This window comes from Musa acuminata, chromosome BXJ3-2 (assembly GCF_036884655.1).
Source record: "Musa acuminata AAA Group cultivar baxijiao chromosome BXJ3-2, Cavendish_Baxijiao_AAA, whole genome shotgun sequence".
Lineage (NCBI taxonomy): Eukaryota > Viridiplantae > Streptophyta > Magnoliopsida > Zingiberales > Musaceae > Musa > Musa acuminata.
In genome coordinates this window covers 19,937,393-20,057,500 of record NC_088350.1, presented here as the reverse complement: position 1 = coordinate 20,057,500, position 120,108 = coordinate 19,937,393, and the positions used below count along the sequence as shown (strand labels likewise).

Genomic DNA, 120,108 nt, shown 5'->3' with positions numbered 1-120,108 from the left:
TGGAGCCAATAAAGGTCTCATCCTAAGTTTTTTGAGTCTTGGTGGTACCATTGCCTATGTTGAGCGGTACTACTGCTTGCAACACTAACATTAGGTGGTACCATCGCCTAGTCTGGTGGTACCACTATCACTCTCTAACATTAGGCAGTACCACTGCTTGACATATTGACAATATGAGGTACCATTACCCAGTCTGGTGGTACCACCGCCTAGTCTGGACGGTACCACCACCAGACCTTACTATAGGACACTGAATGGGCCAAACAATAGGCCTAATTCTGATTTAAGCTCAATTGGCCCCTAATTGAGTTAGTATTGTTTTACCCCTACCAACTCAATTAGACCTAAAATAACTCGATATGGACAAATTATCACAAAGCATGAATCATATGTTGTCCGACATGTCATTAGTTCTTCCAGTGCTTCGTTCGATCATTCAGCGCGTTGTCCTCTTCAACGTATTGCCCAATCGGCATGTTGACTCCCGCAACTTCCGATCTCCTTGGCGCAATGTTCGATCCTTTGGTCCAATGCCCGAACTCATGGCAAAAAGTCCTTTTACCGACACGTCGATCAATCCTCTAGCCTAATGTCCAATTTTATAACATGTTCAACTCTGACCCAACGTCCGATTCATCCTGCTACAATCAATTTGCCTCTCCTTGATCGAGCTAGTCTTGCATCACTCAAAATGTAGATTAAATCATAAACTCATCAATTGATTTCATCATCAAAATTTGAGATTCAATAATCTCCCCATTTTTTATGATGACAACCAATTGATGATAGAGTTTAACTAAACTCCCACTATCAATATGCTATATTAATAGAACATCAACATGTCATATCAAAATAATCATGTGCAACAAGTCATTACATTCATCATTGCATACATCATTCGAAATGATGAGTATTGCATGCATAATACCAATTTATCATGTATATTTTTAAAATCATCATTACATGATTCCAAATCATCATATATAATTTTAAATCATCATTTTTAGGCATAATATGCATGATTAACATCATACCTTCTCCCCTTTTATCATCAAAAAAAATGAGAAGTGCAACTAGTAAGATTTTAGATATGCAAGCTAGTAAAATAGTAAGTTTTGAAAATGAAAGCTAGCAAGTTTTTTACATATGAAAGTTAGCAAAATTTTATATATTTTAAAATATGCAAGATAGCCTATTTTTACATCTTTTTAAAATATGCAAGCTAGCAAACTTTGCTTCTCTTTTGAGAAGAGCAAGCTAACAATTTTAGCAAGTTTTACATTATGTAAGCTAGCAAATTTTATATCATTTTATAACATGCAAGCTAATAAATTTTACATCATTTTAGAATATGCAAACTAGCAAGTTTTCTTCTCTTTGAAATATGCAAGCTAACAATACTTTCTCTCCCTTTGTTATTGTCAAAAAAAAGTAGAAGAATATAAAGGAATTATACATAATGAAACTCAAGTCATAAAGTTTAAAAACTCAAGTGACATATCATGGTTAATTTGGATAAATATTCTCTTTAGTAAATAACAAAAGAATTGTAGGAGAACAAATAATAAATGATCTCGATTCATGCATAAGAATTCTCAAGTCATCAAGGTCATGTTTCATAAAATAAATTCTCAAGTTAAGATTCCGAGAAATCAAGAAAAATCATGATTCATATAGATAATTCTCCTCTTTAATAAATGGCAAAAAAATATGGGAGAATAGAATGGTAGAACATCTTGATTCACATAAGAAATCTCGTGATTCATATAGATAAAAATATAAGAATCATATGATAATAAAGAGTAAGAGATCTTGATTTATAAAAAAATCTCAAGTATCAAATATCTTGATTTATAAAACTAATTCAAATTTAAATCATCAAAATCACTTTCAAGATATTCAAAATAACATAAATAGATTTATCAATTTCTTATTGAAAAATCGATAAGATAAAGATAGAGAAATTTTTAAAATGTATTCCTTTTTTAGTTGTTTCAATTTATGTGATTTATTTCATACAAGCATGCCTTTATTTTTTATGCCAAATCAAAACATACATCATTATTTAAAACCGAAAGAGCAAAATTTATTACAAAAATCATCAAGATCAAAAGTGTAACATATATTTTCAAAACATAAGATTTCAAATCATCATTACTTCAAATCCTCATGCAAAATATAAAATTATCAAGCATGATATCAAAACTTTTGACATTTTTATTATATCATTACATCATTAAATCATCAAGCATGATTTCATTAAATATAAAGCATCTTCAATTAAAATTATTTTGTTACTAATAGTTCTAATTCTAATGATCTTTCCTTTGTTGTTTTGGCTAGTGAGCTTTACGAAGTATTTTGGATCTCGGGTCATAAGCTTTGAGCATCTACTATCAAAATATCATTTTTGCTCCTAGCTTTTGATTTTAGAGAAGTTTATAAGAAGGGTGGGTTTGTTGTAGGTACCCATTTAGCTTTGAGTCCCTCATAGTTTGATATATCATTCTTAGCTTGATATTAAGTCATTCATGGTTCCTTTAGGAACCAAACTAACTTATATGAGCTATATTTTTTTAATGGACATTTATATGCAAAATGATCACATCTACCATAAAAATTACACTTAATCTTAGGGGTAAATGCAATATGGGTCCTTTAATAAAAGTAGTTGGCTTTTGTTGAGTGTAATTACTTACAAAGCTGATTCCTTCTTTTGTATGAACATATCTCTTATTGGTAAGAATCATATTTAAAGATTTGCTATAAATTTTAAATTTATCTAACGTTTGTTGTAAAAATAAAATTTTCTTTCTAAGTGAGTCTCACTCTTTATGCTTAATACAATGAGTTAAAATGTAATTGTCATGCTTATTTTTAATTTTTTAAATTCACTAGCAAGAGAAGCATGATCCTTTTTTAACAACTTATATTTTTTACTAACTAGCTTACATTTATCAAATAAATCACGGAAAGCATTTAGTAATTCATCGTAAGGTAAAGACATTTCAGTTGAGTTATTTACCTTATTGTCGAGAGCCATCAAAGCGAAGTTCGCCACTTCGTCTTCATCGGTTTGCTTCTCATATTCGGATGCACTCGTTTCGTCCTAAGTCACATTGAGTGTTTTCTTATTCTTTGACAACTTCTTCTTTTTAAGTTTATTTTTATTTTTTGATTCTTATTTTAAGAACTTTTTAAGCTTTATTGTTAAGAGTTCAAAATCATCATCACTTGAGCTTTCGCTCGAATGGTCTTCATTTGTTCTAAGTGTCAAATCCTTCCTGTTCTTTGGAAGGTTATTCTCAAGTTTGTCTTGTGTAATACATGTCATTTTATAGGTCATCAAAGACCCGATAATTTCTTCAAGTAGAAAGTTATTTAGGTCCTTTGCTTTTTGTATTGCCATAACTTTAGGATCCCAACTTTTTGGAAGGTATATTAATATCTTGTTAACAAGTTCAAAATTAGAAAAACATTTTCTAAGTGCTTTTAGACCATTGACGACATCTGTAAAACATGTGTACATGTCTCCAATGATCTCACTTGGTTTCATACGAAATAATTTAAAATCATACATCAAAAGATTAACTTTAGAATTTTTAACCCTACTTATACCTTCATGTGTGACTTCAAAAGTGTGTCAAATGTCATGTGCAGTTTTACAAGTCGAAATACGATTAAACCCGTTTTTATCCAATGTGTAAAATAAAGCATTCAAAGCTTTCGCATTTAAAGAAAATAAATTTTTCTCAAAGTTATTCCATTTATTCATAGGTTGAGAGGGGGTTTGAAAACTAAGTTCAATGATATTCCATAAATCAAAGTTCAAAGAAAGTAAGAAAACTCTCATCCGAGTTTTCCAATAAGTGTAGTCCGTCCCAATGAACATAGGAGGACGAGTGATAGAAAGACCCTCTTGAAAACTGAAAAAAGCTATCTCTCTTGAGTGTTAATCTAAATAGAGAGAAACGTGGCTCTGATAACAAATGTTAGGACCAATTTGGCACTGGTGGGGTGAATTAGTTAAAAACATTGATTTGAAAACTTTTGTTCGATAAAGCCTGTATCAGAAAGATACTTGACTTGAAAGCATGTTCGTAAGTATAGTGAAAGTAATAAGCAAGTAAATTAGTTTACAATATAAATGAAAAGCATGAAAGAAATACAAATTGAGTTTTACAATGGTTCGATTATCGTGATTTACATCCACTCCCAATTCCTCTTCACTCGAGACCATCGACTTCCACTACTAATCTTCTTTCAATGGGCGAATATCAACTATCATTTTATACTCTTTCTCCTTTTCACAAGCTCAGGAGAGAACCTTTACACCTCTCTTTTAGACCTCACTCCTTCCTTAGAAAACTTCTAACTCCAAGAGGAAGAGATTCTAAATCCTAAGAGATTTTTCAATTTTTCTCCAATATTCTTTCCTCCCTTTCTACTCAATTTCATGCTTTGCTAAGCAAAAATATCTAGGGTATTTATAGACCTCAAATGACTTCAAAAATAGAACTAAAAAAGGTCTTATCCTGGGTTTCCTGGGTCCTATCGGTACCACCACTTGTGTTGGGTGGTACTACCGCCTGCAACACTAACACTAGGCGATACCACCACCAATACCCTCTGACACTAGGAGGTACTACCACTTGACACAGTTTGGGAGATTGTGTCTGGCGGTACCACTGCCCAGTCTAGCGGTACCATCACTTGACACAGTCTTGAAGATTGTGTTTGGGCGGTACCACCGCCAAACCCTACTATAGGACACTAAATAAGCTAAACAAAAGGCCCAATTCAGCCATGATTCAAGCCCAATTGGCTCCTAATTGAGTTGGTATTGTTTCACCCTAATACCGACTCAATTAGACCTAAACTAACTCGATCTAGATAAATTATTATAAAGCACAAATCATATGTTGTCTAACATGTCATTGGTTCTTCAGGCATTTCGTTCGATCCTTCAGTGCATCGTCCTCTTTGGCGTATTTCCCAATTGGCATGTTGACTCCCATAACTTCTGATCTCCTTAGTGTAATGTCCGATCCTTCAGCCCGATGCCTGAACTCATAGTACAAAGTCCTTCTGCCAGTATGTCGACCGATCCTTTGGCCCGACATCCAATCTCTTGACATGTTCAACTCCAACCCAACGTCTGATTCATCATGCTTCAATGAATTTGCCTCTCCTTAATTGAAGGTAATCATGTGTTACTAAAAATGCAGATTAGATCACAAACTCATTAAATCAAAATATGAGATTCAACATGCTCTCTCAAAAAAAAGTCCATTATCAATGTTGGTCAACTAGTTCGATTAAACCAAATCCAAAACTAACTTGACTATTGTAGGGATATTTGTTGAGAATGCCCCAACTTAGTTTTGTAGCTTTAATGAACTATAAATAGTGACTTGAATTGAGGCTATAGATCTCGGTTGGATCCAAATCACTATCTCGACTTGGATAACCAAAATCTGCACTACCAAATTGGTGCTAGAAGGAGGGTCAGAAAATTCAAAGATCGTCTAAGCTAAACCTTGAGGAGTCCAATGGGATGGGGGAGGGGGGGGGGGGGGGGGGGGGGGTCTGAGCCTGATTGTGTTGAATACCTCATTGCCCAACCCATCAATCTCAATTCCCCTAAGGTTGGTTTAGCCCAGACCTTCTGTTGTACTTGCTCCCCCACCTTTTAATTATTTGATCTTTTACGCTTCCACTGATTGTTCAAAGACTTGATGGCCAATCTACCACTTACTCAACTTATAGCTCCACCAACTCAAATTGTAACCATAGCTACTGAAACCTTCCACAACCTACCTCAACCGGCCCATCTCCTAATAGGAGTGTTCTAGTCTGTAGCTGCTTACCTTTCACAATTAGTCTGATTAGAACAATAAGGGGCACACTCGACTCCACAGACTCCTTGTTTCCCAACTTCAATTCTACCACCATCTCCGGCCCTTTGCCTAATGGCAAAGTCATATCCCCTTGTGGCCTATCTATCTCAAGAAAATAATTCTCTAATTCACCTCCCTCACGGTTTGCTCAACAATCCTTCTCAATAAGTAGAGGGACTAAAGTAGTCAATCTCTCAATCAATCGAGTTCCTCCTAATGTATAAGTCTAGCTCTAACTTTTCGAGATTGACTAATGGATAGATGATATAAAAAAATGAGATAAGACAAGGAAAGTAGTCTGAAATTGATTCCTACCTAAGGTCTCCCCTCGTTTAAGAGCATTATAGAGGGACAAATCCGAGAGGGATTTAGAATGCCAACCCTAGAGCTTTATGAAGGGAGCTCTAACCCCACTAAGCATATAGTCACTATTACCTTCCAGATGACATTATTCCAGATAATAGATTCCCTCATGTGTCATACATTCTTGACAATTCTTAAAGGGGCAATAAAGGAATGATTCTCTAAACTACCTCTAGAATTAGTTCCTCCTTCAAACAACTTTCCAAGGAGTTTAAGTTCAATTTTATCAGCTATAGTTGCCAAAGAAACCTACAACCTCTCTTTCGACCATAAGACAAATAGAGAATGAGTTCACTGATTGATCTACTTACGGAATGCTGAATGGTTAATGATATCTTATTGTCATACAACGATTCCGTAGTCCTAGTGGTGTATCTGGTCCTTGGACTTGAGACACCAAGGATGTCTTATATGAGTACTCCATTTTTTGATACCAGACTTATAGGTTTGGAGGTTCCAATTTAGTACAACCGGTTATCGGGAGTGGTAGCCAACCTTATAAGGACTATTGAGTGTCGATAGAGCATCATCCAGTCTTAGTGTCATGAGAGGAATATCCCATGTGCTCTTGCTCAGATAAATCCTTGGTCAGGGTCATTCGGATTGAGAGAGAAAGAGTTTCTTGGAGAATCCGATTAGAGCGAGACAGGGTCATTCGGATTGAGAGAGAAAGAGTTCTATTGGAGAATCCGATTAGAGCAAGGCTCGAGTAGAAACCATATGGGTCTGACAACACCATGCCCAATATATGGTCTTTGGAATATTAGATGGATGAGGGACTATAGTTACATGGTAACTGAGGACAGATAAGTCCAATGGATTGGATTCCTCTATATCGTCTGGGGACTACGGCGTAGTGGCCTAATACGTCCGCAGTCGATAAGTCGAGTGAATTATTATAGAGATAATAAATCACTGAGTCGGATAGAGTTCTGACAGGTATGACTCATGGCCAGCTCGATATTGGGCCTAGAGGGTCACACACATATGGTAGATATTGCGATGAGTAGAGGTTCGGATATGAGATATCCGTCGAATCCCCTATCTTATTGGATATCTAATAAACATTTGAATTATTAAATCCTATGGATAAGATCCAATAAAAGCCCATGAGAGATTATTGGATAGAGATCCACTAATCTAAGAGGCTTGGGTAGTTAGATGGAGATCCAATTCCTAATATGGCAGGATCCATTAGGGTTAAGTTGATAGGGGACCTCTATAAATAAGAGAGAATCAGTGGTTCATAGGCTAAAACCTTTTTGATTTGTCTCTCATATTCTCCTCCCATTCTTCTCCTTAGAGCAGGCCTGGAGTTTTGAGGAGCATCGTCGCAGCCCTACTATGTGAATCACCGTTAGAGACGAGGACACTTGACCTCTTTCACCCTCTCTAAGAGATCTGTAGGGATTCAAGGATATACAATCTCCCTACGTAACACAATCTATCTTATACGCAATTTTAAGTTTTACGGATTTTTGTGCACCAATCTTCGCACGACGACAAACACATATTTGAGAATTTAGGGATTTTATTTTTTTTATTCTTCCACTGCGTATGTGATGCTGCCCCGAAGATTTTCCTACAATAGTACCAAAGCTAATTTGTTCTTGCGAAAGATTGGTTTTGAACTGCATGTATTGTGTTTTGGAAAATCTTTTGACATCAAAATCATTGACGCAAAAGGCAAGAGAGGGCAGCAACTATTGTCGCCCTCACAGGTTCTCTTGCAGCCTTTTGCCACCTACATGTAGGTCTCGGCCTCCTACATGCAAGGGCCGTAGGCGGCCGACGGCAGTGGTCGTCTGCCCGTAGGCACGCTATCTGCGGGCGCTGGGCCCATGGGCAAGCCACCCGTAGAGGCGTCGCAGGACAACAGCGCTTACGGCTGTTACGCCTGCGTGCAGCGGCGCTTGCAACCGCTGCTCCCATGGGCAGAGGCACCTGCGGCCGCTACGCCCATGGGCTAAGGCACTGCAGAGCAGCGGCACCTGCGTGTGCTGCGCCTGCGGGGGTGCCCACCTGCAAGGGCGGCGCCCCCACCCCCCGCCATAGAGGGCCACCGCCGGTAGGGTGGCAATGACCACAGCAAGCAAGGGGAGAAAGAGGGGGGTTTTTTGGGGCAAAAGATTGTTTTGCCGCTCAAAATTTTAAAAATTCCAAATTCTATCCTTTGTCCAAATTATAAAAATATCCCTCATAATTCAAAAAATTCTTTACATGTCCATAATTTCAGAAAATATTAATTAATTAAAATATTTAATTGATTATTATTTCTATTATTATCTAGTAGTCTTACATGATGATGATTTATACATGTGATATATGATGTATGGATGGATGATCATGGACTATGTGGATGGATGATTATGGACTGTGTGATGTGTGTACTTGTGATTATTATTATTGGGACCTGCGAGCCTCTATTTTATTTCTCGTTTATTGGCGAGCCTATGTGTCTATGATTAAATTGTAATCACATAAGGAGGCGTAGCCGGAGCGTGGATGCGATAGCGGGACCTACGAGATGGATGATCGCGATGCATGGAGATACGTCGAGATGTCGACAAAACCGACGAGGACGAGATAAACGATCACAGGGCATGGAAATACACCGCTACACACATAAATCTTATTGTGAGTGATTAGGCCCATTAACTCGGGCCTGATCACATTAGACTATAGTCCATGATCATTTGATATAATTGCATATGTGATGTGTGATTGCTTATACACCTACTAGATATGTATATATTTACATATGATGTAGATATATATTAAATATGTATATGTGTGACACGTTACATTAGGAGACCAAATCAAAATCTCCTCTCTCGATAATATTAAGTCGGTAAATGTGAGATAATTAGATTAACCTACGTGGCCTTCCATCGTTATAGGTAGGGACCGATTCTCAGTGTAGGTTGATTTGGTCGAGTCCCTCGAGGCTCACCTATATCACGATTTGCTATCTTGCCTATGACATAGAGATGTCACTAGTGATATGAGGACCTGGTATGCTTATTCGAGTCCCTCGAGGGTATATCATCGAATCAGACTCATCTTGTAACAATGGTGTTGAATTAATCGAATATCATAGTTGGTCGAGTCTCTCGAGACCATGGTGGTTCGGAGGCCAAACAAGATGAAAATCACAAGGAGTTATGATCGGCAAGAGTTGCCTACTTTTTGGGCTTAGTGTGATTGGTTCAGTCCCTCGAGGTTATACTAAGATGCTGATTGGATCTCGATCCCCACTAGAAGTCTGTTGAAGACTTCCGTTTCACGTGCTGAGGGTATCACGTGACTCACCAGTAAAATAGTAGGAGCATATTAAGATAGAAGTACATATCTTGATTATTTATTTTTATAAAATCTGCATGTTATTTATTTCTGCTATATCTTTATTTTTAGAAAATATCATTATCAAATCCCTTATGTGGCATACTTGATGTCAACTGCCTCATTGGTCCGAATTATACGGATTGACTCTACAACTTGAGAATTATTCTCACGACGGTGAAGATCATATACGTCCTTGATATAATAATGCATATGCCCGAGGAAAGGGCAAGCGAGAATGAGATTGCTCACTACATGAAGTACATAGATAACTCCACTCTTGCTCAATGTTACATGTTGGGCTCCATGACTCCGGAGTTACAGAGATAACATGAAATGATGGATGCCAGATCCATTCTTCTACATGTCCATAAACTATTTGAGAAATAGGGAAAGACTCAACGATATGAGATATCCAAGAGCATTTTCCATACTAGGATGACTGAGGGGACACCGGTTTAGAACCATGTCCTAAAGATGATTGAGTGGATAGAGAAATTCATAGGTCTAGGAATGGTCCTAGAGGATAACCTATGTATGGATTTTATGCTTCAGTCCCTACTAGATTCATTTTCATAGTTCATAATGAATTTTAATATGAACAAGCTTGAGGTGACTCTCGCAGAGCTCCTCAATATGTTGAGGGAGGCAAAGAACACTATCAAGAAAGAGAAGCCATTTCTCTACACTGGAGAGACTAGAAAGAAAAGGAAAGCAAAAAAAGTCCCTTAAGAAGGGCAAGGGCAAGGGCAGACTAAGTAAAGCAAAGGTTGCTAAGAAAGATCCGACAAAGGACAAAGTCCAATGCTTCCACTACGGCAAAGATGGACATTGGAAGAGGAACTATAAAGAATACCTTATAGAGAGGGCAAAACAGAAGGTTGGAGAAGCTTCAGGTACATTCATTATCAGTCTCCATTTGTTAAACTCCTATGATAACACATGGGTATTAGATACCGATAGTGCTTATCATATTTTCAATTCATTACAGATTCTGACAAGACGGATGAGATTGGCGAGAGGCAAGATGGATCTCAAGATGAGCAATGGAGTAAAAGTTGTTGTAGTAGTTGTTGGCGAGGTCGCCCTACATTTACATGGTAGAGCTATTATTACATTGGATGCATGCTATTTTGTTCCTTCGATTATCAAAAATATTATTTTCATTTTATGTTTGATAGTTAATGGATATAAATTAGATGATGAAAGATCATCACGAGAGAAACATTGCATAATGTTTTGTTTATGCTAGACACTACTCCACATATCATGAATATAAGTATGTCTAAGAGGAGACGAGATGAGGTAAATAGTGAATACCTGTGGCATTATAGGCTAAGTCATTGTTAGAACCCTTGCAGATTCTAAACTTGGGGTTGATCTCTTTATGGGATCGGCCTCCTTGGAACTCTATAGAGGTTCCTCCCTCCAAGTTGCTGCTCAAAGGCTACAGAAAAGATTCATCTATTACTTAAGAAAAGAGAATGAATACATGGCTATTTATAGGGCTTCTAAACCCTAACTCCTAATAGGACTCCTACTTAAGACTCTTACTTCTAACCAACTCCTAATAGGACTCCTACTCAAGACTCCTATTCCCTTACAGCTCCTAATTCTTCTCTAAGAAAAAAACCTCCTACATGAATGTCCCTCTCAATTAGGACTCTCCTAGCTAGAGTCCTAACAGATCCGCCCTCTTCAAATCAGCCTTGTCCTCAAGGCTGAGATTCCATGAACTCAGGGAACCGGGTCTTCAGCTCCTCATATGGTTCCCATGTGGCATCTTCAAGTGGTAAATTATTCCAATGCACTAGTACTTCAGTAGAGGGACGTCGACGATGCATCACGATCCTGCAATCAAGGATAGCTTGTGGTTGAGCTTGAATAACTCCATCCTCAGTGGTGTTGGGCAGTTTGATCTGGGGTGACTCATGTTCTCCCAACTTTGGCTCTAGGTATGACACGTAGAAGACAGGGTGAATTTTGGCATCCTCAGGTAATTTAAGTCTATACACCACTGCTCCAAGACGCTATGTGATCTGATAGGGCCCAAAAAATCGTGGAGATAGCTTCATGGAGGCTCGAGTGTTGATGGAGAGTTGCTTGTATGGTTGTAGGCGAAAATAAACCCAATCTCCTACTGAAAATTCTCTTTCGCTTCGTCGTGTGTCGGCTTGCTGCTTCATTCTGGCTTGAGCTATAGAGAGATTATCTTTTAATAGTTGTAGGAGTTTGTCCCTATCAATCAATTCTTGTTCAACCTGATCTACCTTAGCCGAGCCAATTACATACTTTGGAATCACAGGGGCCGGTCGACCATACAATGCTTCATAAGGGGCACATTTTGTAGATGAATGATATGTAGTATTATACCACCATTCAGCCCAGGGAAGCCATTTTGCCCACTCTTTTGGTCGGTCGTTAGCGAAACACCGAAGGTATGTCTCTAAACACCTGTTTACCACCTCTGTTTGGCCGTCAGTTTGTGGATGATACGCTGTGCTCATCTTGAGTTTGGTGCCTTGTAACTGGAATAACTCGGTCCAAAATTTACTAGTGAAGATCCTATCATGATCACTTACAATGGACCTTGGCATCCCATACAGTTTAACAATATTTTCTATGAAAACTTGGGCAATACTAGCAATAGTGTAGGGACTTCTCACAGCACAAAAATGAGCATATTTCGTAAGTCGATCAACCACCACGAGAATTGTGCTTTTACCTTTGGCAGGTGGCAGCCCTTCAATGAAGTCCATGGTGATGTAAGTCTACACCGAGTTCGGTATAGGTAGTGGTTGTAGTTTCCCTGGATTTGCCACAGTTTCACCCTTGTGCTGTTGACATACATCATATTGTGCCACATATTCAGCAATAATTTTTTTCATCCTTCTCCAATAAAAATTTTGCTTCAGTCTTTTGTATGTTCTTAGGAATCTAGAGTGCCCTGCTAAAGGTATGGAGTGCATTTCATGCAGGATGATTGTGATACAAGGGGAGTCAGGTATAAGCACAATACGACCTTTGTAGCGTAGATCCCTCGAATCCCAAGTGTAGTGGGCTATTGCACTTGGATCCTCCTCCAATTTTTTTATAATGTTGCTGATCTCTAGATCCTTCTTCCATTCTTCCCTAATGTCCACGAGGAGACTAGTGGTAGGAAGGGAGATGGCTGAAACCTTAGCTTGCGCAGGTAGCCGTGAGAGTGCATCTGCAACAACGTTTTCTTTCCCCTTTTTGTAAATAATTTCATAATCAAATCCAAGAAGTTTGGTTACCCATTTTTGTTGCTCAGGGGATGATATCTTTTGCTCTAAAAAATACTTGAGGCTTCTATGGTCGGTTTTAATTTGAAATCGCTGGTCGATCAGGTAGGGTCTCCACCTCATTACTGCGTGTACAATGACGAGCATCTCCTTATCATATACTGACATGTTTTGATGGGAGGGAGATAATGTCTTGCTAGTGTATATGAGTGGTCAACCATCTTGCATGAGAATGGCTCCAATTCCGACTCCAGATGCGTCGGTCTCAATGATGAAGGGTCGGTTGAAATCTGGTAGCGCTAGCATCGGCGTCATTGTCATGGCTACCTTAAGTTTGTCAAAGGCAGTAGAGGCTTTGTCCGACCATTGGAAAGCATCTTTTTTCAGTAGAGAAGTGAGTGGTGCACTGATTTTCCCATAGTCCTTAACAAATTTTCGGTAGTAGCCTGTTAGTCCAAGGAACCCGCGTAGTAATTTCACGTTTGTAGGTTTCGGCCAGCCTTGCATTGTCTCAATTTTTGTTGGGTCTACCGCCACTCCTTCTTCTGATATTATGTGCCCAAGGTACTCTACTTTTTGCTGGAGAAAGCTACACTTTGGTTGCTTAACAAAAAGAGTATTCTCCCGAAGGACCGTCAGAACAATCCGTAAATATTGAAAGTGAGTCTCAAGAGAAGGGCTATAAATGAGAATATCATCGAAAAATACCAGCACAAATTTACGAAGAAAGCTTTGAAAAATATCGTTCATGAGACTTTGAAAGGTTGAAGGAGCATTAGTGAGTCCAAAAGGCATTACCAAGAATTTATAATGACCATCATGTGTGCGGAATGCAGTTTTTGGAATGTCATCTTCACATACCCGAATTTGGTGGTAACCGGATCGGAGGTCCAACTTCGTGAAGACTCGAGCTCCTTTTAATTCATCAAGAAGTTCATCCACCACTGGTATTGGGTACTTGTCCTTGACGGTGATGCCATTTAAAGCTCGATAGTCGATGCACATCCGTCAAGTTCCGTCCTTCTTGCGTACAAGTAGCACTGATGAGGAATAGGGGCTGCAACTTGCCGAATCACTCCTGTTTCAAGCATCTCCTTTACGATATTTTCAATTTCATCTTTTTGGAGGTGAGGATATTGGTACGGTTGAGTGTTCGCTGGTGGCTTGCCCGGAAGGATTGGAATTCGATGGTCATGTTGTCGAGAATGAGGAAGATCGCATGGTTCAACAAAAATGTCGGCAAATTCAATAAGCAATTGGGCAAGATTTTGATCTTCAATTTCTATTTTCTTCCCCTCTGGTTACTGCTGGAGGTGCATCAAAAAGCCACCATTTATCTTATGTAAAACTTTCTCCATTTGTTGGGTCGAAACAGTGGTAATGTTGCTTTCGCGCTTCCCGCGTAGGATGATATGTTTGCCCTTACAGTAGAATTTCATAATTAATTTAGAAAAGTTCCAAGAGACATCACCTAGTGTAGTCAGCCATTCTATACCAAGCACTGCCTCATAGTCATCAAGTGGTAGGAGGAAGAAATCAGTGATAATTTCTTGGTCTTGTAGTAATAGTTTCACCTGCGAGCATCTTTGGTCGCACTTTAGGATTCTATCGTCGGCCACCTTTACATCGAACTTGTTACAACCTTCAATATGCAGTGCCATCCGAGCAGCAATCTTACTATTCAGGAAGTTATTAGTGCTTCCTGATATGGGAAATAATGGCGACGTGACGTGTCACGGCAAAAGCCCCACGTGGGCGCCACTCTGCCCGATGAGGAGAGCCATAACGCTGATTCAACTCGCGTTAGCAACCCCCACTATCAGGCAATGGCTTCCAACCCCGCACGATTGACCATGGCAGGGCAGGATGACTACCGACCCTCGCCCATACCCTGCAACGCTCCCGTTCTCCACGCAACGTCAGTAACGGTGTCAGACGCCATCAGAGGTGCGACCCTGCCTCACACAGGCAGGTACACCAGGAAACGGTAAGCTTCCCTACAAATACCCTCTCTTTCATGAGGAAAAGGGGAGGAGGCGGGACACACCCCAAAAGACTACTTCTCTCGAAACCCCCTCTACATCTTTCGCTAACTTGATCGTCAGAGGGGTCGGGTCGAGCCTCCGACCCGACCAGTGTGCAGGTGCGAGACGAGGTTGCCTCTTCCCAGACGATGCGGCAGAAGCTCACCCCCCGACGGGACATCCAGATCACCGCGGTCGGCCACCCGAAGGACCCGAGGCACGCCACGCAAGATCCCCGCCATTCGGACCCCTGGACCAGCCGCGTCGACCCCGAGGTCACGGCTAAAAAATTTATTTACCATAATAGATTGGCGCTAGAAGGAGGGCCTCCGAATGTCGATCGATCAGCAAACCCACTTGGGCGAACCCGCAGCTACGGGGTCGCACCCGGTCAGAACCCCGGAAGATCATCCCTCCCGGGAGGGGCTCCGAGACGAACGCCCCGCCACGACTTCGGAGCGATACTGGCGGCTGTTCAACGACCCGGGCTTGTCGCCACCCGATGCCCCCGTCGGCCCACCACCCGTTTCGCCCGAAGCCTTCCACGATCTCGCCCACCAAGTGCGGACACTGGCGGGCCTGGTACAAACTATCATCCCGCTCGTCTCCCAGCCAATGCCCCCACATGCAACCCGACCTTTACAACAGCGGGAGTCCGCCCCCCGGATGCACGCGCCGCTCCCCGAGCCCCTTCTGTCGCCTCAAAACCTAACGGCCCCGCTCGGGGACCGGGAGGCGGAAGGCACGTTGAGCTGCCCGGAGCCCGAACGACCGTCCATAGACCCGACGAACACCCTGCGGGCCCAGGTGCATCTCTTCAATCAACGCCTCAACGAAGTGCAACAAGAGATTCGTAGGACAAATGGGGAGCCCGGGGCGGACGGATACCAAGGGTCCCCATTCGCACCCGAAATACAAGATCAGGCCATCCCATCACACTTTCGGCTCCCATCCCTGGACGCTTATGACGGCGCCACTGACCCCGCGGATCACGTAGCCACGTTCCGCGCCCAAATGGCGCTATACAGGACTTTCGACGCCTTAATGTGCAGGGCGTTCCCGACAACTTTGAGGGGATCGGCCCGCGCATGGTACGGCGGTCTCAAGTCCGGGTCCATCACTTCCTTCGACCAACTCGCCCGGGACTTCGAGCTCAACTTCCTCGCCAATACCCGCCCGAAGCCGTCCGTGGCGCTGCTCCTCAGGCTCAACCAAAGGGAGGATGAGTCCCTCTCTCACTTCTTGAACCGCTTTACGACACAAATCCGAGGACTCTCGGATGCTCACCCCTCTCTACTGATGCAGGCGTTCATGATTGGCTTGCGGCCCTCAAGGTTCTTCTGGTCCCTAGTAGAACGACCTCCTACGATTGTGCCCGAGATGCTCCAGCGTGCGAGTCAGTTCGTCGCCGCGGAAGCATGGATGGCCGGGAGGCCCGGGGGACACAAGGGGACCAAGCCAGAGCCGCCTCGGCAGTAGCAACCTGCGGCGTCTCGGCGTAGGTTGGACCGATCCGACCCACCTACTCCGAGGCCCCCTCTCCCAGCCTTGAACTCATCCCAAACGGAAATATTCCTTCACATAAGGGAAAAGGGGCTGCTCAAAGAGCCATACCCGATGAGGAGTCCGCGGGCTCTGGCAGACCAGTCGAAGTAATGCCGCTTCCATCGGCAACGTGGGCATGACACTGAACAGTGTCGGGAGCTAAAGAGACAGATCGAGGAGCTCATTCGCAGGGGATACCTCGGCCAGTACCTCCGCCCAGATAAGGAACCTTCGCCACACCCAGAGGGCCCCGTCGAGCGACACATCGACGTAATAACAGGAGGCCCCGCGTCTGGTGGGGATTCCATGACCGGAAGGAAGGCGTACGCTAGAGCCGCCTCGGTCGAAGCCCTTGGACACGCGCCCGGGCCTAACGTCACCTTCCCGGCCAGAACGCCCGAACAAGCCGAGCACGACGATGCGCTTGTGGTATCAGCCAGGATCGCCAACGCTCATGTGAGGAGAATCATGGTCGATACCGGGAGCTCGGCCGACATACTCTACTACGACGCCTTTCAGAAGCTCGGTCTATCCAGAGACAACATGAAGCCGATATCCTCGGCGCTCACCGGATTCACCGGTGATTCAATCTCACCCCTAGGGGTGGTCACTTTGCCCTTAACCGTGGGAAACCTGCCAAGGTCGAAGACAATAATGACCTCCTTCTTGGTAATCGACCTCCCCGCCGCGTACAATGCCATTCTCGGTTGGCCGACCCTCAACAAGATCAGAGCCATCATCTCGACCTACTACCAAACTGTGAAGTTCCCAACCGACGCCGGGACCGGAGAGATCTCAGGAAGTCCTCGGGAATCCCGGCGCTGCTACTTGACCGCCGTCTCGTTACACAAGAAGGCCAGGACTGAGTCGCCGTTGGCAGACCCCCGAGAAGCGCAGAAGACGTCCCCCCACCTTCAATCGAGCGGGTCCACCATCGCTGTGCCGCTGCTAAAGGATCGGCCGGTGCAAACGGTTAGGATCGGGTCGGAGCTACCCGAGCAAGAACGAGGATAGCTCGTCGGCCTTCTACAGAAGAACGCATATGTCTTCGCCTGGTCACCCTCTGACATGACAGGCGTCGACCCAGAAGTTGCCCTACATCACCTCAGTATCTCACCTGAAGCCCGCCCAGTAAAACAAAAGCTGAGACGGCAGGCCCCAGAGCGGCAGATTGCCGTAGGAGAAGAAGTGGCTCGACTCCTGGAGGCAGGCTTCATAAAAGAAGCCAGTTACCCCCAATGGCTTTCGAATGTAGTCCTCGTCAAAAAAGCTAATGGAAGCTAGAGGATGTGCGTTGATTACACCAGTCTCAACAATGCATGCCCGAAGGACTGCTATCCCCTTCCAAAGGTCAACCAGTTGGTCGATGCCACGGCAGGTCACGCCCACCTCTCATTTATGGACGCCTTCTCGGGATATAACCAGATCAGGATGGCACCCGAAGATCAAGAACATACGACCTTTCTCACTGACCAAGGCGTTTACTTTTACAAAGTTATGCCTTTCGGATTAAAGAACGTCGGGGCTACATACCAGAGGACGGTGAACAAAATGTTTGCACACCAGATCGGACGGAACATAGAAGTGTACGTCGACGACATGATCGTAAAGAGCCAAGAGGCCGGAGCCCACCTAGCCGACCTGTCCGAGGCGTTCGCCACGTTGCGCAAGTACGGCATGCGGCTCAACCCCACTAAGTGCGCCTTCGGCGTCACGTCAGGGAAGTTCCTCGGGTTCATTATACACGAAAGAGGGATCGACGCCAACCCAGAAAAGGTCCAGGTGATCATCAACATGCAACCACCTCACACGATCAAAGATCTACAGCGCCTTAACGGGAAGCTCGTCGCCATGTCACGCTTCCTCGCCCGATCGGGTGATCGCTGCCTTCCTTTCTTCAGGGCACTTAAGAACCCAAAGGGTTTTCAGTGGACGGCGGAATGCGAAGAAGCCCTCAAGCAAGTGAAACAACACCTGGCCAACCTTCCTCGGCTCGCCTCAGTCTCCCCTAGTGAGAAGCTGAGCATCTACCTGGCTGCCTCCCCGCACACGGTAAGTTCCATCCTGGTTAAAGAAAACTCCGGCGACCAGCTCCTGATTTACTATGTCAGCCACGTTCTCAATTGTCCGGAGGAACGATACCCGCCGATCGAGAAGCTAGCGCTCGCGCTCATATTATCCGCCCGGAAGCTACGCCCTTATTTCCAGGCCCACCCGGTGGAGGTAATTACGGACCAGCCACTTCGTCAGGTCTTGTCCAAGTTTGACGTCGCAGGACGGCTCCTCAAATGGGCGGTGGAGCTCGGCGAACATGACATTCAATACGTGCCCAGGACAGCTATTAAAGCCCAGTCCGTGGCTGACTTCATCGCAGAGTTGACCCAGATCGGGGACGAGAACCTCAGGCAGCCTCCCGAGGCCTGGGTCCTGCACGTCGACGGTTCGGCCAACTCAAAAGGCGCTGGCGCGGGGCTGGTGCTGCAGGCTCCCGACGGGCGGTCGTTCGAACGATCCCTCCGCTTTGGGTTCTGGGCCACTAGCAACGAGGCGGAATACGAGGCGCTCATAGCAAGACTCAGATTGGCCCTCGAGATGCAGGTGGTTGCCGTCCACGTCCTCACTGACTCCCAGCTGGTGGCCGAACAGCTCAACGGAGGATACGAGGCCCGCGACCCGACCATGGCAAGATACCTGGCACAGGTAAAGAACCTGACCGCCAAGTTCCTTCACTTTACATTATCTAACGTCCCGAGAGGGGAGAACGGGCGCGCTGACGCGCTAGCTAGGCTGGCATCGAAACCTGTCCCCGAAGTCGGGCTCGAGGTTGAGGAGCCACCCGCCCGCGCCATCGAAGTCACGGCCGCAGCTACTGGTGGCGCGCCCATCACCTGGGTACAAGAAATGCTCCACTTCAAACAGGACGGGACTCTCCCGCCCGATAAAGCCACGGCTCGGCGCCTACGTCGCTCACACGCATGGTACACCAAGGTGGCTGGACGCCTCTACAAGCAGTCCTTCTCGTACCCCCTCCTGCGGTGCTTAGAGCCCGACGAAGCCCGGACCGTCCTGGCTGAGGTCCATGAAGGGGTCTGCGGGGAACACATCGGCGGGCGAACCCTGGCGCACAAGATACTCCGCCAAGGCTACTACTGGACAACCATGTGTCAGGACGCGAAGGCCCACGTACAACGATGTAGCTCATGCCAAGAACACGCCCGCACACCCCGGCTGCCCGCAGTCCCGTTAACCCCTATCGACTACGCTTGGCCATTCGCGCAATGGGGTTTGGACCTCCTCGGTCCCTTCCCCCCAGCATCGGGACAGCAGAGATACATCGTCATAGGCGTAGATTATTTCACAAAATGGGTAGAGGCCGAGCCGTTGGCGACTATCACGGAACAACAGATAGAAAAGTTTGTGTGGAAGAACTTGGTGACCCAATTCGGCCTACCGAACACCATCATCACAGACAATGGGCCATAGTTCGCCGGTCGGAAGTTTCGGGAGTTCTGCGCGTACCACGGAATCCAGCTAAGGTTCAGCTCGGTGGCCCATCCCCAGACAAACGGCCTAGCAGAGGTAACCAACCGGTCCATCCTGGACGGGCTCAAAAGAAGAGTGTCCGCAGCTCAATCAACTTGGACGGACAAGCTCCCTAGCGTACTATGGGCGCTATGCACCACTCCCAAAACCGCAACTGGAGAATCCCCTTACAGCCTCGCGTTCGGAACTGAAGCGGTCCTCCCCCCCGAGGTAGCCATCGCCACCCTTCGAACACAAAGCTATGACGAGGAAGCCTCAGAAGAAGGACTTCGAGCCGCCCTCGATCTGCTGGAGGAGCGGTGTGCCGACGCACACGTAAGAGCCCTTTCTTACAAAAAGGCGGTCGCAAGGGTTTACAACCGAAAGGTACGACCCCGACCCGTCAAATTAGGCGACCTGGTCCTGCGAAGGACCGAGGTCAGCGATCCAACCCGGGCACAAGGCAAGTTGGCTCCCAGCTGGGAAGGACCTTACCGGGTGACCGAAGTTATCGGAACCGGGACATTCTGACTCGCCACGATGACGGGTCAATCGCTGCTAAGAACTTGGAACACCCATAACCTCAAAAGGTTCTTTCCATAAGCAAGAGACTTGGCCAAAGAAAGAGCCGTAGAAAGAGCCGTACCAAAATACAGACATACGATTGAGAAGAAGAGCGGGACCATGTTTTATTTAAAAAGGCACGTTACAAGACGAAGCAAAAGGAATAGAGATCTTCATTCCTCGGGAGCATCTGGGCTATCGTCAAAGGGAACCTCGGCGGGCATGTCGACGCCCAGATCCTCTGGGAACGAACCGAAGGGATCCTCTACGACCTCCGAGTCAGGATGGCGCGCCTTGAAACGAGCAAGGGCAACCCGATGCCCGTACTCGTACGAAACTCGCCCGATCCGAACGAGGCCGAGCTAGAAGCCCGAGGAACCCTTGTAGTCCTCGATCATCTTCTTCTCCTTCACCGGCCATTGGCGGATCTCGGCATCCAGGGCCTCGGAGGCCCTTTGCGCCTTGGCCCGCAACTCTTCAAGGCGCCGGATCAGCTCAACAGAGTCCTTCCTCGCCGAGCGAGCCTCAGCCACCGACGCCCTCAACTGAGTCTGGAGCTCCATATTACGCTCCTCGGACGTTCCCAGACGCGCTTGGAACACCGCAAGCCACTCCACGAACGAATGAAGCTCGGATCGAAGACGCGTCACCTCTGCCTCCAAATCCGAGGCGCGCTGCTCGGCCGCCGCAACCGCCTCGGGACCCGCTCCAGCCCGAGCCTCGTCCGCCTGCCTCCAGAGCTCAGCATTACGGCTACTCAGAGCAGAGATGACTCGTCCTACGTCGCGAATGCGGTCCATCAGAGCGGTAGCGTAGTGGTTGCCCTAGTGAAAGGGTAAAGTCAGAATAAAGCCTGTCCAAAAGTACGCAAACGGGAGGGCGGAACAAAACTTACCCACAACAGTGACTTAGCCGATTTGCTAAGCAAGACCTCAGAGGATAGGGTATACAGATCCCGAGCTATGTCGGGGTGAAGTCCTCCTCACACAAACCTCGCCGCACAATCCCCGTCGGCCCACACCCGGCTGCCCCGGGTAAGACCGTCCCACCGGCCCGTTAGCAGATCAGTGGCCGCGCCGTGCGGGAGAGCGCCCACCTCCCGCGCCAAGTAGGGCTCGTCCTCCCTCCCGAGCGGAAGGCGAAGGAGCTCGCGAATCGAAGGTTGATGAGGCGCCTCCACCACCACGTTCCCGCTCGTACCGACCTCGCCCTCCCCGGGGCTCCCCGCGACGCTAGCCGCCGGAGCTACGACGGCTTCCACTGCCAATGCAATGGCGCCTTCCGCCGTCGGAGTTACGACCGCCTTAGAACCGTCGCCGGGAGGCACCCGCGCCCTCTTCCGAGGCCGGCCGGCCTCGACATCCACGGGGGCCTCCCTCGTACCTGCCCTGGCGACGGAAGGCGAACGGCCCGACGTGGCCGAAGAAGTTCTTCCTCCACGCAAGGCTTCAAGAAGCACCATCTCTGCGAAGAAAACGACGGTCAGCTAAGTGGATAGTCCACGAAGGAAAAGAGAAAAAAGAAAAACCCCTAAAGAAACCGCCCCTTGGAGCGTACCTAGAGGCACCGGGCTAAGGCCCGCCTCCACCAACCATCGTTCGGACATATTCCGGATGGCGCTAGAGGCCGGAAGGATATCTCTAAGCCTCCGGAGCTCTCGACGCCCCTCCTCATCCAAAACCGGGGCGGAGTTGTCTATCGTACGCGCCCCCCAGCGGACCCCAAATCCCCAATCCCCCAAGCGGCAGACAAAAAAGAAGCGCTCCTTCCACCCCTTATTACTGGAAGGGGCCCCACCCACTCGAAAGCCCGCTCGGGCGGACAGATGGTAACCCCCTGACCCCTTACAAAGACGGAAGCAGGAGAGGAAGAGGGCATGGGTCGGGGTTATATTGGCGTAATGACACTCCCCCAGAAACGCCACCAGATATCGCCATGAGTTCGGCGCCATCTGGGACGGGGAGATGCGCCACCAAGAAAGACAGGAGACTATGATGGCGTGCAAGGGGAGGCGCAGCCCAGCCTCAAAAGCGTCAAGGGTGAGGGTGAAACCCCTAGGAATCGGGTCATACGCCCGTTGACCAGGCTCCGGAGCAAGAAGGACAAACTCCTCCGGGATGCCATAGCAACCCCGGAGGAGGCTCAGCAACGACTCGCCCACGGTGGAGTCATGGTCGTGCGGCCACATCAGGGCCTCCAGGGCCCGGGAAGCCTCCCCGTCGGATGACGAGGGGGGATTCGACGAAGTCGCCGTCTCCCCAACTTTCGACAAAGAAGAGGACGAATGGGAAGGGGAAGATACCATTCTTACCGACCTTTAGCAAGAAAAGAAGGAACAATGGGTACAAGCAAAATGACGGGGTACAAAGCAGCACGACGAAGACAGATGGAGAGACCCCCCGATGGCTAGCTTCACGCTACTTATAAGCAGGCCGCATCCCGCCAAAACGGCAACCCTTCCCCTCCCAAGGTGCGCTGCAAAGACCGAGAGCGTCACCTTGCCATAAATGCAGCCTGACGTGGCAGCCGTTTGCAGCGCGATGCAAGATACAGAGGCGCTAATCATATCAGCCTCGGAAGCATTAATAAAACCTTAAAAGCGCCAACCATGTCCACCTTAAAAATGCTAATCACACCGACCTCGAAACACGGCAGCCCCCGGAGAGGGCGGCCCCTCGATCCTCCCCTAGGGAAAAGCGAGCCCGGCCACCCGCACGCGCATGAGCAATCAATCGCTGGCCGGAATCAAGTACCTCCTCGACCACTTGTCGCTTGAGACCATCCCTCGGCTACATATCGCCCAAGGTCCCTCGGCCGCGTAATGCCCGAGGCACACCAGTGCGGTCAGCCCGCCTGCGTCATGCTCCTCGGCAGCGTAATGCCCGAGGCACACCGGCACAGTCAGCCCGACGGCGTCATGCTCCTCGGCCGCGTAATGCCCGAGGCACATTGGCGCGGTCAGCCCACCGTCATCATGCTCCTCGGCCGTGTAACGCCCGAGGCACACCGGCGCGGTCAGCCCGCCGGCGTCATGCTCCTCGGCCGCGTAATTCCCGAGGCACACCAGCGCGGTCAGCCCGCCTGCGTCATGCTCCTCGACCGCGAAACGCCCGAGGCACACCAACGCGGTCAACTCGCCTGCATCATGCTCCTCGGTCGCGTAATGCCCGAGGGACACCAGCTCGGTCAGCCCGCCTGCGTCATGCACCTCAGCCGCGTAATGCCCGAGGCACACCGGCGCGGTCAGCCCGCCAGCGTCATGCTCCTCGGCCGCGTAATGCTCGAGGCACACCAGCGCAGTCAGCCCGCCTGCGTCATGCTCCTCGGCCGCATAACGCCCGAGGCACACCAGCGCGGTCAGCCCACCCGCGTCTAGCTCCTCGCCGGCAGAACGCCCGAAGATCCCACCTATGTAAAACAAATTCTACCGCATGTCATCTGAGCTAAAGCCATGCCTCGTGCTCCCTCACCCGACTACCGTCCCCAATGCATAGCTTCTTCCGGGGAGGGGAATATGATATGGGAAATAATGGCGACGTGACGTGTCATGGCAAAAGCCCCATGTGGGCGCCACTCTGCCCGATGAGGAGAGCCATAACGCTGATTCGACTCGTGTTAGCAACCCCCGCTATCAGGCAACGGCTTCCAACCCCGCACGATTGACCATGGCAGGGCAGGACGACTACCGACCCTCGCCCATACCCTACAACGCTCCCGTTCTCCACGCAACGTCAGTAACAATGTCAGAAGCCATCAGAGGTGCGACCCTACCTCACACAGGCGAGTACACCAGGAAACAGTAAGCTTCCCTACAAATACCCTCTCTTTCATGAGGAAAAGGGGAGGAGGCGAGACACACCCCAAAAGACTACTTCTCTCGAAACCCCCTCTACATCTTTCGCTAACTTGATCGTCAGAGGGGTCGGGTCGAGCCTCCGACCCGACTAGTGTGCAGGTGCGAGACGAGGTTGCCTCTTCCCAGACGCTGCGGCAGAAGCTCACCCCCTGACGGGACATCCAGATCACCGCGGTCGGCCACCCGAAGGACTTGAGGCAGGCCACACAAGATCCCCGCCATTCGGACCCCTGGACCAACCGCGTCGACCCCGAGGTCACGGCTAAAAAAGTTATTTACCATAACACTACCTGTGTCGATGAGAATAGTAATCGGCTATTGTTTGAGAAGGCCTCCAACTTTCATCGTTTGCGGGTTTGAGTAGCCGGCTAGTGCGTGTACTATAATATCGGTCGGTTGTGGCTCTTCTTCCATATCTTCTATTTCATATTCAAGGCTCTCTTCTGGATATTCAATGACCTCTTCTTCTACTAGTTCAATCATAAGAAGTCTCCCTTTTCTACAGCAATGCTCATGGCTCCACGGCTCGTCGCAATGCCAACATAACCCCTTCACAGATCGCTCCCGAAGTTCTTCTCTTGTAAACTTTTTCGGTGCAGGGACTCGATTGATAGTAGGGGGGCTGAGGGCTTTAATATTGTAGGTCAAGGAGTGATCCTAGTCCTCCGAGCTTCATGGTTCAATCGCTCCTCTTGAAGTCGTGCGAAAGAGATGGCTGCCATAAGCGTGTATGGTTGTCGCGCCTTAACTTCTCCCCGGATCTCCGGCTTTAAGCCCTCAATAAAGGTCCCCAATAGCTGTTTTTTAGACCAATCACGAGTTTGATTAGATAACCTTTTAAACCTAGTTTGGTACTCCTGAATGGTGGAGGTTTGTCAGATCTTTGCTAGTTGTCCGTCAATGTTCTCGTAATAAGTTGGTCCGAAGCGGTTCAGTAGTCCTTCTTTGAATTGTCACCATAAAAGGACTCCATAAGTGTGTTCAAACCAGTCAAACCACTATATGGCATCCCCTTCAAGATGTATAGCTGCAATTTCCACCATAGATGCATCCGCAGTTTTATGGTACCGAAAATATCGCTCCACGCGCGAGATCCAACCAATTGGGTCTCCTTCTTCCCATCTAGGGAAGTCCACTCTCATGCGCGAATAGTTGGGGTCGGTCATAGAGCCTCCCCTCTCTTGGAAGTCATCTCTTTGGGTATGATGTGATTGGTTAGAGCTCTCTCCTTGATGTGATTTCTTCGGGCTTGGTGGTCGGCCCAAACTGAATTCGGTAAGGAGAGTCCGAATCTTATCCTCCATTCGTGCCTCGAAGGCTTCAAATTTAGCATTGATTGCCTCCTCAGATGCCATAGTATATGACTCCAAATCTGTGATGTTAAGATCTCTCTTTTGTTGATGGGTTAAAGGCATGTATAGGTTGAGAGAAGTGATGGTTGAAAGGGTTGGTGGATTGGTAGATGTAGGCTGCGGTTTAGGTTTGTTTTGTGACTTTTTTGGGTGTAGTTTGAGGGTGTGGTTTGGTGGAGTTTTAGAGCTATGGATGAAAGTTTTCGATCTGTGATGGATGACAACAAAGGTTTGATAGAAATCAGTGAAAGTTTACTGCAGAATTGTGTTGTCTTGTAAGAGCAGAATTGTCGTCGAAGAAACAGCGGTTTCTCGACGAAATCTCCACCAAAAATTTGAGAGATTTGAGGAGGGAATTGACAGTAATATCTTAGTTTATATGACAGCAAGGATGTCCAATTTAATCAAGAAAATTTTATAGAGGTTTGGATAGAGAAAATATAGTATCAAGATCAAACAAACAGTGCTATGCGGCTGAAATTCTGCAATGTATCTTTCGTTATAGAGATGAAAACTTTGTGATGAAAAGTTTATGCAGTAATATAGGAACAATTTTTTTTTTTTTTGGATTTTCGGATAGGGATAACTAAATTGCAGCAGTAGTAAGGTAGGAAACCAGAACCTGTTGCAATTCACAGAGAGATTAAAGGATGATCCGCGGTGGTGGAGATGATGGTAGAATTTGACGACGATCTTTTAAGCAATTGTGGGAATTGCTTTGGGCGGCTGTGGAGGGCTGATGGATGGCTATGGAAGGGCAACAAGATGCCAAGAATGCTGCTCTGATACCAGGTGTTAGAACCCTTGCAGATTCTAAACTTGGGGTTGATCTCTTTAGGGGATCGGCCTTCTTGGAACTCTATAGGGGTTCCTCCCTCCAAGTTGCTGCTCAAAGGCTACAGAAAAGATTCATCTATTGCTTAAGAAAAGAGAAGGAATACATGGCTATTTATAGGGCTTCTAAACCCTAACTCCTAATAGGACTCCTACTTAAGACTCTTACTTCTAACCAACTCCTAATAGGACTCCTACTCAAGACTCTTATTCTCTTACAACTCCTAATTCTTCTCTAAGAAAAAAACCTCCTACATGAATGTCCCTCTCAATTAGGACTCTCCTAGCTAGAGTCCTAACAATCACATCTCATGAACTTGTTTCCTTGGGGTATCCCACGAACTTGCACCACTCCATTCTCGATTCTAACTTATTAGGGTTGTGTCTTTTAGCGAGGGCAGGGCGACCTCAAATCTTAACAATCTTAAAATCGAGCTTCTTCCCTTTCCATATCTCATATGGTGTAAACACTATTGACTTAGATAGAACTCTATTCAGAAGTAAGCTATGGTCTTTAGGGCTTATCCCAAAATGAGATTGGTAGGTCAGCGAAACTCATCATGGATCGCACCATGCCTAACAGTATACGATTCTTCCTTTCATATATACCATTAAGTTGAGGTATATAAGGAGGTATCCATTGGGATAGAATCTCATGGTCCTTGAGGAACTGGTTAAACTCTGTACTTAAGTACTCACCTCCTCGATCTGATCGAAGAGCCTTGATACTCTTTCCAGTTTGGTTCTCTACTTGATTCTTATACTCTCTAAATTTCTCAAAGGCATTGGACTTTTACTTCATTAAGTACACAAGTCCATACCTTGAGAAATCATCAGCAAAGATAATGAAGTAGGAGTAACCACCAATGACATGAGTTGACATGGGTCTATATACGTCACTATGAATGAGTTTCAGTAGCTCAGTGGCTCTCTATACAATTCCATTAAATGGAGAGTTGGTTAGTTTTCCACGAAGGTATGACTCACAAGTTGCATATGACTCATAGTTATGGGATACCCCAAGTTTCATTAAATTTTTTTTGATGAAACTAAAGGAAAATCTGCTGTTAGGAAGTATCAAAGCTATTGTAAAAGTTTTGTAGAGATTTGGATAGAAAAAACACAATAGCAAGATGAAATAAATTGTGCTATGCGGTTGGAATTCTACAGTGCATCTAGCAGTTTGGACGTAAAAGATCAGCGATTTATATTGGGGAATTTTTTTACGAAACCAAAGGGAAATCCATTGTTAGGAAATGTCAAAGCTATCATAAAAAATTCGTAGAGATTTGAATAGAAAAAATGCAGTAGCAAGATCAAATAAACTGTGGTTCTACTGAAATTCTGTAGTGCATCTTTCATCGTAGAGATAAAAACTTTGCGACGAAAAGTTTATGCAGCAATATAGGAACGATTTTTTTTAGATTTTTGAATAAGGATAACTAAATTGCAGTAGTAGTAAGGTAGGAAACCGGAACCTATTGCAATTCACGGGGAGATCAAAGGATGATCCGCGATAGTGGAGAATATGGTGGAATTCAACGATGATCTTTTAAGCAATTATGTGAATTGCTTTAGACGGCTATGGAGGGTTGATGGATGGCTGGACTTTTAAATAAGGATAACTAAATTATAGCAGTAATAAGGTAGGAAACCAGAACCTATTGTAATTCATGGGGAGATCAAAGTATGATCCGCGGTGGTGGAGATGATAATGGAATTTGACGACGACCTTTTAAGCAACTATGGGAATTGCTTTAGGCTGTTGTGGAGGGCTGATAGATGGTTATGGAAGGGTAGCAAGATGCTAAGAATGCTGCTCTGATATTAAGTGTTGGGAAATCTTGGGGGCAACATCACATGCGCAGTGAAAGAACAAGAAAACAAAATCCCCGATTCCCAAAGAGATGTTCGTCGTCGTGCGAAGATTGGTGCGCAAAATCCACGAAACATAAAACTGCATATAGAGTAGATTGTGTTACCTAGGGAGATCGTATATCCCTATTTCCTTGCAGATCTTTAGGAGATGGTGAAGGAGGTCAAGCGTCCTCCTCTCTAATGGTGATCCACACAGTAGGGCTGCGACGACGCTCCTCAAAACTACAGGCCTGCTCTGAGGTGGAGAGGGGGAGGAGAATAAGAGAGGCAAGCAAAGGCTCTAGCGTATGAGGCTCTGAATCCCTCCTATTTATAGAGGTCCTCTGTCAAACCCTAATGGGTCCTCCCATAGTGGGTATTGGATCTGCATCCAATAAGACAAGGGCTCCGTTGGATATCTCATATCAGAACCTCTACTCATTGTAATACCTACCATATGTGTGTGACCCTCTAGGCCCAATATCGAGCTGGCCGTGAGTCATACCTGTCAGAATTCCTTCTAACTCAGTGAATTATTATCTCTGTAATAATTCACTCGACTCATCGACTATGGACATACTAGGCTACTACGCCATAGTCCCCAAACGATACAGGGGAATCCAATCCATTGGACCTGTCTATCCTCAGTTACCATGTACCTATAGTCCCTCATCCATCTAATATCCCAGAGACTATATATCGAGCATGGTGCTGTCAGACCCATACGGTTTCTACTCGAGTCTTGCTCTAATCGGATTCTCCTGGAGAACTCTTTTTCTCTCAACCCAAATGACCCTGGCTAGGGATTTGTCTGAGCAAGAACACATGGGATATTCCTCCCATGATGCCGAGAGTGGATGATCCTCTATCGACACTCAATAGCCCTCGTAAGGTCGACTACCACTCCCAATGACCAACTATACTAGATCTGGGATAGCTAAACCTATAAGTCTGGTATCAAAGAGTGGAGCACTCATACAGGACATCCTTGGTGTCTCAAGTCTAAGGACCAGATACACCACTAGGACTACGGAATCGCTGTTTGACAATAAGGCATCATCAACCATCCAGCATTCCGTAAGCGGATCAATCAGTGAACTCATTCTCCAATGAGCACCTGTATTGTATCCCTAGTGTCCCTACATGAGCAGTTATGAGACCAGCTGCATCCATCATATGGATGGGTATACAGCACACCAGTTTGTTTGGTTATCACGATGTCCCTCTCGAGTAACCTATGACCGGGATTATTTAGGATATGTGTTTAAAGGTGAATCGATCTCATTATCGTGATTTCATCACAATCCGATTCCCATTGCACAAATACATACATATATATATATATATATATATATATATATATATATATATATATATATATATATATATGTATTTATGCAATAGTTATAAAGTGATATATGTCAAAATATAATAAGCAAAAAGATTCTGTATCAAGTCACACGTCCCATCATTCACGTGATTGGCTTGTTGGGCACCTATGACTAGCACTAAGTGTTAGAACCCGAGCGGATTCTAACCTTGAGGTTGATCTCTTTAAGGGATCGGCCTCCTTGGAACTCTATAGGGGTTCCATCCTCCAAGTTATTGCTCAAAGGCTGCTAAGAAGATTCATCTATTGCTTATTAAAAGAGGATAAATACATGACTATTTATAGGGCTTCTAAATCTTAACTTCTAATATGACTCCTACTCAAGACTCATACTTCTAACCAACTCCTAATAAAACTCGTACTCTAAGAAGCAACCTCCCAACTAACCCTAACCCTAGCCGGTCTATTCACCTCTTTAATAGGGGTTGGCTAAGTAAGTTTTACATGAATGCCCCTTTCAATAAAATTCAATTAAGACTCTCCTAGCTAGAGTCCTAACAACTTATTGGATATCCAATAAGATAGGGACTACAGCGGATATCTCATATCTGAACCTTTACTCGTCGCAATACCTATAATATGTGTATGACCCTCTATGCCTAATATCGAGCTGGGCGTGAGTCATGCCTATTAGAACTCTTTCTGGCTAAGTGAATTATTATCTACATAATAATTCACTCGATTCATCGACTACAAACGTACTAGGCCACTATGCCGTAGCCCTAAAATGATAAAGGGAAATCCAATCTATTGGACCTGTTTGTCCTCAGTTATCGTATATCTATAGTTCCTCATCCATCTACTACCCCAAAGACCGTATACCGGGCATAGTGCTATCAAACTCATATGGTTTCTATTCGAGTGTCGCTCTAATCGGATTCTCACGAAGAACTCTTTCTCTCTCAATCTGAATGATCCTAGCTAGGGATTTGTTTGAGCAAGAATATATAAGATATTCCTTTTATGATACTAAGAGTGGATGATCCTCTATCGACACTCTATAGCCCTCGTAAGATTGGCTACCACTCCCGATGACCGGTTGTGTTAGATCTAAAACTTGTAGACATATAATCATGGTATCAAAGAGTGGAGTACTCATATAAGATATCCTTGGTGTCTCAAGTCTAAAGACTAAACACACTACTAGGATGACAGAATCGCTATCTAACAATAAGGTATCATAAATCATCTAGTATTCCATGAGCAGATCAATCAGTGAACTCATTCTCTAATGAGCACCTGCACTGTATCTCTAGTGTCCCCATATGAGCAACTATGAGATTAGCTGCCTCTATCATATGGAGGGATATATAGTATACTATACTGTCTGGTTATCTCGATATCCCTCTCGAATAATCTATGATCGGGATTATTTAGGACTTGTGTTTAAAGGTGAATCAATCTCATTATCATGATCTCATAATGATTCGATTCTCATTGCATAGATCCACGGACATCACAATATATCTATACAACAAGCAATATAAAGTAAAAAATTACTATAATAATAATAAGCAAAAAAACTATGTGTTATGTGTTAGGATCAAGAGCACTAAGAGGGGGGGGGGGGGGGGTGAATTAGTGTAGCGGAAATTTTTCACTATTAAAATCGAAAACTGCGTTTGTTTGATAAAAACAATTTCGATGTAAAAGCTGATTCAAAGATTACTTTAACTTAAGATTAAGCGAGATGACATTAAAGTAAATCTACAAAGGCAGTTTGCAGTTTATGATAAAAATCAGAATGCAAGTGCAAAATGAAATGCGACGTTCGTACGATAAAACCGGTTTACGTCTAAATGCCAATTTTGAAGATACTGAACTTTGAGATACGTTTTATAAATGCACAGAAGGCAGTTTGCAGTTATGATTGAAATCAAAACGTAAACGTAAACTGAAGTGTAATGATCGTACGTAAAAGCCGATTTACGTCTAAACGCAGATTCGAAAAGTTCTGAACTTAGAAACTCGTTCGTAAAAGCGCAGAAGGCAGTAGCTATTTAGGAGGTTTACAGTAAAGATAAAATGCTCAAAGTAAATGCAAACCGAGATTTAGAGTGGTTCGGTCAATCTTGACCTACTCCACTTTTGGCTTCCTCCTCCGACGAGGTCACCGACGTCAACTAGAGGCCTTCCTTCAATAGGCGAAGGCCAACCACCCTTTTACAGTTTCACTCCTTTTGACGGGCTTAGGAGACAACCCTTACAGAAATTTTCTCTCCTCTCTTTACAACTCAAAACTTTGAAGAACAGAGGGAGGAGAACTTGTGGCCTTTACAACAATTTTGAGCTCTAAGAATCACAGAAAAAGATCAAGATTTCGAGTGTTAGTTGTTCTCTTTCAGTTCTGAATGGGTGGGGTATTTATAGGCCCCAACCCAGTTCAAATTTGGAGCTCAAAACTGTCAATTCCCGGAATTCCGGGATCAGGCGGCTGCACCTCCTGACTGGGGCGGTTGCACCGCCTGGCAGAGCTCGAAGACTAAGCCTCTGGGCGGTGCCACCTCTGTCAGGGGCGGTTGCACCTCTCTGCCAGAGCTCGAAGACCGGGCTCAGGCGATTGCACCTCCTGACTGGGGCGGTTGCACCGCTTGCTAGAGCTCGAAGACTGAGCTCAGGCGATGCTACCTCCTAGCTGGGGCGGTTGCACCGCCCAATCTCCCTGGGAGACTTAGCCCAGGTGGTGCTACCTCCTGGCTTGGGCGGTTGCACCTCCCACAGCAATCAGGGTCCGAATGGGTATATCCATTTGGCCCAATTTGGGTTTTTTAGGGTCCAAATTGCCCCAAGATTAAGTTAATGGGATCACCTCCCATTTCCAACTTAATCATTGTGCTAACTACGATATTTTCTAAGACGTTTACTACAACTTGCTCCGGTGCGTCAATCGCTTCTTCCGGTGAGCTTCCGACGAACTTCCGTCGATCATCCGATGAACCCTCGGTGATGCTCCTGCGGACTTCCGGCAAACTCCTGGACTTACGACGATCCACTTGGCGAGTTCCGACGAGCTTCTTTGGCAAGCTTATGGCCTTCTCGGATTTGTTCCCGCAGAACCTCCGACGACTGTCCGAACTTCCGTCGAACTCTCGAACTCCCAACGTGATCATTGTCTTGACTCCAGCGCAACTCCTACTGCATGTCTTACTTTCATCGTAGTTAATCCTGCATATGTAAACAAAACTTCGATCGAGACAATTAATCCTAAGCAATTAACCAAGTTGTCCGGCATGTCATTGGTCCCTCGACGCTTCGTCCGATTCTTCGGCGCATCGTCCTCTCCTACTGCCTATTGCCCAATCGGCCAGTTGACTCCGCAACTCCGATATCCTTGGCACAATACCTGCTCTTCTTGGCTCGATGCCCGAGTCCACGGCCCGAAGCCTTCTGTCGATACGTCGACCGATCCACCGGCCCGACGTCCAATCTTCTGACATGTTCCTCCAGCACAATATGATTTTCCTGTTTTAATTGTCTCATCCTGATCGAGGCATCCTACGTCACTCAAAACGCAGATTAAATCATAAATATATATCAAGTAGTTTCATCATTAAAATACGAAATTCAATATTATGTTACACGTGTCATCACTCACGTGATTGTCTTGTAGAATACATATGACTAGCTGGCTATGTAAACCATATGCAACATATGATGATTAGATTAGGCAACACGTAACCACCACAAGTGATACATGACTAAATGACCAACCATCCAACCCCTTAATTGGCGTTAGCTAACGTGGGTGTTGGGTTCAGTAGACGTCATACCATGCCTCCACCAGAAACACCTCATGTTCCCTTCCTGCCATCGGTTATTTTGAGCATAACCATCTTAAAAATTACCTATAAAGAGGACCCTCAAGTATGCTCTCTCATAGAAAACTCCATTTTTAGTGTTGATCGACTAGTTCGATCGGACCTAATCCAAAATTAACTTGATTGTCAGAAGGATATTTATTGAAAATGCCCCTAACTAAGTTTTGTAGGTTTGATATTTTGTGAATAGTTGCTTGGACTAACTTAGAACAACGAACTTAGAACGAACTTAGAACGAACTTCGATTGGATCCAAATCATTATCTCATGTTAGATAATTAGAATATACACTAATATATTTAAATTTAAAAGAATAAATATAAAACCATATATATATATATATATATATATATATATATATATAATGTTAACGATAAAAAAGAACTGGACCAAATCAATTCACTTGTCTATACACGTAGCCTTTAGTAAACGCATAAGAAATTGTATGCAATGTCCGCCAGTTGGCGGACATGGACACATATAAATACGTGTGTACGTTGGTTTAGTATCCCTGGAGAAGGCGATATATATTGCCACAGGGTCTCGATTCGTTTTCGAGGAGAGTGGAGAGGAGAAGGGAGGGGAAAGCGGAAGGGTGGAAGAAGGGAGAGAACGAGGAAATTGTGTCGGCCATGACAATTCCAAGATCTTCTCCTTCTCTTCCTCTCCTCCATTTTGCCCTCGTTTTCCTATTCGCCTCCTCTCATCTCAAGGGTTTCGCCGCCGGTGATGCGTCGCAGGGCGGGGAATCCGCCTCCACGTCACCTGGCTGCAATGTCACCTCCCAAGATGTAAATATTCGTCCCCCCCCATTAGCTTTTTGATGTCTCGTTTCTATGTCTCTGACAATCTGGTGTGAGGATTTGGCAAAACGATGAATTGGTGCCATGTCCAGATCGACGCTTGATGAGTTATTCTAGAATGTGCATTCGTCTTGCTCTTCTCACAACAATCTCGTTGGGAAGTGATGGATATTGGTTAATTTGTTGATGTTGCCGGGATGCTCTAGCTTAAGCATCATTCAGTCTTTTGATTATGAGGAAAAACACATCATTTTTCTGCATTTGGAATCATAGTGCTTTGTGTCTTGTATTATAAAGCCCTACAAAATTGCAGCTGACAAGAACAAATATGAAATGCATAGAATATGGTTTAGGGTTTGAAATGCTGCTTAAGGTAAGTCACAGGATGTCCTTGCTAATCCATGAATAACTCATTGGCAACTTAGGTACCAAGAATGAGCAATTTCCTTCTTGAAAACTGTCCTTAGTTGTTCATGGCATGTACAGGAATTTTAACTGAATTCCTGTACACAGTTGGAGGATGATGATGAGGAAAACAGTTAGAAGAGAAGTGGAACAAAGAAAGAAAATAAGTTTTATTTAAATAGTTTAATTTTTTATTATTTATTTTGCATTGCCAACCCTCCAATTTCAATATCTTGATTCATCTGATCTAGTCCAATTTCAGTGCCTATCAGTGTGGTCAATCTTGACCCCATCATATTATCTTAAAGTTCCTATTATCCTCTTATGTATGCATCCTCATAAATAAGTAACTAGAAATAGTAAAAAAAAGAAAACTAAAAAAAATATGTTTCCTAAAAAATATTTGGCTGGTAAAAAGAAAGAGTTTAAGGAGAATTCAATTAGATGTGAGAATACAAACGCGATGTTTGTGGCTTCAATTGGGCCCAATTGCAACCTGTGAAAGAGTTATTGTAAGCTGAAATGTTTTAGATGATATGTCAGAGTGGTTTGCTTTTAGTTTTACCTAGACTTTATTATACTGATTGACAAGTGTCACAAACCAATATCCATATTTGATTGATCATATCCAGTTGGATTCTTCTGGTAATGAGTTCAACTAATATGTGTTTTAAAGTGGAACTTTCTTGCTCTCAAGCCTTTTATGAGTTTTTTTAATATCCTATATTCTTATAAGATAGAATATCATGTGACGTGTTCTGACATGACTCATTACTTTTAGTATCCTTCTAACTTTCCTGTATTTTCTATTGTCGAAATACATCTGAATTTGACTCTTATAGCCATATTCGCATCTGGGGTTAAGGTATCAGTGCATATAATATGTCATGTGCTTGCTGCGCTAGTGTTTTCTGAGTGAAACAATGACAATTGCATAGAGTCAGACATTTGTATGCGGTTTTCTTGCATGTCACCATAAAGAATGGGAGAAAAGCAAAGTTGAAGAAAGAAGGTGAACAGAAAGAGAGGAAAGGGCACACAAGAAAGTGAAATTGACAGGGGAAGCTTGTTGTAAGCAACTGTAACATATGTCTTGTGTGCAGCTCTCTTGGTTAACATAATTGGGAGCTTTAAAATGATGAGTACAATTCCTGATTTTATGAGAAGGGGATAATAGCACATATTTTCATCTATTTATATCACCCTCCTAAACTCAAAAATGCATCTATTTTGATTTATTAGTGTTGAAAGATTCTACTCTTTACTGCATCTCATGCATGCTAAATATTTTCACTAGAATAAATAATGGCTTCTCTTTGAATCTGAAGAAGCTCTATTAAGTTTTAGAAGCTGAATGTTATTGTAACAAGTTTACAACTAGATGGAATTATACGTATGTATATTTGCATATTCTCTCTAAGCATTTTCAAGCATGTTGTTTAATGGTTATCTGCTACAAGATACAAACTCTTATGTGTAGCAGACCTATATTTTTGTGTTTGCAGGTTAAAATAAAGAATTGGGTGAATGGTGATGAAAGTGCAAGCTTAGATGGACTTAGTGCCAGATTTGGTGCCTCGTTGCCGACCAGTGTTTCTAAAGCATTAAGACTCCCTGCTATTCTTGCAAATCCATTTAACTCCTGCAACAAATTATCTTCCAAGGTCAACATCCTAATTTTATATGCTGATCTTATAATATGTGCTCTAGACGTTTGTTGGATCTTTTTTTCTATTTGAAGCTGCTATGCAAAAAGCAATTGGCATGTTATTTGCAGTAGCATATAGGTTTCTTGTCTGTTGATCTCATTCTGAAATGGCCTCTCCATTTCTTTGAGTTGGTGCTTAATAGGATAAAGATGTAGAGTTTTTGAAGTCAATATCTTGTACAAAATTCCTTTGCTTCATTTTGATGTCAAGCATGATGATTATTATCACAATTCTTGAAAAATTGCTAGTCAGATCTTGCAGTGAGTAATTAAGTTCTTCATTCTTGTTTATTTCATAATTCTTCATTGCATTTCCAGTTCATTTGCTAAGTCGGTTAATTGAATGCTTCACTATACTATTATTATTTACCATAAGATGCACTGGACTACACACCTTAGACTCTTAGAGTAATAGTCAGATCAAGTAAGAATGATTTTTTGTGGAGGGATTGCTGGCCTCCTGCATTTTGCAATGCTTTTTGCCCTGTTCACAGTGTTTTTTGCTCTGATGAATAGTGCAGTGGCTGTATCAGACTTCTTGATTGATAGATAGTCTGTTCTGTTTGGAAAAAAAAAAGATGCACTCGACTATTAGAAGAATAACCAACCATCACCTTGCATCTATTGAACATGATATTTAAGATAGAAGGGAGGCTGCCAATAGGAGAAGCTACTATCTTTCTCAGTATCATATAGGCTATGTCTCATATCCTCTTATGAATCAATAATTACGGCTTTTTCCTTTCCTTTCTTGCCATAAACAAGCTATGTAGATCATCATGCACTGTGTTCTGTACCTTGGGTGGCATGACTAAAATATTGTTCTTCGATCCACGCACCATCCATCTATGTCTGAGTAGCAGGAACATAAGATTGGCCGCTCTGACCACCATCATCAGTTGAACCACAATATATTTGTGGACCTTAAGATCAAGCAATCATGAAGCCAAGCCTTTCCCTTGTTGTGATTACCAGATGCATGCTCTTGCTGTCTACTATCATAACTCCTAGATGATCGACTACCAGAAGTCTGGCCATGTGTTTCCACCAGGCATTATGCTTCCTCTCCTTTATCCTTTGACCTATGTCATCCCTTTTCCTTTTGCACGACCTCAATATCAAATTGAGAATGATGTGGGGGTCTTCTACTTCATCCAGTCTTTATCATCCTGATAGAGCTATCAGTCTTGGGTTCCTCTATTTCCTTATCAATGTCAACACAGTGAAGCAGACTCAGTGTATGCTTTGATGGATGTAGACTGGCTTCCCCAAGCGTCTATATGCGAGCTGGTTGAGAAGCCTCTAAATTAAGTCTTTAAACAAAGATTAAGCTTCAGATTTACCTAATTGAACTTCTTCAGGAATTGAACTTCTTCGACGAATTGAATAGATTTAATAGGAGGAAGGATGTTTGGGAAAAGAGCTGGTGGAGGAAGGGTAGAGAAAGAGAAGAGGTTTATGAATGTATTATGCTTGGAGCCTGAAAGCTCAAGAAGCTCAACTGAGCTTCTTATAGAGATCAGCTAACGATCTTTTGAGCTATTTACATAGCATCGGTTGCCTTTATTGCTTTGTTGCTGAAGTTGGTATAGCCAGTTGTATAAAGCGAGCAACAACTTTGATTCAGTGGTCATTATATATTGACACACAATATATTATCAATGCACTATAACATGGTAAAAGGCTGGTTCTGGTCCTTTGGATTGCCACATTTAGTATGTACTAGCATACTGACATTGGTGATATACTTTCTTCGTTCAATCAAAACATAGAAATAAAATTGAATTAGTTTCAGTCTAGAAGACACCAAATATTACACTGAAACATATACGGAATAAGGTTCTTGTCTTGACATTTGGACACTTCTCATATTGATCCACATCCTTTGACCCTTATAATTCCTCTTCTTTGACTTCTTCTGAAATGAAACGAGATGGACACGGAGGATTTCTTGCCTTATCTAGTAGTGGATCCCCTAAGCTCTTTGCTGTTCGAACCCATCAAACATCAGATTCGAGTCATCATTATAGAAGTGTGGTGTAATCAATCAAGCATCACATGGTGTCATCTATCAAGCTGCAGATGCAATGTTACCAATGCCTTTTATCATCAAGTTGAAACAGCAGGTCATACACGGTGTCCAAACTTAAAGCTTCCTATAATCCATCAATTGCTCACATATATGACATTATTAATCATATCTTAAAGACATAAGATGATAAGAAGAACTTCTAAACATGTACAATTAGATATATACAACATCAACTTATTAGAATACAAACAAGTTCAATCATATAGATGAAATAAGATTATAAGCTTTGATAATCACAAGCTAACCACATACAAAATACATGCCTTGCTAAGAACCTATGAAACATTATATGTGTTCAAAGCTTAGGAATGATATTTCTCGTAGGTTCCCTTGTCATATGTTGTTGGTAGCAGAGAAGTCATTGATGGTGGGCTGGTGGGTGATTTCAACTGGATGTGGCCCAAGTGTGCCCAAGACCTTTCTCCGTGCTGTCACGAACAAACTTCTAAACAGGATGTTTGATGTAATGCTTATGTATGTCCGTGTCTTTTGGTATGTTCATGCTTTGTACAGCATGTAGAGGGACGACCGAAGGCTTAATAGTCCCATTTTAGTTAGGTTGGTGGCCGCTTTAGATTTGTAAATAAAGGTTGTGTCATGTGGACACGTGTGAGAGATTTTCGGTCTGTAGTGGATCATTTTACCCTTTGTTGTGCAACTATTCAGAGCTTGTAAAGTCTGTTTGTAATTTGCATTGTCTATGAAGTGTTTTCGGAAATGTTTGCTTGTGGATCCCGAATGAGGCATTTTCTCTAACCCGTTCTCTCTTTTGTGGGTCCTAAGGGACATGAGAGGCTTCGGGGAAGCTGACCTTTGCGGACGGACACGCAAGGGTGCCGCACAACTTAGGCAAAACCAGTTAAGTCCGTGACAGTGCGGCTCAGGAGCATGCCTCAATTGATCCTAGTTTGATCATACTATATGAGCATGATATTGGTCAGATCGAACCAGATGACACACATCACTCAACCTTCCCCCTCCCTTACACGCGAGACCGACCCTGATATAAACCTAGGGTGGAGAGCTTCCTTCTTCCACTATGGCAAAGGCAACACTCACGTGGTGGCCCTCCTGTCACGGACAAATTTCTAAACAAGATGTTTGATGTAATGCTTATGTATGTCCGTGTCTTTTGGCATGTTCATGCCTTGTAGAGGGGCGGCCGAAGGCTTAATAGTCCTATTTTAGTTGGGTTGGTGGCCTCTTTAGGCTTGTAAATAAAGGTTGTGTCATGTGGACACGTGCGAGAGATTTTCGGTTTGTAATGGACCATTTTACCCTTTGTTGTGCAACTGTTCAGAGCTTGTAAAGTTTGTTTGTAATTTGCATTGTCTATTAAGTGTTTTTCGGAGATGTTTGCTTGTGGATCCCGATTGAGGCGTTCTCTCTAACCCGTTCTCTCTTTTGTTGGTCCTAAGGGACAATGGGAGGCTTCGGGGAGGCTGACCTTTGCGGACGGACACGCAAGGGTGCCGCACGACTTAGGCAAAACCAGCTAAGTCCGTGACAGATGGTATCAGAGCGGGACAAGCACTCATAGAAACACTTAGCATGCAAACGTGGGGGACCTAGCGGAGCTGTGTTGAGGGCAGTCAGCATACGCGCGACCGTTTGGGAGAAAACAGGCATGGAGATGTAGGAAAAAGGAGTCGCTCGGAGGAGCGGACATATGAGATTGGCATTCAAAGGAATGGGCAACCCTTCGCGCAAGAGACACCATGAGAACAGATAAGCTTGGAAGAATGCGGAGCGCACAAAGGTTGGGATGGTTGAGTTTGAGCTACGGCTCAACGTTGACAACTAGACTTGATGGTGCTCAAGGCAAGCAAGGCGCTTGGTAAAGGATGAGACCATGCAAGGTGGAATGAGTTGCTCAATGACCAAAAGAGTTATACAAAGCTCACAGAGGTGAGGGGAATTGCTAACTCGAAGAATTTGGTACTCATGCATGGGCTTGTATGCGGACGATGGAATGTTCGTGGCCATCCCAAGGCGACCGAAACTCGGCGCCATGGTGTCACGGACAAACTTCTAAACAAGATGTTTGATGTAATGCTCATGTATGTTCGTGTCTTTTGGCATGTTCATGCCTTGTACAGCACGTAGAGGGGCGGCTGAAGGCTTAATAGTCCCATTTTAGTTGGGTTGGTGGCCTCTTTAGGCTTGTAAATAAAGGTTGTGTCATGTGGACACGTGTGAGAGATTCTCGGTCTGTAATAGACCATTTTACCCTTTGTTGTGCCACTGTTTAGAGCTTGTAAAGTCTGTTTGTAATTTGCATTGTCTATGAAGTGTTTTTCGGAGATGTTTGCTTGTGGATCCCGATTGAGGCGTTCTCTCTAACCCGTTCTCTCTTTTGTTGGTCCTAAGGGACAATGAGAGGCTAACCTTTGCGGATGGACATGCAAGGGTGCCGCACGACTTAGGCAAAACCAGCTAAGTCCGTGACAGATGGTATCAGAGTGGGACAAGCACTCATAGAAACACTTAGCATGCAAACGTGGGGGACCTAGCGGAGCTGTGTTGAGGGTAGTCAGCACACGCGCGACCGTTTGGGGGAAAACGGGCATGGAGATGTAGGAAAAAGGAGTCGCTCGGAGGAGCGGGTATCTGAGATTGGCATTCAGAGGAATGGGCAACCCTTCGCACAAGAGGCACCATGAGAACAGATAAGCTTGGAAGAATGCGGAGCGCACAAAGGTTGGGATGGTTGAGTTTGAGCTACGGCTCAACGTTGACAACTAGACTTGATGATGCTCAAGGCAAGCGAGGCGCTTGGTAAAGGATGAGACCATCCAAGGTGGAATGAGTTGCTCAACGACCAAAAAGAGTTATGCAAAGCTCACAGAGGTGAGGGGAATTGCTAACTCGAAGAATTTGGTACTCATGCAGGGGCTTGTATGCGGACGATGGAATGCTCGTGGCCATCCCAAGGCGACCGAAACTCGGTGCCATGGAGCATTGAAACTTTCTCTTCGGCATGTGAAGGATACGTCCGTAGGAGGCTGAAGTGTGCAACGAGTTCAGCATGTTGCTAGGCCTTGAGGGGTGCAGTGGGGACTGTATTGACGGGGAGTCGCAATCTAGCAAGTGCGTTTGCAGGAGGCAGAACAATGCACAGTTTGTTCAGCAGATCGGAGTAGTCCAAGGGGATGGTGGTCTCCGAAACGAAGAGAGATGTTGCTCCAATGGGACAGTTATCCAGGAGGGATAAGTCCCGGCTCTCCAAAGAGAGAATCATGTGAGATGGACCTCACATGTTGAGGAGGAGTACCTCAACAAACAACAACTCCACGAAGCTCGATGGACTGAGCAAGCAGCGAGGAGTCGTTGCATGATCTCGCTTGAGAGAATGCATTAGTGGATGCATTGCGAGATCAAGTGGGGGAGCGACCCAAAGCAACTTAAATGAAAGCACACTTGGAGTCGATGTGGAGATCGGACTCAAAAGAGGGCTGACCCGTGGAATGGTAGGCGCGAGGGCCACCATCGACTCAATGCAAAAACGAGGAGCAGAGCAACTTGGGTGTAACTTGACGAAGTACTCAAGCCACATGAAGGGAGCCAGCATAGAAGTTGGAACGTGGAGTAGAGGCACAGTGCTTTCCTTAGACAGAGGTCAAGGACATGAACTCTTGCAGAGGCAAGAGTAGGATCATGTTGTTCCATGGGTCCTTCATTCTGATGGAGCGGACTCATCTTGCATGGTGCCAAAGATGAAGGGAGCTTCTGGGCACATGCACCTTATCTCGGAGAAGCATTTGATGAAGGAACTAAGGCGACTCAATTTGCGGGGGCGAAGTTGGGTACAGAAGGCCTTAGCACGGGGCAAGAGGACGCAGAGGCGGGTACTCTTGAAGAATATGCCACAGTGTTACCATTCGAGTTGCTATGAAGGAAGCGGTGCGCAGCGGAGATTGTGCTGGTAGGGGCAGAGGCCCAGGATCCAGACAATGGTGCACAAATTACAGTGAAGTCGATGGACTTCGGGAGCTACTAGGCGACGGACTGTCCTAGAGCGGTGCTTCATCTAGGTGTGACCCAAGAGTGGGTGGATGAAGGTCGATTGCCAAAGGAGCGAACAAAATCGAAGGTGGAGGAGACCCTGCGATGTAATGGCAGAGGCCACACATGGAGGGTTCACAATTCGAGTTTATTCCACAAGGATCAGAATGCAATGGAGATGTCACCAGGAGGCGACATGGTGCAGCGGATCGTGGTGGAATAGTTCGTGGCAATGCGATACACACGACCTAAGCCCGTGAGGGATTAGATCATATGGAGGTATGATCGGGAGCTACTGGGAGCTCCACTTCGGTGAACAACACGATGGCAAGAAGGGCTATGGATTCAAGGAGTGAAGGCCATGGTACCGCAGAGGCGGGTCTTCCGGGCGTGCATCGAATTTTGCATCGGATGAAAACCTTGGTCATCAGCATATGGGGGTTGGGTTCCACCAAGGGAAAAGTTCGAATGCAAGTACCAGTGAGTTCCATGGGAGGGACTTGATCATGCAGAGGTATGATCGAAGCAACTGGAGAGTTGGACTACTTCAGAGCTCATATTCGCTTAAGGGAGCCCGGCAAGTCAGAGGACAAGGCCGAGTAAGCGAACGTTGCTACCAAGGAAGCTAAGGAGAACAGAATCGGTGCAAACCCTACAACGTGATGGCAGAGGCCATGCATGGGAGTTGCAGTCTGTCTTTCCATCGACCAAACGGACTGCTTGGAGAACACAGAGGTGTTGAAGCAGGGGGTCGAAAGGGGCGATGAAGCGACGACGAGTCCAGAGGGACTTAGCTACCCAAAACCAAGCATCAGTTAGAATGGAGGTGGACTTGGAGGAGTGCCAAAGAGGCATATCTACTGATTGTGAAGAAAAGGGATGCAGATGCGAGGCGACGGATAGTAGGGCCATGGGCATGGCAGCGCCATGGTACCGCAGAGGCGGGACTTCCGTGAAAGTCATTGATCCCTTGCTCTCATGGAGGGAGAGCGTTTGGTAGTGAAAGGGGCCGAGGAGGTGGAGCATGCAGAGGCAATCTCCAAGTACCGAGACAAGGCTGAAGGGCAGAGGCCGAAGAACTTCGTAAGACCGGTGTCAATGTGCTTCTCATCAAGATAGCCGAAAGTGAAGGACTTCGGGTCATGCAAGAGTGCATAACCAAGGAATGAAGCAGGCAGTACGCGGTGCTGTACCTTTGCTACTCAGTGGAGTAGGCGCCAGGGTTGATGGAGAAGACGGTACAATCTCAGAGGCGACCAAACCTATTAGAGAATTACTCCAAGTTGGGGTGAAATCTTCCTGCATTCCAGAAGTTCGATGGCATTGAAAAGGTGAATCACAGTAGCTAACTCAACGCAAGGAGTGCAAACACTTCAAGTGCTTCAGAAGTGTGAGCAAAGAGCAGGCGAAGGCCAGTAACCAGCTCGATGTATGAAGTACAACCTTGAGGAGGCGGGCGAAGTCAAGTAACCTTTGCCTTCTCAACTGTTAAGAGAATGGGCGAAACCGAGTATCCCAATTCTCTTATCTATCCAGCAGAGGAGCTCTGCACAAGTTCAAAGGCCTTTCGAAGATAATGGAAGACAATAGTTGTCAAATCCTCACCAACGGTGATCAGTGCTACTAAGAGTAGATTGTCCGCTTCATTTCCCAACGAAATGCCAATCGAAAGCGGAAGTGATGCGAACCTACTTGGATGTGACAACTAAGTGAAAGAAGAGTCAATGAGCAAATTTTGTGGAGGAAGGACCCAAAAACTTCAAAAGTTTGCGAGATGATGCTCGTTAAAGCTCCAACAAGCATCCACCCAGTTCAAGCAGCATGAGGCATTTGAGAGACTGGCACAGTAAGGATGGTCTTTTCCTTCATCTAGGGGATCCGCAGGAATCAACAAGGATCAACACAACTCAGCCAACCCCACACCAGAGTCAGAGTTATTGGTGAGTTGAAGCAGCATGGCGGATCAAAGGTTCGACTACTCAAAAACAACAGTGGAGAGCAGCTAGGAGCCAAGAGGCGCATTGTAGCTGGAGCAGAAGATTGAAGACTCAGCAAAGGCGAGGAGTTGCAGTGTCGACAAAGGCTTCAACGAGGACGTCGAAGGAATAAGTGGGGGAGAATGTCACGGACAAACTTCTAAACAAGATGTTTGATGTAATGCTCATGTATGTCCGTGTCTTTTGGCATGTTCATGCCTTGTATAGCACGTAGAGGGGCGGCCGAAGGCTTAATAGTCCTATTTTAGTTGAGTTGGTGGCCGCTTTAGGCTTGTAAATAAAGGTTGTGTAATGTGGACACGTGTGAGAGATTCTCGGTCTGTAATGGACCATTTTACCCTTTGTTGTGCCACTGTTTAGAGCTTGTAAAGTCTGTTTGTAATTTGTATTGTCTATGAAGTGTTTTTCGGAGATGTTTGCTTGTGGATCCCGATTGAGGCGTTCTCTCTAACCCGTTCTCTCTTTTGGTGGTCCTAAGGGACAATGGGAGGCTTCGGGGAGGTTGACCTTTGCGGACAGACACGCAAGGGTGCCGCACGACTTAGGCAAAACCAGCTAAGTCCGTGACAATGGAGCATTGGAACTTTCTCTTCGGCATGCGAAGGATACGTCCGTAGGAGGCTGAAGTGTGCAATGAGTTCAGCATGTTGCTAGGCCTTGAGTGGTGCAGCGGGGGCTGTATTGACATGGAGTCGCAATCTAGCAAGTGCGTTTGCAGGAGGCAGATTAATGCACAGTTTGTTCAGCAGATCGGAGTAGTCCAAGGGGATGGTGGTCTCCGAAACGAAGAGAGATGTTGCTCCAATGAGACAGTTATCCAGGAGGGATAAGTCCCGGCTCTCCAGAGAGAGAATCATGTGGGACGGACCTCACATGTTGAGGAGGAGTACCTCAACAAACAACAACTCCACGAAGCTCGATGGACTGAGCAAGCGGCGAGGAGTCGTCTCATGATCTCGCTTGAGAGAATGCATTGGTGGATGCATTGCGAGATCAAGTGGGGGAGCGACCCAAAGCAACTTAAATGAAGGCACACTTGGAGTCGATACGGAGATCGGACTCAAGGGAGGGCTGACCCGTGGAATGGTGGGCACGAGGGCCACCATCAACTCAATGCAAAAACGAGGAGCGGAGCAACTTGGGTGTAACTTGGTGAAGTACTCAAGCCGCATGAAGGGAGCCAGCATAGAAGTTGGAACATGGAGCAGAGGCACAGTGCTTTCCTTAGACAGAGGTCAAGGATATGAACTCTTGGAGAGGCAAGAGTAGGATCATGTTGTTCCATGGGTCCTTCATTCTGACGGAGCGGACTCATCTTGCATGGTGCCGAAGACGAAGGGAGCTTCTAGGCACATGCACCTTATCTCGGAGAAGCATTTGATGGAGGAACTAAGGCGACTCAATTTGCGGAGGCGAAATTGGGTTCAGAAGGCCTTAGCACGGGGCAAGAGGACTCAGAGGTGGTTACTCTTGAAGAATATGCCACAGTGTTGCCATTCAAGTTGCTATGAAGGAAGCGATGCGCAGCGGAGATTGTGCTGGTAGGGGCAGAGGCCCAGGATCCAGACAATGGTGCACAAACTACAGTGAAGTCGGTGGACTTCAGGAGCTACTAGGCGACGGACTGTCCTAGAGCGGTGCTTCATCTAGGTGTGACCCAAGAGTGGGTGGATGAAGGTCGATTGCCAAAGGAGCGAACAAAATCGAAGGTGGAAGAGACCCAGCGATGTATTGGCAGAGGCCACACATGGAGGGTTCACAATTCGAGTTTATTCCACAAGGATCAGAATGCAATAGAGATGTCACCAGGAGGCGACATGGTCAGCGGATCGTGGTGGAACAGTTCGTGGCAATGCGATACACACGACCTAGTCCCGGGAGGGACTAGATCATATGGAGGTATGATCGGGAGCTATTGGAAGCTCCACTTTGGTGAACAACACGACGACAAGAAGGGCTATGGATTCAAGGAGTGAAGGCCATGGTACCGCAAAGGCGGGTCTTCCATGCGCGCATCGAATTTTGCATCGGATGAAAGCCTTGGTCATCAGCATATGGGGGCTGGGTTCCACCAAGGGAAAAGTTCGAATGCAAGTACCAGTGAGTTCCATGGGAGAGACTTGATCATGCAGAGGTATGATCGAAGCAGCTAGAGAGTTGGACTGCTCCAGAGCTCATATTCGCTTAAGGGAGCCCGGCAAGTCAGAGGACAAGGCCGAGTAAGCGAACGTTGCTACCAAGGAAGCTAAGGAGAACAGAATCGGTGCAAACCCTACAACGTGATGGCAGAGGCCATGCATGGGAGTTGCAGTCTGTCTTTCCATCGACTAAACAGACTGCTTGGAGAACACAGAGGTGTTGAAGCAGGGGGTCGAAAGGGGCAAGGAAGCGACGATGAGTCCAGAGGGACTTAGCTACCCAAAATCAAGCATCAGTTAGAATGGAGGTGGACTCAGAGGAGTGCCACGGAGACATATCTACTGATCGTGAAGAAAAGGGATGCAGATGCGAGGCGACGGATAATAGGGCCATGGGCATGGCAGTGCCATGGTACCGCAGAGGCGGGACTTCCGTGAAAGTCATTGATCCCTTGCTCTCATGGAGGGAGAGCGTTTGGTCGTGAAAGGGGCCGAGGAGGTGGAGCGTGCAGAGGCAATCTCCAAGTACCGAGACAAGGCTGAAGGGCAGAGGCCGAGGAACTTCGTAAGACCGGTGTCAATGAGCTTCTCATCAAGATAGCCGAAAGTGAAGGACTTCGGGTCATGCAAGAGTGCATAACCAAGGAACGAAGCAGGCAGTACGCGGTGCTGTACCTTTGCTACTCAGTAGAGTAGGCGGCAGGATTGATGGAGAAGACGGTACAATCCCAGAGGCGACCAAACCTATAAGAGAATTACTCCAAATTGGGGTGAAAACTTCCTACATTCCAGAAGTTCGATGACATTGAGAAGGTGAATCACAGTAACTAACTCAACGCAAGGAGTGCAAACACTTCAAGTGCTTCAGAAGTGTGAGCAAAGAGCAGGCGAAGGCTAGTAACCAGCTCGATGCATGGAGTACAACCTCGAGGAGGCGGGCGAAGTCAAGTAACCTTTGCCTTCTCAACCCTTAAGAGAATGGGCGAAACCGAGTACCCCAATTCTCTTATCTATCCAGTAGAGGAGCTCTGCACAAGTTCAAAGACCCTTAGAAGATAATGAAAGACAATAGTTGTCAAATCCTCACCAACGGTGATCAGTGCTACTGAGAGTAGATTGTCCGCTTTATTTCCCAACGAAATGCCAATCGAAAGAGGAAGTGATGCGAACCTACTTGGATGTGACAACTAAGTGAAAGAAGAGTCAATGAACAAATGTTGTGGAGGAAGGACCCAAAACTTCAGAAGTTTGCGAGACGATGCTCATTAAGGCTCCAACAAGCATCCACCCAGTTCAAGCAACATGAGGCATTTGAGAGACTGACGCAGTAAGGATGGTCTTTTCCTTCATTTGGGGGATCCGCAGGAATCAATAATGATCAACACAATTCAGCCAACCCCACACCAGAGTCAGAGTCATTGGTGAGTTGAAGCAGAATGGCGGATCAAAGGTTCGACTACTCAAAAACAGCAGCGGAGAGCAGCTAGGAGCTAAGAGGCGCATTGTAGCTGGAGCAGAAGATTGAAGACTCAACAAAGGCGAGGAGTTGCAGTGTCGATAAAGGCTTCAACGAGGACGTCGAAGGAATAAGTGGGGGAGAATGTCACGGACAAACTTCTAAACAAGATGTTTGATGTAATGCTTATGTATGTCCGTGTCTTTTGGCATGTTCATGCTTTGTAGAGGGGCGGCCGAAGGCTTAATAGTCCCATTTTAGTTGGGTTGGTGGCCTCTTTAGGCTTGTAAATAAAGGTTGTGTCATGTGGACACGTGCGAGAGATTTTCGATCTGTAATGGACCATTTTACCCTTTGTTGTGCAACTGTTCAGAACTTGTAAAGTCTGTTTGTAATTTGCATTGTCTATGAAGTGTTTTTCGGAGATGTTTGCTTGTGGATCCCGATTGAGGCGTTCTCTCTAACCCGTTCTCTCTTTTGTTGGTCCTAAGGGACAATGAGAGGTTTCGGGGAGGCTGACCTTTGCGGACGGACACGCAAGGGTGCCGCACGACTTAGGCAAAACCAGCTAAGTCTGTGACACTCCGGTAGTGTGTTTTTCTTCTGCTGTTGTCGCCTACTGCTGGGCCTCCTTGATAGCCCCTGCCGAGCCTCCCTAGATCTCCTCCTACCTTATTCCATCTCCCTCTTCTTCTCTCTCTCCTTCCCCCTCGCTATCCCTCCCTCTTTTTCCTCCTTTATTATCGCCCCTTGATAGTTCCCTTCCAACCAACAACCCCCTCTCCCTCCTCATCCTCTTTCTCCTCTTGCCTGATTCCTTTTCCTTCCTCTTTCTCTTCCTACCTAATTCCTTTTCCTCTAACTGTCCCCTCTCTCTTTTTCCTTCTCCATCATTGCCCTCATTTCCCCCTCACCCTCCCACCATCACCACCTCCTCTTGGGTATCTCCCCTCACAACTGACAGTTGCCAAGCCTCCTCGGACCTTGACAGCCCCCCTCTCTTTCCTTCTCCTCCTCCCTCTTCTCTTTAATTATATATTTTTTAAAATTTTAATATTTGCGATCGTTTAGTTTCTTGCCTAGGCGAATGCCTAGCACCTTGTGCATTTTGGTACCTTGAGGCGTTCTAGTGCCTAGTGCCTTTGACTACACTGGTTGGTAGACATGGTTTGGTCCTGATATTGTGCTCCACCAAATGTGAGATGAAGGTTTAATGGTGCTACAAAACCGGTACTATTACTATGCTGTTCTGGTGGACAGTAAGATCCATCTGATTTTACATGTTGAGATCAATTGTCAAAATTTTACCTTGACCCATGAAATTGATGCCGCAACAGTCGCAAACATCTGAAGCCTAGTTTTTTCATAGATCTAGGTTAGATATGCATATATCCAGCCTCAGTTAACTTTAATCATGAGTTGCTCATTAAAAGTTTGATGTGTAAATGACAACAATTGAAATGAAGCAAGAGAAGTAATACATACAAATGAAGATTAATGAAAAAATTAAGATGTCTATCATCTTGGAGAGTTCTTCCCTTGCTTGAGATCCGAAGCTTGATTGGGGAGAAGAGTAAAAGATGGCAGACAACAGCTTGAATGGTTTTGTTTCTGAAATTTCAGCCCCAGATCTGCTTTGAGTGTTGGGAAGAGAAATGATTTGCATTAGACTTACCACGTTGTACAAATTTATATGGTTCAAACTTCATATACTTGAGTGGTAAGTGCAGTAGTTGCTATGTACCAGACTGTGATCTTGGGTCAAAACAGTGCTGTCCAGTACCTCAGTTTGCGCACAGATAAATAGTTGAACCTGTAAATTCTGGGCAGCTTGTATTGGTTTGACAGGCATTAAATCCTTGATTAGCACAAAATAGATGTTCTTATAAGTTAATCAATTGACGACTCCCTGTCAATCAAGAACATCCCAAATTAAGGGGATTTGTTCAGAAAATTTCTAATGATGAAACTCCATTGTGGGACATGATAATCAAATTTAGTTTATTTCACTATTGCTCCTTTCATCTCTTACTGTCTCCACATAGATATTAAGATACTAAGTATGTCCTTGTTTTATAGATATATTTGTTCCTTTCCCTTTTTTATTTTGGTCTTCCTAAGGTGCTCCTTCTGTTGCAGTTATCAAACTCTTTTGTTGTTGCCGAGCGTGGGAATTGCACTTATGCAACCAAGGCAGAAATTGCAGAGTCCAGTGGTGCAGCAGGTTTGATGGTGATAAATGATGATGAAGGTAATATTTCTCCTCTTTTACCTTCAAAGTATGTTTCTCAAGTTACAAATTCTTATAGAAACAATCCGTTTCTTGTCATCTAACAATTTATCTGCTACATCTCAGATCTTACTGAAATGGTGTGCACTAAAAATGAAACTCATCTGAATATTACAATTCCTGTTGTTATGATACCAAAGTCAGCAGGGGACTATCTAAGAAGATCTATGTCTAGTGGTGGCAAGGGTGAGTTTTAAATGTACAAGTGAACTTTCACTTTATATTATGTGTGAGGATTTAGTTGTATGGTTCTGATTTTGATATTTCTTCTTCAAAGGCAGATTAACATCTGCACTAAGTCTAATGGTGTCTGGATATGGATATGGATATGAATTTGGATCGAAAAAAAATGAATACTGATGCAGATGTAAAAACAAGTACATGTCTGCATTCTTTTTCAAGCCATAATTTATCCTAAATGTCTGAGATGGATTAAAGTATTTATTTCTACAAAAACATGCCAACCAATTTAAGGAATTATCAAAATCAATCTACAGTAACAACAACAAACCTTTATAAGGCCAATTATTCAAGGAATATATATATATATTTATCTCCATAAAACAATTATGTACCTTTTGCAATATTTGGTTAAGTCAGATTTCTATCAAGTATCAAAACCAGTTTTAGCAATATTTGGTTTTGTTTTCGTATTTCTCGAAATCTAACATGTATCCATGTCCATGACTCCATAATGTACCCAACACGTTCATATTCATTTTGAACGAAAAACACTTAAAATTTAGCACCTTTTAGGCTTTTACTATCCTGATCCTCCATCCTCCGCCCTTGCTGGTTATCATGTAAGAAACCTACAGAATTGATCCAAACAGCTGATCTTATTTGCATTTTGCAGTATCTTCAAAGTTATGTTTACTTGTTTAGCACAGTTACATGCCCCAGATATCAGGCAGTCACAAACAGCAAAATAACAAATAAAGCAAATATGAATTATATAACCCACTAAATTCAGTTCTCAACCAATACATATTTGAGGAAATTATGTAGCTGGCTCCTTTTTATGCAAAAAGAGCTTGAATAATAATAGTGCCTTATATATGTATATATATAGATCGGAGTCACCAGACAATATTTATTTGTCTTGAATTTCTGTAGGTTGGTTACCATTTGTTTCTTGTTGACCATCAAACAGATAAGGTTGTCTTATCACTTATGATATGTGATTATGTGCAATGTTTTATTATATATTATTTTAAAATGCTTGTAAACGTGGGAATTAAATCCTTATATACATACTGCTTTCCATAATAATTTAGCGATTAGTTGAAACAACTCAAACAAGTGTATGCCTGTAGATGTTCTCTGGATCCTCTTAAAGGATCATCTTTTCTTTTGATGAAGGTTATGAATAATTGATATTTTAGGTGGTTGGTCTGGTAATTATTATGATGCTGATACTGACCATAAGTTGAATTATAATCTAAAAGTTTTATTGATAGTTCCTTTTATTTTTTTAATTTTCTTTTCTTTGTGTAGTTTTACAGCATTATTTTATTTGATGATTAAATTCTTTATTTGATTTGGCTGCTTGTTTTTGCCATAATAATTTTTTTAAAATTTAAACTAAGTACATAAAGATAAAAGTTTATGTCATCTGTAGTATTATAATGTGCATCTTAATTTCTTAAGGAATAATTATTGCTATACCTAGGTGAAAATGTCCTTCTACAAGAATCCACTATGGATGTGTACTTTATGTATCTATCTAGTATGTTTTGTTGAGTAATTCAACTTTTGCTTTGGCAATATTCTTCCATAATGAGATGGCTTCTCTTCCTTGCAAATCTTCTACAATCATCATATCTGGTAATCATATAGTTATATACAAAGACTTGTTTTCTCAAAGTAATTCAGCAGCAAATTTTCTCCATGTTATTAAAAAAATTCCACCTGCTATTATCAATCTGAGGTGGAGATGCAGTTACTGCCTAAAATGCGTGGTCGATACCTGATAGCATCTCTTGAATCTTAATACTTCTGACTGGTTTTTGATTTTTTTGTTTGGTTGGTGTTTGACTACTTTGAGCATAGACCATTATTTAAATTTAATTTAAACCTTGTGTACCATACATGTTTAATTTTGTTCTTCAGCATTCTCTTACCAAAGGCTATTTTTAAATATCACAGTGGACATCCTACTATACTCACCAACTCGGCCTATTCTGGATATCTCAGTGGTCTTTTTGGTATTAATGGCTGTTGGAACCATTGTCAGTGCCTCTTTTTGGGATGAATTCACAGCACATGAGCAGGTTGGTGAGCATTATAATCAATCCAGATGGAAGTTCTTTCTACTTGCAAATTTTTAATTTTCAAAATCCTAAACTTATTATTTTAGTGTCCTCTTGACTTGTAAGTAGAAATAATTGAGTAAGGACTATTCCTAGTTTTAACTTAACTCAATTATTTTCTGCTTTTGAAGGAGCATCAAATGGTGATCATTTGTTTATTGTAATGAAGCTTCTGATAAACTATAAGTTTTCTGCTCTAAATTTTTTCAAAACATGAGAAAAAATTATAAGGTGTGGCTAAATCAAGATTTTTGTTCTCCAATTTATTTGTACTTATTTTTATCTGATATGATCTACAATTCTACATATTGTAGCTTGGTTTTCTATGTTCTAGTTTAGTTTGCTACTCTGACATATCTGGTCTTTAGTTACTCATGCTGACTTGTATGAACTTTTTGATTTACTTGACATTCTTTTGCAAATGATAATTTGTCACTTATCTAGCAGCTGGAGGTTATATATGTGTTTGCTCATATGTGCCTAAAAAATGTAAAGGTTGCATATGTATGTGTGCATTAACAAGCTTTGGAGGTTAAGTCAATTTTAAGTTCAACTATGAAAATGGCTCTCAATAATACTGCACATATACCAAACAAGGATTTGTACTTTCCATGATTGAAATCTGTGAATATGGCCTAGATGAAAACATATTTTGTTGACATCGAAATGAAATTACCTGGAAAATTAAAGAAAGAGACAAGAATCTTGCCAGGACACTAAAATGCTCTCCAGGAGAACTATTGTTACTAATGCACATGTATGAAATACTTCATAAGGACCTGCATTGGCTTGTGTTTTTATCAGAGTATTTTTTATCGAACAACATTTTATGTTAACTAGGCGTAGCAGGTATGTAATAACAGAAGGTCTTCATGGAAGATTACTGATTGGTGCACTAGCAGGCACTACAAGCTCAAAGCAGACCACTATTTTAAAAAATTATGACTTGTATTATCAAAATGATTAAATTATGTTTTTTAACAAAGATCTTAAGACCATATGTTGATATAAACAGCACCACACATGATTCATGTAGAGTAGATGCCATGCAATGATACAAACATCAAAATGCCAAATCACGACATGATCAAGGATTTAAATACTGGTTCAATACCAACACGGATTTCATATCAGATGGGTATGGTACCAAGAAGGAGGAAGAAGAGGAGAAGAGGTGAGTGTACCTGGGAAGAATAAGGAACAGCGGCAGCGATGAGGCACCGACAGTAGTGTTGTACGCAAGAAGAGGGCTCGCATTCATGAGCCCTAATTTGTTTTTTTTTTTTTCTAATGCTGAGTTGGATGGGACCCACCACTTTTTCTTTTTTTAATATTTTTAACTGGGCTGCTTGAAACGGGGGTGGTCTATGTACCGGCCCATACCATACCATTTCGGGTGGTACAATAGTCCTTGTGTTGAACTACTTGTACCATTAGTGGTTCCTGGTCAGATCGAAAAATTCCAACTGGTTATCACTGGTCCAACCAGTGTTATAAACCATGAACATGATTGTTGATAAGATGTACAATGTAGAAACAAGATATCAAATATAATGTGTGATCAATATACTGAAACATTATCAAACAAGTAAGATATAGTATACTAGAGATTGTTATACATGGAGAGAACGCAAAAGTTGAAAAATGAGAATCAATTCGTCGAACAACGATGATACTATTAGGTAGAATCTTTTGAGGATGGGAAAACAAATTAGTCACTGTTTTTTGAGGATGGGGTAATCTGTCTTCTTTTTTTTGCTTTATTGTTTTTATTCAAGTTAAAAACAAACTTTAAAATTCTTTCATATAAACTGCATTGCTAGCCTTGGAGTTAAACCTGATAGCTAAAGGGCTTCATTTTTCTTTAGCATTCTGTGACCAATATCTGTGGATCTTGTTACTAAAATGTGTAATGGACTTGAGTTGGCCACTATTGGCCTATAGCATAGAGGCCTTTACAGCAGCCAATGCCTTGCTACAACTGGCTTAATGCTGTCATATACATATATCTAGCTCCCCAAACGACTATGTAAGGCATTGTGGCTAGTGACTACTTTCTAGAACTCACTGGGAACTGCAGGTTTTACTATATATAGAAGGTTTGACTACATCTACAAAATACAATATTCAATCACAATTATGTGGGTAAAGTTGCAATATTAGAATGGTCTTGGCTTTGTTCTTTTGTTTTTAGCTAGTTCTTCTGCAGGGATGCATGAGCATGATGCCCAATATTAAGGGCTTTGAAATAATGCCTAGGCACTGAAATAGTTTGCTTACATTTAGGTCTATGTTTGTTAGCTTCACTTTTGCCTGTTGACAAGTAAGCAATGGATATATGCAGTCTGCTCAGTGGCAATTATATATGATTTCTTTTTTCATATTGTCAACATGTAGTGCTTGTAAGTGTACAGTTAATTAATAGCTCTACTTTAATGGACAGGATCAGCCTAGTGCTGAAACAAATCAAGAAGATTCTGAGAAGAATACTTTAAAAATTAAAGCCGTGGGAGCTATAGCTTTTGTAATAGTAGCATCAGCTTTCTTGGTGGTGCTCTTTTTCTTTATGTCTTCTTCATTTGTCTTTGCACTGAACGTGATATTCTCTTTAGCGGGTTCACAGGTACTGAATACATTGAAGACCTGTCCCTGTAAGAAGTCCATAATTTTATCAATAACAAATATTCTATTTTGGATTTGTTAGCCATTTTGTTTGTCTTCTAATGTTTCTTTTGAAGTGTCTTTATATCAGGGAATGCATTTCTGCATAGTATCACTTATTTCAAGGTATGTTTGCATGAACCAGCACTTTAGTTAGTTGTGCACAATTTTTTTAACTTGTTTTCATGATGGTAACTTTTCCTTTTCCTTTTTGTTAATTTTCCTATTCAATTCTATTATCCAGAGCTTCCAAACGCTGCAGACAAATGAAAATAAACATTCCCATTTTAGGGAAGGTTTCAGTTATTGCCATTGTGGTTCTACCTTTTTGCATTGCATTTTCCATTATTTGGGTTGGAAATCGACATTCACCACATGCATGGATTGGCCAAGATATCCTTGTAAGTTAGTTCAAACTGGTGTTTTACATGTTTCTGTTACTCTGTCATCATCTTGAATCTTTTATGCAGAATTATTCCATTGTTCACAGTTTGGTTGGTTAATATTCAGGACCAAGTACCACAAACTTGCAGTGATTGGCTTAAAGTTATTAGGTTTATTGATTCATAAAACTATAAATACTTAACTAGTTCATATAACATATTCTCATAACAACTTGACATTTTTACAAACATAAAGCAATGACATTCAATCCTAATGTCATGTTTAGGTGACCTCACCTATAATACTTGTGTATAGCTAACTAAACTATTAAAAGCACCAAGTAGCAAGTTTTGAAATCTTAGTCTGGTACCGATATGAGTCATCGACCAAAACCAGCAGGTTGTTGAATGCAATTGATAAGGTGTCAAATCGCTCGACTTGATTCTTTCCAACGGTGTGATTGATGTTATTGTCTTCCCTTTTACCTTTGCATGCTAAAATTGTTCAAACGGTCAAATTGACCGTTTAAAATAGAGCAATCTGAGCCCTTAATCGGTAATGGTTGGCCGGTATAGATCTTGTATCGCTCGATATGGGGTCATGTAATGGGTACTGCCCGGTAGAGGATGGTCTGTGTATCATTCTTCTATCGGACCGGTATGTACCACCCATACCGAGTGGTATAGCGAACCTTGATCTCAAATTGGTTCGGACCATAAAGCTCCTACTAGGCCCCCTTTTTTTTGTTTCTTCGCTTCACTAATAAATTGGAACATGTTTCTAAGACCAATTACAAATTATATATAAAAAACACATGCATAAAAACTTTTAGAAACACTGAAATTATCACATGATATATGACTTTTGACAGCATACCTACTACATTTAACGGTTCATATGTAATTATTTATCTGTGATTATGTACAGAAATAAAATTTCATTCTTCCAACATTTGGCCAAGAATATGCACCACATGTTTGAAATTGAACGTAAAAAAGGACCTTTTTTTTCTTCTCATAGAAGATTTTGCATACCTTTCATTCTATGTGCTTCAAGATGGGGCATGCCCATTTTTTCAGGATTAATTTTTTTCTTACTGGAACTGTTCTTTATAATTTATTCAGGGCATCACTTTAATGATAACGGTGTTGCAAGTGCTTGAGTTACCAAATATAAAGGTAATATGAACAACAAGATCTATGTTGTGATGAGCTGACAAAATTTTATTTATCTAATATTTGCATATATTCAGGTGGCTTCAATTCTTCTTTGCTGCGCATTTTTCTACGACATATTCTGGGTTTTCCTCTCACCCCTTATATTTCATCAAAGCGTCATGATTGCTGTAAGTTCATATCTTTTTTTCCCTGGACCTTTTAGTATAATTTTTTATGTATGAATGTACTTATATGTTATTTGATGTCATAGGTGGACACCTTGTAATTGCAAGGAATATATCAAAACTGTTTAAGATTCCAGCATTCAGTTTTTGAAATAAATGTCATTTAAATGCTTTTTCTTATCTTGTGACCATGCTTCACAAACAATCTTTCTGAACTCTTTATGTTTGAAGTATCTGAATGACTGAACCTTCTATGTTATTGGTTTCTTGCATGAACTAACTTAATGATTGTTTTAATGGTGATTTGTTTATTTTTAATCAAGAATCCATTTACACTTACAAGACCTCAATGATTGCTTGTCTACAAACTAACCTGACTTTCCACCTAGATATGGTTGGTATCAAAGTCTTTTGTTTTGCAAATATAATATTATATAATACTTTAAAAAAAAAAGTACACATGCGACCCAAAAATGTGGAGTTTAACAGCATACTATGCTCTGATGGCTAAGAAACTGTCCAACAAGACTGACATTTTGCAACCAAAAGAAAATATTTCTGCTTGCATTAACAATGGACAATGGAGGAGCATAGGTCCTGTTCAAAATGTTCGCTAACTAACACTTGGGAGTCAGACTCAAACTATGATATACAGAATTCTTTCTTCGTGCACCATCTCGAGCCCTTCTAGAGTTGCAGCAGCTTCACGCTAAAGGCAACTTCTGTTTGTCAGTTATCTGCAACCAGAAAGCAAGCAATTAGGATCCTCATTGAGAATTGAGACCCAATTCTCCCATTTAGATTTGAGTCCTTGGATCCATTAGAATTCAGCTTATGCCACCTAGGTGTGGACCTCTCCCAAGAAATAGACAATCTGTATATCTCTTAATAGCCTTCAGAAGAAGACTCAATGTTCATCATCTGAATATAAGAGAGGGTTTAATGCAAAGCAAAATTAAGAGATGAGTAACCCCCATTACTATATACCATATATCAAGAAATCATGCATCAAAACCTTGTAGAAGTATTGAAGAGGAAACATAGATATGCCTTAACAATTGGAAGCTTGAAATATTTGTAAACACATAGACAAGTTAAAAAGTAAACGTATATATGTCAAACCTTCTTAGTGATATTATCAAAAGGATTACTATGATTCAATGGGAAGTGGTTTTAGGTCTTTAATGTGATTTAGTTGTAGATCAAGTATATAATTCTTAATAATCTATTCATTATTTTACTACTATCATACATGATACTTATATATAATATGCCACTGGTGAAAGAAAGAGAGGAAGAGGAAAAAAAAAAGAGGTGGTGGTGGAGGAAGCGACATCAGAGGAGGGGGAGAAGAGGAGGGGGAAGCATACTTGAGGTCCACGACACATTGTCACGAATGGTCATTGCACACTCGCAATAACTTTGTCAATGAACAGTTCATTGCTTTTGTGTGTTTGTACAAATGCTTGGCAGCATATTTTGATATGGTTTTGTATGTTTTTGCTTGAAAATTGTAAGTAAGAACAGATCACAGTGCTGTAGTGTGATCACTCACCACGCTGGGCAGAACTAACCGAAAATGTTTTCGTTTTTGTGTGCCACGGCTTATTTTTTGTAGGTTGCGGTACGATGCAAAACGTCAACCATCTCAGCAACCTGGAACCCCCTAGGTGGCACCTGGCTGGATAGGGGTTTGAGGTAGTATTGGGCATTGATTGTATTTCACAAGTTCACACATTAAGTTGACGAAAACTTGCTATCGCACCTGACACCCAGTGAGCAGTCGTTTGCGGACTTGCAATTACTCGTTTTGCCTTCTAAAGTCTTTGTTTTCTCCTACCTCTCTTTTTTCTCTTGCACACCGAGTGTTTGCTGAATTGCTTGTAAAGTTGTCCTCTTCGTAAAATGTCGGGACTTGTCTGTAGTCGCAAGAAGAAGTTGAATCTCAGATCGACAAGGTTGAGTCCTTGGTTGATTGATTGGTAGAAGACACCAAAGACTCCGTGCAACATCTGCATGAAATCGTGGCGGAACTCATGTCCAGGGTGACATTGCTTACAAGGGCTCTTAATGCGGGAGGGAGCAATATTCGCATTGCTTCACCACAAAACTTAAGGGCACCCGAGTCGCAATGCTACGGGGTGCTAGGGATGCAAAGGACCTCAAAAATTTTCTGTTTGAAATGGAATAGTACTTTTGAGCTACGATGCTCGATTATGAAGAAATAAAAGTTTTGATAGTAACCATGTATCTGAATGAGGATACAAAACTTTGGTGGTGAACACGTTGGGAAAAGATCCAACAAGATTAGTGTCGAGTGGACACATGAGAGGACTTGAAACGGGAGTTGAGAACTCAGTTCCTATCCGAGAACATAGAGTTCGTTGCAAGAAGGAAGTTGAGATAACTCCGCCAAAGTACTTTCATTCGAGACTACATAAAGCAATTTTCTGTATTGATGCTGGACATATATGACATATTCGAGAAGGATAAGTTGTTTAGCTTCCTCGATGTCCTGAAGTCGTGGGCACAACAAGAACTACATCGAAGGAATGTCATTGATGTAATCGAGGTAATCGCAGCCGCGGAAAGGCTCATTGACTTTGTTTCCTTAGAGGACTCGGGGAAGAAAAAATAATCTTTGGGAAATCGCCTACCCACATATTCTCGAGGGAAGGTGTTAAGGGTGAGGAAAAGAAAATGAGTTCCCATAAAGGGCCCAGCTCAAAAGGCAAAGCCCTAAAATCTAGCGGATGCTTTTTGTGCTAAGGACCACACATGGTGTGGGAGTGCTCACAAAAGCAAGAACTCAATGTCTTAACAGCATCAATCCACCCCCCCAGATTGGATAAGGGCAAGGCCATTGCCCTTAGTTCGAGTAATTCAAAATCTAGCAATGATGATGAAGAGTTGCAAGGATCCCGGATGGGAGTAATACGTTTGTTGAATGTGTTGCGGGGTTAAGTGAGGGAGAACATAAAGACAGCTACAGAAAACATGGAGTAATGAGTTGATGTACGTGGACATCAAGCTAAACGGCGAAACAACCCATGCGATGGTGGACATGGGCGCTACCCACAATTTCATTACTGACCAAGAAACAACGCGACTTAAATTGAACTTGGAGAAGAACCCAAGTTGGATAAAGGCAGTGAACTCAAAGGCTAAGTGGATCTTAGGGCTGGCAAAGGCGGTATCTATTAAGATCGGGATGTGGAGCGGAAGCACAAATATGATGGCAGTGCCATTAGATGGCTTACAAGTGATTCTCGGAATGGAGTTTATACACGCAGCGAAGTTGGTGCCAATTCCGTTCCTAAACTCCCTATGCCTAATGGGAGGTGATGACCCTTGCGTGGTTCTATTTTCTCGAGGAGGAACCAAGGACCTACAATAAATATCGATATTACAATTGAAGAAGGGGATACGAAAAGGTGAATTAACTTTCGTGGTCACTATAAGCTAGAGCCACTTGACGTGGAGGCCATTCATGAACCTGCTATTGGTGGAAAATGTTTTGAAGGAGTTCATAGATGTCATGCCACTTGAGTTGCTGAAAACTTTGCTGCCACGCATAGGCGTGGATCATCATATCAAGCTGAAGCCAGGAGTGAAGCCTCCAGCGAGACTACCATACTGCATGGCTCCTCCAGAGTTGGCAGAGCTCAGAAGCAGTTAGATGAACTGCTAAGCGGTGGTCTCATCTATAGTTCTAAAACACCATTCGAAGCTCTAGTCCTCTTCTAAAAAAAACAAGATGGGAGTCTCTGGTTATGCGTTGACTATCGGGCCCTAAACAAGGTGACGGTGAAGAACAAGTATCCCATCCCATTCATCGCGGACTTGTTCGATTAACTGGACAAAGTAAAGTATTTCTCTAAACTCAACCTTCGGTCGGGTTACTGGTAGGTGCGCATTACTGAAGGAGACAAAGCGAAGACTACCTGTGTGCCTAGATATGGAACATTCAAGTTCTTGGTGATGCCTTTCGGCTTAACCAACTCTCCGGCTATATTCTGCACTCTCATGAACCAATTATTCAAGGAGTCCCTGAATAAGTTGGTGGTTGTTTACTTGGATATCATCATTTACTGCAAAACGCTCGAGGAGAATGTCGAGCACATTTGAACAATTTTCAAGGTTCTCAAGGAGAACACTTTGTGCGTAAAAAGGGAGTAGTGCTACTTTGCTAAAATGAAGATTTTGTTCTTGGGATACTGAATTGGTGATGGTTCCATTCAGATAGATAAATCAAAAGTGCAAGTTGTGGTGGCATGACGAACACCGAAGAAGATATCGGCGCTGAGATCCTTCTTTGGATTCGTCAAGTATTATCGGCGCTTCCCAGCTAGGTACTCGAAACACACAGCTTAACTAACAGAGTTGCTGAAGGAGTAGCCTTAGCGATGGTCAGACAAATACGAAGCAACATTTCAAGACCTAAAGGCTGTTGTGTTGGAAGAACTGATACTTAAATTGTCGGATTATGGGAAGCCCTTTGAAACCATACGAATGCTTCAAACTTCGTTATTGGGGGAGAACTCATGCAGGAGGGTCACCTGGTGGCCTACGAGAGCCGTAAGCTCAATGAGACTGAGTGGTGGCACCTGGTGTAGGAGAAGGAGATGACAGTGGTGGTTCACTGTCTTGGATCACAATTTATGCTAAGGACGGACAACATCATATTGAGTTACTTCCAAACTCAAAAGAAACTCTCTCTAAAGCAAGAACAGTGGTAGGACTTCCTGGCTAAGTTTAATATGGTAATAGAGTATAAGCTCGGAAGAGCAAATGTCGTGGCCGATACATCCAGCCGGAAAGTAGAGCTAGTGAATGCCATGTAGCTGGAAGGCGGAGGCCAAGCAAGTTAGTTGTACTCCAAGTTCCTTTACAAGATTAAGGATGGATTGTGTAATGATCCCTAGACAGTAACCCTGATGCAACTAATTAAATAGGGCAAGACATGATGATTTTGGGTCCAGGAGGGACTTGTCTACGCCAAAGGAAATAGAGTTTATGTTCCTCGAGTGGACAATTTGAGGCGTGAACTCTTGAGAGAGTGTCACGATTCCCTTTGGGTTGGACATTTGGGTATTCACCGAACGTTGGCTCTCGTGGAGAGAGCCTTATATTAGCCGAAGATGGGGATTGATGTGGAGGAATATGTTCGAACGTGTCTTATTTACCAACAAGATAAGGTAGAGTAATGAAAGCCGATTGAGCTTTTGGAGCTGTTGCCTGTACCAGAAAGGCCGTGGGAGAACATTTCCTTGACTTCATATCAAGCTTACCGGTAGTAGGGGGACTCGGATCGATACACGTGGTGGTCGATTAGTTTTCAAAGCATGCAACATTCATTGCTGCACCTCTAAACTGTTCAGCAGAGGAGGTAGCCAAGTTGATGATGAAGAATGTGGTGAAGTATTAGGGAGTCTCGCATGATATCATCAGTGATCGAGATGCACGGTTCTTGGGATGATTCTGGATCGAGTTATTCAAATTGCTGGGGTCTAAGTTATACTTCTCCATAAGTCTCCACCTCCAGACGGATGGCCAAACTGAAAGAATAAATTCGCTCCTTGAGCAATATCTTCGGCATTACGTGAGTGCCAACCAACAAGATTGGGTGAAGCTGTTGGACATTGTTCAATTTTCTTACAACTTGCAGTGGAGCTCTTTATCGAACAAGAGCTCCTTCGAGATCATTACATGATTGCAGTCGTCGACTCCTCACACCTTGGTGATCGGTTATACTAGGAGTAGTCCATTAGCATATTACTGTGCAAAGGAATGACACAAGAGATTGAAGAAGGCGACTAAAAAGATGAAGAAGTGGATCGACTTAGGAAGGTGACCATAAGACTTTAAAGTTGGTGACTTGGTGTTGGTGAAGCTCTAATCAGCATCACTTCAGTTCTTTAGGCATAAAGTGCACAAGGGATTGGTGCGCAATTACAAAGGACCCTTCCCAATAATCAACAGGGTAGATAATGTCTCATATAAGTTATAGCTGTTGGCATGACTTAAATTCATAATGTTTTCTATGCAAGCAACTTGAAGCCTACCATTCAGACTCGCAAGATGCTTCCCCAAGTATTTCAACTCGGCTACTGCACACCAGAGCCTCTTACGAGAAGCGAATTAAAACCATTTTAGTGGATTACAAGACAAAGCTACCCTATGGAGCAAAGCAAATCAAATACCTGGTGAAGTGACGAAAGCTTTCTCGAACAGAAGCCAATTGGGAGCCTGAAGATGCCCTCTAACACAAAGTAGTCATCAAATCCTACTAGCAATCGTCGACAATTTAAGTGGGGGAGAATGTCACTAACGGCCGTTGCACACTCACAACATCTTTGTTAACGAACCGTCTGTCGCTTTTGTGTGCTTGTACCAAGGATTGTAATTTTGTACTGTACCGAAGTTTCAAGCATAGCTCGGTACGGCATGGTACGAGCGTACCGAGTGGTACAGTAGGGTGTATCGCTTGGGTATATATATATATATATATATATATAAAAGTAAAAAAAAGGGGGCGACATCACTGAGGTGACGTCGTCGCCTTGTTTCTTCTGCCTACGTGGGGAGAAGAAACGTCACTTCGACGACGCTCCGTTTCTTGTCCCTGTGATGTCACCGAGGCTTCTTCTCTTTGTGCGGATGAGGAGAAGTCGCTGACGACACCGAGGCCTTGTCGCCTTAGATGAGGAGGCAACATCTCATCTACGGCGTCTAGTGAGGGAGGCCGGCAATGGATCGGGATTGTCAAGGGGGAGCGGCGTCAGATCTCTAGGTTCTCCCTTTTCTTCTCCCTCTTCTTTCTTCTCCCTCGACTAATACCATCCGGTAGCGAGCGGTGATGGTCGAAATCGACCGTCACCGATGGATTTAGGGTGGTAACTGGGTAGAAACAACCCCAATCGGCGGTACCGCCCGGTACGGGCAATATTATTCAAAATTAAAGCACCCTGGAACCCCTTAGGTGGCACCTGGCTGGATAGGGGTTGGGTATTGATTGAATTTCACAAGTTTGCATGTTAAGTTGATGGGAATTGGCCATCGCGCTCGACACTCGGTGTGTAGTCGTTTGCGGATTTGTGACTATTCGTTTTGCCTTCTAAAGTCCTTATGTTCTTCCTCTCTTTTCTCTCTTGTACACGAGTGTTTACTGAATTTCTTGTAAAGCTGTCATCTTCGTGAGACATTGGGACTTGTCTGTCGCTCGTTTTCGATCTAATTAATTTGCTTTTTTACAGGCCCTATGGGACCTGAGCAAAGTTGCAACTAGGCTGACCCTTTGCGGATGGATAACGCAAGGGCGTCTTATGACTTAAGCAACTCCAGCTAAGTCTATGACTTTAGTGCAAGGGTACCTCATGACTTAGGCAATTCCAGTTAAGTCCCTGATAACATGATGGGCAGTGGAGAGGTAGTGGCTGTGAATGATAGCAGCAACTTGTGGGACTCCGCATGGATAGAGAAGATAACAAAAGTGGCAACTCATGGGGCGCTACAGACTTAGTTGGTTTTGCCTAAGTCGTGTGGCACCCTTGTGTATCCATCCGTAAAGAGTTAGCCTCCCCGAAACCTCTTATGATCCTTTAAGGACCTACAAAAAAGAAGAGGGGTTAGAGAAAGAGTTTAACTCGAGATCCACAAGCAGCCATTTCAACAAACATTTGATAGACAATGTAAATTACAAACATAGACTTCGCAAGCTCTGAATGGTCATGCGGCAAAGGTTCCAAGGTGGTCCACCGTGGTCAAAAGTTCCCACAAGTGCCCACATGACACCACAGTGGAACAAGGTAGCGAACTAGCCCTAGACACTACCCTAAAGATGCATCCAACCATGTGCCACCCAGGTAGCTCTTGGGTGTTGTGCTAGCTGACATTCCACACCACTTTATAAAGCTAGAAAACCCTTAAATGGTTGCTTGGATGGTTTGTTTCAAGGCAGTTTTGCCTTTGTGCGACGACTGCACATAACCTACATTTATAAGCCTAAAATGGCTACAAAAGCCTACTGCAAGCCTTCTATATGTTGTGCAAAGCATAAACAAAACCGGAAGACATAGACATACATGAGTATTACATCGAACATCCTATTTACAGCTTCGTTCGTGACATTCTCTCTCGCTTGTTCCTCTAATGTTCTCATTGAAGCCTTTGCGGACGTTGGATCTCCTCACCTTTATCGAATCTTTAATCTTTTGCTCCAGCTACAACGTGCCTCTTGGCTCCCAATTGCTATCTACTATTGTTGTTGAGTAGTTGAACTTTGATCCACCATGCTGCATTAACTCGCCAACGACTCTGACTCTGGTGTGGGGTCAGCTGTGTTATGCTATCCTTGTTTGGTCTTGTGGAGCCTTTAGATGAAAGAAAATACCTTCCTTGTTGTGCGCTAGTCTCTTAAACGTCTTGCGTCACTTGAACTGGTTGGATGCTTGTTGGAGTTTTAGCGAGTACCGCCTTGCAGACTCTGAAGTTTTTGAGGTCTTTCCTCTATAAAATTTACCTATTGATTCTTCATCTACTTAGTTGTCGCCTCTAAATAGGTTCGTATCACTTTCACTTTCGATTGACATTCTATTGAGAAATGAAGCAGAGAGTCTACTTTTAGTATCACGGATCACCATTGGTGAGGTTTTGACAACTGTTGTCTTTCACTAAGTTTCTTCAAAGGATCTTTGAGCATATGCAAAGCTTCTTTGTTGGATAAATAAGAGAACTGAGATATTCGGTTTCACTCATTCTCTTAAGGGTTGAGAAGACAAAGGTTATTTGACTTCGCTTGCCTTCTCGAGGGTTGTACTCAAGGTTTGCAATACCGAATGATACCGTCTATACCGGGTGGTATGTATCGGTCCGTCAGCAAACTGGTACACGGACCGCTTGCTATCGAGCGGTAACGTTGATTGAGGTCGTTATCATCGATGGTGACCGAGGGAGAAGAAAGAGGGAGTCGAATGTGATTGAGGGAGAAGAAAGAGGGAGAAGGTGAAAGAAGAGGCAAAAGGGGAAAAAGAAATAAGAAAAAAAAAAAAAGAGAATCTGAGATTGGCGTCGCTCTCCTCGTTTACGGCAACTTCTAATCCGCACTCGGGGAGAAGAGTATCGGCGTCGCGGGGCAAAGAGAGGCCACACCTCAACGAATTTTTTTTTTCTGTGACGTAAATTTTTTTTTTCTTGTGATGTCGCAAAATTTTTTTTTTTCTACGACGTCGCAAAATTTTCTTTTTCTACGACGTCGCAAAATTTTTTTTTTTCTGCGACGTCGTCTTGACGACGTCGCCCGAGAAGAGAGGCGGTGTTGCCCTGCGTGGGGAGAAGAGGTATACCGAGACGTTTACCTCTCTTATATATATATATATATATATATATATATATATATACCGAGCGGTATACAAAAATATATCGCTCGGTATACAGTAACCATACCGTATTGAGCATTTCTCGAAATTTTAGTGTGGTATGAAATTTTAATCCTTGGTTATACTCTATGCATTAAGTTGGTTACTAGCCTTCGCTTGCTCTTTGCTCATACTTTTGAAGCACCCGAAGTGTTTGTACTCTTTGCTTTGAGTTAGCTTCTGCAATGCGTCTTTTTATTACCATCGAACTTCTGGAATGCAAGAAGTTTTGCCCGAAAAAGAGCAAATTTTCCCACGACTTAGAGCATGTCTCTAATAGTTTTGATCGACTTTGGGATTGTACCGTCTTCTTTATCATTTTTGTGATCTACTCCTCTGAGTAGAGAAGGTACAACACCGTGTATTGCCTACTTCTTTTCTTGGTTGAGCTGTTAGGACTCTAGCTAGGAGAGTCCTAATTGAGAGGGATATTCATGTAAAACCTACGTAAGCCGACCCCTATTAAAGAGGTGAAGAGGTCGGCTAGGGTTAGGAGGTTGTTTCTTAGAGAAGATTTAGGAGTTGTAAAGGAATATGAGTCTTGAGTAGAAGTCCTATTAGGAGTTGGTTAGAAGTAGGAGTCTTGAATAGGAGTCATATTAGGAGTTAGGGTTTAGAAACCCTATAAATAACCATGTATTCCTCCTCTTTTGATAAGCAATAGATGAATCTTTTCTGCAGCCTTTGAGCAGCAATTTGGAGGGAGGAACCCCTATAGAGTTCCAAGGAGGCCGATCCCCTAAAGAGATCAACCCCAAGTTTAGAATCTGTAAGGGTTCTATCACCTAGTATTAGAGCAGCGTTCTTGGCGTCTCGCTGCCCTTCCACAGCCATCCATCAACCCTCCACAACCACCCAAAGCAATTCCCACAATTGCTTAAAAGATCGTCGCCAAATTTCGCCGTCATCTCCACCATCACGGATCATCCTTTGATCTCCCCGTGAATTGTAACAGGTTCTGGTTTTCTACCTTAATGCTGCTGCAATTTAGTTATCCTTATTTGAAAATCTCAAAAAAATTATTCCTATATTGATGCATAAACTTTTCGTCATAAAGTTTTCATCTCTATGACGAAAGATACATTGCAGAATTCCAACCGTATAGCACCGTCTGTTTGATCTTGCTACTATGTTTTTTCTATCCAAATCTCTACGAAATTTTTATGACATCTTTGACATTTCCTAACAGCAGATTTCCTTTGGTTTTGTCAAAAAATTCTCAATATAAACCATTGATATTTTATATCTAATCTGCTATACTTGAAAATCTGCACTGTAAAATTTCAGCTGCATAGCACTGTTTGTTTGATCTTGATACTACGTTGTTTCTATCCAAATCTCTATGAAATTTTTATGATAGCTTTGACACTTCCTAATAGTGGATTTCCCTTTGGTTTCATAAAAAAATTCTCAATATAAACCACTGATCTTTTATGTCCAATCTGCTATACTTAAAAATCCGTGCTGCAGAAAGTTTCAGCCACGTATTGTTGCCTTAACCCATCTATTTGCAATCTTTTTTGAATGAAATTTCTTATACACTTCATAGATCATCTTGGCTTCCATCTAAGATTGATATATTAAAGAATTCATCTCTAAAAACGATTTTGTGTTGCTGCAAATTTTCGTCGTAAACCACTGAAATTTTTCGATAAGAATTCTACAATCGCAACTTGCATCAATTTCCTTGTTATTATACTGCCAAATTTTTCTTGATTAAATTAGACATCCTTGCTGTCATATAAACTGTGATTTTGCTATCAATTCTCTCCTCAATTCTCTCAAGTTTTTGGTGGAAATTACGTCGAGAAACTGTTGTTTCTTCGACGACAATTCTACTCTTACAAGACAACACATACTTGCTGCAACTTCCACTGATTTCTATCAAACCTTTGCTACCATCTACCACAGATCCAAAACTTTCATCCACAGCCCTAAAACTCTACTAAACCACACCCTCAAACTGCACCCAAAACAGCCACAAAACAAGCCTAAACCGCAGCTTACATCCACCAATCCACCAACCCTTTCGACCATCACTTCTCTCAACCTATACATGCCTTTAACCCAACAACAAAAGAGAGATCTTAACATCATAGATTTGGGGGCATATACTATGGCATCTAAGGAGGCAATCAATGCTAAATTCGAAGCCTTGGAGGCGCGAATGGAGGATAAGATTCGGACGCTCTTTACCGAACTCAGATTGGGCCGACCACTAAGCCCGAAGAAATCATATCAAGGAGAGAGCTTTGCCCAATCGCACCAAGCCCGAAGAGATGACTTCCAAAGGAGGGGAGGCTCTATGACCGACCCCAACTATCCATGCATGAAATTGAACTTCCCTAGATGGGAAGAAGGAGACCCGATTGGTTGGATTTCGCGTGCGGAGCGATATTTTCGGTACCACAAAACCGTGGACGCATCTATGGTGAAAATTGCAGCTATACATCTTGAAGGGGATGCTATACAGTGGTTTGACTGGTTTGAACATACTTATAGAGTCCTTTCATGGCGACAATTCAAAGAAGGACTGCTGATCCGCTTCAGACCAACCGATTACGAGAATATTGACGGACAACTAGCAAAGATCCGACAAACCTCCACCATTCAGGAGTACCAAACCGGGTTTGAAAGGTTATCTAATCAAACTCATGATTGATCTCAAAAACAGCTATTGATGACCTTTATTGAGGGCTTGAAGCCAGAGATCCAAGGAGAAGTTAAAGCGCGACAACCGTATATGCTTATGGCAGCCATCTCTTTCGCACGACATCAAGAGGAGCAATTGAACCATGAAGCTCGGAGGACTAGGGTCGCTCCTCAACCAGTAATATTGAAGCCCTCAGCCCCCCCTACTGTCGACCAAGTCCCTACACCAAAGAGGTTAACAAGAGAAGAGCTTCGGGAGCGATATGCGAAGGGGTTATGTTGGCATTGCGACGAGCCGTGGAGCCGTGAGCATCGTTGTAGTAAAGGGAGACTTCTTATGATTGAACCAGTAGAAGAAGAGGTCATTGAACATCCAGAAGAGATCCTTGAACATGAAGAAGAAGATGCAGAAGAAGAGTCACAACTGACCAAAGTTACGGTACATGCACTAGTCGACTACTCAAATCCGCAAACGATGAAAGTTGGAGGCCTTCTTAAACAACAACCGATCACTGTTCTCATCGACACGGGCAGTACTAATAACTTCGTAAACAGTAAGGTGTTAGGACTCTAGCTTGGAGAGTCCTAATTGAGAGGGACATTCATGTAAAATTGTTAGGACTCTAGCTAGGAGAGTCCTAATTGAGAGGGACATTCTGTTAGGACTATAGCTAGGAGAGTCCTAATTGAGAGGGGCATTCATGTAGGAGGTGTTTTCTTAGAGAAGAATTAGGAGTTGTAAGGGAATAGGAGTCTTGACTAGGAGTCATATTAGGAGTTGGTTAGAAGTAAGAGTCTTAAGTAGGAGTCCTATTAGGAGTTAGTGTTTAGAAGCCCTATAAATAGCCATGTATTCCTTCTCTTTTCATAAGCAATAGATGAATCTTTTTTGCAGCCTTTGAGCAGCAACTTGGAGGGAGGAACCCTTATAGAGTTCCAAGGAGGCCGATCCCCTAAAGAGATCAACCCCAAGTTTAGAATCTGCAAGGGTTCTAACACCTGGTATCAGAGCAGCGTTCTTGGCGTCTCGCTGCCCTTCCACAGCCATCCATCAACCCTCTACAACCATCCAAAGTAATTCCCACAATTGCTTAAAAGATCGTCACCGAATTCCGTCATCATCTTCACCACCACGGATCATCCTTTGATCTCCCCGTGAATTGCAACAGGTTCTGGTTTCCTACCTTACTGCTGCTGCAATTTAGTTATCCTTATTCGAAAATCCAAAAAAAAAAAAAATCGTTCCTATATTGCTGGATAAACTTTTCGTCACAAAGTTTTCATCTCTACGACGAAAGATACATTTCAGAATTCCAGCCGCATAGCACCATCTGTTTGATCTTGCTACTGTGCTTTTTCTATCCAAATTTCTACGAAATTTTTATGACATCTTTGACACTTCTTAACAGTGGATTTCCCTTTGGTTTCATCAAAAAATTCTCAATATAAACTACTGATCTTTTATGTCCAATCTGCTGCACTTGAATTGCAGAATTCAAGCCGCATAGCACCATCTGTTTGATCTTGCTACTGTACTTTTTCTATCCAAATTTCTACGAAATTTTTATGACATCTTTGACACTTCCTAACAGTAGATTTCCCTTTGGTTTCATCGAAAAATTCTCAATATAAACTACAGATCTTTTATGTCCAATCTGCTGCACTTGAAAATCTATGTTGCAGAAAATTTCATATCGTTGCCTTAACCCATCTATTTGCAATCTTTTTGAATGAAGTTTCTTATACACTTCATAGATCATCTTGGCTTCCATCTAAGATTGATCTATTAAGAAATTCATCTCTAAAAACGATTTTATGTTGCTGCAAATTTTCATCGTAACCCGCTGAAATTTTTCGACGATAATTCTGCAATTGCAACTTGCACCAATTTCCTTGCTGTTATATTGCCGAAATTTTCTTGATTAAATTAGATATCCTTGCTGTCATATAAACTGTGATTTTGCTATCAATTCTCCCAAGTTTTTGGTGGAAATTACGTCGAGAAACCGTTGTTTCTTCGACGACAATTCTACTCTTACAAGACAGCACATACTTGCTGCAACTTCCACGGATTTCTGTCAAACCTTTGCTACCATCTACCACAGATCCAAAACTTTCATCCACAGTCCTAAAACTCTACTAAACCACACCCTCAAACTGCACCCAAAACAGCCACAAAACAAGCCTAAACCGTAGCCTACATCCACCAATCCACCAACACTTTCGACCATCACTTCTCTCAACCTATACATGCCTTTAACCCAATAGCAAAAGAGAGATCTTAACATCATTGATTTGGGGCCATATACTATGGCATCTAAGGAGGCAATCAATGCTAAATTCGAAGCCTTGGAGGCGCGAATGGAGGATAAGATTCGGACGCTCTTTACCGAACTCAGATTGGGCCGACCACTAAGCCCGAAAAAATCATATCAAGGAGAGAGCTTTGCCCAATCACACCAAGCCCGAAGAGATGACTTCCAAGGGAGGAGAGGCTCTATGACCGACCCCAACTATCCATGCATGAGAGTGGACTTTCCTAGATGGGAAGAAAGAGACCCGATTGGTTGGATCTCACGCGCAGAGCGATATTTTCGGTACCACAAAATCGTAGATGCATCTATGGTGAAAATTGCAGCTATACATCTTGAAGGGGATGCTATACAATGGTTTAAACAGTTTGAACATACTTATGGAGTCCTTTCATGGCAAAAATTCAAAGAAGGACTGCTGATCCGCTTCAGACCAACCGATTACGAGAATATTGACGAACAACTAGCAAAGATCCGACAAACCTCCACCATTCAGGAGTACCAAACCAGGTTTGAAAGGTTATCTAATCAAAATCATGATTGGTCTCAAAAACAGCTATTGAGGACCTTCATTGAGGGCTTGAAGCCGGAGATCCGAGGAGAAGTTAAAGCGCGACAACCGTACACGCTTATGGCAGCCATCTCTTTCGCACGACATCAAGAGGAGCAATTGAACCATGAAGCTCGGAGGACTAGGGTCGCTCCTCAACTAGTAATATTGAAGCCCTCAGCCCCCCCTACTATCGACCAAGTCCCTGCACCAAAGAGGTTAACAGGAGAAGAGCTTCGGGAGCGATATGCGAAGGGGTTATGTTGGCATTGTGACGAGCCGTGGAGCCGTGAGCATCACTGTAGTAAAGGAGGACTTCTTATGATTGAACCGATAGAAGAAGAGGTCATTGAACATTCAGAAGAGAGCCTTGAACATGAAGAAAAAGATGCAGAAGAAGAGCCACAATCGACCGAAGTTACGGTACAAACACTAGCTGGCTACTCAAACCCGCAAACGATGAAAGTTGGAGGCCTTCTCAAACAACAACCGATCACTGTTCTCATCGAGACGGGCAGCACTAATAACTTCCTAAACAGTAAGGTTGCTGTCCATATGAACTTACCTATTGAGAATTGCAGCAGGTTTGTCGTTACGGTCGCCAACGGACGGATTTTGACGTGTGATCATAGGTGCCCGCAGGTGAAACTGTTACTGCAGGACCAAGAGATAATTGCAGATTTCTTCCTCCTCCCTCTTGATGATCATGAGGCCATACTCCGAATTAAATGGTTGATGACATTAGGTGATATTTCTTAGAATTTTATACAACTATTTATAAAATTTTACAGTAAGGAGAAACAGGTGATACTGCATGGGAAACGTGAGGGCGACGTAACGACGATTTGCACACAACAAATGGAGAAGGTTTTGCATAAAGCATGCAGCGGCTTTTTGATACAACTTGAGCAGCAAACTAAGGGAGAGCCAACAAAATTTGAAGATCCAAATCTACTTCCTTTGCTTGCTGAATTTTCAGATATATTTGACGAACCGCGCAACCTACCTCTTACCCGTTGGCATGATCATTGTATAACGATTCTTCCAGGCAAATCTCCAGCAAATGCTCAGCCATATCAGTATTCACATCTCCAGAAGGATGAAATAGAAAGGATTGTAAACGAGATGCTCAAAACAGGAGTTATTCGGCCATGTTGCAGCCCTTACTCTTCACCGGTGCTCCTCATACGAAAGAAGGATAGAATATGGCGATTATGTGTTGATTACCGAGCTCTCAATGGCATAACCATCAAGGATAAATACCCTATTCTAGTAGTAGATGAGTTGCTAAGGGAGCACAAATCTTCACAAAGCTGGACCTTCGATCCGGGTATCATCAAATACGAGTATGCGAAGAAGACATACCGAAAACCATCTTTTGAACACACAACAACCACTATGAATTTTTGCTTTCTTCAAAAGAAGGTGGAATATCTTGGGCATATCATATCAGAGGAAGGTGTGGCAGTAGACCCCTTCAAAATTGGAGCAATGCAAAACTGGCTGACCCCGAGGAACATAAAATTGCTACATGGCTTTCTGGGTTTAACAGGCTACTACTGCAAGTTCGTGAAAAACTATGGAGAGATTAGTGCACCAATTACTTCCTTATTGAAAAAAGATGTCTTCCAATGGTCGGACAGAGCCTCCGCTGCCTTCGCCAAACTTAAGACAGCCATGACGACGACGCCGGTGCTAACACTACCAGATTTCAACCGACCCTTCATTATTGAGGCCGACGCATCTGGAGTCGGAATTGGAGCCATTCTCATGCAAGATGGTCAACCACTCACATACACTAGCAAGGCATTATCTCCCTCCCATCAAAATAAGTCAACATATGATAAGGAGATGCTTGCCATTGTGCGCGCAGCAACGAGGTGGAGACCCTACTTGATTGATCGACGATTTCAGATTAAAACCGACCATAAAAGCCTCAAGTACTTTTTGGAGCGAAAGATATCATCCCCTGAGTAGCAAAAATGGGTAATAAAACTTCTTAGATTTGATTATGAAATAACTTACAAAAAGGGGAAAGAGAATGTTCTTGCAGATGCGCTTTCGCAGCTACCCGAGCAAGCTGAAGTTTCGGTCATTTCACTTCCGACCAGCAACTTTCTTAAGGATATTAAGATGGAATGGCAGGAAGATTCAGAGACTAGTAAGATTATAAAAAAATTGGAGGAAGCACCAAGCTCCGTGGCTCATTACAATTGGGACTCAAAAGAATTACACTATAAGGGACGCATTGTGCTTATGATAAATTCTACTTGCATCTTCACGAGTAGATTTTGGACCAAGTTATACTATATGCAGGGTACTAAATTGAAAAGGAGTATGGCATATCACCCACAAATCGACGGTGAGACAGTTGTAAATAGGTGCTTGGAGACAGCCCAAGGCCACCCACCAAATATGACTACTCAAAGAGAACTCCAGACCCAGCGAAGTGCCATTATTGATCAACGGATCGTGACTCGACGACGACGACCCACTAAAGAAGTTCTAATACAATGGGCGAACCTACCAATAGAAGATGCCACTTGGGAGAACTATGACGACTTGAAGATCAAATTCCCAGAATTCATGAATCATCAGCCTCGAGGACAAGGCTGATTTGAAGAGGGCGGGTCTGTTAGGACTCTAGCTTGGAGAGTCCTAATTGAGAGGGACATTCATGTAAAACTATTAGGACTCTAGCTAGGAGAGTCCTAATTGAGAGGGACATTCTGTTAGGACTATAGCTAGGAGAGTCCTAATTGAGAGGGGCATTCATGTAGGAGGTGTTTTCTTAGAGAAGAATTAGGAGTTGTAAGGGAATAGGAGTCTTGACTAGGAGTTATATTAGGAGTTGGTTAGAAGTAAGAGTCTTAAGTAGGAGTCCTATTAGGAGTTAGGGTTTAGAAGCCCTATAAATAGCCATGTATTCCTTCTCTTTTTATAAGCAATAGATGAATCTTTTTTGCAGCCTTTGAGCAACAACTTGGAGGGAGGAACCCCTATAGAGTTCCAAGGAGGCCGATCCCCTAAAGAGATCAACCCCAAGTTTAGAATCTGCAAGGGTTCTAACAAAGGTTGCTCTCCGGATGGCCTTACCTATCAAGAAATGCAGCAGGTTTGACGTTAAGGTCGCCGACGGATGGATTTTGAGTAAGGAGAAACAGGTGATACTGAACGGGAAACGTGGGGGCGATGTAACGACGATTTACACACAACAAATGGAGAAGGTTTTGCATTAAGCATGCAGCAGCTTTTTGGTACAACTTGAGCAGCAAACTAAGGGAGAGCCAATAGAATTTGAAGATCCAAACCTACTTCCTTTGCTTGCTGAATTTTCAGATATATTTGATGAACCGCACAACCTACCTCTTACCCGTCGGCATGATCATTATATAACGATTCTTTTAGGAAAACCTCCAGCAAATACTCAGCCATATCAATATCGACATCTCTAGAAGGATGAAATAGAAAGGATTGTAAAAGAGATGCTTGAAACAGGAGTTATTCGACCAAGTTGCAACCTATACTCTTCACCGGTGCTACTTGTACGCAAGAAGGACGGAACATGGCGAATATACGTTAATTACCGAGCTCTTAATGGCATAACCATCAAGGACAAATACCTTATTCCAATAGTAGATGAATTGCTAGATGAAAGGGAGCACAAATCTTCACAAAGCTGGACCTTTGATCCGGGTATCATCAAATACGAGTGTGCGAAGAAGACATACCGAAAACCACCTTTTGAACACACAACCACTACGAATTTTTGCTTTCTTCAACAGAAGGTGGAATATCTTGGGCATATCATATCAGATGAAGGTGTTGCAGTGGATCCCTTCAAAATTGGAGCAATGCAAAACTGGCCGACCCCGAGAAACATAAAATTGCTACATGGCTTTCTGGGTTTAATAGGCTACTATCGCAAGTTCGTGAAAAACTATGGAAAGATCAATGCACCACTTACTTCCTTACTGGAAAAAGATGTCTTCCAATGGTTGGACAGAGCCTCCGTTGCCTTCGACAAACTTAAGGCACCCATGACGACGACGCCGGTGCTAACACTACCAGATTTCAACCGACCCTTCATTATTGAGGCTGGCGCATCTAGAGTAGGAATTGGAGCCATTCTCATGCAAGATGGTCGACCACTCGCATACACTAGCAAGACATTATCTCCCTCCCATCAAAATAAGTCAACATATGATAAGGAGATGCTCGCCATTGTGCGTGCAGCAACGAGGTGGAGACCCTACTTGATTGGTCGACGATTTCAAATTAAAACCGACCATAAAAGTCTCAAGTACTTTTTGGAGCGAAAGATATCATCCCTTGAGCAACAAAAATGGGTAACAAAACTTCTTGGATTTGATTATGAAATAACTTACAAAAAGGGGAAAGAGAATATTCTTGCAGACGTGCTTTCACAGCTACCCAAGCAAGCTGAAGTTTCGGTCGTTTCACTTTCGACCAGCGACTTCCTTGAGGATATTAAGATGGAATGACAGAAAGATTCAGAAACTAGTAAGATTATAAAAAAATTGGAGGAAGCACCAAGCTCCGTGGCTCATTACAATTGGGACTCAAAAGAATTACACTATAAGGGTACTAAATTGAAAAGGAGTACGGCATATCACCCACAAATCGACGACCAGACAGAAGTTGTAAATAGGTGCTTGGAGACAGCCCAAAGCCACCCACCAAATATGACTCTCCAAGGAGAACTCCAGACCCAGCCAAGTGCCATTATTGATCGACGGATCGTGACTCGACGACGACGACCTACTACTAAAGTGCGAATACAGTGGGTGAACCTACTAACAGAAGATGCCACTTGGGAGAACTATGACGACTTGAAGATCAAATTCCCAAAATTCATGAATCGTCAACCTCGAGGACAAGGCTGATTTGAAGAGGGCGGGTCTGTTAGGACTCTAGCTAGGAGAGTCCTAATTGAGAGGGACATTCATGTAAAACCTACCTAAGCCGACCCCTATTAAAGAGGTGAAGAGGCCGGCTAGGGTTAGGAGGTTGTTTCTTAGAGAAGAATTAGGAGTTGTAAAGGAATAGGAGTCTTGAATAGAAGTCCTATTAAGAGTTGGTTAGAAGTAGGAGTCTTGAGTAAGAGTCCTATTAGGAGTTAGGGTTTAGAAACCCTATAAATAACCATGTATTCCTCCTCTTTTGATAAGCAATAGATGAATCTTTTCTGCAGCCTTTGAGCAGCAATTTGGAGGGAGGAACCCCTATAGAGTTCCAAGGAGGCCGATCCCCTAAAGAGATCAACCCCAAGTTTAGAATCTGCAAGGGTTCTATCATGAGCACTCCTGCATCGACCCGAAGTCCTTCACTTTCGACTAGTTTGATGAGAAGTTGACATCGATCTTACGAAGTTCCTTAGCCTTTGCCCTTCAGCTTTGTCTCAGTACTTGGAGTTTGTCTCTACATTCTCTACCTCGTTGGCCCTTTTTATGGCCAAGCGCTTTTCCTCCATAAAAGCAAGGGATCAATGACTTCATAGAAGTCCTGCCTCTACGGTACCATGTCGTTGCTATACCCATGACCCTAGTATCTGTCTTCTTGCATCTATGTCTCTTTCTTCACGATCGGTAGTTCCGCCTCTATAGTACTTCTCTGAGTTCACTTTCATTCTAATCGATGTTTGGTTTTGGGTAGCTGAGTCTCTCTGGACTCGTTATCGTTTCCTCGCTACTTTCAATCATTTGTTTTAATACCTCTGTGTTTTCCAAGCAATTCCTCTTGGTTAATGGAAAGACAAACAACAACTCCCATGAATGCCCTCCGCCATCATGTTGTAGGGCTCGTGCCGATTCTGTTCTCCTTTGCTTCTTTGGTAGCAACGTTCGCTTACTTGGCCTGGTCCTCTGACTTACTAGATTTCCTTAATCGAATATGAGCTTTAGAGCAGTCCAACTCTCTAACCGCTCCGATCATACCTTTGTATGATTAGGTTTCTCTCATGGGACTTACTAGTACTTGCACTCGGAATTCCCTCTCAGTGGTACACAGCCCCCCCGTATGCTGATGACTAAGGCTTTCATCCGATATAAAATTAGATACACATACAGAAGACCCGCCTTTACGGTACCATTACATTCACTCATTGAATCCATAGCACTTCTTGCTATCATGTTGTTGACTGAAGTGGAGCTCCTAGTAACTTACGATCATACCTTCGTATGATCACATCCCTCATAGGACTTCTCCCGTGTGTGTTGCTTTCCTCGAACTATTCCATAACGATTCGCTACACCATGTCGTCTCCTTGTGACATTTCTATAGTAGTCTAATCTTTGTGGGATGAACTCGAATTATAATCTCTCCATGTGTGGCCCCTGCCAGCACATCATAAAGCATCTGTAATCTCCGATTGCATTCCCTCCTTTGGCAATCGACCTTTATCCACCTGCTCTCGGGTCACACCCAGACAAAGCACATTTCTAGGATAGTCCGTTGCCCAGTAGCTCCAAAGTCCACTGACTTTGCTAAAGTTGGTGCGCCATTGTTTGGATCCTGGGCCTCTGCTCCCAACACAATCTCTATTATACATCGCTTCCTTTGCGGCAACTTGAATGGTAGCACCGTGGCATATTCTTATGGAGTACCTGGCTCTGCGTCTTTTTGTCCCGTACCAAGGCCTTCTAACTCCAACTTTGCCTCCACAATGTCATGGACTTAACTGGAATTGCCTAAGTCGTGATGCACCCTTGTGGCCTAGACGCGAACTTAGCTTGAGTTTCCTAAGTCGCGATGCACCCTTGCGCCAACTTCTCGAACTTAGCTGAGATTGCCTAAGTCTCGAGGAGTCCTTGAGACATATGCGTCCGCAAAAGTTCAGCCTAGTTGTAACCTCGTACAGGTCCCGAAGGACCTGTAAAACAGAAAGTTGATTAGATTGAAAACGAGCGACGGACAAGTCCTGATGTCTCGCAAAGAGGGAAGCTTTACAAGCAATTTAGCAAGCACCTTGCATGCATAGGAGAAAAGAGAGGAAGGAGGAAAACAAGGACTTTAGAAGGTAGAACGAACAGTTGTAAGTCCACAAACAACTGCTCACCGGGTGCTGGGCGCGAATGCAAGTTCCCGTAAAAAAAATGTGCGAACTTGTGAAGATTGTTTAACGCCCGATACTATATCGAAGCCCCATCCAGCCCTATGCCACTCGAGGGGTTCCAGGGTGCTGAGATGGCTGACATTTCATGCGTTGCAGCGGGCTGTAGAAAACAACCTGCGATACACGAAAACAGAGCCATTTTAGGGCTTTTTGGCCCGGCGCGGTGAGCGGTTGCACTGTGCACTGCAACCTATTCGAACATGTATTTTTAAAAGCAAAAACACGTAAAACCAAGGCAAAACAGACTGCCATGTCTCTATTCAAGCATGCAAAAGCGACGAACGGTTCATTGAACGAAGTTGTTGCGAGTGCGCGACAACCGTTTGTGACATTCTCCCCCACTTAAACTGCTCTCGTCGACGCTTGTTGGTAGTTGTTGATGATTGCTTCTTCATGTCGTTGGGCGTCTTTGGGCTCCCAACTGGCTTTAGTTCGGGGAAGCTTTCGCCACTTCACCAAGTACTCGGTCTGCTCAGCTCCATTGGGTAGCTTTATCTTGCGATCCGCTAGAATGGTTTCAACTCGCTTCTCGTAGGAGGCTCTGGTGGGGGGTAGCCGAGTTGGAACGCTTCGGGAAGCATCTTGCGGATCTGAGTGGTAGGCTTTCAAGTTGCTGGCGTGAAAAACATTGTGAATTTTGAGCCACACCGGCAGCTGCAACCTGTAGGCGACGTTGCCCACCCTACTGATAATTGGGAAGGGCCCTTCATACTTGCGCACCAATCCTTTGTGTACTTTGTTCCTAAAGAATTGGAGTGATGCTGGTTGGAGCTTCACCAACACCAATCGCCGACTTTGAACTCTTGCGGTCGCCTTCCCAAGTCGGCCCACTTCTTTATCTTTTTGGTCGCCTTCTCCAAGTAAGCCCACGCAATATCTGCATTTTGGTGCCATTCTTTTGCAAAGTGATATGTTGACGGACTACTCCCAGTGTATCCGATAGCCAAGGTGTGAGGAGTCGACGGTTGTTGTCTTGCAATGATCACGAAGGGGCTCTTGTTGGACGCAGAGCTCCGCTGCAAGTTGTAGGAGAATTGGGCTATGTCCAACAGCTTCACCCAATCTCGTTGGTTGGTACTCACGTAGTGCCGAAGATATTGCTCCAAGAGCGAGTTTATCCTTTCGGTTTGGTCGTCTGTCTGGGGGTGGAGGCTTGTGGAGAAGTATAACTTAGACCCCAACAATTTGAATAGCTCGGTCCAGAATCATCCCAGGAATTGAGCATCTCGATCACTGATAATATTGTGTGGGACTCCCCAATACTTCACCATATTCTTCATCATCAGCTTGGTTGCCTCCTCTGCTGAACAGTGTAGGGGTGCAGCAATGAAAGTTGCATACTTTGAAAATCGATCGACCACCACGAGTATCGATCCGAGTCCCCCTACTGTCGGCAAGCTTGATATAAAGTCCAAGGAAATGCTCTCCTACGACCTTTCTGGTTCGGGCAATAACTCCAAAAGTCCCACTGGCTTCCGCTGCTCCACCTTGTCTTGTTGGCAAGTGAGACACGTTAGAATATATTTCTCCACATCAGTCCCCATCTTCGGCCAATAGAAGGCCCTCTCCACGAGAGCCAAGGTTCTATGAATGCCCGGATGTCCAGCCTAAAGAGAATCATGACACTCTCGTAAGAGTTCATGCCTCAAATTGTCCACTCGAGGGACATAAACCCTACTCTCTTTTGTGTAAACGAGTCCCTCCTAGACCCAAAATCGTCATGCCTTGCCTTCTTTAATGAGTTGCATCAGGGTTACTGCTTGGGGATCACTATACAGTCTATCCTTGATCCTGGAAAGGAAGTTAGAGTGCAACTGACTTGCTTGGCCTCTGCCCTCCAACTGTACGGCATTCACTCGCTCCACTTTTCGGCTCAATGCATCGGCCATGACATTTGCTTTTCCGGGCTTGTACTCCATTGCCATATCAAACTCAGCAGGAAGTCCTGCCATCATGCTTGCTTTGGGGAGAGTTTCTTCTGAGTTTGGAAATAGCTCAAAGCAATGTTGTCTGTCCTCAGCACAAATTGTGATCCAAGAAGGTAGTGCCACTAAACTCATAGACAATGGACCATCGCTGTCATCTCCTTCTCGTGCACTGGATACCGTCGCTCGGTCTCGTTGAGCTTGCGGGTCTCGTAGGCCACCGGATGATCCTCCTGCATGAGTACTCTCGCAATAGCGAAGTCTGAAGCATCTGTATGGACTTCGAAGGGTTCCCCATAGTCCGACAATTTGAGCATCGATTTTTCCAACATAGCAGCCTTCAGATCTTGGAATGCAGCTTCACATTTATCAGATCACCTCCAAGGCTGCTCCTTCAGTACAGTAATTTCAATAGGCACTCGGGCGCTTGCCTAGGCGCTTGGGCGAGGCGAGGCGAGGCCCGAGCACCTCGCTTCATGTCCAGGTGCCTCGTTTCAAAGAGGCGTCGCCTGGGCACTCGCCCGAGCCTAGATGTCGGGCGCTTCAAGCGAGCGCCTGGGTTAAACCAGGCGATTGAACCAGATTATTAGGTCTGGGTTAAATATAATTAGTTATATTTATTAATTATATTATATATTTTTATATTTTAGTACCTCACTTCGCTCGGCCGAGCGCCTAGCGCCTTGGCCGTTTTTGAACCTTGGCACCTTTTGGCGCCTAGCGCTTTTTAAATCACTGCTTCAGCAACTCTATCAGTGGAGTTGCACACTTCGAATACCCCGCTATGAAGCGTCGATAGTAGTTGACGAAACCAATGAAGGATCTTAGTTCTGGCACCTTCTTTGGAGTTCATTATTCCGCAATAGCTTGCACCTTCGATTTGTCTATCCGAATAGAGCCATCATCGATTCGATGCCCCAAGAATAAGATCTTTGTTTGAGCAAAGTAGCATTTCTCCCTTTTCACGAACAAAGTATTCTCCCTGAGAACCTTGAAAATTGTCCGAAGGTGCTCGACATGCTCCTCGAGCGTTTAACTGTAGACGACGATATCGTCCAAGTAGACGACCATGAACTTATCCAACTACTTTTTGAATATTTGGTTCATAAGAGTATAGAACGTGGCTGGAGCATTGTTTAAGCCGAAAGGCATCACCAAGAACTCAAACGCTCCATACTTGGTCACGCAGGTAGTATTTACTTCGTCGCTGTCAGCAATGCGCACCTGCCAGTACCCCAATCGGAGGTTAAGTTTAGAGAAATACTTGGCTTTGCCTAATTGGTCGAGCAAGTCCGCGATGAGCGGGATGAGATACTTGTTCTTCACCGTCACTTTGTTGAGGGCCCAATACTCGACGCATAGTCGGAGGCTCCCATCTTGTTTCTTTTGGAAGAGAACTGGAGCTTCGACGGGTGCTTTAGAACTACGGATGAGACTACCACTTAGCAGTTCACCTAATTGCTTTCTGAGTTCTGCCAACTCTGGAGGGGGCATGTGATAGGGTGGTTTCGCTGGAGGCTTCACTCCTGGCTCCAACTCGATGTGATGATCCACACCTCTACGTGGTGGTAGAGTCTTCGGCAACTCAGGTGGCAAAACATCTGCGAACTCCTTCAAGACGTTCGCCACCACAGCAGGTTCATGAATAACCTTCTCGTCGAGTGGCTCTAGCTTCATAGTAGCCATGAATGTTAATTCGCCTTTTCATACCCCTTTCTTTAGTTGTAATGCCGATATTTGTTGGGGTTCCCTGGTTCCTCTCTGAGAGACGAGAACCACACAGGGGTTGTCACCTCCCATAATACATAGGGAGTTTAGGAACGGCATTGGCACCAACTTCGTCACGTGCATGAATTTCATTCCAAGAATCACTTGGAAGTCGTCTAGTGGCACCGCCATCATGTTTGTGCTCCCGCTCCATGTTCTAATCTTGATGGGAACTCCCTTTTCCAATCCGGAGATTCGCTTTGCCTCCAAGTTCACCGCCTTCATTCGACGTGGGTTCTTCTCTAAGATCAGCCCAAGTCGCTTTGCTTCTCGATCGGTAATAAAGTTGTGGGTAGCTCCTGTGTCCACCATTGCACGGGTTGTTTGGCCATTGAGCTTAATGTCCACGTACATCAACTCGTTACTCCCTGCTTTCAATGGCTTTGCCTTCATGTTCTCCCCCACTTGACTCAGTAATTCATTTAACAAACGCATTGCTCCCATTCGGGGATCCTGCGACTCCTCATCGTCGCTGCTAGATTCAGAACTGCTTGAACTAAGGGCGACGACTTTACCCTTGTCTGATTTGGGGGGATGGATGTAAGCTGTTAAAGTATTGAGTGCCTGTTTCTGTGGGCACTCCCTCACCATGTGCGGCCCTCCACACAAGAAGCATCCGTCAGGTTTCGGGGCCTTGCCTTTTGAGTTTGACCCTTTGTGGGAACTCTTCTTCCTCTGTTTGCCTTCGGGCTCCTTCGCTCGAGAATATTTTGGAGGGCGATTTCCTGAAGATGCTTTCCTTTTTCTCGGGTCCTCAGAGGAAACAAAGTCGGTGAGCCTTTCTATGGCAGCAATTGCCCCAATCACATCGGTGACATTCCTTCGATGTAGTTCTTGTTGAGCCGATGACTTTAAACCATCGAGGAAGCTGAATAGCTTATCCTTCTCGAATATGTCCTGTATGTCCAACATTTGCGCAGAAAATTGCTTCACGTAGTCTCGGATGGAAGTACTTTGGCGGAGTTGTCTCAACTTCCTCCTTACGATGAACTCTGTGTTCTCAGGTAGAAACTGAGTTCTCAACTGTCGTTTTAAGTCCTACATGTGTCCACCCGACACTGACCTTGTTGGATCTCCTCCCAACGGGGTCGTCACCAAAGTTTTGCATCCCCATTCAAATACATGGTTGCTATCGAAACTTTGGTTTCTTCAGAATCAGGTCTCGTAGCTCGAAAGTATTGTTCCATGTTGAACAGGAAATTCTCGAGCTCTTTAGCATCTCGGGCACCTCTATAACAATGCGGCTCGGGTGCCCTCAAGTTTTCTGGCGGTGCAATACGAGTGTTTCTTCCTCCCGCATTCAGTGCCTTTGTGAGCATGGTCACCCTGGAAGTGAGTTCTGCCACGACTTCCTTCAGATGTTGCACGGAGTCTTTGGTGTCGTCCGACAATCGATCGACTAGGGCCTCGACCTTGTTGATTCAGGATTCAGCTTCTTCTTGCGAGCTCTCTACCCCAATAAGCATTCGCTGACCTTGGTAGAGTTCCTCCAAGCTCGCTTCAAGAACATCCAAGCGGGTTTCTGCCGTTGTGAGTCTCTCCTTATGGCTCTTCTTCCAGTTGGCGCTCCAGATTGCACCTCCTCCGCTCACGGAGAGTAGCCAATTTCTCGCTCATCATGTTCGCTGCCACGATCCTCCAAAGCGGCTCCAACGACATGAGAGCGAGTTTACACTTGCAGCCCACTTGCGGCTGCTTGGGGCAAAGGTTCGGCTTGCCCCGCCTTGCTTGATTCGCCACGATGCTTTGCCATGGCGAAATTGCGAAGTTCCTTCGCTGCTTGCTCGAATTGCTTGCCCGCTCTGATACCACAATGTCACGGATTTAGCTCGAATTGCCTAAGTCGTCATGCACCCTTGCGGCCAAGACGCGAACTTAGCTTGAGTTGCCTAAGTCGCGATGCACACTTGCGCCAACTTCTCAAACTTAGCTGGGATTGCCTAAGTCCCGAGGAGTCCTTGGGACATATGCTTCCCCAAAGGTTCAGCCTAGTTGCAACCTCGTACAGGTCCCGAAGGACCTGTAAAACAGGAAGTTGATTAGATTGAAAACAAACGACGGACAAGTCCCGATGTCTTGCAAAGAGGGAAGCTTTACAAGCAATTCAGCAAGCACCTTGCGTGCACAAGAGAAAAGAGAGGAAGGAGGAAAACAAGGACTTTAGAAGGTAGAACGAACAGTTAGAAGTCCACAAACAACTGCTCATAGGGTGTTGGGTGCCGGGTGCGAAGGTAAGTTCCCGTCAAGAAAACGTGCGAACTTGTGAAGATTGTTCAATGCTCGACAATATACCGAAGCCCCATCCAGCCCTATGCCACTCGGGGGGTTCTAGGGTGCTGAGATGGCTAACATTTCGTGCACTGCAGCGAGCTGCAGAAAACAGCCTGCGAAACGCGAAAACGGAGCCATTTTGAGGCTTTTTGGCCCGACGCGGTGAGCGGTCGCACTGTGCACTGCAACCTATTCGAACATGTATTTTTACAAGCAAAAACGCACAAAATCAAGGCAAAACAGACTGCCATGTCTTTGTTCAAGCATGCAAAAACGACGAACGGTTCGTTGAACGAAGTTGTTGCGAGTGCGCGACGACCGTTCGTGATAGCAAGTTGAGTCGCCTTAGTTCCTCCAGCAAATGCTTCGTCGAGATAAGGTGTGTGGGCCTTGAAACTCCCTTCGACTTTAGCACTATGTAGGTTGAATCCGCTCCATTAGAATGAGGGACCCATGGAATGACATGATCTCGCCCTTGCCTCTGTAAGAGTTCATGTCCTTGACTTCTGTCCAAAGAAAGCTTCGTGCCTTTGCTCTATGTTTCGTCTTTTATGTCGACTTCTTTCTTGTGACTTAGGCACTTCATTAAGTTCCACCCAAGTTGCTCTGCTTTTCAGTTTGCATTGAGTTGATAGTGGCTCTTACGCCCACCATTCCACGAATCAACCCTCCATTGAGTTCGATCTCGACATTGACTTTAAGTGTGCCTTCGGTTGGTGTTGTCGTAGGTCGCTCCTCCACTTGATCTCGCAATGCTTCCACTAATGCATCATCTCATGCGACGACACCTCGTCGCTCACTCAGTCTGTTGAGCTTTGTTGAGTTGTTGTCTTGAGGTACCCCTCCTTAACATGTGTGGTCCGTTGCATATGATTCTCTCTTTGGAGAACCGAGACTTATCCCTCATGGATATCTATCCCATTAAAGTAACTTCTCTCTTTGCATCCTTCCCTCTGGAAGTTTCAGAAACCACCATCCCTTTGGACTACTTCGCCTTAAACAAATTGTGCACTGTTTCGCTCTCGCAAGTGCACTTGCTAGATTGTAACTTTTTGTCGATACAACCCCCGTTGTGCCCCTCAGGGCCTAGCGACATGCTGAACTCACTGCACACTTCAGCCTCCTATGGACGTATCATTCCTATGCCGAAATGAAAGTTTCAATGCTCGATGGCGTTGAGTTTCGATCGCTATGGGATGGCCACGGATAGTCCATCATCCGCATTCAAGCCCTTGCATGAGTACCAAATTCTTCAAGTTAGCAATTCCCCTCACCTCTGTGAGCTTTGTATAACTCTTTCAATCGCTGAGCAACCCATCCCACCTTGCACGGTCTCATCATTTTCCAAGTGTGCAGCTTGCCTTGAGCACCGTCAAGTTTGGTTGCCAACGTCGAGCTATAGCTCGAACTCAGCCATCCTAACCTTTGTGCACTATACGTTCTTCCTAGCTCGCTTGTCCTCATGGTGCCTCTTGCTTAAAGGGTTGTCTATACCTCTAAATGTCAATCTCGGATGGCCGCTCCTTTGAGCGACTCCTTTTCCTATATCTCAATGCCTATTTCCCCCAAATGGTTACACGTGCTGGCTACCCTCAATGCAGCCTTGCTAGGTCCTCCATGTTTGCATGCTAAGTGTTTTTTACTTTAATAATCATATGAAGTTTCTTGGAGTTCTTAGTGTCCTATGTCCGATCAATGATACAGAGAAAAATTAGACCTCATGAGAATAGGAGGTGCCTTCCTGCTCTATGGTGTGTATCATGTATTATACGTAACTCATCTATGTTAACCTGCAGTAGGACTACGTTATGATGAAATTATGACAGCAATGAGCTCAATCACTGTGTCCATATTTAGAGGATAATGTGTGCTTTTCCATTATCTTCCCATCCAATGAACCTGCAAAGCAGGAACTAGCCCAATCATTCAATATAGATATAGCCTTGAGTCCAGTCTTCAAACTTGAAAACAGGACTGATTGTTGTCTAGAGAAAAAAACAGTGAAAATAGGACTGTTGCATTAAGACAGGAAAATTTGGGATAGAACAGAAAAACATAGAACATGAAAATGTGGATTATTGAAGTGTAAAAAATATTAGTGCAAACAAAAGACAAAGAAACAAAGAGATGATTGTTGTTTGGGTCATTGATGTTTGTGGCAAATGTCACCTATGGAAAAATGTAGATTTGAATCAGAAAACAAGAAGAGGAAAGGGAACAAGAAATATTTTGAAAAGAAACTGGATCTAGATCTTGTACAAAAATCACATTTCTTGAGATACAAATCACATGGAAAGTAATAGTCTTCATGATTGAACATTCTAGGGAGTTCTTGGATTCATTGGCCAATTTTATCTTGGAACAGTATACTGTGAATGATAATATGGTGAAGAAAGTGCAAAACTTTATAGGAAAGGAATTGTTGGTGCTGGTTGTAATGGATTGTCATCAGGTTTTATTTTTTCAAAAAAATTGTGAGGGTAGAAATATATCTGAGTGACTACTGCAGATTCTTGTTGGGATCATTGGTTACATCACAATGATGTGGAAATTTAAATGATGCTGCAACAATTTGTGTGACTGTATGGATAGGTATATGTTGATGGTCAAAGATTTAAGTTATGCTGCAAACCCCTATCGCATTGTAGCTTTGTTGTAGGCCAGCTAACCTCTAAACATTGTTTTCAAAACACGCTTGGGTGCTTGTTTAGGCGCTTAGGCAAGGTAACGCGAGACCCGAGCGCCTCGCAACACCTCGGGCAAGGCGAGACCTGAGCGCCTCGTAACACCTCAGGGCGAGGCATTTCAATGAAGCATTGCACGGGCATGCACTTGAGACCCGATGCCGGGTGCCTCGAGCGAGTGCTTGAGCCAAATCGGGTTGACTTTGAGCTTGGATTCAACTAGGCGAGTAAGTTGGTTCAATCAAACCAACTAATGTCATTTACCCTAACACCCCTCCACCCGTGCCTGACCAAGTGAAAGAAACTAGAAGCGAAACCCTATCACTTGTCTGCCGCCTTTATATGCTATGTCCTCCACTGCAACTCCATTCACTTTGTCTGCCGCTGTCGGCAACCTCATCCATCGCCTTCGTCCACATCATTTATCGCTGTAGCGCCATCCGTTGCTGCTGTCAACCTCGTCCATTGCCTTTGTATGGTTCGTCCGTTGCTAGAGCTTCATCCGTTGCCCTCTGTAGCTTCGTTCGCTATCGGTTTTCACCTTCCTCTACAACCATTGATTACTTCTCCATCTTCTCAACCCTTTCTTTCTCATTTTATAGGGAATTTCGTCGATTAACTTACTGCACCATATTAAAGTGGTGCACCATTACTCTGTCTGGAATTAGAACTTAGAAGTTGGTAGTTGATTAACTTACTGCCAGAGAGTTAGAATTCTTTGTTACACAGTTACCATATTGAGGTCGATTAACTTGATACATCATTTTTATTTATAACCACTTCACTCAGGCAGGCACGTAGTGACTCAGGCATTTTGGGACATTGATGCCTGCGCTTTTAAAAATACTACCCTTGGACCACTCCATTTCTAGACTAACTTGGCTTCATCGTCAGTATGGACCGACCAGACTAGTTTAGCAATGAGTCAAACCGGTTTAGCAAGGATTGAATACTGCAGCAGAAGGGCCTGACACGCTTTTTGAGTGGAATGAGTTATTGCTTCCTATTTGATTGCAGGAACAAGGTTAACCTAAAAACTCGACTGAGGGTATAAAGGGTTCTAATCAATAGGGTAGGAGAGTGGTGATATATCACTTGGTTGATACTAAATGAATACTGTGTACTGCATCAGGAAATCATTATCTTCAATAATATATTCATTGAAGGACAGAGCATACCGTATTGATGTAAAGGGTGCCAGTTGTAGTAGTGCTTCACTTGGTTTAACTTGAATAACCCTTCTACTATGGTTTCAGAATCAATGTCATTTAGAAGGAATCATCCAAGATAAGCCAAGTGTTAGCATCGGAGAGCTGCTTCAATGACTGCCTAACATACTATATATTGACATTTGATAAATGCCTCATCCCTCTATCTACAAGATATGCCATTATATTTTTTACATAGAGTCGTATGTAATCAACTAATTTTTGTGAATAAATGGGAGGGAGTGGAGGCTATTTAGTATTTATGCCATTTCAGACTATCCTTTAAATTAGTGGTACTAGTTATTAGACAAAAAGTTTTACCTAAATGTTAAGTAATATATACATTATTCAGAATTTTGACCAAAATACCCCCTACATTAGCTATTGATAATAATGGGATAGTCATTTTCTTCATAATAATTATTTTTTATCAGAAATAGTCTTTTGGCATCCATCCCTAAGTAGCCATGATCAATCACTTTGTGCTTGTAGGATGCAATGAGGACGTGGTCATGGGTTGGGGAGTTGCATTTCAAAATTTAAGAGATAGGTGGTAGCAATAAGAAAAAAATAAAAAATGGAGATCCAAGCCTATGCCAAGCTTGCTTACGCATTAAGGATGTGGTCATGTGTCAGGAGATGCATGCCAAAAGTTTAGAGACAGTGGGTAGCAAGAAGAAAATAGAAAGAAATGGAGATCCAAGCCATGCGAAACTTGCTTGTGACTGGGCTAAACTTTGCCTGGCTAGCCCAACCAATTGCCAAGTTGATCCAGGCCTTTGCTGGGTGCTACTAAACCTCCTCCACCTTGCATGGGCTATCTTGTATTCCCACTGTGGCACTCATGCAATGTCAAGCGTTTCTCAAGTTACACCTCTTACTAGCATGGCATTGGATTGTGTCGCTTAAAATAGGAAACAACAGACTTTTGTGACCATTATGAAAAAAGGTTATTTTCTCTGCAAGATACCTAATTTACAATGACCATAATCTACCATCCCTAAACAAATGACCCTTTCAAGGTATTTAATCAAGGACTTGAAACTTAAAAGTGGTATGCAAGTAGCAACCTGAAGCATGCTTTGATTTCTGCAGGCATGACAACTTGTGAAGTTCTATATAGACAGACACATGTATCCCAACTCTGCTAAGCTTGATACAATGGATGGAAAATTGAAGGAACATGATGAGAAATTAGAACCAATGAGGCATTTCCCTGTTAGGCTGAAGATAGTTTTTTACTAGTATAAGGATCTTTAGTTTGCAGTGGGGAGATATGGTGCTTCTATGTCTGTCTCCCTCTAGGCAGGTAACTATATTTTGCCTTTTACCTCTTTCTTCAACCCAACTGTCCCTTCCTCATCAAGTGGTACCTCACTTTTGTTTTCCTCCTCCAGTTATCCTCCTCTCTTCCTTGTCAAATTCTGACCATGTCCTTTACTTGCTGTTTGATTTGTGGTAGAGGCATCTTTTTATATGTGGCTTGGAATGATTATCAAGGAGATGTTTTTCTAATGTAATTCAAATATCGTTTTGTTTTTTCAATTTTCTTTTTATGGACAACATATTAACTAAATCAAAGATATTTCTTTGTTACAATTCAGGTTAATTTGAGCTCATGGTTAGATAAGTCTCTGTTATAGTGATTAACAACAGGTGCAGGATGTGATTACAGAGGAAAAAACAAGGTGTTGTTTATATTGAAAAACAATAAGGAATGGTATCAAGATAGCATATGGGTGAAATTGTCTATAGAATAAGTGAACCATCTTTGGTATCCGAATACCAAAATTCCGAGTAATGATGGAATATCAGAAGATTTCTGATATAAAGGAAATGTATGATATCTGTGATAATAAAGTCATGTGAAATGAGCTCTTTCTCTTTATGTAATTGCCTTTGGTACTATCATTTTGCCTGAAATGCTTGGCCCTATCTGCTATAACTAGACCAACTTCAACAGTCTTAAAAGATTCAGTTTCTGGTGTGTGTCCAATCCATGAGATAACGATAAAATTATGTAACAGAGAAATTTTCCGTGGTTTGTAGGTTGCTACTGGTCACAAAGCAGGTGGAGAGTCCATTCCCATGCTTCTGAAAATACCTAGATTTTTTGATCCTTGGGGAGGCTATCAAATGATTGGATTTGGAGACATTATTTTACCTGGCTTGCTTATTGTTTTCAGTCACAGGTACTCTAATAAGTTGTTAATGTTACATCTTTTCAGTGCTTAACCTGCATGATTTTGACTGCTATTTTTAGTATTTATCTGGTGCATTTTATTAGTATCAAAATTCAGAATTAGGCATCAGATATCAATGTGGAAGAAGTCTAATCATGGTCTGATTTTCTGCTAGGCAACAGTTAATTATCAGCTTTGGAAGTTTAGAAACTTTAGAGAACTTGAAAATACAGATACTTTAACTGTCTGTTAATTAGCTGTGACCTGTGTAAGTTTGTTCATAATTTCCTCATGTGATCTGCCTTGCTTTTCTTAAATAGTAAAACAAAAAGTCATGCTTTGTGATTTATGGTGATGCTTATTTTCTATATTTTGGGCATAATGATATCGTTTCTCTCAAGAAATGCAACAAGGAAGAAAAAAATAAAAATATTTATTTTTTAAAAACAGATTTAATAAATTGAATTTACATCTCCTTTGAAATGGTCTCTCCTTAATTGTCAAGAAAGGAACCTCTGAATTTCTAGGCTTCTAAGAAAATGGAACACTAAATATTACGTGATATGGAATGGTGTTTTTCTGTAAAGATTAACGGTTATGTTGCTCTGAAGCTCGCATATCTGTAATGTCATCTGCAGAAATTAGAGTGTAACGGCAAACTGAATACATTACAACAAAAAGAACCAATTCAAATTATAGGGCAATATCCAAGGAAGATGGAAGTTGACTTTGCCAAGTAGGCTTGGTAATGCTCAAATGTCTAAGGTAGCATACCAAGGCCCATGAAAGCTGTTAAGAGTTTTCTAAAGATCAAGTCATGAAGTTAAACTTGTCAAGGATGAATTCTGAAAAATATCTTGAGTAGGCACACGATTTTGTAGTTATGCTCACTATTTAACAAAAGTTTGATCTTCGAAATTGCTTGAGTGTATTTCCACATGAACCAATTTGTTCCATATGCATCAATATTAATAGGGGTTTTTAGTGGTTCATAAGTTTAGACTTCTCTACATGATTAGGTAAAATTTGGCTATTTGAATGTAAATTTGATTGTTGGACTTGGATGTAGGGTTGCCAATTATGCCAGGACCATGGCATACCTAGCGGTATTTATTGGTTAGGTTTGAACTATGATGCAGACCAGGGATTTTTGCCCAGTTTGGTCTGGTTTTCTTGAACAAAGCACAGGGACTTAGATAAAAACACGTTCTCATCCTTGCATGCATTTTGCTTGGTGTGCCTCACGCTGCTGCTTGTCCTTCGCCCACTGACCACTGGCCTTGGTTGCTGGCTGCCCAATCTTGTGGTCCTCCTCCATCCCCTCCCTTCTATTGGTACCGTGTAGCACCTGCTGGCATACCATGTGTATGTATGCTGGTGCAAACCAAATTTGTACAGTTTGGCTGGAGACTGTATGGGTTCGATATTTGAATTTTTGATCCTTGGTTGATCAAAGAGGCTAAAACTATATGATATCTATTTTTAAACATATACTCAGTTTTTTTTGTCTTTGGAATGGTATGCACCGCATGTTATCTTGTAATTGGATAGCATAATGCGTTGCTAGCATAAGATAGAACATCTCTGATGATCTGCTGGGTGGATTTGAGGGATTGATTAGCATAAAAAGAATTAAATGAAAGATTAAAAAACTTAAATCTAGTGGGTCCCAGATCCACTCAGAAATAAAAGGTATGGCATGACCTAGAAACACTTTCTCACAGTTGTACCATGTTCTGATATAAGGAAGGAGCGAGGCAGGCTCTGTCAATTAAAATTAGTGCACTATGGTGAAAAAACTGGGGGCATTGAATCGGGTTGAGAGATAGGGCAAAAAAAAATGATAAACATATGTAACAATATTAACAAAACCTAATGGAGACCTACAAACGGTGGAAACTAGATTTCCTGTGTATTAACCAAGGATTTAATTACCAAACTGTTCTAATCACTTTAACCGGTATTTACAATTTGCATATCCATCCCTACAGTGATATTATACTAATGAGTAATGATACAAAACTAATCTCGAGTTATCAACACAAAATAATTTTTTCTAACAGTAATCACGGTATATGTTAATTCTGATGCTTGACTGATATATGGTACAGACTTGTATGTAAATCCTTGGTGTCCTTTGCTTATCTTGAATGAGATGGGAAGCTGGTGGAATTGACCAAAACATACAGACATGGATGATGCATGCTCTATAAAGCTAAAAATGTCGAAGTCTTGCTTTTATGATTTTAGATCTACTAGATGACAATTTGACTAAATATAGAGCTTCTTATTGCACCACGATTAACGCTGTCTTAAGCTCATCTATGAAATTAATAACACGAAGACAGGCTTGATTCTACAAATCTGTTTGTTTCTTTGTTTCTTATAAAAATTATTCCTACTGTCATTTTCTGATTCTTCTAAAGACAAGGATGTCTTCTAAAGCTTTGCACAATTATAAGGCAAGGATTTTCTGATTCTTCTTGCATCATGCCCTTATGCTAGCTACCATCTGGCTGACTGGTGCAATGTATTGTTGGCATTACATGACATGCATTTGGATTGTATGAGTTTGTGAGGTCATTTGCTTTTGATTCTTTACACCTATCCTTCATTAATTTTCAACTGCATTTTGCTTCTGTAACTATATATGTTTGACAGCTGTTGATGGTTGAATTCTCATATTCTACAGTGAGTAGATCTATCTAATCTCAAAATTGGTTTTGTCCAATAGTTCAAACATTAGTTTAGTGGGGCTTTAAATGCATTCTACCTCTATTTTTGTTATGGTCTAGCTATTCTGATACCAACTGTTATAGCTCAGCTTGATAGAGCTCCTAAGCCAGGAACTTGGAGGACTAGAATTACATGACTCAATAATATTTAAGTCCAATTACATTATTTTAATAGAATTTAGGGAGAATTATTGGTGTGTTACCGATCTCATGAACTTTTAAGATAGACAAGTATTTTCTAGGAAAAGCAAATTCGTTGTCATAATACATATACTTCAATGCTCCTCTGTATCATCACATGCCTACGCATTGTAGCAATGAGTGTTGTGTGGATGGAACCTCAAAATGCATCTTAATTTCTCATGCAAGGAAGGCATCAATGTGTACCATACTGAGCCACAGGAAAGATGATGACATAGGATCAGGGCAAATATTTTGGCCTATGCCAACTATCATAGAAATAACAATCCTTGCATTCTGGATGTCTTGGTATGGTGCTATATGACATATGGACCATGTAACACTAAAAGATCATTACCCTTTATTTTGGTTAAACATCATGATTACTTTGTGAACTTGAAGTTTAGTTGGTGAGTTTGTTCCAAACATGCGTTCCATGGTTGCAATCTTAGTACTTCTACTGGCAATGAGAATGTTGTAAATCTTGTCTGCTATGAAAAGTCCAAGTCTGTAGTGATATGTTCACAGTTCACACAGTGAAATCAGTATGGTTTAAGTAAGGACGATAATCTAGTGTGTTGTAATCATCAAATGCTGTTAACGATAATAGAAAAAAAAGATGTAATATCTTCTATGCTTTATGTATCAAAATGTTGAGTTATTATGAAAAAAAAATAATATCTAAAATAGTGTCATTGAGATGAAAATGTTGAGATAAATGTATGGGATTATTAGAAAAAGAATAGAATATTATCTTTTTTCATTTGGTGAAAGATGGAGAAATTATTTTTATAATTTATTCAATAAATATTTTATACAGGATTTAGATCTAATGATAAATAATAGTGATAGATTTAATAATCATAGATTTGTTCGTAACATTAGAATCAGTGAAGTAAAAGATGCATTAAAGAACTTGAAAATACATAAGAGTTTGGGACTTAATTGTATCCTTATTGTGAGGTTTGGAAAAGTTTAGGGGATAAGGGAGTAACTTAGTTAACTTGTTTATTTAACAAAATTATGAGATTCAGAAAGATGCTTAATGAATAGAAAAAGAGTTTTTTAGTGTCAATTTGCAAGAATAAGATAGACATTCAAATTTTTTTAAATTATAGAAGAATTAAAATCATGAGCCATATGTGAAACTTTGGGTAAGAGTTATCGGAAATAGGATAAGGCTTGTAACAAATATCTTTGAAAATCAACTTGGTTTTATGCTCGAATGAACAACTACAGAAGTTATTTATTTATTAAGACAATTAATAGAAAAATATAGGGAGAAAAAGAAAGATTTACATATGGTTTTTATTGACTTAGAGGAAGCCTATGATAGGGTTCCTAGAGATTTATTATGGTGGATTTTAGAAAAGAAAGTTGTATCCATTAATTATATTGATGTTATTAAAGATGTGTATGATAATGTAGCTACTAGTATTAGAATTATAGGGAGCGTGTCTAGTGAATTTCCTATTAGTATAAGATGCATCAGGGATTCACATTAAGTCTCTATCTTTTCACATTAATAATGAATGAACTTACTAGTCATTTACATATAGACCTCCCTGATATCTGTTATTTGCTAATAATATTATCTTAGTTGATGAGAACCTAAGTGGAACTAATTATAAGCTTGAGTTATGAAAGCAATCCTTATAAACTAAAGGTTTTAGATTAAGTAAGACTAAGCTTAAATATATGAGATACAATTTTAGTAATTCTAGAAATAGAGAGGATAATATAATTAAGTTGGATGAATAAGAGATTCCTTTAAGTAAAAGCTTTAGGTATCTTGGATCAATTATTTAACAAGATGAAGAGATTAATGATGATGTTATTCATAGAGGAAAAATAGAATGATTAAAATGGAGAGGGGCGTCAAGAATCATGTGTGATCAGTGGATATCTTTGAGATTAAAAGAAAATTTTCATAAGACAATTGTGAGACCAACAATACTTTATGGATCTGAGCGTTGGGCAGCTAAGAAACAACATATACAAAAAATTTGTGCTGTTGAGATAAATGTGTTGAGTTACTAGGAAAGATAGAAAAAGAAATATCGTTATTCATGAGTAACTAGGTATCACTTCGATAGAGGATAAGATGAGAAAAAATTGTTTAAGATGGTATGAACATGTGCTTAAGAGACCTCCGGGAGAAGTCAAATAATTAATGTTAGTGGTACAAGGAGAGGTAGAGAAAGGCCTAAAAAAATTTTAATAGAAACTATAAATAAAGATTTAAGTATTCTAAATTTAACTAATTATATGACTTTTTACATATTTCAATGGTACCAAAAGATCCAGGTAGCCGACCCTAAATAGTTGGGACTTTCAGTTTTGTTGTTGATGTTGAACATTCTAGGTGAATCAATTAGGAAAAATCTTAAAATTAGTCTGGGCATGCCTAATCAAGGTCTATTTGTTCAAATTAGTGGTGCAAGGAAGATTAAAAAAATATAGTAAAAACAATTATATGGGTTTTGATGGTGCACTGCTTAGTTTGGTGAATGATGTTTGTGTCAATAAAATTCAATAACTAGAGCGGATCATGCAGTAAAATTCAAATAGTTGGACTTATCACTTAATGTTTCATAGGCATAGTTAAGAAAAAGGATTCAAGTTCCAACATTGTGCTAGCTGATCGTTGGGATGGGATATGGGGCTTGTCAAGTATTCCCCCAACCACCAAGCCATGACTCCAGCATGCTGGCAGCATGGCAAAAAATAAAATGCCATCTAAATGTAGGAAGAGATAAATATCCAAAAAGATGCATTGAAGTTTTTAACAGGTAGATTTAATCTATGTGCATTCCTTCTCAAGGATTCTGAGAGTAAGAAAAAAATCATTAGTTGTCGAGTTAAATTTTATTAACAAACAACTTACCTATTTTGGCAGCAGCTTGTCCCAAGTACCACTTCAGGACACCTTTTATGACAGCAGTCAAGTTATTGGTCCCCATCTCAGTCTCACCAGAGCTTGGAAATTAAATAACAGGAAACAATAATCTTAATATAGAACAGGTAATAACGATATAATCTTTCTTTTTCTCTATCATATTTTCTAAACAAACCACCATAAAAGTAACATAATTAATGTATCAATCAAGATAAAAGATACATGTATCAGAAGATATTGTGCCCACATATACCCACATCCTAAATTGAGTATATTTTTAGTCGTGCTTGTATCAACATTATGGCAGATATTCTAACTTAATTCATTTAGTTAGAATATCTGCTTAGATTTAGTGTGTGAACGATGACTAATTTTTCATAACAACTTTCTACAATATTCTTAAAATTTAAAAGTCATATGATATGTTGACATGATATTTTGTTTGTTATGCACTTATTACTATATCTCTGAATGTAGGATAAGGCTTGAAACAAATATCTCCGTAAGTCAATTTGATTTTATGACTAGAAGATCAACCATATAAGCTATTTATATATTAAGATAATTAATCGAAAGGCATAGGGAGAAAAAAAGGATTTGTATATGATTTTTATTAACTTAGAAGAAAGCCTATGATAAGGTTCCTAGAGATTAATTATAGTTGGTTTTAGAAAAGAAAGATGTATTCACAAATTATATTGATATTATTAAAGATATGTATGATAATGTAGCTACTAGTATTAGAACTATAGGGAGTGTGTTTAGTGAGTTTCCTATCAGCATAGAATTATATCAGGGATTCACATTAAGTCCTTATCCTTTCATATTGATAATGGATGGACTTACTAGTCATTTACATGATAGCCCTCTTTGATGTATATTATTTGTTGATGATATTATCTTAGTTGATGAGAGTTTGAGTGAAATTAATTATAAACTTGAGCTATGGAGACAATCTTTAGAAACTAAATGTTTTAGATTAAGTAGGATTAAGATGAAATATATGAGATACAATTTTAGTAATTTTGGAAATATATAGGAGAATATATTTAAGTTGGATGGATAAGAGATTCCTTTAAGTAAAAGCCTTAGGTATTTTAAATTAATTATTCAATAAGATGGAGAGATTGATGAAAATATTATTCATAGAATAAAAATAGGATGGTTAAAATGATGAGGAGCGTCAGGAGTCTTATGTGATCATTGGATACCTTTGAGATTAAATGAAAATTTTTATAAAATTATAATGAGACTAACAATGCTTTATGGATTTGAGTGTTGGGCAGCTAAGAAATAATATATGCAAAAAGTTTGTATTGCTGAGATAGAAATGTTGAGATGAATATGTAGAGTTATTAGGAAAATAGGAAAAAAAATATTGTTATTCATGAATAACTTGGTATCACTTCGATAGAGGATAAAATGAGATAAAATCATTTAAGATGATATGAACATATGCTTAGGAGATCTCTAGATACGGTAGTCAAAAGAGGTGAAATGATTAATGTTAATGGTGTGAGGAGAGAGAGGAAAACCTAAAAAGATTTTAATAGAAACTATAAATAAAGACTAAAGTATTCTGAACTTAACTAAACATATGGTTTTTTACATATTCTAATGGCGGTAAAAGATTGATGTAGTGACTCCAAACAGCGATTTAAAAAGGCGCTCGGGCGAGGCGAGGCGAGGCCCGAGCGCCTCGCTAATCTCCCAGGTGGCGCGCTTCAAATAGGCGCCGCCTGTGCGCTCGCCCGAGCCTAGGCGCTGGGCGCTTCGGGCGAGCGCCTAGGTTAACCAAGGCGACCGAACCAGGATTTTAGGTCTGGTTCGGTCCTGATTCGGTCTATGATGGTTAGTTGGTTTAATCGAACCAACTAAAACTGATATAAGTGACAAACAAACCCTAACCTTCGTCGTTGTCGATCCCGATCCCGCTGCTCGTCGCTCGCAAACGCTGTCGCCGCTCGTGCCTCTTGCTGCTCGTTGCTCCCGCTCCCGCTGCCGCTGCTTGCCACTGTCGCTGCTCGCAAATGCTGCCGCTGTCGCCGCTCGCGCCTCCCGCTGCTTGTCGCTCTTGCTCCTGCTACTGCTCCCGCTGTCGCTGCTCGCAAACGCTGCCGCTGTCGCCGCTCGCGCCTCCCACTGCTTGCCGCTCCCGCTCCTGCCTCCCACTGCTCGCCGCTCTCGCTCTCGCCACTCCCGCTCCCGCCGCTCGCCGCTGTCGCTGTTGCCGCTTCCTCTTTTCTCAGTCAGCAGGCTCAGCACCCCTTTACACTTCCTTTTAACAATATACGTATATTGTATACTGTTAAATGTTAATATTATTAAGTTTATTTGAAATGATTAATTTTTAATATTGTTAATAGATTAATAATATATTATTTTAATTTTAATATTATTAATTTTTATTAATTATATTATATATATTTTTATATTTTTATATTATTTTATTAATTATATTATATATTTTTATATTTTAGCGTCTCGCTTCGCTCGGGCGAGTGCCTAGCGCCTCAGGCGTTTTTGGACCTTGACGCCTTTTGGCGCCTAGCGCTTTTTAAATCACTGACTCCAAACAGTTAGGACTCATAGATTTGTTGTTGTGTTGCATCCATTTATGACCATACAAGATAGTGAGCTTTTGGCACCACAATAAGGTTGATCTTTGTGACCTAGATGGTTATGGTTCTAAGTCATGAAAACAGTCTTTCTACTTGCAAGAGTAGGAGATGTACACCTGACTTCAAATCGTAAAGGTACATCTTGAGTTGATACAAATTAATCCTTGCCAGATCCCCATTGTTGTGAGCTTCGTTCATTAGTCCATCCTTTTTTATTACTATATAAAGTGGGCACATGTTTTCGAGACATTTTTCTGTATGCCAATAACACTTGTGACATGATAAGCACTGCTTTTGATTTCTCCATTGTAACTGTCTAGAATGGATATTTTTCATTTTTTTCAGTTAAACAAAAAATGATTCTACTTTATGGTAGAAGTTGAATCAGTGTATATTAGTGCTGTAGCCAAACATCATTACTTAAATTGAAATTTTATTTGGACAAAAATGAGGTTGTTGTTATGTATTTCTTGTATCAGCTTCAATTAGGAGCCATATTGTCATTGACCTTTTCTTTTATCTGCACAGGTTTGATAAATTAACTAAAAAGGGCATCTCAAATGGTTATTTTCTTTGGCTAATATTTGGCTACACTTTTGGTAGGTCCTTTTTCCTTGGATATAATTTTGTTTGTTATTTTTCATTTCAACCTTGATTTTAGATAACAAGATATTTCTGTTTTCTAAATGTTTATATTTCTTTTAACTTTTATATATGTTTCAATTTTTAGTAAAGAACTTACTAGAGGAATGGATTTTCTTTCACTGAGTTGGTTATCAACTAGATTTTAATGTGTTGAATTTTCTAGGAGTTTAGAGTCCCCTGTTGTTGATCAAGTATACCTGTGAAGGATATATAGTTTAACAAAATATGCAATTTTGTATATGAATGAGATCCTATTAACTGATGAAAAAAATATATAATAGTTTTATTGAATAATTGATAAATAAATGAAAAGGGAGAAAGAAAAGAGGAGAAAAAATATAAGGGCAGCGACACATACAAACAAGTATTGTATTCTCTTTCTGCCAAGGATTATGTGCATGGACAGAGGGAAGGTGGCCAGGTCTCTGCAACCAACACACAATCGGTAACATCTAAGTGGGACCCTCATGTTTATCCAACCAGTGACTACTAGACTCTCATGCTGGTTGCAAAGGATGCATACGCATAGGCCTTTGTATGTAGGCCTTTGCACACTCAAGGGCTAAATTTGTTGAATCTAGATATTGGTGATGATGGACCTAATTGTTGATTGTGCTAATATCTTATCAAGGCTCATATATGGAATAATTACCGAAATTCATATGCGCTTGTCATAGGTTAAAGTATGAGATGATCTGCAACCAGGCCGTAAAGTATGAAAGCTACAATTGAACTAATCACTAACATCCTACAAATATGAATTAGTTCAAGAGCTCAAATCAAGACTGCTCAAGTCATGTAAATCCTTAAATTCAATACGTTAAAACTCAAGAGAGACTGTGTTTTATCTGAAGTGGAGTTGTAAACAGAGCTCCAATGATTCAGTAAAAAATGAATCAATCATTTCTGCCTGCAACTTCATGAGCTCTGATTCGATTTGCAAATAATAGTTCCATAATTACTACAAGTTGGAGAAATGACCAAGTCTTTGTGCTAAAGCTAATTCCAGTTATGTCAAGGACTGAATTTAACAGAAGCTAAAACTAACACATGCATGCCACCGCCAAGAGACCTAAAGAACCCTGAACAATCAAATTTTCCTTGACTACACAAAAATCTTTTGAAGATTTTTTACCAACAAATCAAATTTACACAATCGTGATATGACAGATGTCAGGATAAGTTAGAGAAAAAACTAGAATTTTAAATGATATTTAATAGACTATCTTATTTGCTTTTGATCTCTATAAACAGAGATCACCTGCAAACTTTGAAAATCCATCTCATTGAGCCAAACCTACCACAACTATAAGAGAAAGGAGAGAAACAAAAAGAGAACTTTGCCTGCAAAATCTTGAGAATGCTGCAACTTCCATTTGCAAATTTTTTTGAGCTAAAAGAGTTGTGTTCTTGAGCTAAGGATTTTGCCTCCTCCCACAAATTAGCTTCATACTTGTGAGGTTTGGGTTCCTACTAGGTTCCTTGCTTGTTCAACCCTGTACTTATGGGTGTCACTGTAGTTGAGTCATGAGTGAAACTTGTTGGGAAAGGTTAGTCCTTGGGTTGCAACAAAATCTTCCTTGTTATCATGTAGACATGGAATAGGCTCACAAGTTTGGTTGAACTTCTCTTGGGCTCAGAAAGGCACACTAATAGACCCAGACCATCGTGATCATTTTTTTTTAACAGAAATTGAAGAAAGGAACCTGATGCGAATTGAACCCTAACATCTATGTAGATAAAAAGCATTAACACTTTGCAAGTTTTGTGAGCACACTGGTTTCAAATAGTGTTTTTTTCTCTTAAACTAATCTCTCGTGTCAATCTTTTTATTTCAAACACATAATGAAAGAAAGATCCATATAATCTTGTATATGAAACTTGTGATGATACCATTAGAGTTGTTACAAGCTAATACAAGTCTTTGTTGCCTTTTATTAAGTACTATGCCCCTCTGAATTGAAACATGGGCGATTCCTCTGATGTGTATGTACTGTTCTCTTGTTGTCCTATGCCTTGCATTAAATATATTACAACAAACTTAAGGTCACAAGCATCTTGTGACCACAAACAAGGGTTTTGTGGTCACAAGCATCTACATACATACAGAAGGTCAATCTTAAGCTTGTTGATTGATCTCTAATAACTGAAGGTTATGTTTGGCATATTTGTTCTTGGAAACTTCCATTTTGTGGGCAAATGTTAATGTCTCTTTTCTCTCTTTCTTGGGTAAAGCAGAAGTTGAGTAAAATGAGCTTCTTTTCATTTATAGAATTCTGATTTATTCACTCGGTTTATAAATACTTTTACATTTTTAACAAGAATGGCTTTGCAAATAACAGATAAGTTTCATGATTTCTAAATTTTGCCAGAGCTTAACTTACTATCTTTCATGCCAATATATATTTCGTCAGTTCCTTTGTGAAACTTCAAAAAAATTATTGATGCTTTTGCCTTCTCTTTTTTGCTTTTAGCAGATTGATTTTCCTTCAGGTCTATGACTTTTATTTTTAATGCGTACTACAGGTTTTTCTACAAATGCAGTTATTTATGCTTATTAGATATTGGAAAACTCATGAGGCTAACAACTCATTTGCGAATAGGAATTCATTTATCGCATTGTGTATAGTCACAATTGGAATTTATGCAACTGATTCTATACTTCAGATCAACACTTTCTTGTCTTGACATGCCTACATTTGATTACCTTGTTGGTGCTGATTATGGCATCACATGCACTTTGGTGCTAGGGCAGCATAGGTGAGCCCACACCTATAATTCTGGGGCATACCCTTGGGCACATAAGGATGTCAAAGAAAGTTATGCTTCATGGAACGAGATAACATACATCACTTGTTTATTAGAAGTAATCTTCAACATAAAATGCAAACACTTGACAATGATGAAGGAAAAAGATGAGAAAAGAGATTATTCTTATCGGTGATAGTGGAGCTTAGCCAGAGAAAAGTTGCATTATGATTCTTCTAATAGGCAGTCTGTGGATTATGGCTAGAGAACTAATCTTGGATAATCTTGGATTATGGCTAGAGAAAAGTTGCCAATTTGTGTGCTGTTGCAAAGGAGTGTAATACAGAGAAATGCCGTTGGCATTAAGTTGGTTTTTTATCTTTCTGAAAACTGCTTACTTCTTTTTGCATTTGGCTTTTAATAATTGATTCCACCATGTTGTTAATTACTGAGTGGTTGGTACTGGTTCCTTGTTTCTGGTCTGACGTATTCTCTATCATTATGTGAGCCTAAGCTCCCAACTGTTACGAGGTCCAAAAATCCTAGGAGTTCTTCAGCAGTTCCAAGAGGGGATTTGATTTATAATGGATATCCTAATGTTGCATTAGAGTTTTAAATTCCAACTCCTGGTTCTCCAAATTTCAGGGTAGTATTTCATGTTTTTATGCTTGGTTGGTATGGGTATTTATCTTATCCTGGGATTTCCATGGACCCAAGTCTCTGGGCTTCCAATTTACCCCAGAGATATGAATTTTCATAGATTTAGTGGACCTTAATCACAAAACTGTTCAACTCTAACGAGACATGAGAGTGTTTGTATCAAACCTTGATATATCAAGAGAAATCCCCAACCTGATTACGGCCTCAGTCGTTTTGTGTTATTGTTGCATATTCTCATGGTATGAATCCATGCACAAATGTTTTTTGCCATTCTTGTTGTTCCTAAAAAATTGACTCTCTTTTGCAGGTTTGTCTGTCACATATCTTGTTTTTTACCTGATGAATGGACATGGACAACCTGCTCTGCTCTACTTGGTTCCGTGCACCTTAGGTGATGATTTGGATGTGTTCAACTTTCAATTCATCAGTATTAATCTTCTTGCTAATGTAGAGGAAATTGTGGTTTAAAAAATGCTAATTTTCTGCACTTATCAGGTCTTACTGTTGTACTGGGTGGACTTAGAGGAGAAATTGGAGACCTATGGAACTACGGAGAAACACCATCCAAAGTTGTTCCTGGTGGTGAAACTTAAGCACTCATTTGCAGAATCTCATTCGAGCCAATGATCCCAGTGCCTGCTCTTTTACCTATCTGGCACATTTGAGATGAGAATGCTACCCGGGAATATGAACTAACCATCCATTCTTAATATGCGTCCTAATCGATGTAAATTGGCATTCTCTTGTATTGGCGTATCATTGTGCTCTGCCACAGCATCATCCCAGCCTTTGTGAATATCAATGTTTTGCCGCAAAATGGTTATTCATTTTACTCTGCCATTTCCATGAAGAGATGATTGGAACTCTAATCGGTGAAACATGGGGAAGATCCCTTTTTTTGGAATGATTTGAAGGGTATAAATTAGATGAATCCCATCAAATATTCATATCATCAAACCATTTTCTCCTAACCGATAGAGGAAATTATTATAAAAGCCTCATATCATCAAACTCTTTTGTGGAATCCTGATACAGTTTTACAAGAAATTCCAGTAGGACTGTGTTGAGTTTCAACGCCAAGGCTAGTGACAAGCTTGGACGTTGCACTTAAATTAACTCTGGATCTCCTTTCGTATTTCGGTAACCAGAATATGCTTTGACAACAGATGAATTGTTGGAACTCATTTGTAATATGTAAATTGGTCTGATCTATGAATGTAACGCTATTCAAAGATAAATTTGATTGAAACATAGATCACTTCTAAAAGTCCATTGTCTTTGTAAGGTGTAAGGAAGGGGAAAGGAAAGGGAGAAGGCGATGGGCAAGGAAAGGTAGGTAGAGAGGGATAGGTGATGAGAGGAAGGAATGAGGCGACGGGGAAGGATAGGTGATGAGAAAGAGGAGGGGAGGGGTGAAAGGAGGCAGGGAGGAGGCAATAGAGACGATGGGGTAGAGGAAGAAAGGATATTTATAATATTATAAAAAATAAAGAGTATTATTAAAAGAATAAAAATAAGGGGAACCATTTGAAATAAAAAATAAAAATGTATTTTTTAAATAAATCACCCAATAAATAATATAATTTTTATTTATTAAATTTATATTTTATCTATTTTTGATATAGCACATGCTAAAATTATAAAATAATAAAATGGATGAAAATTTATCCAAAATAAGAAATAGATGTGAAATACATGTTGGAATATATAGGGTCATTTTGTTAAAGGAAATATATGAGTTAAACTTGTTTTACATAAAATTGTACTAACTTTTAATATAAACTTAATATCGCATCTAACGATCTTTCTTTAATAAGCAAAGATTAACCTCCTTGTTACACCTATTTTCTTCTTTTCACATGTTTAGGAGACAACCTGCATTCACTCCTCTCTAAACAAAATTCTAAAGTTAGATCTAGAAGAGAGGATTTCTCAAGTGATTGTAATAGTGTTTTCTCATTTTAAAACTCTTTGTGCTGGTATCTTTTAACTAGGGATGAGATGAGTATTTATAGGCCTCAAGTTGATTCAAACTTGGAGCCTAAAAATGTCTCATCCCGAGTTTCCTGGGTATGGGTAGTACCATCGCTTGTGTTGGGCGATACCATCGCTAATGTCAGTCTAATACTGACATTGCATTGGGTGGTACTACCGCCTAGTCTGACGGTACCATCGCCTGATACCTGACATTAGGCGATACCACTGTCTAGACTGACGATACCACCACCTAATAGCCTCTCGGAGGTTCTGTCTGTGCGATACAACCTCCTAACACAGTCTCGGAGACTGTGTCATGACGATTACACCTCTTAGGTTACTATTTGGACCTTTTCACTTAGCCCAATACAGTCCTTACATGGGCTCAATTGGGTTACTATTTGGACCTTTTCACTTGGCCCAACATAGTCCTTATATGGGCTCAATTGGGTTACTATTTGGACCTTTTTACTTGGCCCAACATAGTCCTTACATGGGCCCAACTAGCTCCTAATTGAGTTAGCCCAATTTTAATCTCAATTATGTGCTAACTATGAATTCTAATGCATACACTAAGCTAAATAAGGCCGACGAGTCAAAGTTTCTTCCGGTGAGCTTCCAACGATCTTCCGACGAATTTTTGATTGTTGAATCTCATATTTTGATGATGAAGTCAAATATAATTTGTTTGATCTAATCTATATGTTGAGAAAAGTGTACAGAATTAACTACCATAGTAGTAAGATATAAAGTAGGTGTTGTGCTAAGGTCAAGATCGAGATCACGTTGGGAGTTCGAGAGTTCGACGGAAGTCCAAACGTTCGTCGGAAGTTCTACCGGAACTAACCGAGAAGTCTAGGAGCTTGCCAAAAAAAGTTCGTCGGAACTTGCCAAGTAGTTTGTCGTAAAGTCCAGGAGCTTGCCGGGAGTCCACCGGAGTATTGCCGAGAGTTCGTCGGATGTTCGCTGGAAGTATGCCGAAAGCTCGTCGGAAGAGCAATTGACGCACTAGAATAAGAAGTGCAGTAAACATGTCTTAATTATCTTAGTTAGAGAGTAAATTAAGTTAGGATTGGGAGTAATCCCACTAACTTAATTAGAGGCTAACTTAATTAGGTTGATTTGAGCCAGATTAAATGGCCCAATCAGCCCCTGAAAACATGGTTGGCGGTGGCACCGCCCAGAAGACCCAGTCTCCTAGGTGGTCTAGGTGGTGGTACCACCCAAACTGGGTGGTGGAACCATTGGCAGTTATTGCTGCCAACGGTGGTACCATCAAAGCTCGGTCTCCAAGCTTTGTTAGAAGGTGGTACCACCCATACTGAGCGGTAGTATCGCCTAGTGTCAGGTGGTGGTACCGCCCAGTAATGGCAGTGGTACCACCGGAACCCGAAAACCTGGGATTATACACTTTTTGGCTCCATTTTTGAAGTCATTGGGGCCTATAAAAACCCCACTCTTTTTTTGCATGAAAGGGCATGAAAGCATTAAGATAATCTTGAGTTGTTGGGGTGTAAAAGTGTTGTAAACAAGTGCTAGAGTCCTCCTCCTCTCTTTCTAAGTTTTGAGATCATTCAAGAGAGGTGTGAGACTTGTAAGGATTCTCTCCTAAACCCGTGAAAAGGAGAAAGTGTTGTAAAAGATGGTTGGTCTTCACCTATTGAATGAAGGTCTTTAGTAGATGTCGGAGACCTTGTCGGAGGAGGAATCCGAAAGTGGATGTAGGTCACGTTGACCGAACCACTCTAAGTTCTAGTTTGCTTTTCATTAGTGTAATTTACTTTAACTGCAAATCATTTCATAGCAAACTGCTTCTCCTCCTCATCTTGCTTACGCTCTCATATGTTTCAAGTTGTTATCCTTTCGATTCGGTTTTCATTGAAAGTATGAAATATTTTATATGAAAATTAAAAAAATTTCTGCTACAATAATTCACCACCCCCTCCCCCCCCCCCCCCCCTCTTATTGCCGCTCTTGATCCTAACAATTGGTATCAGAGCAAGGTTCACTCTCGTTTGGTTTAAAACCCAAGAGAGATGATATTTACTAGCAACCAAGAGGGTCATTCAATTACACATCCGCCTATGTTCAATGAGACGGATTACACATATTGGAAGACTAAAATGAGAATCTTCCTAATTTCAATGGATTTTGAGCTTTGAAATGTTGTCGAAAATGGTTTTCAAAAGTCTTCTCTTCCAATGAATGATTGGAATAAGTTGGAGAAGAAGACTTTTACTTTCAATGCTAAGGCTATGGATGCCTTATTTTGTGCATTAGATAAAAATGAGTTTAATCAAGTATCGATTTGTGAAATGACTTTTGACATTTGGCACACACTCGAAGTGAATCATGAAGGCACTAGTAGAGTGAAGGAGTGAAAAATTAATCTTTTAGTGCTTTCTTATGAGTTGTTTCGAATGAAACCGAGTGAGACCATTGGAGACATATACACTCGATTTACAGATGTCATCAATGGTCTAAAAGAACTTGGTAAAGGTTTGTCGGATTTTAAACTTGTTAATAAAATTTTAAGATCCCTTCCAAAGAGTTGGGACTCTAAAGTAACGATCATTCAAGAGGCCAAAGATCTAAATAATTTTCCTCTTGAAGAACTAATTGGGTCACTATTGACCTATGAAATGACATGTAAAGCTCATGAAGAGCTTGAGGACACCCTTCCAAAGAACAGAAATGATATAGCACTGAGAATACAAGAAGACCACTGGAAAGAAAACTCAAGTGATGAGGACTTTGATGATGACGTGGCACTCTTAACAAAGAAGTTAAAAATATTCATAAAAAGAAATAAATTTAAAAATAATACTAAAAATAAATTTGAACCTAAGAAAGAACAAGTGATATGTTATGAATGCAAGAAGCCGGGACACTTCAAGAGTGAATGTCCCCAAGCAAAGAGAAGGCAACCAAAGAAGAAGACTCTCAAAGCTACGTGGGACGACTCAAGTGCATCTGAAGAAGAGGAGCTTACCATCACCGAGAAAGTTGCTCACTATGCACTAATGGCCATTGGAGATGAGAAAACAAGTTCATTTGACATAAATTTATCATTTAATGAACTATTAAATACTTTTAATGATCTATTTAATGAATGCAAATTAATTAGTAAAAAATATAAATTGTTAGAAAAGGAGCATGCTTCTCTTGTTAATAATTTCGATAGATTAAAAATTGAGCACAATGATAGTTTAACTCCATGTACGAAATGTGATGAACTAGAAATACTTCAAAAAGAAAACTTGCTACTAAAGGAAACCTTAAGAAAATTTGAGATTGATAGCAAGTCCTTGAATATGATCCTTGCCAAGAAGGGTCACGTTCATAGAAAAGGTGGAATTGGATTTGTGAGTAGCTCTCACCAAAATCCAACCACCTTTGTTAAAGGCCCTACTTTGCATGTTTCATCCCGAAACAAATGCAACTTTTATTACAAATTTAGGCATGTAGCTTATCATAGTCTATTTAAGAAATATAGTCCACATAAATTAATTTGGGTTCCTAAAAGAACCTCAAATAACTCAATGCAACATAATAAACTATGTAGATCGATTTTTTAAGCACCCAAGGTAAATGGATACCTAAAAATCATCTCTTTTTGTAAAAAATACACCATCACAAGCTAGGAGCAAGAGATGATACTTTGATTTTGGATGCTCAAGGCTTATGACCAAAGATCCAAAATAACCCATAAAGCTCTCTAGCCAAAATAATAAAAAGGGGATCATAAGAATTAAAACGGTTAGTTACAAAATGATACTTATAAGATCATGATGCAATAATTATTTGAAATCTTATGTGATAAACACTTGATCTTGATCTCTCAAACCTGAAAATTCTTATACATAAGTTTCCTTTCTAACTTCTTCCGGAATTCTAAATTTCTAGGATACATTCCCTCCTAAATTTTTTTCGGATCGAATTCTATCTAACAAGATCATGAATTTGTTAAATTTTTATTTTCGGACCTTCTTGATCACTCACCTGAATCATGATCTTATAGTGTGCATAATGAGCCATATGCATTTTTTTTTCCATACGAGTTTTTACGATGTTTGCAAATGATGAATCATGAACTTATGGTAGGCATTTTATAATACGAGTTTAATATAACGTTTAAGCATGGTGTGCATTTTATATGATGAATCATACACGTAGAGTCTTCAATACGAATTTTCTTTTCTTATAATACGAATTTCACATGATAAGGTTGTGTGGTTTATAACAATAAAAATCTTTCATGATAAGGTTGTGTGGTTACATGTAAATAGTGCTCACTACATGATAAGGTTGATGTCACCCCCCTTCCCCCACACAACTATGTGAGCAATGCTCACTGCCTATAGGCGGTGGCACCGCTAGTTGTCACGGGTGGCAAGCGGTAGCACCACCCGCAACCTGCCCCTTATAAACCCCAAGTTAGGGCTGGCGGTAGAACCAACCCCAACTCATTTTGCACTCCTCTAAACAGCTCCAAACCCATTGCTCTCCCTCTAGCAACCCAAAAATCCTCACTTCCCACTAGATCAAGGATCAATCTCCAACATTCTTTTAAAGATCACTAGAAAGGAGAACTACTAAGGTAATCTCCACACCAAATTGATTCTCCTTTGTATTACTTGTTCTTGCTCCTTATTTGCCTTCATTATTGTAGTCTTAATGGGTTCTAGAAGATCCTCTAGAGATAAATGGAAGAGGAGATTAGATGAAAATTATGACTCCATACTTTTCGATTCTAATCAATATGCCCTAAAATTTTCATCCATAGAGTCTAGACATATTCATAAGGGAAAATATGTTGATTTAGACGAATTAAGTGATTTGGAACATATTCAATAGCTTGCTAATCTAGACATTCTCTCAATCCTTCAAATGAGTAAACCTATCTACCCTAGACTTGTTAGACTATTTTATAATAATTTACATGTAGATGAAGATGAAAGGATATCTACCTATCTATTAAGACATCATATATCCATTACGGATAGAACCATTTGTAACATCATAGGAATTCCGGTAAAAGAAAGAGGGTGTTATTTTAGAGGACAATGAGATGATGAAACAGTTGGAACTACTTACATTGATGCTTTAGGAATAAGACAATGGCTCCGTCGGATATCTCATATCCGAATCTCTACTCATCGCAATGCCTACCATATATGTATGACCCTCTAGACCCAATATCGAGCTGGCCATGAGTCATACCTGTCAGAACTCCTTCTAACTCAGTGAATTATTATCTCTGTAATAATTCACTTGACTCATCGACTACGGACGTACTAGGCCACAACGCCGTAGTCCCCAGACGATACAGCGGAATCCAATCCATTAGACATGTCTATCCTCAGTTACCGTGTACCTATAGTCCCTCATTCATCTAATATCCCAGAGACCGTATATCGAGCATAGTGCTGTCAGACCCATACGATTTCTACTCGAGTCTCTCTCTAATCGGATTCTCCGGAAGAACTCTTTTTCTCTCAACCCGAATGACCCTAGCCAGGGATTTGTCTAAGAAAGAACACATGGGATATTCCTCTCATGACACCGAGAGTGGATGATCTTCTATTGACATTCAATAGCTCTCGTAAGGTCGACTACCACTCCCAATGACCAGCTGTACTAGATCTGGGATAGCCAAACCTATAAGTCTGGTATCAAAGAGTGGAGCACTCATACAAGACATCCTTGATGTCTCAAGTCTAAGGACCAGATATACCACTAGGACTACGGAATCGCTGTCTGACAATAAGGCATCATCAACCATCCAGCATTCCGTAAGCGAATCAATCAGTGAACTCATTCTCCAATAAGCACTTGCATTGTATCCCTAGTGTCCCTACACGAGCAGCTATGAGACCTATTGCATCCATCATATGGATGGGTATACAACACACCAGTCTGTCCGGCTATCACGATGTCCCTCTCGAGTAACCTATGACTGGGATTATTTAGGATATGTGTTTAAAGGTGAATCGATCTTATTTTCGTGATCTCATCATGATCTGATTCCTATTGCACAAATCCAAGGACATCACAATATATATATGCATATATGTAATAGTTATAAAGTGATATATGCCAAAATATAATAAGCAAAAAGATTTTGTATCAAGTCACACGTGCCATCACTCACGTGATTGGCTTGCTGGGCACCTATGACTAGCATTTCTAAGTTTTGAGATCATTCAAGAGAGGTGTGAGACTTGTAAGGGTTCTCTCCTAAACCCATGAAAAGGAGAAAGCACTGTAAAAGGTGGTTGGTCTTCACCTATTGAAGGAAGGCCTTTAGTGGATGCTGGAGACCTCATCGGTGTAGGAATCCAAAAGTGGATGTAGGTCACATTGACTGAACCACTCTAAATTCTGGTTTGCTTTTCATTAATGCAATTTACTTTAACTGTAAATCATTTCATAGCAAACTGCTTCTCCTCCTCATCTTGCTTATGCTCTCATATATTTCAAATTGCTATCCTTCCTATTTGGTTTTCATTGAACGGACAAAATATTTTATATGAAAATCGAAGAATTTTCTGATGCACTAATTCACCCCCCCTCTTAGTGCCGCTCTTGATCCTAACACCGACGATCTCTCAGCAATGTTCTAGCGTACTCCTGGCAAGCTACTGGACTTCACGATGATCTTCTTAGCGAGTTCCAACGAGCTTCTTTGGCAAGCTCCTAGACTTCTTGGTTGGTTCCGACAGAACTTCCGACGAACGTCCGGACTTTCGACAAACTCTCGAACTCCCAACGAATCCTCGTTCTTGACTCCAAGACTTCATTTTACTTTATGTCTTGCTATCGTAGTTAATCCTACATACATAAAACATAATTCGATCTAGACAATTATTACTAAGTATGAATCATGTTGTCTGACATGTCATTGGTCCATCGACGATACTTCGTCTAATTCTTCGGCGCATCATCCTCTCTTGCGGCCTATTGCCTAATTAGCCAGTTGACCTACACAACTTTAATAACTTTGACACAATATCTGCTCTTCTTAACCTGATGCCCGAAACCATGGCCTGTAGCCTTCTATCGATACGTCGACCGATCCTCCGGTGCGACATCCAATCTTTTGACATGTTTTTCTCTGGCTCAACATGATTCTTCCTGCTTTAATTATCTTTCCCTGATCGAAGCATCCTGCATCACTTAAAAAGTAGATTAAATTATTAAACACTATTAATTGGTTTCATCATCAAAATATAAGATTTAACAATCTCTCCCTTTTTTATGATGACAACCAATTGATGACGGAGTTTAAACAAACTCACCCATCAATATATCATATTGATAGAACTCTTGGATTCAAAAATTGAAGTAACATATTATCATAAACTTATGCATAATATTATCATACTTCTCCCCCTTTGTCATCAACAAAAAGGAGAAGTTCAACTATCAAGTGTTTAGGACATATTACAATTCAAATCATTGCATTATAAATATAATATCAAGTTTTATCATCATACAAGCTAGCAAATTTAGCAAGTGCTACATCATGCTGCTAGTCATAAGTGCCCAGCAAGCCAATCACGTGAGTGATGGCACGTGTGACTTGATACAGAATCTTTTTGCTTATTATATTTTGGCATATATCACTTTATAACTATTGCATAAATGCATATATATTGTGATGTCCTTGGATTTGTGCAATGGGAATTGGATCGTGATGAGATCACGATAATGAGATCGATTCACTTTTAAACACATATCCTAAATAATCCCGGTCATAGGTTACTCGAGAGGGACATCGTGATAACCGGATAGACTGGTGTGCTGTATACCCGTCCATATGATGGATGCAGCTGGTCTCATAGCTGCTCGTGTAGGGACACTAGGGATACAGTACAGGTGCTCATTGGAGAATGAGTTCACTGATTGATCCGCTTACGGAATGCTGGATGGTTGATGATGCCTTATTGTCAGACAACGATTCCGTAGTCCTAGTGGTGTATAGCTTGCATGATAGACTGGTGTGATAGCTTGCATGTGTTGGGAAATCATAGGGGGGGGGCGACATCATATGCGCAGCGGAAGAACAAGAAAACAAAAATCCCCGATTCCCAAAAAGATGTTCATCGTCGTGCGAAGATTGGTGCGCAAAATCCGCAAAAACACAAAACTGCGTATAGAGATTGTGTTACCTAGGGAGATCGTATATCCCTGTTTCCTTGCAGATCCTTAGGAGAGGGTGAAGGAGGTCAAGCGTCCTCCTCTCTAGCGGTGATCCACACAGCAGGGTTACGACGACGCTCCTCAAAAACTCCAGGCCTACTCTGAGGTGGAGAGGGAGAGGAGAATAGGAAGGGCAAGCAAAGACTCTAGCCTATGAGGCTGTGAATCCCTCCTATTTATAGAGATCCCGTGTCAAAACCCTAATGGGTCCTTTCCCTAGTGGGTATTGGATCTGCATCCAATAAGACAAGGGCTCCGTCGGATATCTCATATCCGAACCTCTACTCATCGCAATGCCTACCATATGTGTGTGACCCTCTAGGCCCAATATCGAGCTGGCCGTGAGTCATACCTGTCAGAACTCCTTCTAACTAAGTGAATTATTATCTCTGTAATAATTCACTCGACTCATCGACTACGGAAGTACTAGGCCACTACGCCGTAGTCCCCAGACGATACAGGGGAATCCAATCCATTGGACCTGTCTGTCCTCAATTACCATGTACCTATAGTCCCTCATCCATCTAATATCCCAGAGACCGTATATCGAGCATGGTGCTGTCAGACCCATACGGTTTCTACTCGAGTCTCGCTCTAATCGGATTCTCCCGGAGAACTCTTTCTCTCTCAACCCGAATGACCCTGACCAGGGATTTGTCTGAGCAAGAACACATGGGATATTCCTCTCATGATACCGAGAGTGGATGATCCTCTATCGACACTCAATAGCCCTTGTAAGGTCGACTACCACTCCCAATGACCAGCTGTACTAGATCTGGGAACAGCCAAACCTATAAGTCTGGTATCAAAGAGTGGAGCACTCATACAGGACATCCTTGGTGTCTCAAGTCTAAGAACCAAATACACCACTAGGACTACGGAATCGTTGTCTGACAATAAGGCATCATCAACCATCCAGCATTCCGTAAGCGGATCAATCAGTGAACTCATTCTCCAATGAGCACCTGTACTGTATCCCTAGTGTCCCTACACGAGCAGCTATGAGACCAGCTGCATCCATCATATGGACGGGTATACAGCACACCAGTCTATCCGGTTATCACGATGTCCCTCTCGAGTAACCTATGACCGGGATTATTTAGGATATGTGTTTAAAGGTGAATCGATCTCATTATCGTGATCTCATCACGATCCGATTCCCATTGCACAAATCCAAGGACATCACAATATATATGCATTTATGCAATAGTTATAAAGTGATATATGCCAAAATATAATAAGCAAAAAGATTCTGTATCAAGTCACACGTGCCATCACTCACGTGATTGGCTTGCTGGGCACTTATGACTAGCAATCTCCCACTTGACCTAAAGCCAATCACCTATGTGTCTGATCCCCATCAGACCCCTGTGACGCTCAAAGACAATCTGAGACAATGGCTTTGTTAGTGGATCTGCAATGTTATCTTCGGATGGAACTCTTTCCACTGCTACATCTCCTCGGGTCACGATCTCTCTGATAAGGTGGAACCTCCTCAGAACATGCTTAGATTTCTGATGAGACCTAGGTTCCTTCGCTTGAGCAATTGCCCCGTTGTTGTCGCAATATAGGGAAATCAGCTCCTCACTATCCGGCACGACTCCCAAATCTGTGATGAACTTCTTCAACCAGACTCCCTCCTTTGCTGCATCTGATGCAGCAATGTACTCCGCCTCTGTGGTCGAGTCAGCAGTGGTATCTTGCTTGGAACTCTTCCAGCACACTGCTCCTCCATTCAAGGTGTACACATACCCTGAATTCGACTTGCTATCATCGACATCAGACTGAAAACTTGAGTCAGTGTAGCCTTCAACCTTAAGGCTATTACCTCCATATACTAGTAAAAGATCCTTAGTCCTTCTCAAGTACTTAAGGATACACTTTACTGCTTTCCAGTGCTCCAAGCCTGGATCCGCCTGATACCTGCTCGTGACACTCAGAGCATGCGCTATATCAGGCCTAGTACATAGCATGGCATACATGATAGACCCTATTGCTGAGGCATAAGGTATCATATCCATGTTCGCCCTTTCTTCTGGAGTCTTTCGGGACATACTCGTAGAAAGCGATATCCCATGTCTCATCGGTATGAGACCTCTTTTGGAATTTTCCATGCCAAACCTTTTGACAATAGTTTCTATGTACCTGGACTGGGACAAGCCAAGCATCCTTTTGGATCTATCTCTATAGATTCTAATCCCCAAGATATAAGATGCTTCTCCTAAGTCCTTCATGGAGAAGTGTCTAGATAACCAAGCCTTTATTGTGGATAGCATTCCTATGTCATTCCCAATGATGAGGATGTCATCCACATATAACACCAAAAAGCTAATAGCGCTCCCACTTACCTTTCTGTATACACAAGGCTCATCTTCGTTCTTAACGAAGTCATAAGATCTGATTGCCTCATCAAATCTTATGTTCCAACTTCGGGAAGCTTGCTTTAGTCCATAAATGGATCTAAGCAACCTACACACCTTATCTGGGCAGTTCTTGGACACGAATCCCTCAGGTTGCATCATATACACCTCCTCCTCCAAGTTCCCGTTGAGGAATGCGGTTTTCACATCCATCTGCCAGATCTCATAATCATAGTGTGCTGCAATAGCCAATAGAATTCTGATGGATTTTAGCATTGCTACGGGTGAGAAAGTTTCGTCGTAGTCAACACCTTGCCTTTGACGATACCCCTTAGCCACTAGCCTTGCTTTATAGGTCTCTACCTTTCCATCTACTCCGATCTTTTTCTTAAAGATCCACTTGCAACCGATGGGTACAATACCTTCGGGTGCATCAACTAGGTTCCAAACCTTATTGGAGTACATAGAATCCATCTCAGAATTCATGGCTTCTTTCCACTTCCCGGAGTCTATACTCATAATAGCCTCCTCGTAGGTCTGAGGATCAATATCCTCTACATCCTCTGCTCTAATATGTCCCACATATCTCTCAGGAGGATGGGATACTCTATCAGACCTGCGTAAAGTTGAAACTTGTGTATTAGATACCTGAACAGACTCGGGCTGTAGAGTGGTGCTTGAGCTTGGTTCTCCAACCTCGCTCAACTCTATCATTCTCCCACTGTCTCCGCCAAGAATGTGTTCCTTCTCAAGGAACACTGCTCTCTTAGCTACAAAGACCTTTTGGTCCTCGAGATGATAGAAGTAATACCCACAAGTTTCCTTGGGGTATCCCACAAATTTACATCGCCCTGTCCTTGATTCTAACTTATCGGGGTTGTGTCTTTTAACATGGGCAGAGCAGCCCCAAATCTTAACTACTTTAAGATCAGGCTTCTTCCCTTTCCATATCTCATATGGTGTAGACACCACCGACTTAGTTGGAACTCTGTTCAGAAGGTAAGCTGCGGTTTCTAGGGCATATCCCCAGAATGAGATGGGTAGGTCAGCGAAACTCATCATGGACCGTACCATATCTAATAATGTACGATTTCTCCTTTCAGAGACACCATTGAGCTGAGGTGTATAAGGAGGTGTCCATTGGGATAATATCCCATGGTCCTTGAGGAAGTGAGTAAACTCTGTACTTAAGTACTCACCTCCTCGATCTGATCGAAGAGTTTTGATACTCTTTCCAGTCTGGTTCTCCACCTCATTCTTATACTCTCTGAATTTCTCAAAGGCCTCGGACTTGTACTTCATTAAGTACACATATCCATACCTTGAGAAATCATCAGTAAATGTAATGAAGTAGGAGTAACCTCCAATGGCATGAGTTGACATGGGTCCACATACATCACTATGTATGAGTTCCAACAACTCAGTGGCTCTCTCTCCAGTTCCACTAAATGGAGAGTTGGTCAGTTTTCCACGAATGCAAGGCTCACAAGTTGCATATGACACATAGTCGAATGGATCTAGATATCCATCATTTAGCAACTTTTGAATCCTTCTTTCATGGATGTGACCTAGCCTACAATGCCACAGGTATGCACTGTTCAACTCATCTCGTTTCCTTTTGGACACATTTATATTCATGATATGTGGAGTGGTGTCTAACATAAATAAACCATTATGCAATGTTCCTTTCGTGATGATCTTATCATCTAATAATATCGAACAACCATTGTTCTCAAAAACAAATTTATATCCACTAACTGTTAAACATGAAATGGAGATAATGTTTTTGATAATAGAAGGAACAAAATAACATGCATCTAATGCAATAAAAGCTCCACTAGGCAGATGTAGGGCGACCTCGCCAACAGCTAATACAGCAACTTTTGCTCCATTACCCATCTTGAGGTCCATCTCGCCTCTCTCTAGTCTCCTAGGCCTTGCCAGAACCTGCAACGAATTGCATATATGATAAGCACTACCGGTATCCAATACCCATATGTTATCATAAGAGTCTGACAAATGGAGACTGATCATGAATGTACCTGAAGCTTCATCAAGCTTTTGTTTCGCCCTTTCTGCAAGGTACTCTTTGCAGTTTCTCTTCCAGTGCCCATCTTTACCACAGTGGAAGCACTGGCCTTTGTCCTTTGTTGGGTCTTTCTTAGCAACCTTTGCTTTACCTTGTTTGCCCTTGCCCTTTCCCTTCTTAACGGACCTTTCTGCTTTCCTTTTCTTTCTGGTCTCACCAGTGTAGAGAACTGGCTTCTCTTTCTTAATAGTACTCTCTGCCTCCCTCAACATATTGAGGAGCTCTGGGAGAGTCACCTCAAGCTTGTTCATATTAAAGTTCATTATGAACTGTGAAAAGGAATCTGGTAGGGACTGAAGCACAATGTCCACACACAAGTTATCCTCTAGGACCATTCCTAGACCTGTGAGTTTCTCTATCCACTCAATCATCTTTAGGACATGGTTCTGAACCGGTGTCCCCTCAGTCATCCTAGCGCGGAAAAGGCTCTTGGATATCTCATATCGTTGAGTCCTTCCCTGTTCCTCAAACAATTTACGGATATGTAGGAGAATGGATCTGGCATCCATCTTTTCATGTTGTCTCTGTAACTCTGGAGTCATAGAGCCCAACATATAGCACTGAGCAAGAGTGGAGTCATCAATGTACTTCACGTAGCGAGCGATCTCATCCTCGCTTGCCCCTTCTTCGGGCGTAGGCATCACTGTATCAAGGACGTACACGATTTTCTCCGCTGTGAGAACAATTCTCAAGTTACGGAGCCAATCCGTATAATTTGGACCAGTGAGGCGGTTGACATCAAGTATGCCACGTAAGGGATTTGAAAGCGACATTTTCTAAAAATAAAGATGTAGCAGAAATGAATAACATACAGATTTTGCAAGAAATAAACTATCAAGATATGGACTTCTATCTTAATATGCTCCCACTATTTTACTATCGAGTCACGCGACACCCTCAGCACGTGAAACGGAAGTCTCCGGCAGACTTCTAGTGGGGATCAGGATCCAATCAGCGTCTTAGTGTAACCTCGAGGGACTCGACCAATCACACTAAGCCTAAAAGGTAGGCAACTCTTGCCGATCACAACTCCTTGTGATTCCCGTCCTGTTCGGCCTCCGAATCACCATGGCCTCGAGGGACTCGACCAACCATGATGCTCGGTTAAGTCAACACCTTCGTTACAAGATGAGTCTGATTTGATGATATACCCTCGAGGGACTCGACCAAGCATATCATGCCCTCAGGTCACCGGTGACATCTCTATGTCGTAAGCAAGATAGCGAATCGCGATATAGGTGAGTCTCGAGGGACTCGACCAACTCAACCTACACCGGGATTCGGTTCCTACTCATAACGATGGAAGGCCACGTGGGTCAATCTAATTGCCTCACGTTTACCGACTTAATATTATCGAGAGATGTTTCTATGATTTGGTCTCCTAATATGACATGTCACACATATACATATTTAATATATATCTACATCGCATGCAAATATATATACATATCTAGTATGTGTATAAGCAATCACATCAGATGATCATGGACCACAACCTAATATGATTAGGCCCGAGCCAGTAGGCCTAATCACTCACATCAAGATCTATGTGTGCAACGGTGCATCTCCATGCCCTGTGATCGTCCATCTCGTCCTCGTCGGTTCCGTCGACATCTTAATGCATCTCCATGCATCACGATCGTCCGTCTCGTGGGTCCCGC

The 120,108-nt window shown here is 42.3% G+C and overlaps 2 protein-coding genes across 2 annotated transcripts; both read left to right on the top strand.

The window, feature by feature from the left end:
• The first annotated feature begins 16,746 nt into the window (after window positions 1–16,746).
• LOC135631507 (uncharacterized) lies at window positions 16,747–17,454 on the top strand. The gene has a single exon (XM_065139245.1). It carries the CDS (start codon window positions 16,747–16,749, stop codon window positions 17,452–17,454), a length of 708 nt encoding a protein of 235 aa, XP_064995317.1.
• Window positions 17,455–34,151: 16,697 nt separating this feature from the next.
• On the top strand, window positions 34,152–104,685 carry LOC103972827 (signal peptide peptidase-like 2). Its single transcript, XM_009387196.3, has 14 exons — window positions 34,152–34,423; window positions 36,346–36,504; window positions 50,376–50,487; window positions 50,593–50,712; window positions 52,675–52,799; window positions 55,282–55,461; window positions 55,591–55,625; window positions 55,744–55,900; window positions 57,008–57,061; window positions 57,136–57,228; window positions 91,195–91,337; window positions 100,292–100,362; window positions 104,124–104,207; window positions 104,312–104,685. The coding sequence occupies exons 1-14, from the start codon at window positions 34,265–34,267 to the stop codon at window positions 104,407–104,409; spliced, it is 1,590 nt and encodes a 529-aa protein (XP_009385471.2). The 5' UTR covers window positions 34,152–34,264; the 3' UTR covers window positions 104,410–104,685.
• Window positions 104,686–120,108: the final 15,423 nt, after the last annotated feature.

Bases quoted from the DNA above. Each gene is read 5' to 3' on its own strand.
- LOC135631507 (XM_065139245.1), top strand. From the start codon at position 16,747: ATGACCGGAAGGAAGGCGTACGCTAGAGCCGCCTCGGTCGAAGCCCTT.
- LOC103972827 (XM_009387196.3), top strand. From the start codon at position 34,265: ATGACAATTCCAAGATCTTCTCCTTCTCTTCCTCTCCTCCATTTTGCC. The intron at 36,505-50,375 runs GTCAACATCCTA...CTTCTGTTGCAG, and splicing joins GCAACAAATTATCTTCCAAG to TTATCAAACTCTTTTGTTGT. The intron at 55,626-55,743 runs GTATGTTTGCAT...TCTATTATCCAG, and splicing joins ATAGTATCACTTATTTCAAG to AGCTTCCAAACGCTGCAGAC.